General features: G+C 33.0%; 4 protein-coding genes across 10 annotated transcripts; 3 read left to right on the top strand and 1 right to left on the bottom strand.

Moving 5' to 3' along the window:
• Positions 1–7,903: 7,903 nt before the first annotated feature.
• On the top strand, positions 7,904–9,337 carry LOC121131975 (uncharacterized). Of its 4 annotated transcripts, none has more exons than XM_040727394.2 (2): positions 7,904–8,157; positions 8,308–9,337. In XM_040727394.2, exon 2 carries the CDS (start codon positions 8,309–8,311, stop codon positions 8,744–8,746), a length of 438 nt encoding a protein of 145 aa, XP_040583328.1. In that variant the 5' UTR covers positions 7,904–8,157; position 8,308; the 3' UTR covers positions 8,747–9,337. The 4 variants fall into 4 exon arrangements, with proteins under 4 accessions (XP_040583328.1, XP_040583326.1, XP_040583327.1 ...); XM_040727392.2 differs by having other exon boundaries at positions 7,922–8,056; XM_040727393.2 differs by having other exon boundaries at positions 7,927–8,157; positions 8,206–9,337.
• Positions 9,338–76,614: 67,277 nt separating this feature from the next.
• Gprk1 (G protein-coupled receptor kinase 1) lies at positions 76,615–117,083 on the bottom strand. 4 transcript variants are annotated; one of them, XM_040727390.2, is made up of 4 exons: positions 115,313–117,083; positions 107,483–107,675; positions 79,425–79,980; positions 76,615–77,041 (listed from the first exon to the last, which is right to left on the bottom strand). In XM_040727390.2, exons 1-3 carry the CDS (start codon positions 116,612–116,614, stop codon positions 79,427–79,429), a joined length of 2,049 nt encoding a protein of 682 aa, XP_040583324.1. In that variant the 5' UTR covers positions 116,615–117,083; the 3' UTR covers positions 76,615–77,041; positions 79,425–79,426. The 4 variants fall into 4 exon arrangements, with proteins under 4 accessions (XP_040583324.1, XP_040583323.1, XP_040583325.1 ...); XM_040727389.2 differs by having other exon boundaries at positions 79,438–79,980; XM_040727391.2 differs by having other exon boundaries at positions 79,465–79,980; positions 115,313–117,039.
• A 1,404-nt stretch (positions 117,084–118,487) lies between these two features.
• On the top strand, positions 118,488–119,952 carry Es2 (ess-2 splicing factor homolog). Its single transcript, XM_040727388.2, has one exon. It carries the CDS (start codon positions 118,490–118,492, stop codon positions 119,846–119,848), a length of 1,359 nt encoding a protein of 452 aa, XP_040583322.1. The 5' UTR covers positions 118,488–118,489; the 3' UTR covers positions 119,849–119,952.
• Positions 119,953–119,956: 4 nt separating this feature from the next.
• Positions 119,957–122,742, top strand: LOC121131972 (uncharacterized). The gene has a single exon (XM_040727387.2). The coding sequence runs from the start codon at positions 119,957–119,959 to the stop codon at positions 122,483–122,485; it is 2,529 nt and encodes an 842-aa protein (XP_040583321.1). The 3' UTR covers positions 122,486–122,742.
• Positions 122,743–144,179: the final 21,437 nt, after the last annotated feature.

The following is a 144,179-nucleotide window of genomic DNA, read 5'->3' as shown; positions in this document are numbered from 1 at the left end:
GTACGAAACATAATCTTGTGTTATATTTGATAAAATTGCCAATTCAAGCCAAAAATCATGGAGCACATAATTAAAAAAAGAAAATAATTAAACACAATATTTGTAACGGATAAATTGATTTCTAAACAATATCCAAAGTATCATTTTTTACTCATAGCATCATTTTTGGGCCGGTACAAGAGTTGTAAAAATAGTCAAACTTGACCCAAAAATATCATTTTCCCCAAATTTTTCAAAAAAATTATTTGAGAGACCGGAAACTTTACCATAGTCAGTTTGTTTGTTGTTTCCAATAGAAAAGACTTTTGAGCTAAGGGTTAAAACTATTCACCTCAAATAGTACAGTCTAATACAAATATATTAAATAACAGCTAAAACATTTATCTACCATGAATTTGATCCTCAAAAACTCATACTAAAATTAAATATCAAATACTTGGTATATATAAGCATATTATAGATACTTACACTCTACTCCATGGGCATGTAGGCCCCATGGGATGTTAGTATTTTTGTGTGAATATACAAAATGCATCCTCTGGCCATATACTGTAGTAAAAAATATAATTAAAAGCTGGGAATTAAAGGTTGGAATGAGTAAATTGATACTTTGATGTATATAGGTATACTTAAATGACTCTATGGAAATAGTGGAGATGAATATTCTACTAGGCATAATTATTTTTCTCTTTCCTGATAAGTTTAAAATTGACCACCCAAGTTTTTTAACATATTTAATATCTAACATTCACTTTCGTCAGAAAATGTTTAAATTTGAGAGTATTTGAAAGTATTTGTCTCCTTTCCCTCCCAACCTCCCCATTTCTTGATACTATCTTGGTCTGAGTGCGAAGACTAAATGTAGCGAATCACGTCTATCATGGGTGTACATGTAATATATTTCTTAGAACTTCACATATTATAGACTTCAAACGTCAACAATACTCCTTTTCAAAATGATGAGGTTCTGTGATTTAAAATCTTTCTTGTTTGGGGGAGAGACAATGCCGCGTTAGTAATTTTGTGTTTCTTCATTGCAATTTATCAGAGCATTTTCACTTTTTAAATCAAAAAACCTCTTCATTTTGAAAGGGAGGATTTGTTCAGTGTGAGCATTCTAAGATATACAGGGTTGATCTTATCTAGTGCTACACATTTTATTGTTTTCATTCCAGAGTGACATTGTTGCAAAATCACGGAGGAGGCCTACAAGACATCTGATCTCTTAACAGAACAAGCTAAGACGGTTGGTAAGAGCAAAGAAGATTCTAAATTTTCTCCAGGTCAACGAAAATTGGAGTAAAGTTTTGCTTTATCGGATGATTTTTCAACTTCAGTGAAACATGTCTTCAGAACAAAAAAAAACAGCTGAAACCATGGTCTTGGGCGTTGCAGAGTCTCTCCTCCCATTTTTGTGGAAAGGAAGGAATGGCTCATTGTAAATGCTTACATCAAACTTCTGGATAAGAAAGTTACACCTTGGGCCAGAGATTTTTTTGAAAAACTTTGTTTTCACTCAAAATGGAGCTCCATGTCATCACGCTCCTAAGACACGGTCCTTCCTGAGAAACAACTTTCCGTAATTATGGGATCTGAGCATGTGGTCAACCTTCCTCTCCAGACGTGAACCCCTTGAACTACTTCAATCTAGGTGCGTCTTGGGGAGAGGGTGTGTGCTGCTCCTACATGAATATCACATCTCTAAAGGCTTCCATCAAGAAGGTGTGGGCGTAGCTCAAGTCTGACCATATGGTCAACGTCTGCAAGGGATTTAGTCCTCGTATTGAGGCAATTACATATTGAATAAAAGTAGTTCCGAGCACAATTTTCAGATGATTTTATTAAATAAATGTCCTAACAAATCTCTCGTTTAAATTTTACTTTTGAAAAAAGTAAATGCGTGCCACAAGATATGATCAACTTTTGTATATATACGTAAATTGCTAGAATCTTGATGAGTGTAAAAAATCATCTTTGAGAGAATGTCATAACGAATATGTTAACTCTGAGAGACAACATATCTGCTGATTAAATTCACAAGTGTGTTTTTTGTTGTCTTTGATAAAATTTGAATCTTCAAATAGGGAGTAATTATTAATAAAAAGAGCATATATATTTTTGCATGTTACCAACATAAACTTCTTCTTTTTTAAATATACGCTCGCCGGGATTACCGCGATTTTCAAATCTTTATCTACAGTACTAACAACTTTATTTTGCTGGCCTGAATGACGACGATATATTTCTATTTGAGTGAATTTATATGAGCACAGAACAAAAAATATTGAAATAAAGTGTTTCGAACCAGGGCAGTATAAGAAGGCTCTGAGGGCACTTGTCCCAGGCCCAGCTTTTGACTGGGCCTCTCTCTGAAAATAACTATGAAAATATTTGAACATATATACACTAAGAAGAAATGCTAACAAACAGAACATAGAAATAGAAAAATGATTGAACTCATTTATAAATAGATAGAATCATCGACACAATTTATTAAAAAAGGCTATAGAAAGGCTTAGCCATTTTAAAAAAGATGAAAAAACATTATTTTCTAAAAAGTTTGGTCAAAAATAAATTTTTCTTCCAAAAAAATATCCTTTGAAACAAAGGAAGGGTTTGCCATTTTCTGTTAAAAAAATCGAGTTTAAAAAAAAGCAGGAAGAAATGAAGCCGCTCACTTACCTTTGTCCCTCTCACGCTAAACCTAAAACCGACCCTGGTTATGAAGAAGGACCTGTCCCCACAGCAACATTTTTATTTTTATTTAGGGTATCAAGTGAAAATGAGCCATGGTTCGAGCATAGCATTATTTTATTCATGGAGCCTTTTTCATAGATTTAAAGGATTTCTGCACAAATTATAAAAAACACTTCCAAGAAACGTCCATTTTAAATATAACTAAAGATTTTCCTACATTTGACTACTGGTAGTGTATTGATAAAAGGGGGGAGGGGGTGTTAATTTATAAAAATGAGCAAATTAAATTTTAGCCCAACTTTTCGGATGCAAAATGAGTTTTTAAGGACTCCGAAAAAAGACATAATAATAATTTCCGTTGTCCAACTATGTGTACATTTGTTTTTGGCTCTGCACTTAACAGTAAGTTATATTACTTTAGCCATTTACAATAAAATTTAGGAGTGAGCTCTGATACTTATTTGATTCGATTCGGAGGCCAGTACAGTTGTTTTGATTGTTTCAGTATCCAAAGTATTTCGATGGCCTATAATTTGGTTTTCTTCAAAATAAAAAATAAGAATTATATTTTTATATATCACTTGAGAAAATGAACTTTAATGAAACTTCTGAAATTCAGCAACATAACTTTAAAATTGAAATTTTTGAATCCCTTTTCAAATTTTCAAAATGGCTACAGAAATAAAAAAACGCCCTTTGATGACTGAAACTTTAGAAACATAATTTTTTCGTTTAAATACAATATAATATCGAATTAACAGATCACCCTGAAAATTGTACAGCCTAGTACACACGGTAAAATAAAAATTTAGAAAAAGTTGACCTTTTTTTCTCACATGTGACCTTTTTATGACCTTATAACTGTACTATACTAACTTAAAATGCTATATAAATATAGCTTTAAGCATAAAAAGGGTTTAATGATCCCGACATTCGCGATTTTCTTTTACTTACATTGAAAAAGTATTAAAAAAATACGCAAAATCATGTGTGAAACAATAATTTTTGGGGTAGGGAGAGGGGTTTGGCCGGATTTTTTTTTTTTTTTTTTAGAGTGCTTAAAAAGTCATTTGTATCCAAAAAGTTGGGTTAAAATTGAATTTGATTATAACAGCCCCCTCTCCCGTCTTTGCAAACTGTAAAGGATCTTCTTTCTTTCCTTCTTCCCCTCTCTTCTTTTCTTGTAATTATGTGATATGTAAAGTACTTACATACTTTATAATTCTGAGTATAAATACCCGCTCACTATTGTAGATGTGAGAGTAGTCAATATTATCTATCTGAGCATAATTTACATGTGTTCCTTGTAAATTAAACTTTGTTTTATTCCTCTACGCTACTTCTCGTCCTGAATTCGGATTGATTAATATAGATTCTGTCTTACACACCTTGCCCATACACAAAAGTACCTGTTATAATTTTTTTATTACTAATTGAAATCAAGATCACTGTCAATGTTAAGAAGGATATATTCTTCGTGTTGTATGATAAGAATTTCAAAGGTTACCCAGAGCTTATTCCAGAATTTACAAAAAAACAAAAAACCAATGACATATATCCATCAAAGAAGAGGAAGATATCCAATGAAAGACTGAAATTCGACTTTTGATATAGCCAGCTTTTGTCTTCAAAAGAATTCCCCTCTACTAGTCAGAAGAAAACCTTCACAAGACTACTCGAACAAATCAATATACTCCAATTTACGTTATTTTTTCTATGGTTGTGTAAATATTACTTCTCTAAAGCCTCATAGTGAATATGAGAGTAAATTAATTAGGAGAAAATAATTACTATGATGATTATTTACATCTATTGATTTACTCCTTACAAAATATTATACGTATAACTTAATGGGTGTATTAAAATTCACTTAAGAGCTGTCCATTACAAAACATTCTTTTTAAGTACATTTATATTCAATATATAAGTTTTATTTTATACAAGCTTTGGCCTCCTAAGATCAACTATGAAATTGACAAATTTTAAAAGACATATAAGTATTTTTATCTACCTTATTGTAAATTTAGTTTCATATACGATGTAATAAGCGTCTAAGTACAAATAAATAACTAATTTATTTCCACACTGATACAAATATAAATTTTGAAGTCCTATCTTAGAGTCATAAAATTAAGAATTTTTGACACAATTTAAAAATGATTCAGATAATTCATAGCCTTATCGTTCGTTTGAGTGTCTTTCGAATAGAAATAAAAGCAATATGACAATAATTATGTTCTTAATTCCTCTGAAGATTATGTCAGAAAGTTCTAATAGATCCATTATGAAAATGCAATGATCACTTTCTTCAATACGAAAAAATAGTCATTCTCTCCATTTATTTGTTTAGTAATGACCTAGAGATTCTAATATCGTCTTCCACTTTTTTTATTGACAAAAGAAACTCACAAATAAAAGTAATAACTATTAGGAAATTGGAGGTGAGAATTGTATAATGTACTGTATGCCTAATTGACCGTAAGAACTGAACAGTAGGAATTCAGTCATATATACATGGAATTGATACTACTTATTTATGTATTCGACTAAAGTACTCTTTTCTTTTTTGTGTATCGAGCACACTCAAGGACTCAAATGGATCAGATAGTTAGTGTCCTTTGGCTAGAATACTAGGTATAGTTGACTTTAAGATGAATAGATTAAGGAATTTCAATGAATTCACCTGAAAATGATCAGACTCCTTCTATTTCTCGCAAAGAAATTAATCACTCATCAGTTCTCACAGGAGTATAAACAATTCCATATAAGATCTGGAGCGGATGATATATTCTTGAGTCGATGATTTACTAGATTAGAAGTATTTTTCATGGATCTCTTTATCTTAAAATGTATCTCCAAAATGAATTATCCTTCCATGTAGGTGAGAGCTAATATTTGAGCACAAGAATCTACTCAAATGAACGAGATCCTGAGCAACAAGTTAAAAGTAAGAGACGTGCTGCTAGGATATTTAATTGAAATCAATTGAAATTATATTCACTCATGGGAACAATTGGTGGATGCAGATCCTTACATACGAATGTTCCGTCGAAGAGATCCATCTAAATAAAGTAAAACAATAAAAAAGAAATACCGAGTAACACAATTGTCAATTCAAATTCTTCCACTCATTGTCATAGCCAAAACGTATTTTTAGGCTCAAAGGTTATGTGGCAATTCATATTCCTAGTGATTAAATAAAAAGTACAGATGAAATATCCCTACGTAAGGAATTAATTATCTTTCTTTAAAAATATAACTCAGCCCTACGACATATTAAATACTCTACAAGTGGTATCCCTGGAGTGGGAAGTCTTCAAAATGTGGACTCGAGTTCAACTCAAATTCCAAGTATTTGATTCTGTGTTCAAATAGAGTCACAAGTCAAGAAAAATGGTATTCGGGAGCTCCTCACGTGTCTTTCAAAACTCAATTGCTAAAGGGTTTTTTTTTTTTGGTTTTTTCTCCTTCTTCTTTTCTCAAGCATATGGTAGTACATTTGCTTGGTTTTTGTTTGTTTGTATGTTACGGTATTACTTATATTAAGACCCCTTCCCCTCCTCTGCTCCTCAAAAAACAATTATTCACCAGGCATGTCTTCAAAAGATACATAATAAATAAGAATAAAAAAGAAATGCAAGATGATTTGACTATGACTCTCATAAAATTATATTAATGATACTGCCTTTCGCCTCCTTTTCTCCCGAATCAGCTGCAATTTAACTCCTTTTTTTTTATTATTCTGCGTGTGTCTTTTACTTTAACTATACTATATTTTACTATACCATCATGTGATAGGGTTTTTGAAGAAATGAACAGGAATCCTACATTATATACAATAAAACAGAGGCGGGCCCTTCTATATCTTTGTACATAGAAATAAGCATTTAAGAAGGCTTTCACAAAGGGATAAACTATTTATTACTCAAATATTTTTGTTAAATGTGGTATGGATCAACTATTTGATAAACTAAATGAATACATTAGGATGTATATATGACATCTTTTGAAGTATAACAGCTGTTATGTCACAATGCAGGGACTCCCTCATATTTTCCCACCTCTTTCCTTGTTTCTATTTCTCCATAAAGCTGATGAAATACTATTAAAAAATATACCATATCATAACTTTCGTCCTCTTTATAATACAAAAAGTCTCAACAAACAGTACATACATTGAAAATAGGCCTTTCCTCTCCCCTGGCTGATATATTTCTGCCATTCGGCGCAATTGATGCACCCTTTCAATTTCTCTCGTAGTTTTCTAATTATTTTTGTTATTGCAAAACTGTGGGAGTGACTCTCTCTTTGTTACAACTTTCACCACCATTCATATGGAAGTGATCACATGGCCATCTATATAAAATGTAGAATACCGAATGGTCCATTTTAAATCCAAACACATTTAATTCTAAGCTTCAGCAATATATAATTTTTTAAATAAATACTGTAAATTACTGTAAAATTTGATATCTTAAATTAAATTTATATATAATCAGGTGGACGCCCTGGCAATGACGTGTAAATCTCATTTGGCTTAATATCCTCCAGGCAAAATGTGTTTAACGGGAAATGGTTTAAGACAAAATAGTTAAAGAGAAAAGTACGTGGAGATAATGAGACTATGAACTATCTGATACAAATGTACATGATCCAATCCCAAAATGAGATGGATAAGGTTAATGCAATGATTGAACTATCCATGGATTGGAGATATTTTCATGTGATAGCTATTGATTTTTTGGGGGAAATCACTAATTGAGCATTACACTCTGAGGCATTATAACGTTCAAATGCCCCGAAGTGATTTTACTACTAAATATGTGTGTTATAAATATGTCATTCTAATTGATCAAATGTAATTAAATAAAAATGTACTTTGTACAATCTGGTTGTACATGTTGTAACTTGTACACAGTCTATATGTGTTGTTTTTTTGTTTTTTTTCTATTTTGAGAATCTGGTTGAACATGAGAGAAGGAATCAAAAAGGAAAGTCAATGGGAGCATGCCCAGAGGAAGAAACGTTCCATCCATTATATCGATCCCTTTTTTCTTCCCCTCTCTGTCACATGACTTCTTCCTCTTCAATGTTTCTCCTTCGATAATACAACACTTCTTTTGGCCTTACCAATGGTTGCTTCCTTCCTCTCTTCGCAGGCCCTTCTGCTCCTCTCCTTTTCTCTTCTTTTCTCCTTCTCACGCACTTTCTTCTTCTCCTTCAAAAGCCATTCAAGTAAAAGTTTGAAAGAATCAGTCACTCAGTGAAATTTTCTTGTTTTTATCTAGTGGTCTTCTGCTTCTTCCATTCCTTCTGAATAGTTATTTATCTCCAACAAAGAATTCTTCTCCTGATTTGAGTGAGTGGTACTGCTTATTTCGGCATACATACATAAATATAATCCCCTTAGAGAAGAGGCTGTTTCCCTACGGCTCCGTACTGTTTTCCTCTCTCATTATTGTGAGTTTATGTGCGTTTGTGATTAATTAACTAATCATCATTTCATAGCCATCAACACAACCTCCTTCCTTAGTCAGTCCCTCCCGAACGAAGACCCAATCTTTTTTTTAAGACACACCAAAAAGTTATTAGAAAATTTTAATTATCCAGGATGTCAATGTTCTCGGGATTAACCAACCAGATCTCTGGATGGGTCGCAAACAAACAGGGTAAAAACGAAGGTGAAGCTCCTGTTCCACCAGAAAATGGAGGTGGTGAAGATCCACTTGCTCAACAGCAACAACAGGCTGGAGCCATGGGCGAAGCTGGTGTAGAAGGAGGAGAAGCACCCAACGCGGCAGGTCGAGTGACTGGTATGGCCCAGGGATTCCTCTCTAAGGCCATGGCAGCAAAGGACGGAATGAAAGAAAAGGTGGGTGGCTTTCAACCCCCAAATCTTCATGGTCTAGGAAATAATATTATGTCGGGAGTGACAAATCTGATTCCGGGACGCAAGGAAGAAGAAGTTCCTACACCTCCAGAGCCTAATCCTCCAACTGACATGGGAGGCGAGATGATGGAAGGGGGTGAAGAGATTGTCCAGGAGTAAAGAAAGAGGCATAGAACCCAATCAATTCCCCCTTACAACTCAACGTATCCTACAACAACCATGAATTAATTAGTACTCATTATTAATTCCTTTAATTTTTATTATTAATCATTAAATATTATCAAATAACTTTATTGTTTTAAATTTCTGCGACTAATTAAAAAAGAAATCAAATTTACGATCTTCATATTAATCAAACAAAATTATTAATATTATTATAATTTTTAACAAGAAAGTAATTTTTTTTAGTCATAGTGGCTTTTGAACATCATTGTAAATAACTAAATTGATAAAATATTATAACATCAATCAGAATTATTAAAAAAAAAAGAAGGAACTCGGCACGAATAAAGAGGGAATTTCATATTTTAGTTCAAATTATCCTTAAATATATCCTCTATTATTATACACAATTAACTAACTACTAACTAAGAGCCCTCTATCCTCGTGACGCCTATTTAAATATCTAAATATTAATCTCTCTATATATATAACTTTGTAAAGTTGTTTTTAAGTTTTATTAATAATTTTATTAATATCATTATTTGTTGGATTCTGCAATAAAAAAAATGTAATGTCGTTAAAAAAAAATAATAAGACGTTTTGATTATTAAAATGGGTGCATTCTTACTCTTTAGCGAATAGGGATCCAATTAACACATCATGTGACCAATTTTTTCAATACAGGTCCGAGATTTTAAATCTGGAAAGAGTGTAGACCTCAATACCTTAGGATTAACCCAAAGAAAAACATCCTTGAGATGTCCTCCGAATACGAACGCCGTCCCCCCATTGTGGTATGCCTCAATGGTGGTCGCACAATGTGATTATTGAGTTTACGAAGCTACCCAAATAAACTGTTTACAATGTTGCCAAGGCTTTCAAGGAGTCTGCCGGGTATGGAGCACATACAAGGAAGATTTATGACTGTTCTGAAAGCAAAAAAGGCACTTTAGACTTTTTGGAGCAAACGTGGTCAAAGAAAATGTGACCTCTTTTCTACCCGGATCTGAACCTCTTGGACTAGTATGTGTGAGGTTTTTTTTTTAAAAAATGATCCATTATATCGTATATATTTTGTGGTAAAAATACGGATGAAATTCTTCACCCCTGTGTTTTAGGTTTGGTCCCATATTGTTTGATGTAGTATATAGGAATCTTTCTTCTGATTATTTTCGACGAGTCCGTAAAGAAAAGTCCACAATCTTTCCCATATATCCAAACTCCCTTGAATCTTTGTCCTAAGCCTTCCCATATCCACAATTTTCAGATAATTTGTAAGAAATATTTCATTGTATTCAAAGAGCTAGGCTTTTGGGCCTTGAACAAGCTGCGCTCGTTCAGCGGGATATTCTCAATGCTCCAACCCAGCACTGGGTCGTTTTGAATGTTGTAAGCCCCCTCCACGATGAAGATGTAGGCCTCAGATATAGAAGCTCACTAAAGTCCTTTAGGGGCTCAACATTTATGCATTGTATATTTCATACCCGTGAAATCTTGGAGAGAGATTCCCACAAACGTGCACTTAACATAGTTGACTCCTTGGTAGTTTCAATTCTCGAACCAGTGTTCAACATGAAAAAAAAGCTCTTCAGCAAGGATTGTGCAAGGTTCAGGGCCATGTTGGAGGCTGTAGTTGAAGCTGGAAGTGGTTGGTTTGAGTGATTGACTTGACTTTGGAGCCCGTTTTGTAAGAGTAAAGGGATTTGTAACTTGCTAAATTAATTTTGGGAAATATATTATTATATACATTATTCTTAAATGTTCCACATTTAAAATCCGCACATTGTATACATATACGATCACTTAAAATGGGTAGGGGCTCTTTTACAATCTTAAGGCCATATCTACAATTGTATAAAATATTTGTATACCTTAACACCTGCGAGATTTTTTACTAGTTGGTAATCTGATGAATATTTTTTATTTTCAAAAAAAAAATTATTATTATTTTTTATGGAAGAGAGAACATCCAAGTATAGTTTAATCACTAGAAGTGTCGTGTAAGTCCTTATTTATTCAGTTCAGTACATCTTTTAGTATTGTAGGTTCTTGAGGCTGGTTTTTAAACGTCCGTCCTTGGAATTTATCCAATAAAAATAGACTTAACAATTAAAAAAATATAAATACCCCAATAACATTACGAGGGATCAATTTTACCTTCTTTAAGGACCAACAGTGGGTAGTCCTAAATAAGGATCGACAGAATACTAAATTCACTAGTAGGTGTGCTCCTGAAAGAAATATTGTAAAAATGAGGGTTTGTTCGGGAGGTATAAATAGTTATGAAAATCCTCTATACAATGGGCATGTTAAAAAAAAAGAAACCAAAAATCAACAAGGTAGCTCTGACAATATGAACAATGTTTTGGAGGAGATAAAGAATAATGCTCATGACGTTTCATTAGATCAGATACAATCAGCTGTAACAAGGGAGGAAGGAGAATAGGAATTAAACAGAGACACTTGCTAGAATTACTCCAATGTCGATCTCTAATTGTTCTCTGTGGCCAACAAGGACTTACAATTATACCTCTGCAACAAACCCTCAGGGTTACCCTTCGTCTTTTATGAGCGCACATAAATGTTCAAACAGGTTTTGAATATAATTGAATCTATTTAGGAAAGGATGGTCACTACTCAGAAATTAAATAATAATCACAACTGCTAAGGAAAAGAAAATTCATTCTAACAGATTACCAATTACAAAAAACAACACACAAAAAAAAAACAGGGCAGCTAAAAAATTCAACAGATTTATATCTCTTGTTATAAGAGTGAGTCTCTGTTGGAGTCGGACTATAATTGAGGATCGACATTTGGAGTAATTCTTGCCTATATCACTGCTAGATGGGGGAGTGAGGTTTGTGTTTTTTTTCCTTCCTTTCATCGGTATTTCGAGCTAATTTCATCAAACGTCATGACAACTATGCAACGCTCCTTTCAAACAATCTTTAAATTGTCACAGTTACCTTGACGTTTTTCGGTTTCAATTTCTTAACCTGAACAAAATGTAAGCACATAGTATGTGTTCCAAAAGCAATGAAGAGTAATTTAAGAAGACTTTTTGTAGAATCAACCTGAGCAAGGACTTTTCTTTCAACCTGCTGCTACTTGTATGTAAAAAGAAACCAAAGTTTAACATACTAAATTGAATTTTAAAAATGTTTGGAAGAAAACAGCTTATCTATTATCTAACAGGGTCACATTCATTAGGTTACCTTTTTATCATGTGAACAGCAGCATTAAGATTATAGTATGAGAAAATTGTCACTTAATGATTGCAACCTTTAAAATGAGAACATCCAAAACTATGCAGAATAGGGGAGATTAAGCCATCATACACAAAATAAATTTATCTGATTCATATTTGAGAGTCGCTATCTCAAAGTAGCAAATATATCATATTCTTCGTGGAAGAATTAGAAATTGATAAGTTCTATTTGAAAGGGCATGTGATCGTGACCAAATTAAATTTTATTAATCATATAATTTTTTTTTTTTTTTTGCTTTTTTAAATTCAATGTCTCAAATTAACCAAATATATCAATCAATATATAACCCTATATTCTATAATAGATTGGTGGAAAAGTAATTACGTATTTCCCACCTTTTAAAAAAAATTAAGTATATCTTGCGCATTTTTGGTCGCAGGCGATAAAGCATTGTAAAGGTGTGTGAGTCTTTTTCGACAGCATTGCGTTGGGCAGGTTCAGTAGCAAATTATTTTGCGTCGAGTATGGAAGTCTCAAAAGAATAAATTTGCCATATTGTACATTTTTACTACCTAAAAGGGAAAATCGCATCGAAAGAGACAAAGAAAATTTGGGATGTTTACAGGTTTACGACATTCTTTAAGTTTGTGTATCACAAGAGTGTTTCGAGCGATTTTGTTCCGGTATAGTGGAGGTGAAGGAGCATCTACAGCCAAATTGGCAGAGTGAGTACTACTATGACTATGGAAATATGGTTCTTAGCAGGTCGGATCTTAATCTGATGAATTATTTTATCTGAGATTAAGTTAAATCTAAAAAAAAACGAACATCTCATGTCATTCAGGAGATAATGACCAACATACTCAGAAACTACATCGTCAGCCCCTGCTCTTCCTTCCTGGGCATGATACAGGCCGTGATTGATGCTGGAAACGGATATCAAACGCAATTTGTCCCGAAATTCATATGTACAATTCAAATTAATTTTCAAGTAAATGGCTCTCCGAAAAATGTGGCCTCAGTGACAACTGAAAGAGTTAGAAAAATGCAGCGATTTCCTCTTAACACCCTGTATACACATCAGCAGATATTATTGAAGGTTGTAGAGGAACATGAAATATAAGTGATTGAAGGTGAGTTTCAATTTGAATTGATATTCTGTCAAATTATTGTTATTTTCTTTGTATTTCAGCGTTGATTTTGTGGATTTTTAGGGACATCATAATATTCTGAGTAGTATATATATGAATACTGGAAATGAGAAAGTTCGCCGTATATTCGATAAATAAGGTGACTTTTTATTTTTAGGAAATCATATGGATTTATTCATCAATATATATTCGTCCCTTTCAAAGTAATCTCCCTCAGATACAATACATACATATTTGCCAACTCTTTTTCCAAAGCTCAAATCACTTCTCATAAGAACTTTTCGGTATAGCCTGGTGCTCTTCCAGCGGCGCCGACTTACTCACCTCAATCCTTGCAAACCTCCGTCCTTTTATAGGTTTCTTCTCTTTTGGGAACAAGAAAAATCATATGGGGTCAAATACGCTGCATATGGTGGCTGAGGCATGATGGGGGTGTTGTTTTTGACCAAAAAATATCTCACAAGCAAAGGGGCATTATCGTGCTGCAAAAGCGACGAATTACTTTTCCACTATTGCGGACGTTTTATTTGTATTGTGTATAACTTCAAGATAATACTCTTTATTGATCTTAAGACTATATGGTAAGAACTCTTGATGCACTACGCCACCGTAGTCGAAAAAACCAATAGTAAAACTTCGAAATTTGTTCTAATCTTCTTGGCCATCTTGGAAGAGTTTGCATCAGTTGTAAACATTTTTTTTACGTAGAACAGTTTCACTATGTGCTACAGTCAACATTTCAATTGTTTTGGAGGACTTAATTATATTTTTTTACACAAAATTCGATGTAAATTCTTTGATCCATATTTTCCAATAGCAAAATAGTTATAACCCTTATGCCTCTCAACAATAAACCAAACATATTCTGCAGCTGAAACAGTAAAAAGTGTACTAAAATAAAAAAATGAGCATACCAATTGTATCTTGCCCGCAGGATTCGAAAAATCACCTTACTTTTTGAGCACACCGCGTATACATATAATGAAGGGCTTAATATATTACGAGATTGTGGAGGAAAGGCAACGTATTAATCGTAATGCACTACAGAATGTTATGAGCTTTAATAGATTTTATGACAAATTGCGAAAGATGTTAAAGGCTGGGAATTCCTCGTGTTAGTCAAATAAAGCTAACAGATTGGACTACACTCTGAACGAAGCCATATAATATTGTTATTACATATATTTGTATATTTTTTTAGAAGGAAATCCTCTGGAGATGCTTACAAAAACAATACAATATGTAGAATGTTAGTTAAATAATTCATTGCTGCTTACCAAATACATGCGCTATACAATAGAACATGAGGCAATGAAAACGACCACACAGCCAATATCTACTATGAAAAATGACAAATTATTGTGTGTAAATTAAGATAATTTTACGTCTTTTCATTTCCATATTCTCGAGTGTGTTTATTTTTGCCCCTTTTAAATATATGCTAAGTATTTTTGCTAAAAGTCTTGAGGAGAAAATATCAATTAGTCAGTAAAGAGGTTTGCTCAAAGAAAGAGTGTTTTTTTTTCTTTCTTGAAATTAAAAAACCATTTATTTTGGTACAACGTTAACTTGATAGAAAAAAATATAATATATTAAAAAATGATTATGTAAGAATACAGCAATTCTAATTAAATTAAAAGGGATAACACGATAAGAATTTAATACATCATTACATTTTAAACTTTAAAGACTCATAGGTAAAATATAAGAGAAAAAAAAAACAAAGTTAGTGGATATATGTAAAATAAATTATATTAAAATTATCAGACAATAATTTTTTTTTTTTGTGAATTGGTAATCTGAAGAATGAATTTTCTTTTTCCTTCAGAATTTGTCATTATTATTAAGTTCCTGAGTGGTGAACAGCCTTTCATTTATTCTTGTTTATATCCTTTTCTCCTTCCTGCCTTGTCACCAAGGCTGTGGAGTTGGTCAATGAATGCCCAACTCCAACACACATTATTATTTTTTAATAATATGTTTTATACCCAATATAAGTACTATTGAGTCATTTTGAGTCTATATACTTCAAATATAGATTTAATTCAAAGTTATATGTTGTAAATAATTGTACTATGTATGAAGAAAAACAATTGGATATAAGATATTTAACTAGATAAACAAGAAATGAAATGGATCAAAATCTTTCTATTGCTAATACATTTCATTTCTTGTTCATCTAGTTAAATGAAGGAATTGTTATTTATGGACTATAAAGCACGTAAACTTATAAATTAGTTAACTTAATGAGTTTCATAAATTAATTCTACTTAATACCTATCATTTACAACCATTTAAAAAATAACTTTACGACTACTCAATATATGCCTAAGATTATAAATAAGTTTAGTTTACATTAATTATAATAACTTTTGTAGCCGGAGTTGGTACGAATTCTCCAACTCCAAATGCCTACTCCACCAAAAATGGAACCGACTCCGATGCCCTGCATGTCCCAGATGATTGTAGCTGTTCTTATAAACCGCCATGAGGATAATTCTTTCTCTATTTTTTCATCTTAAGATTTTCATCACTTATATTACTTTAATTTTCTATTTTTCTGACTAAGAAATCGGCATGGGACAAATACTGCTCTATTTATATTCATAAATTGATAGTATGAAGTATTTTATTATGCACTCCAACTTTATATTTTCATCCACTACCATGTTCATCATTATGAGCCAGTGGCTCTCCGAGATCATCACTCGAATAGACTGAACACTCAACCACCTGCTCCCTTACGGAGGGGGACCATCCTAGACAAACAATAGAATATATGACGAAAAGACTCTACTTTGATTTTAAAAAAGGGTATAATATTTCTCCTGCGGGTTTGAAGTCTTATTATTTGTAAATAAGGACCTAATTTATAGTCAAACTACTTTTATTTCGAGTTTGTAAAGGGATTTTGCAGAATATATCCATTCTTTATTTAGAATAGGGTGGTCGGAGCATATATCTAACTTATCCAGATGTATTTTTATCAAATATCTTGGTTTATTCACCAGGGCTCTTCCAGAAAAGGCTCTCCTAACTTTGATGATCCTCACTGACGACATAGCAATAATACCCGGAGTGTAGGGTCCAAAAGTCCCAATGTGCTTCACCAAAAAGTTGTAGGAAGTCAAGAAGGGCTTCCTAACGTTTAGTGGTCCGAATTTGTATACTTTTTCATTACCCTCCAAATTTGAATTCACTCCAAGCTGCCATTCTGACAATGCTGTACGCTATGGACAGGACCTTCATCAACAAGAGCTACCATCCTGTTCGTGGTTGGCGTGTTGAGCCTGTTATCGCTTGTGAAGAAGAATATAGTGAAGACATAATATAGATAAATATATTATATAATCATATCAAAAAGTGGTTGGGATTTGTCTTTCCTTGATTCCATAAAATTCAAGTTTTTCGTAATTTAGTCATACTGTTGCAAGTTTTGGGTCCCCACTCTATACAAATAGATTTAATGAGCACATATTATTAAGAAATAAGCAACAAATATGTAGGCTTTAATGAGCAAGAAGTAAATAGCTAAGGGGGAAAAAAATTATTACTTTGAGGAAAAGTTATCTTTTCATTTAATTAAGTCACTCCCAAATCATGTAAAAAATATGTTGCGATGGAAATAGAATCTTCAAAAGACAAGACAAGGATATATATACAGGGGGTAAATAAACATAAGAACAACAATAAAAAAGGAGATAATCTTAATATAATTTGTTACTTCATATACCTATGATTACATACTCACAACTATTTCATAGACATATAGGAATAAATTATAGGCTTACTATCTAAAGTAATACCCATGTGGAAATTCAATTTGAACTCTCTACGAATCTTTACTCCAGAGAACGTAACAAAGTTGGGAGAAAACAACCCAAAACAGCTGTCATCTCACAATAACACATCATAAAACAAAAATCCTCGGAACTGTCGGCGGTCGCTATCGTGAGTTCCATTGAAATCTGCACACTTACTAATTCAATAATTAATGAAGGTTGAGTGATTAAAATGAATTCATATTTCGATATATTAAAGCATAAAGAAAAATTCTTCACGCATGCTTATATGTTGGCAGACCGCATATGTCTAATGACCATGATTAAGTCTTTAAACGAAGCTATAATACTACTTTGTGTAGCAGGTAGAATAATAACTTGTATTTGTCATAATTTAGGACGAATGACTGCAGTTTTGTAAAGTTCAATAGCAAAATATGGACTCTATTACAAATCGTCTTTTCAGAATTGTCAAATTCTTTAGTAAAAAATCAATCCATAATTGAGTTGATTAAATATATCGGGTAGTCCATTCAAATTTGAACACTAATTCAATAATTAATTAAGGTTGAATGATGGAAATTAATTCGTATTTTGATATATTCAAGCATAAACAATTAGTTACCAAACAAAAAAAAACTGAGCTCTCTAGCTTAGGTACAGGTCGAGAAAATGACACTCGAACTTGATCAACGAATTTCCCATCGCACGCTCCAATCAGTTGGACGTCTCCAGGACCATATTGTACGCCATCCCAACCTTTTTCTAATAAGGAAAGACCTTATTTAAGCGAAACAAATTATATATTATTGGTCGCTTTGGAGCATCTTGAGAGTAAGTGGAAAATATCATTATGTGAAAGAGTTGTGAGTTTGTCTGTTAGAAAGGATGTGGGTTTGGTCATAAGAAGGCTGAAAATAATTATGCTATAAGGATTCATGGTAGATACAAGAAAATAATGTAGAGCTGAATTTAGTAAGAGGTGATCTCCTCAGGCCTCATCGCATGTTTTGGAGGAGATCATCTTAGCGGATTTTACGTTTCATTAGATCAGCTACAATAAGCTGTGACAAGGGAAGAGGGAGGGGGGAAGGAAATGAAGAATGACTTTGTAAAGAAACACTACGACACCAATCTTCAATTGTACTCAGAGTCCAACAAGGACTTACTATTATAACTCCGGAACAAATCCTCAAGGCCACTCTCTGTCTTTTATGAGCACACATTAATGTTTAATCAGGCTTTGAATATAATTGAATGTAGTAGGAAAGGAGGTTCACAACTCAGGAGTTACATAATAATAAGAACAGCTTATGAAAAGAAAATGTATTCTTCAAATTATCAATTCGAAAAGAAAGGAGCCGTTAAACAAACACAGGATGTATATAATTGCAAAGTTATTTTCTTGTTATAAAAAGGTAGCGAGGATTGAATTTCAACTTTCTGCTTAGGCTGTCTGTAATATCCGTGATAGTAAGTGAAAGTATGACGTGTGGGGGGGAAAACTTATAACCCATACACCTTTAATAACAAGAGACACTTCGAGTTAAACTAATCAACGCTCAGAACACTAATATTAAAGAGGCAGAGTAAAGGAATAGACAGCTGACAAAAAAGTGTATATACCATTATGTTATAATGGCCAGACTATTAAACATTTGATTAACTTTGAGAGAGTCTCGAACAAATGGGATATAGGCTTCATCTATAATATTGATTAGGATACATCAAATTAATATGTAATCAATTTGATGAGTTTCGAATTTTTAGTAAATTATAACCTACTAAAAAGTAAAATAACCAATTTCAAAAGAACATGAGCAAACTAACAAATCAAGTAAACAACACTCAAATTCAGAGGTGTATAAAATATGTCTAAAAAGCGGGAGCGGATTTTCATTCGCAATTGGAACAGGCTTGTTTATTTTACAAATCTACTATCATTATTACTTAATTCTTCAGAAGGGAACATCTAAGTACATAGTAGTAACTAGTGAGGGCCTCTGTGTTTGGATAATATACACTGAAAACCTTCCCCTAGACATGTACATCAAAAGTGTAGTTGAGGGAGTTGGTCTATTTTAATTGAGAAACTAATGTTAGATATGCAAATACTTTATTTAAGGATTTTAAATTTCGTGATGTTTTAAATATACACGCTAAATCATAAGTCCCTACGACATAGAATTTTATCAAATTAGAAAGTAAAAATATATCACTATGATAATCTAAAGCACGCGAAGGAAACAATTATAGTCCGCAATATGTAGATTTCGAATAGTATTATTGTATTATGACTGATCAGAGTGGCTACACCTTAGAGTTTCGAATTTTATCTCCTGTATGGTATCATTAATCTGAAAAAGACATAGCAAGAATGAGACAATTTTTCAAAAGACTGGCTCAAGTCGATCAACGATCAATCTTTCACAAATGAACCCATTAATGTGTAGGAAAAAAGTGTGGCTTACAAGTTGAACACTATGATCAATAAATGGCTTTGTTTTTGTATTTTGCTCTTCATATATATATCATATATTATAACTAATTATATTACCAACTTTGGATTATCATGGTTATATATTTTTATTTTTTAACTTTATAAAAATTCTATGTCTTAAGGACTTATGAATCACCCTTTGTGTATGTTGGTTATTTGAAGTTTTTATTTGCTAAGTACCTTTTAGAAAAGGTACTTATATTGGTGTTACATATATGAGTTTACTTTGAGGAAGATAAAACGTCCGAACTCCGGACCAAGAATACAAATACAAAAAAAAAGTAACACAAATAGATATCTTTGGGATTTATTTTCTTTATTAATAAAACAAAATTTGTCTTTCAGGCGATGCCTAATTACTCCGGGTAATGCCGGATACTACCACTAGATTCTAATGAAAGTGCACTTAAAAATAAAGCCAAATTAAAGTATATGTTTTTATATTAAAAACTCCAAGACCATAAAAAATAATCAAAAATGAACCTAAAAATTAAATTGTTTCAAAATTATTTACCCTACAACCGATATTAATTTTTGGAAATCAAAATATGAATATCCTATTAGCTATTTTATCAATGTAAATACTCAAAAAGTGGGGTGACCATCGCCCCTGAGAACTCCCTTTGTTGTGGCCCCCTTAATAAAATAATAAATTCGTTTACATAAACTAATCGCACAGATTCATAAATCACTATTGTTAGTGAATTGGGATTTTACACATCTCAAGATTCATAAAAATGTTTCTTATTCTTTTGAATCTACATTTTATCGCCAATACTTTCCAGTATGCTCTTGAAATATTAAATCTGGTTATGTTTGTTTTATTCTGAATTTATTTAAAATTGAGGTAATTTAAATCGAAGTTTAGTTAATTTAATTAACTGTTTATCTTAAAAGTCATTCCTTTGTTTTTCCTCTAATTTCTTGGATTTATTTTTTTGTATGTCTTATACTTAAAATTTATCATTTTAATATTGTAGATATTTACTAGTGCAAAATAGATAAAAAAGTTAAATAAATGATACAAAATTGAAATAACTTAATTATTATAATTAATCAACTGTGTTTATTATGTAACAAATAAAGTTTTTTTTTTTTTTTTTTGGGGGAGGTTCTTTTAACCTAAAAACTAAAAAAAAATACTATCCCATAGTCGGTAGCTTGATGTTAAATAAAAATACTGAGAAGAATTTTAACTAACTGTGTCTTTTATCCGAGCAACACACCTTTAATTTATATTGAATAATATTATCATTCAGGGAGTTGTATAATGTTGCCGCAAGGGAGCGTCACTAAATATCGCTTTGTTTAGAAACTTATATTTGCAAATAATAATTGTGCCCTATTCTAAGTGTATGATGGTCCTTGAGTAGATATTTTCATGCCTACATAAGCCGGTAAAATAATATCATAATTTCCAAAAAGACTGTCTTGGGACCAAAGAGCCCAAAGTGTTGATTTGACCACGACCTGTTCCTTTTAAAATACAATCTTAATATTTCATTATGACTGATGAATTTTGGGTACTTTAAATACAATTAGCGACAAGACTAAGTGATTAGTCAGAATAGTTATAAAAATTATGTTCACCATACATAACAGTTAAAATCAAAATTACCAGGGTCGGGATTAGTCATGAGCAAACTAATAAAAATATATATGTACTATCCGCAAGCTGGTGTGACAGTCTGTAGCTTGTTCTTCAAAACATGCCGCATGTTGAAAATTATTTTGACAGTGTCTCTCTGTGGGTCACATACACCAATAATTTATATAGAATAACTCAATTGGCAACCCTCTCAGTCACTTTGTTTACTAAGAAATACAATAAAACAAGTCTCATGCTCCCATTGAATATTGTGATATAAATTTCGGTACAGAAAATAAACTTTCAAAATATCAGACATGAAAATAATTTATCATGACTTCCTTGACATATCAAGTCATGTAATAAATGCTTCGGCTTATGAATAAAAGCCTTTCTCAAAATTACTTACCTGCATATTTTGAAATAAGTAACTCAAAGAAAACACGTTCCTTTCAAACAAGAATATGCTTATGAAAACATATTTGTCAAAAGTAGGATTAGGATATAGTATAATCCTTAATTCTCCCCAGAATATATTGCATTTCAGAGCATTGTGAGAACTTGGAAGAAAGGATTTGCTGTGCATTTAGAATAAATGAATCTAGGAAAGCTTGTCTTGAGAAAGTTTGCTATGGGATTATCGCTCTGGTAAAATTTGTCTTGGATAAAACTCCCCGGGTGGAAGAATTGTTTCCCTTTGGTTAATGTAAATAATATAATCTCACTTATGTAATGACGAATTAGGTCGAACCAGAGATAAAATAGATAAGTATTAGTAATGAATTCATGATAAAAAGAAAAATATATCAACACGACAGTAATTCGAATGGAATTCGGATAATCACTTAATTACACGTAAGAGAGGTAAACTGTAAATCTCAGTACAGTTAAAGCAATAATGGTCTGTAGGGCTCTATTAGCAAAAAAGTGTCGTATGCATAGAATCAGTACAATTGGAAGTACTATAAAGTTAAGAGAAATATACGGCGCTTAAATATAATCTTCGAGACTCGGGAAACTTCCCATAAAGATTCATCGATTTAGTGGGACCCTCCTTTATATTCTTCTACAAACTTAAAAAGAACCTTGTATCCCTCTAAAATAATACCCTCCACTTTCTAACTATCCTGGAGAGGTCTTCTCCATATTTTTGACTTTTTGATAAAAACAAGGCTCCTAGAACCCTTAACAATGTCCGTGATCTTCATCACATCAACTCCAGCATCTAGAAGATCCGAGGTACTTGCTGCTCGATCATGATGATGAAATGACTAAATGATTATTATAGTTACTTTATATAAAATGGACGGTGGAAACAGAATATCAAAAAATAATCACTCAACCTGTTCATATTAATTAGAAAATAAACATTAATTTATAGTCCACGTTGGGCTCCCTACCCTGTAATCGAAACAGGATTTAAAATTTGCACATGTTCATAAAAGATTAAGCATAACCCTGAGGATTTGTTGCGGAGTTATAATTGTAAGTTCATGTTAGAATATGAGTAGAATTTAGGACGTACATCAGATTAACTCTGCCCTATGACCGTCTCCATTTACTTTTCCATCTCTCACAAGTGATTTTTTAACTGATCTAATAAAACGTCATGAGAGCTAAACTGCTCTTTTACCAACCATTCTTCAAATTATCAGGGTTACCAACGTAAATTTACGGTTTCTTGTTTTCAATATGCCCAAATGCTACAAATAAATAGAAATTCAAATAATATGAAACGTCGGAGTATTTAAGAAAAAAGAAAACAAAAATTAACGTGGTCATACTTACAGTAGTACCATATGGTTCCCCCTTGTGGCCAGCCCTATGAATGACATATATTATAAATACCAAGTCATTGTTTATCAAACAAAATGTTCTAAATCTACGTTTGATAGTTTGTGACGTCATTGTTTTCAATATTTTTATGACTGTATTTGCTTTATTTTATATTATCCCGGCATATAATTGGTGTTGGAAGCTTTCAATAGAGTTGTATAATATATATCCTTGCCAGCACCTTTTAAAAAAAACAGAAAATGACATGGTAACCCTCTTAACTTTCAGGAGCTTTCATGACGTTTTATGAAATTGGCTGTAAGTAGCATTATGATGAAGTAAAAAAACAGCAAACTCCACTACATTTCTAGCCATATAATACTATCAACCCGTAAGCGAATACTCAAGTGCTCCTGCTACAATGGGTTAGAAAAGCTGAGTAAGGCAATATGTCGATTTATCATACTTTTATAGAAACAAAAAGCAGCCATTTATTCGATTCAAATAGTTGAATGTACATCTATACCTAAAATAGATACCCGTGATAGGCTTTCTATGAGGATTAAATAATTTTATAAAGGTGTGTTCAAAAAGTAAAATTACTTTTCAAATTTTACGGAAAAAGTATATATTTGGTATGCTAGATTTTTTATTTTTTTTATTTTAATACATTCGAAAAAGAACATATATTTATTATTTTATACTATATATTATGTTTAGTTTGTTTGTGAGAGGCATACTGGTGAGAAGCATTTTGCGTGTTCAGCGATTTTAAACTATACGTTCTTTTACTCTTCCACTTGGACGATTAGGCTATGGTTTCCATATCACATCGATATACCCATGATTTGCTAATAGTTATGACCCTTTTGAGTAAATCAGGATCTTCATTAACGTCTGTCAACAACTCATTAGCGATGATCATGCGACGATTCTTTTTTTCAAATTTAAGCAGTTTCGGAACACATTTCTCGCACACTCGTCTCATGCCCAAAACACTAACAAAAATCGGGGCACGAGCCAACTGACATTTTACTAATTTTTCAGTTGTTCATCCCTAATGTTAGCGGGTGCTCTTAGCCTTTGCTTACAGATATAGGCAAGAATTACACCGACGACGATCCTCAATTCTCCTCACGGTCCAACAAGGACATACATTTATAACTCTACAACAAAGTTTTCAAGGTTACTCTTCGTCTTACCTGAACCAGGGATTATTTACTAGTTATTGTTTTCTCTTCAAGAATAAACCCCAACTGCTTCTTAGAGTGGGCGAAAGAAATTCGTCAATCAAGTTCAAGTGTCATTTTCTCGACTTGTATCTAAGCTTGAGAGCTCAGATTTGTTTTATTACTAATTATTTATGGTTCAATATATCAAATGTGAATTAATTTCAATTGCTCAACCCTCATTTATAATTGAATTAGTAAGTGTTCATACTTCAATGGACCACACGGTAGTCATAATTATAAACACGCAATCTTTCCTTAACTTTTATCCTATATATATTTATAATTCATGATCCAATAAAAATAAACTTGTATGGGCATACGTCATACCCAAACATAAATGATTAATGCCTCTATTATTCTAAGAAGGAACAACACCCATCAAAGCAATGTGCAGTATTTTTAATTAAGATGTTGGAATATGTATGTTAATTATGGGTGCATTATAAATATCTTAATCAAACGATACTAATAGATCAATGTCAGATCCCATTTTAGAGTAGTAGTATTTCATAGAATACCATTTTCGTGGAATATGGATTGGCATGGAATTTGAGCTATGTATATATGTGTGCAACAACCACAATTGAAAATGGGGTAAAGGGTTGTAAATCCTAAGCTTTTTTTGGCGTGCGAGTTGTTTTGTTATTGAATATCTCGCTGCCATCATTATTCTTCATTCTTGAGATGAAAACATCTGTGTGTACCGGGGTGTCTATGGAAATCTGAATACTTACTAATTCAATAATAAATTAGGGTTGATAGATTGAAACTAATTAATTCATATTTCATATATTAAACCATAAATAATTAGAAAGCCACAAATATGAGCTCTCTAGCTTAGGCACAAGTCGTGAAAAATGTACTTGAATTTGATCGACAAACTTTCATTGCTGCACTCCAAGCAGTTGGTCGTCTCAAGGACCCCCGTCTAAACCGTCAGCAAGAAGTCCAAAACGTTGGAAAGGAATAAAAGCTCTGTCAAAAAGGATTGAAAATAAATCGTTTGGCATTGCTACATTCTTGTACAACTATGAGAAAACATGAAATAAACCTATGTATAAACCTCAGATTATAACATAAAATACATATATACAGGGTGTACCGGGTATTTGTGCCGAGAAAAGGATTTTTGTCTCAGATTCAATTATCAAATTTTAAAAAAATATAACCAGTTTATCAATGCTTGATAGTTTCTTAATTATTATATTCAATAAAACTACCTCCTATCTCAATTACAGTCTCTATACGAGGCCAAAAGCGCGAGCAGGCCGACTGGTACGTCGTTTCATCACACACCACGCACATAAATATCCATCGAATCAGATCAAGCAAGTTTCTAGGACAAAATTCCAACGGGATAAAGTCGTCAAAATTGTTTTGGAGAATTTTTTCAAGGTGTGGTAGGGAGCTGAATCCTGCTGCCACATCAAAGGCCTTCCGACTAACTCTAACAAGGTCAGCTTCTAGAAATATCTCCCTGATGAACTTCCATGGGTCCTCAGTCATGATTTTCTGGATTATGGCGACCAATTCCGGAGTCCCGAGACAGTCATTTCAAGCTTTGAACTCAGCCAGCATTGCTGTTGCATCAAAATCACCTTTAGGGGACTCAAATTCGCTCTTCGCCATGCAAACGAACAGAGACCGAGTTACTGTTATGTTGTGGCTCCCGGATTCTAAAACAGTTGCCTTTTCCAAATATTTGAAACAACGAATTTGTCAATTGATTATATTTTTTTCTAACTGGGGTAATGTTTAAAAAGTTATCTTTCAAAAAAAAAAAAAAAAAAAAAAAAGGTGCCTATATGACTGCGTTTGCCCAAAAGAGTACGTCAACGTGGCACCATAGATAACTTGCACATCCTGTATATAGTGATTTCATTTAGAAGTATGGCTCTGAATCAAAATTAGTCATTAAAAACGTGATTTAAAAAAAACCTTTATAAGCGAAACATACCTTAATTGTAAAATTTAAAGATCATTTTGGAGTTCTATGACTGAAATAAGAATGATACATGTTGGTTTTTGCCGGCAGGCTTTCCAAAACAGTGATTTTTTTTTCTGCATATTGTAATATATCCTCTAAATATTTCAAATAGACAAACACCCGAGCCAGCATGGGGAAGCCTATCCGTTAGGACAGAGAGTCAATCAAACCTTTATGCCATCTCCAGTATATGTAATGACTACAAATTTCCAAAAAATAGCCACGATTTACATCACTAATCTGGATAATGAATTTTCGTTTCTCCAGCTGTTGTCATTATTATTATTTAACTCCTGAGCATTGACCTTCCCTTTCTACAAAATTCAATCATTTTAAAACCTTAATTTAAGATACGTGTGTGTTTCATAAATGACAGAGAGTAAACTTGAGGATTTGTTAAAATTGTAAGTCCTTGTTGGAATCTCCTTATATCCATATCCACCTCCTCCATGACACAGCTGATTTTAGCTGATCTAATATAGCGTCATGACAGCTCAAACATTCTTCAAATTGTAAGGGTAACCATGTTCATTTTGGGTTTCCTTTGTCCAAAATACACACGATTTGCATGCCTTGAAATGACCCAAACATGAGCAGAAAATGAAGAGAAAAGAAAAGATTACTGTTTTCAATGTTCCATATAAAGTGTTTTCCTTGCTCTATTTTACATATTCCTACAGATTATGAAAGCAGTAATTGTATTATAAAAGTAATATTTTATAGTGCCCTCTATTCAAAGAGTGTAGCAGCAGCGACCTCTATATTATACAATAAACAATCTTAATTCTAATCGATCAAAAAAGTAATCTCTTTATTAATAAATAGCACATATGTACGTATAATAGTTTCGTTATTGAGGTTAAACTAACAAACAAGCTAAACCGATCCGTTTATTACGTTTATTATTTGAAAGTAACCACATAGTTGTATACTTGCATGGCAATACTTTGCAATAAGACTAAAAAATTGCAAGTTTTGTATTTACCGGATGTGGCAACACCTTTTCCTTTTTTATAATGTGTGGCAATCAGGCTGTAGAAGTAGTGGCAAGGTCGGCGTTGTTTCATTATAGAGGCCACATTCTACTGTTTTTGTTTTTTTAAACAGTTGGTCGCAAGTGCGTTGGAGTAGTGAGAAACGTGCGTTTGCCGTCAAAAATAAACACAGCCAAAAAATTGTTTGACGTAATCTTTATAAATAAAGCAAGGGTTGTCTGTCTGACTGAATATATGACAACGTGTCAACGGGTGTACTGTATATAAGACTTCATGATGTAGGTATATTACAAACATTTTGGCATCCAAGATATAACAATGTAGTCGTTTAAAATGAAATTTTGCAGGCGTGTGTATATATCATTCAACGTGTGTACAAGCGCGTGCACTGTTGCTGTTTCTCTTTTTTCTGCGTGCATTCATACACATTGACAGTTTATGTTAAGATTTAAATAAAATATATTAAAATGCTATAAATGAATTTTGTTGTTTTTGTTAGTGAGCACTCTAAAGATTGAAGTATTCATCAGTGATCCCAATTTATTAATTTATTTATCTCAAACTTTTATATAATATGATATTTATTAGTCTTTCATTCTTGACGAGAGAACTCCTATGAATGGATATAAATATTGAGAAGTACAGTGTGAGTAGGCTTGTGAAAAACGGAGAATAAAATTGTGAATGTCTTGAGGGGTTATCTTCTATACTATTATAGCAAAATTTGTCTTTTATCAACACTTAATGACTCCGGGAAATGCCGGGTACTACCTCCAGTGTTTTATAAATTAAAAGTAACTACAATATACCTCTTGGTTGATTATTGGTACAATTTATAACTATCAGTTAATTGCTTTAATGTTTAATAAACAAAAAATTATTGTTTTTCATAATTTCAAAATTTGCAAAGTTCTTTGAATGCAAATAACTCGTCTGATAAGAATTTTAGAGAGATAAATTTAGTACCATCAGATTTGGTGTCCTAAAAAAACTGCTACTTGGTGCTTTTTATCCAAATTAAGTCAATGGAATCGAATGTACTCTAGATTACCCGATATTTTTAAGACTTTTACTGAATCACCAAAAACTAATTACTTCAACAACTAATAATATACAATAATAAATTATAAAATGTTGTTAATAAAATTGACAATATCTTTGTATAAAAAAGTATCCATCTATAATTATTTAAATGAAAAGCTATTTAAAGAGGAACAAAAATAAAAAAAAAGATATCCGGATATTTAAATACCAAAAGTTCAGTTTATTCAGCGTATGGACAATAGGGGGGGGGGGGGATATAATTTCCAAAACATATTAAGTAAGCAAGAATGTATTTATAATATTAGTAATAGAAACTAAAATGTTCAAACATATAATTTTTTTGTTTGTTTTTTAATCTACCAATTCCGAGTGGAATAATTACATTCGTATACTTCGCCGCGTAGAGTACTTCCTGGACCTTGGAAACAATGTTCTTTATTTTGGGACACTTCTCATATGATGTTGACGTGCCGATAAGCCAATACATTTGGGTGAGTCTCACTCCGTAGTGGCGCCATACCATGTTTTCCACTACCCCCAATATGGGTAAAACCATCTGCCAAAAGTAAAAAATATGAAATGATGTGTCCTTATTACAGAAAGAACACTTTCTATCTCCCAGACTCGCTCTTGATTTATTCATACAAAGTGAGGAGTTTGCCAGCCTGTACCTAAGCCACTTTTGGTGAGAATCGCTCAAAGGGTTTTTTCAAAATCATTAATGGGTCTACTCATTTCATGTCTCTTTCTAGGTCCAGTCTCTTTATTCCTCTCTCAATTAGAGTGGAAATGTGTTTCATAGCAAGGGCGTTACAAAAGGCTTCTCTTATTAATTTACTAGAAACAGTGCCGGAGTTGGAGGAGCCGGACGCTTCTTATCCACTTTTTTGGATCCGGGCCCGTGTTTTGCCCCATAGCGAAAGTATCAAATTCTTCAAAACGATGTTATTTGAGTGCAGCAGACCGACATACATTATCTCATGGTTTTCAAAATAATCGTCACGACTTCTCAGACGACTGTTAAAGTTGACAGGCTTGTCAAGCCCCAAAAGTGGAAGCACGTAGTCTATAATTGATCTGTAGTACTTTCCACATCTATTCACGGCTCTCAAAACTTCCAGTGGACCTGCAAAGATCCCCTCATTAAAATCGTATTTTTTAGTAAGCTGAAATACATATCGAATCCTGAATTTTGTCTTATTGAAACATTGTACTTTTTGTGAAAACAAGGTTGATTTGAATGCATTACTTGGTATATTGATAAATATTATTTGGACTCTGCAACAGCAATATCAACCATTAAAAATGGTTTGCCATTGATTCAGTCAGTTTATCAATTTTCTTATAGACGAATGTTATTTAATCTATTTGTAAAATTCACCTTTTAAATAAATTATAAGTGAAAATTGAGTTTTTATGACACTTCAACGCCTCTACGGGACAAAAAAAGTATCGTCTATACTACTACTACTTTGGACATATATTGTCTTCCTTTTGGTATTTGGTTTATAGCTTTAACTTTAACTAAATTGGGATATCTCGTTTTCTTGATTTGTATTCCAAATTATTTTTATGTTGACGTCCAACTGATATGATTTATGTATTAAAAGCCATTAAATTTTAGACACATGGAATAATCCCTAATGAAGCGTAGATTCTTTTTTTATATTTCCCCTCTTGAGAAACTGATTAAAAAATGACGTTGTATCTTCTTTTTCTTTTACCTCATGTGGGAATAAAGATTCTATGATAATATTCAAGGTCTCCAGAATCCCATGCAAGAGAATAATTATATAATTTATTCATTTATATTTAAGTAAATAATTAAAAAAGGAAAAAGACTCTCAATAACGTCACAAAGGATCGATTGTACCTTATTTAACCAGATATAGACGAGTGTTTTTTGTTTTTTTTTCATTTTTCGCTGGAGATGAATATAGAAATGTGAATATTCTTTTGAATTTATTGTTTTAAGTCGTACTTCAAGCAAAATATTATACGAAATTATATTTGTAATTGTAGTATAGTATCTTTTGAGCAAGTTTGCAAATAAAAATAAAAATTAGACTAACAATTTGAATTGTATGAACGATTTTGTTGGCGTACTTCTGAATGGACACTGGTCCATATAGGATTTAGGACTGACAAGTAGGACCAGACTGACTGCGGTCCTTAGTCCTGTATAAGAACTGACACAATATTATTTGGTTTTTGATTAGCCAGCCTAAGAGTTCATAGAAAAAGATGTTGATAGGCTCGCGCCCGGTCGTTCCGAAAAAAGGACTTTAAAGAGATTTCTAGGTATGATAGAGTAAATGAAATAATATAAAGTTTACTTATATTTAATAAGTGCAACTCCATCTGAACAATCAAAGGAACATTTTATAAAAAACCCTCAGTTCTGGAATCGGTGGACCATTATCCTTCCTGGTTCTATGAATGACTGGATAGGAAGTTTTTAAAACGGATGGTTTGTGAAGAGACGTGGTATCTGTTGCTGTATAATTTTATTTATGTAGAACATCTTTTTGAATTAAATGGTTTTTCATATCTGTGAGAGTTTGGAAAATTAGATGATATTAAATAATATAATAAGTGATTATTATGAGGTCTGAAAAGTGAGTAAATTATAAAAACTATACTTACCAAATACTATACTAATGTTATCGTCTTGCCACATCTACAGGCTTTACAAATAAGGCTAAGCCAGATGAAATATGTAGGCTTTCCACATTTTGCAAGAATGTTTTGCATTTTGCTCTACTTCCATCTCTTTCACGAATGTCAAATCGTGGAACCTGTGATAAAGTTAGTGGATTAAAAAAACCAAGGGCGGAATATGAGCAAGAACTTAGTAAAGATGATTAGGTAGTTCCTAAGCATCCCAAGACTCAATCCCATTTCAAAGCAGACTCCATCCCATCAAGGATTATATGAAAAATTAACCAGAGCAGAAGGTTTGGTAAAACTCTGAAAACATCCGATCTGGATGATTTTATAGATAGACAATTAAGAATTTTAAAACATTTTTAACTGTGAATAACATTTTCTATTTGGCCTAGTAAGGATTAAAAGTCCGGATTATTCCATTTTGTTGTCTATATTTTTCTTTGCTCTTTTGCAGGAGCTCTAAATTTCAATTTTAAATTTGTTTTCACATGGTATTCTTGTGTTGTTTCTTTCCATTTTTTTGAGATCTTCTTCAAACTCTGAATTCTTGAATTTTTTTATTATGTATATATAATATCATTTTATGCCTGTTGTCTATGCGTTTTTACTTTATTTTTACACTATGATAATGAAGTCAATGAAGGAAAAAAAAACTATATTTCATACTTTAATTAATTAATATTAGTTAAATATAAAAATTATCCGGCGTTGTTCAGGCCAGCCTTACGGTATTCTTACAGGTATTATACATAATATTGCGTCTCTATATTAAATTAAATGTATTAACATGATTTTTTTTTTAAATGTGTAATAAACCTCAAATAACAAACCAAAATGTATTCATTAAAAAATTGGTCTAGATGAGAAGTCCATCTTTTATTTTTGTCAAAGAATACCCAAATCAAAATTGGCGAAAAAAATGGGGAAAACTCCATTTTGCACTAATTTTACAAAAAAAAATAGTTAGTAGCATTTATTGCCATTCTAAAAAAGAACTCAAACGTAACAAGGTTTTTTTTTTGTACTCACAAAATCAAAAAGGTTTGGTAGAGAATAATGTCTTCGAAAAATTAACCCTAGAAAACTGATTCATTTATGCTAATATTAGAATAATTATGTAATAAATTGTTTCTAAAATTGAAAATACTCTTTTGTGTTTTTTTAGGCTTAATTTTATGCTCAAAATGCATTGTTTTGTGGCATTTCTTAAAAATTGACATTTGATGAAAAAAAAGACGGGAAAAAATGAAAAGTTTTGTTTTAAAAATTGACAGATATTTCACTTAAATAACAATTTTTATTTGTCAAATTTATATATAAACGAATTTCCAGACAAGTTTCGACAATCTGTATTTTACCTACAAATCTAATATTTTATCGTCGTGTTTTATTTTTTTTGCAGCTGAAAAAAAAATCAAACTGCAATTTTCACGGATTTATTATTTTGCCCATTACTGTTTAGATTTTAAATAAATTTAGAAAACGTTGTTATTTGTATATTTGTTTTTTGAAACCCTATTCACTTTTTGATTTATAAATCAAACCCCTACCCAGCCTTTTTAAGCTCCAAAAAATATTTTTTGCGTTCTACACCAATATTTTAATCTGATGAAGTTCAAAAGAGGTGTCCATGTAAACTTTCAGCCTCATAGGCCCAAAGGTGTGACCCCCCACCCCACCCATTAAAAACAAACACATATTGATTTCTTTATATATAAGATTAGTAGAGGAATTCAATAAAAAAGACATTATTATTTATAAAAAAGTATCTTAGATTTCGTTATTTGACTAATGGAAAACAGGCCTATTATGGTATATGTATATGGAAAGGATAAGAAAAAGTGAAATTTGGATTATAGAAATGATCCTATTACGTTTTGTTGATTGAATTTGTAAAAATCATATAGCGAATTTTTAATAGGATTATCAAATATTTACGTTTTCTATAGATAGAACAAGGAATCAAATACCTTGTAAACTTATGTATAACATTTGAGTAAACTTACAAGCAATTTACGAGTAGAAATGACGAAGATCATTTTTCTCAAACATCAAAAAATATATCGCCATTAAATGTATAGGGTACTCTTAATTAATGTTAATTTTCTCATTAATATAAGAAGGTTTAGTGATTATTTCTATTCTGGTTCAACCATTTCTTGTGCATAAATAAACTATAATGAACATTTCGTCATCTTGTCATGATGAGTGAGTAAAAAGCAAAAAGGCAGCGCATTTCAGGCCTGGTTTCCTAGGCCGTCAAGATGGAGAATAATGGAGAAGATCTGTCTAGCAAAGCAAGAAGTGGAGGGCGCAATTTAAAGAGGGATCCTGAATTCCTCCCTAGCTTAGCAAAAAAAAGTATCTGAGAACGCCACCAAATCGATGAATCCCTTAGCCAATGGTTTCTCCGTGGCTGATGGTCCATCAAGAGGGCCTTGAAGAGCGACTTGGAATTGTTCTCATATACGAAGACCCACGCCACCTTCTAATAGAGGTCATGTAGGGCAGGAGGCCCTTCGTCGCTAGGTTTGAACCCTCTGCACTATGCCGTGTTGGGCACTTTGGCAAAGAAACCAAAAAACTCCACACCCAAATGTGGACTCACTGAAGACCGCCATAATGGCTGCGTGGGACAACTTGTCTTAGGAGTTTGTCCTCAACTCCTGCAAGGCCTTCCAGAGACGTGTAAAGGCCGTGATTGATACTGAATGTGGCCAGATTGAGTGACAAAGTTTACAAGGCCTTTGTTTACAAGCTTTTTTTTAATTACTTTATTTCAATATTATTGGGAATAAAAAAAATTATTTAAGTATTTCTAAACCAACCTATCGAGTACACGTTTTGATGTACATTATATTATTTTCGAGATTATTGCAGTAAAAAATGAATCATTCTGGTCAACTTTTCTTTAAGATATTTGATAAAACTGTTTTTGAAGGATATATGGAATTTTGTGTAATAGCAGTCGGTTCTTCATTGTTTTTGTCATTTGAATAATGGATAATTTTGCTAGATTTTGATTTTGTTGACACTTATTAAGAAGGTAATACATGTTAACAGTACAACACCCTCAAATTTTGAAATGTCAAAGGCAAAGGTCAAAGTAACATAAAACGTTACTTTTTTATTAATAAAGTAAGACTACGGAATAAATTACAAATCGATTTTGGTGAAACTTTGTGGGAAGTTTATATATATTAACAGTAAGAGAGGTCTACGTAAAAAGTTAAGGCCACTCAAAAGGTTAAAAATGCAAAAAAAAAAATTGAAAAAATTGATATTTCTTCATCAAATTAAGTTTTGAAAGGTCTCACAAAACAAATTAGGATACATCACTCAAATTAGTTGTGACATTTGACGAGTTGCATTCAAATACCGAGTGGTTTATTGAAATCTGAAGAGACTTACTAATTCAATAATAAATGAAGATAGAGTGATTGGAATTAATCCATATTTCGATATATTAAAGAATAAACAATTAGTTACAAAATGAAACAAATTTGAGCTCTCTAGTTTACGTAAAAGTCGAGAAAATGACACTTGAACGTGATTGACGGATTTCCATTTGCGCACCCCAAGCAGTTGGACGTCTCCAGAACCACCTCTACGCCGTCAGCAAGCCCGAAACATTGAAGAGGAAGAAGAACTCTGTCAAAAGGGCAAAAGAGGATCTAGAAGGGTTAAAGAAAATAGCCCAAGATGTCTCAAGTTTTCACAGCACACTGTCGAGAGGGCTACCAAAAAGTGTGACGAAAGAGCCCTGTGATGATGGAGAGGCCACTTTTTTCACGAGCAATTAAATAAAACTATCAGCACCCACTCCAACCCCCTCAACGACACCTTTTGGGTGTATGATTAGGGGAAGTCCGCCATCCAAATCCCGAGGCCCTCAAACTCACTGTTTGCCAGCGGGATGACGCCATGACATAAGACTACATCCTCAGCAGGTACAAGGCCTTCCACCGCCGCCTGGAATCCATTATTGCCGCTAAGGGTATCTACATTAATGCCGCTAAGGTATCTACATTAATTATTAAGAGAGCTCAGGTGCACATCTATTTATAATATTAACATTGTTAAAATTCTAATGTTCATTAATAAATTATATCTTGTTGAAGTTTAAGATTCAAAGTGTTCAGATTTTAATGGACCACTCGGTACAATACATTTAAATCTTTTTACTGTTATAACTTTTAAAATATTCAAACGTCAAACCAGGTTTAACTGAGCTAAAAAGAAAAAATGTTGGAACTGTACACGGCCTACCCTATGTGAAACGGTTTCGAAAATATAATGCATGCATATTAAGTGCCTTAATTGGGTGATCATTGGAATTTCATGGATCATTAACTAATATTCACAAATAATTAATCATTGCTATTACAGTGGTTGTAATGCCTGACGATTGACCATGGTTCGATATCATTTTCACCCTTATTTAAAATTTCAGATATGGCATGTCAACTTAAAAGTAAGTAAGAACCATATTTATTAAGGTATATTTTGGATTACAATTGGGAAAAAAACAATAAACTAAATATGTGAAATTGATTCATTTCAAACCTTTCTAAAATTGCGAACCAATCGATCGAGGAACTTTAAACTATTATTACAATTCACGTTATTCACAATGGCTCAGTGCTTACTTATGGAAAATTTATCTCCCCACTTAAAAGAGCAGCATTATATCATTTTCCACCTATACCGTGGCACTTGGCAATGAATTATTCGTCTCAAACAGGAGCAGAAGCTACATGAATATGTGACAATTTTCTAGATTTACGTTGTGAATGGACAAACAAAATTATTGTCTCAATCTCGAACATATAAGTTGGGAAAAATTATCAAAATTTACAAATTTTATCAGGCTACATTTAACGCTCCCTGTAAGGATTGTAATCAAATGTTCAATTCGACAATTCACACTTTTCCCAGTTGCCTGGCTCCCGAAATTCTAAGAGATCTTATCACACTGAATGGTCCTAAGATTACAAAGAAATTTGTCATCACTTCATTGTAATTTAACTTCCTTCGAAAAGCCATAATGCTAAAAATCGATTATTTGAACATACAAACTACAAAAGCTTTACTGCAGAAAAATTAACTATTACAGACCCCATCAGGGTAAAAAATCTTAAAAATTAATAACTGCGGCTGCAGCAAAACGTCAATACTTTTAATCTAGATTCATAATATTGGTTTAACTTCATGGAACAATGCTGGAGATCTAATAAGATATTATTCTCTTGCTCAGATCTAAGCTTAAGGTTTGGATTACATTAGTATTCCGATTAACCCTTTGGATATGTAGCAGTAATCAAAATTAACCGTCACAATACAAAGAAATAGATTGTTTTTTAATTGAATGGGGCCAATATAAGTATCTTAAAACAAATAAAGCCTTTAAACTAAAGCTAAAACTATTGGGTATTAAAACCTATAGCTGACTCAAATATGTAAATGAAATATTGGGGCTACAATCTTAGATATATGTGATGTAAATATACAAATTGAAACTTTTTTCACATATTCTTTTATTTGGGATTCTCCTTTGTATAAATTGGATTTAGAAAAGGTGGTTTTTGGAAAAATTCGCCTTGGATAAAAATCACCGCGCAGAAGAATCACCTTCCTTACTATAATATAAATAATATTCTCACTTATGTAACTAATGAGTCTAATGACTTATGAGTTCGAACCAGAGACAAAATATGCAATAATGATTATAATATAATAAAAAAATAAAATGAACCTAAAGTTCAGTTAGTTAGAGCAGTTACAAGACTCTTCAGGGGTATATTTCCAGTATGCACCCTATTAATTGATTATATAAAATAGAAAAGGGAATCGCTTGGTGAAAAAAAAGTGACCTAGAACTTGGAGATATTACACATTCAAAAGTATCAATGAAAATCGTAATAAACGATTACATGGAGTAATATCCCAATATAATCCGAGTCAGAAAGTAAGATATCTTATATCAATATCTTGGAACTTACATTCATTTGAAATATTTATTAATATTTAACATTTTCTCGTATGTAAATAAATAATATATCAAAATCTCAAATAATATGGATCAAATCTTTAATTAAATCCAATAATACCGTGCATATTACTAAAGAGTGACCCACAAAACTTTTTCTTTTTGATATTGTTATAAAAAAAAAGACAGCTGAATATTTTTCAATAATTTTTTTTTTTTTTGAAAGCCTCAACATTCCGGTTAATAATGGAACACCACTTTATTCATATGGCCACTGTCGCTGGCCTTACAGTAGCCCATTCTGTCGACCCAATTTTTCAATACATTTTCGATTGTGTGAGCTTCAATAGCTGCAATGGCAACTCCAATTTCGTGTTTCAAATCGTGAATCGTCTCTGGATGGTTGGTGTAACATTTATCCTTGACGGTTTCCTAAAAAAATGGTCCAACGGAGTCCAATTGCAGCTACGAGGTGGCCAGTTGATGTTGCCCTTTCGGCTTATGATGCGATTTTCTAAGACAGTGCGCAAAAGATCCACTGTAACGTTGGCTGTGTGGCACGTAGCGCCATCCGATTGGAACCAAATGTCGTCGATGTCTTCCTCTTCCATTTGAAGAAATAAAAAATGTTCCAACATGGCCCAATAGCGCTCACCATTGACCGTAACGGCAGCTCCTAGCTCGTTTTCTCGTTTTTTCGCTTTCGGCAACAGCAGCAATGTTTTCGATTGAACGCACTGGACGAACATGGGAACGCGTTGTTTTATCCATTAATGAACCAGTTTCTCGCACACGCTTAACAAATTTATCCACAAACTGCCTGGAAGGCGCTTTATTTCGACCGACGTAATTTTCTTGCAGTTTCGTTTGAAGACTCTCCATTTTGGAAGTAAGTCTTCAGTATTTTCCAATTTTCTTTGAGTGTAAACTTAACCATTTCGTAAACCGGAAACCTTTTACAAAACATTAGACACAATGAAAATGTTACTACAGCTGTGAAACGTCAAAAAAGTGGTAGTTCAAAATGTAACTGCTAGAAGGGCCACCCGTTATAAGTATTGTAGGCATATAATCAGGACAATTTAAAATAGAATACCGTTAAGAAAAATAAGAGGGGCTTGAAATCTTCAAGAGGCGTGCCCCTTCCATGGAGTTGCCCAAATACCACAATTAATTGAATTAAATAAGTCCATGAAGTATGGAATAAATATCAAACAACAGAAAATAAAAATGGGACAGCCTAGGACAAACAGTAAATTAAAAAATGGTCACAACTTGATATTTTTTGCCACGTTTGACCTTTAATATGATCTTAAAACTATACTTTATTCATTCTAAATTTATAAAACTATGGCTTCAAGTATAAAATTATATTTTGTTCAATAAAATACTACCAAGATAAAATGGTCATCGTAAAAGATGGGCTAAAAAAATCAATGTTTTCTATTATACACTTTGTTATTGAGTTTTATAAATCATCTCAAAACTATTGTACAACCCGGTATGTTGGATATTTTTAAGCTTTTTGGTGGTTATGTAATTGTTGTACTCACTTAATTGAAAAAGTTATTAAAAACTATTCAATGTTATGTATCCAACATTGAATCAATAAAGTATGTAACTTATATATTTATCCTCCTTTCTTTTAAATTAAATTAAGGCCAATTTATGTTTTTATATATATATATATATATAGGGTAGGGCTGTTAATTAATGTTTATTTCATCATTACTAGGTTAAAGTTTTTTGGTATTTTGTTTCCGCCATCCTTCTTACATAAACAAACTACAGTATGTCCAAAAATTGATGTTGGTTTTTAAAAAAATCATGAAATAATCGAAACTACTGATTTTTTTTGTCGAAAAGCTTCATTTACTTCCCAATATGAGGACCTTTCAGCTTAATACATTTGTTTATGCGTTTTGGCATCCCTTCATACAGATTATTCAAAGTATCTGGAGAAATTTTTTCCCAAGCTTTTGTCAGTTTTTTTTTTTCTTTTAATTCATCCTCTTAAGTTGCTGGCGTATTTTCATTTAGTTACCTCTGGATCAAGGCTCACAAATTTTCAATGGGAGACAAATCAGGACTATTGGCAAGCCATCTTTCTTTGCTTCAGAAAGAATCCAAGTTGTCTGAACACCACTTTTGTGCCTTTTTGGAGTGGTGAGCAGGGGCAGCATCTCGCTGGAAAATGGCTCTTGATGTATCAGACAACATTTTCCTCTTCAAAGGAGGTCTAGTTTCTTCAGTACGAGGCAAAGTTGATATCAAATACTAGTTGAGTATCTCCGTTACGTAGTACTCGGCCGTCCCAGTTTGGTTTCGTGGAATCAGGTGAAGATCTGACACTGACTGATGGCTGATAACGGCCAAAACCTGAATTTTCAGAGGAAATTTCACAGTTGGAGTGGGTTCCACATCTCCCTTATCTCTTACCCAAACCCGATCTGTTTGGGGATTTGGGGCATGAAATAGCTCAAATGCACTTTCATCACTGAAGAGCATACATTTCAGGTCATCTGCAGTCCAGGGTTTCCGCTCACGACAGAATTGAACCCGGGACTTCCTTTGGTTTTCTGAAAGTTTGGGGTGCAGACGAGGTTTGTATGGCAAAGCATTCAAAGGATGCCTCAGGTAGTTGTGGGCGGATGACTTGGATATTGGATAGCCCTATGAAGTCAATCTTTCTGCAAATTTTCTAGTGGATTGCCTCTTTTTGGTCAAAGATTTTGAAATCACCAGTTTGGGAACTTTGCTAATTTTTTCTTCCTTCCTCGACCCTTTTGATTTGCAAGGGTTTGTCCATCCTTCCTTTTCTTACACCAATTCTCAATGGTCCTGAGAGGAATTTGTAACCTTTGAGCAACGTCTCTTTGGCTTGATCCACCCTCTATCATACCAATAGCCTTGGCCCTAGTCTCCAAAGAGTGCCCTCTCACCATTTCGGATTTAGAATTTCAACTAACATCCTGTGGTGTTTTCTAAGCCCTTTTATACTAATGTATGATGCAATCATCGAAAATTATTGCATCAGAAAAATTCAATATTGCCTAATGATTATATCAGCCAAATTTTATTTTATTCCGACCAAAAATATATTTTTGTTTTTACTATAAACGGATATTTTTAATACCACCATCAATTTTTGGACTTACTGTATACTAATCATTTAGTCATTTCATCATGATGAGCGAGGAACAAGCAAAAAGGCAGTGCTTCTCAGATCTCCTTGATGCTAGAGTTGATGTGACGAAGATTACGGGCATTGTTAAGTGTTCTAGGAGCCTGGTTTTTAAGTTGTCCGAGATGAAAAAAATGGAGAAGACCTCTCCAGGATGTCATGAAGTGTAGTGCATAATTTAAAGAGGGATACGAAGTTCTTGTTAAGTTTGGAGAGGAATATAAAGGAGGATCCCACTAAGTCGATGAATCGCCTCGCCAACGACTTCTTGTCTCAAGGACACCATGCTACCTTTCGATAGATGGCATGAGATCCAGGAGGCTCGAGAAGTGCAAGAAAATCATCAAATGGATCCAGGCAAATGGGTCAATTGTGAAAATTTTCTCAGACAAAAATATTTTCCCGAACAATGGTCCTCGGCGTTGTTTTAATAATTGTAACAACCATTAAAATATTGATACATGTAAAGTACTCCCAAACATCCCGCATATGTCAGAGAGTAAAAATATATTTATCGAGAGAAATCGAAGCACTTCATGAAAAAAATAATAAACAATTGTGTTAAAGAAGATATTGAAAAAATAGGGATCTGAGATAATATATTCTTTATAAACGAGGAATGATTAAAAAATGTATTTTTTGTCGTTAATTCTTCTCTTTTTTGAATTCGTTGATCGTTATAAACAATTTTTTGATCGATTATCACTTTTTTACGCTTAATTATCAACAATCTTGCGAAATACCCGTACTATTTTTGCTATTAGAACCTGTCCGAGTATTGTAACATTACTAATTGAATCATTGAGGCACTACGAGGGTTGAACTCCAAGACTCTGAAACTACATTAGTCACCTTTCTTTAAAAGGAACAAACAAAAAAACCCTAATCAAATAAACAAACTCCATTATTTATCATCTCAGTGACAAATCTTTATTCATTGAGTCCATCGATTAGATATGTTATGAATGTCATGCCTTTTGATTCATTACTAAGAGATTTGTATTTTGTTAACCCATTGGTGGTCATTGTTATTAATGATTTGTAAATATTTTTTCCACAACCAAATTAAGTTACTCCTGAACATATCCTCTAAAATTGTCATAATAGTTTAACCGCTATTCGCAACAATTTATAGGAATCGCGTTCAAAAAACAATAAACTCTCAAATTTTCTTGTTAATTTATTTTTAGAACAAGTAACTATCATTTGTTGATGTAATTACTTCATACTTAGATGGTCTATCTCTCTTTTTTCTTTTCTTTTTAGAGCCTGATCTTTAATCTTAATCAAGACAAATATTTAACTTGGTGCAATACAATCCCTTAACATATCTGACATGGGTCAAAAACAGTATGGAAAGACAATACAAAACGATAATTTCTTGTTTTTTCATTTTTTTTTTTGCCTGTCCCACTTTTTATAATTAAAAATTCAATTATACTTAATTAAAATGGTGCACACAAATAAACAAGACTAATTGTGCTACATTTCTCAGTACAGTAACACCTGTTGGATAACTACTATTCAAATTAAAAGTTCAAGCTAACAACCATTGTCGGATAAATTTGCTAAAACGTCGAGTTTCAGGACGATTATACATTCCAAATTTGATGGAATGGGTTATCTGTTACATCTGCATGAATAAACTATATCCTGTATTTTGCTGATGATGGCCTCTATTTTAAGAGCCATAATAAGATTCGGACACGTGGCACCTACTGAATCTCTTTTGTGGTCTTGATTTGTAGATTCTCTTATAAGCATATATCTTATCACATTTGTAGAGAGTGTGCTCCAACGATTCCAGTTTCTTACTACAGAATATGCAATCTATACTTTTCTCTTGAGGATTGGACTTAATAGTATCAAATTGATGAGATATTTGCTTAGAGAAAGTAAAAGATTTAAAAAAAAGTTTTTGTATCAAAGTAAGACCTCAGGAGACCTAATCAGTCCATCTTTTCTTCAAGAATGATATATTATTGATAACAGCATAGGAAAAGAAATCTTGCTCAGTCTGTCAACTACAAAAATTTTTGACTACTTTTAAAGCCATATTTTTATAACTCTGTATATTGTCATTTTGTACATCTCTTAACGTCGCTTGGCAAGACTCTATCCCTTTGTAACGATGAATTATATTTACCACAAGAAAATAAACTTACATCAATGTTTAAATATGAGATATTTTTGGGTTTCCTTATATAAGTGGGTCTATTGAGATTTCTACAAAAACTAGTGAATATTAAATTAAATACAATATTTATCAGGTCCTATGGTCGGAGGAGTCTGTCTTTGACAGTCTCTAAGGCTATAAATCCTTAAGGTGTCATCTCAATATATAATTCTTAGGTACAATGTTAAGTAAGTGGGTTGGATGTGGTAGGTATTTTTGGACCTATTTTCCTTCTTTCTATAAAATACAGAGTGTATAAACAAAAATGAAAGATTAAATTGTTTGATATACATTGGCAATCAAAATTTAAATATATTTTACTATCAAAAGGTTACCAGGCGTTGCTCAGGAAAAGGATAGAGCGAGAAATCACATGGACTAGGGGCAATGTGATTTTTTCTTATTATTCAGACAATTTCGGTTCGGGCGAGCTTTATAATAATATAGCGCCTGTTATATAATATATTTTGAATTTAAAAAAAAATGTGTTATAAACTTCAAATAAAATACCAACCTATATGCATCAAAAACTTTGTCTAGATGAGTAGTCCATTTTCAAATAATTTACAAAAACGAAATTCGCGAAGAACATTGCAAAAACTATTTTGTACTAATTTTAGTTAAAAGTTTTTGTACTAATTTTGCAATAAAGTAGAAAATTGCCTTTATTGGAATTGTAAAGAGGAACACAAACCTATCAAGATTTTTTTTCGAACTTACAAATCCAAAAAAGTTATGAAGAATAATGTCATCAATAAAATGACCTTCGATAACTGCCTCATTTTTGCAAATACTGCAAAAATAACTAATAAAATGTTTTACAATTTATGTCCAAAATGCATTGTTTTGTGGCATTTTGTTTTAAAATGTTTAAATTGACGTTGGATAAAAAAAGAAAAGAAAAGGATCAAAATTGGAAAATTATTCAGAAAATGACAAATATTTCAATTAAATATCCATTTTAATCTGTTAAATTTATATGCGAAGGAATCTCCAGACAAATTTTTCAAACTTTATTTAATCTTCAAATACAATATTCCATTGTAAATCCATTTTTTTGCAACTGATACTTGGAATTTTCACTGATTTCTTTTTTTGTCCATTATATAGTTTGTTTTTAATTTTAAGTAAATTAAAGAAACAAGCATTATTTATATTGTTGTTTCTTTGAGACGCCAGTCACTTTTTGGTTTACAACTCAACCCCTTATCTAGTCTTATTCAGCTCCCAAAATATTTTTTGTCTTTTGAGTATAGAATAAGCCCCCTTATATGACCCCCCCCTTCCTAAAATGGGCAACCCCAAATTAGCCGTTCAAAAGAGGTACCCATACAAATTATCAGACTCATAGGCCCAAACGTGTGGGTACCCATAAAGACACACAAACAAACAAAGATTTTATATGAATCAGATAATATTCATGAATTACAAATAATAAAAAAAAACAGCTTTGTTTCCAAAGTTTTATCAAAATCTGACTCATGAAAATGTGTCAATATCTATCGACATTTTTCAAATCCAAAGTTGAAGTTTTGCTATTGTATTCGACAATGTATACGGTCAATAAACAGCACAATCTTTTTTTGTAGCCTTTGGACATGGTGATACTGAAAAATGTATCAAATTTTTTTCTTTTTTTTTACTTCCATTTTGAAACACTGTAACACAGAACTGGCTTGACCAAATACAAAACTGTAAATGAACTTTTAACCTTTGAAGCATACTTATAGGTTTGTTTTTTATGCAATGTATTAATCGTGAGATATAGCTCACTAAAGACATTTAGCGAACAACTCTTATAACTTTTTAATTAACCTAATATAAAATAGTTACCAAGAAGATGTCTCTGGGTAGTGGGTACTAATGAAGTGAGAAGTAGCTTCATTTGTAAGGCATCAATGCTATGGTACTTTTATTTGGATGTGAGAAATTATCAAATTTCTGGAATCACTTAATGAAAAGGGAAGGGTTGTTCGTCAAATGATTGAATGACGTCATTTGTTATACTTTAAAACTTACATCTCAAGTGGAAGTTTAGCAAAAAAAAAAGCTTAGAATGAAGGATATGAACCGTTTTCAAATCTGCGTACATCATGGCAAAAATGGAAGATTAAGAGTTGTAGCTGAGTTACCAAATCTATCAACGTTGCGAGTTGATATATTTGTAATGAAAGTAAGACTGCAAGGAGAAGGAAGGAGCGAGACATATTGTAAGCCTGAATTAAGATCTGCCTCTTATAGGATTTTGGGGGAAGAAAATGAATTACTGCTATAAAGAGGATCATTTTCTACGTTTAAAATGACATTTGTGCAGGTAAATGTTATAATAATATTGAAGTTATTTGATATTTATTTATTTTTAAAACAATTTCACACCTAACATAGGCGAGAGTACTTACTTCAGAGGGAGAAATTAACACCAAGAGTACCTATTAAGTAATAACAAAAAAGAAGGAAGAGCACACGCAACCACCGTGTTTCCATTTCTAATACAGGGTTCGGAAGAAAAAACGTGGACTGTTAATAAATGCTAATTACGTAATTAAAATAGAGAGGTTTTGTGATTTTCCTGCATATTTCGAATCTCCTGTCCTTTCTGCATAAGTAAACAATAATAAAAATTTCTCAAATCTTTCATCATGAGTGAGCAAGAAGCAAAAAGGCAGAGGATATCAGACCTTCTGGATGTCAAAATTGAGGTGGCAGAGATTATGGACATTGTGAAGTGCTCCATATATGAAAAAAGATGGAAAAGACCTCTTGAGGAAAGAAGAAAGTGGGGGCACAACTTGAAAAGGGATTCGGAGTTTCTGGGGACCTGAAGAAGAAGATCAAGGAGGACCCCACAAAATCCGTGAATAGCCTCTCTAAGGAGTTTGACGTGGACGAAGGGACAAGCAGGAGGGCTGTGAAGGAGGACTTGGTGTTGTCCTCTAACACAAGGATCCCATACAACCTGTTGACGGACACTCTGAAGGAAAAGAGACTGCAGAGGTGCAAGAAAGTTCGTGCGTGGATCAAGGCAAATGGATCCGCAGTAAAATTTGTCATTAGAAACTACTCAACTCTAATCATAGGTGTAGATACAACTCATTTCTAAAAACTTTACATATTATAATTTTCAAACTTCAACAGTTCTCCCAATCAAAAAGAAGAGGTTCTGTGATTAAAAATGTGTCTTGTTTGGAGTAGAAAAATACCACATTAGTAATTTTGTGCTTCCAAAATTTTATTGATCATGCCATTTCTCATTCCTACAAACAAGAAATATTTTTAATCACGCAACCTTTTCATTTTGAAAAGGAGAATTGTTGTGTCTTGAAGATTATAATATGCAAAGTATTTAGACTTATACTTGCAGTTGCATGATAGATGTGGTAATCCACCTTGAAAGAGTCTAAAGATCAAAATGGAGTTTATCCAATATCCTAAGAATGCTGTCCTTGAAACAATTTTATTAATCTCGGGGTTTATAATATCCCAGTTCCCTAACAGAAGGTTAAATTAGGAAATACAAAGTGGAAAATATTTTTATTGGATAAATCGAATACTAAAACGTACAATTTTTACTCATGACATCATACTTGGGATAGTACAAAAGGTTTAAAAATGGACAGTTCGATATTTATTTTTCAATTTGCATTTGAATGAAGACTATGAAAATCTACTGGTTGTAGTTATATATAATTTATACACCGATGAATAGACGTCGTATTAAAATTTAAAAAGATTTTATAAAAAAAATACAATTAACACCCCAAAAATATATTATTGTCCGAACTAACATAAAATGGCCTGAAAGGTCTGTAACGTCACTCGAATCAGTTTTTTTATTGTTCTCTGTAAAAAAAATATTTGTAATATGGGTGAAAAAAGGTCAATTCCAATATACAATGTATCGGCACATAAAAAAACCATCTCATAAAATGAATTTATCTTAAGTATTTGAGCGAAATCTAGATTGCATTTAAAATACAATAATGCATTTGATTAAGCTTTAAAAATGCCAATTTACGACGTAAAGAGTTTGTTAACCTCCAATAACTCATAAATTTCAATTTATCCTTATTTTCCTGCATAGGTCGTTATTTCACAGACATATCCATTTACAGGTTGTTTGGTTGTCAGTGGTTGATTTGTCAACATATTATATGTGTTCTGAGTAACATTGATTAGTTTTACGTAATTGAATCAGCTCTTTTTATTAATTTGTGAAATCCTTTTTACTTTCTTAAAAATCTTTTAACTCCCATATTCAGTTCTAGTTGAACCTGGCTAGCTTAAGTGCTTCCCCAAAATTAAGGATTTTTTGCTTTTTACTAGAAAATTTAATTTAAGAAATTTTTTTTCTAAACATTTTATTTTCTGTAAATAGCTTAGGATTTTGTAAATTTTTCTACAAAAAAATTAATACTTGAAATTTAATTTTTGATAAAAATTTCCAAAAAATGTAGTTTGATATTTTTTCCAAGAAAAATTTATTTTTTTAAACCAAATTTTATTTTATTTTCCAATTATCTTTCCCAAAAAAAATCGATTTTTCAAAAAATTCGAAGCACCCAGCCCCCTCCCGAAAAAAAATAATAGAATAATGCTTTGGTTTGTCGACTGTTTTAAAAATAAAAGAACATATATTAGAATCATAGATAATTAATGTTTCATGTACAAAAGTGTATTTGGTTTTAGAATACCTGTTTAAGCTTTAAAATTAATTTGAATTTGATTTTTTTAAGCAAAAGCGTATCGAGGTTAAGTGCTGAGTTTTAAAGTTCCGTTATCATGAAGAATATATGTTCAAATATTAATAGGTAAACATTTGAATTATTAAATAAAAATCTTTTCTTGATCATATTCTCAATAAAATGAAAAAGAAATCCGTATTCCAGTTGAACTAGACATTTTCGAGCCAAATACTATTTTGTAGTTGAGACCCTAATTATACTTCAAATTACTTTCTTTGTCGTATAAAAATTGGAAAACCGATGTGTTATTTCTTTTCAAACTAAACCTTTAAAATATGGTGGGTTTTTTAACTTTTAAATCTTATTTTCTAAAGGTTGGAGGATCACATATTCAATTTAAGCACATATTTGAAATCCCTATAGAATTTTGTAAAAAAAAAAAAACTTTTATCAAAAATATTAATTTTTTTCATAAAAAAACTCAAAACCTATAATCAAAATACCAAAATCCTATTTGATACGAAAAAACTAACTACAGATTCATGGTCAGTTCGTTATTTATTACTGGGATTGAATATAGAGTTTAAAAAGATAATTACTTCGATCGGACTGTATTTAGCTGTTATGTTTCTGCTTCTTCTCTACTAATCAATGTTCGGAACGTGGATAGGTTGAATTAGAATGTGCTCTTTTTGAAGCCGTGAAGAATTCCAAATAATTATTGAGAAACACAGAGGAAGATTGATAGGGGGGAATTTGTGGGCTCCCTGCTCGCCCGATATGCTCATCTCGAGGATGGTATCTACGCCCTCCCCCCGTGTCACTGCCTAAAAATAGGTCTCCCTAGTATTGTCTTTGCTCAATCAGCTATTTCAAAAAGTAAAATAATATATAAACTTTCATATCTTGAATTTTTTGTCCGTACTATTGGAACGGAAAGCTAAAATTTCATTTTTATCGTTCAACGTAAAAAAAATATATATAGTCCATGAAACACCGTTCAATTTTGTATTCCGTTCACAAGCTTGCATAGATCCAAATATCAGAAAGACTTTGTTTAAAATCAGAGTTGAACGTATTGACTAGAAAGGATAGTTTTTTAACTGATCCCATCTCGGATTTTAACAGTGTTGTATTATTCGTTATTGATATTTATGAAGTTCTTTTTAATATGCTGTTAATAATTCTAAAGTTTAAATCGTTCTCTTTTTTGATGGGAAAGGTTGTGAGATACAATAAAGATAACGACTTTGTCTCAAATAAAAATTTGTATCTCGATGTTTATAAGTACTAAGAGTCTTGTTGACCCGATGGCCCTGGGGCGTATTGTACTTCCTAACATACGAGGGTAAAGTGAAAAGTAGTAGGCCTGACAATCAAAGACTGCGAATTTAAATTAAAAATTGATTTTAATTTAGTACATAATCTCCAGTGACTTCCACAAACTTGATTCAGCAAAAAAAGAAAATGATAAAAATGAATCTTTTTTTATTTTAACCTTAAATTATCCACGTTGACAAATCTCCACACAAAATCAGTTGGATCTCTGATTCGGTCCAAAGATTCCTTCTATAACCGTTTGCACATTTACTTTTGATCCGCATTCAGCAAATCTGGCACCCACCCTGCACAGAGCAACTGCATCCCCAATTCTTCATGCAAGATTTTTCGCACCCTTTCTTTAATATCCCCACAGCTTTAGTTATCAGTTATTGTCCAACACGATATCAAGCACTTTTTCGATGATTTCCGTTGCGGTTCCAGTTTTTGATCGCTCTCCACGTGGGTCATCTGCGAAGGTTATTCGAACACTTTTTAACACTTGGCATAAAGAGAGCAGAGTCGCAGTCTGGGATCACTTTTTATTAAGGGGAATTACAATATACGTAGTGGGTATTTCTACGTAATTAAGTCATGATATATAAAATTTGATATAAAAGATGAGCTTCCTCTAAATGTTTGGGGAGCTCTCAGGATATACTTCATTCTGTTTATTGCAGTTGCCTCCACAGAGACGAGCTTCTCCATGTTTAAATAGATTGACACAGGAAGAAAAAATAATGTTTGAAAAAAAAAAAAATCTGGTAGCTAACAATAATAAATTGTATTGAGTCATAACGTCAAAAGAAGTCCGATACATCATTAATACCCACGTCATTAAAATGAATTAATCATTACTTTTGTGTGGTTGTTATTATTGTAACAGGGGAGGGTAGTCGCTCGGGGGTAAAAATGGGGGGGTAGCTGTCCGGATGGAGGGTAAAAGCCCTAGAACCATTAAAGTTATATTTTTTTTTTTGTCAGTTGTCAAACTTACAAAATCCGCAAGGGGTTAAATACCTATATTTTACACTTTACAACCAAGGGGTGCAAGCTACATGGACATCCACTTAAGCAATAACTCTTAGAAAAATACGGGTTCTAAAGCCGCAGATTTTTTTTGTCAGATAGCTTGTTTAAACCTGCACCAGTTGGAAAAAAATGGAATCAATTGATGAATTCGTTTTCGCAAATATTTGGAAAAGGCAAAGAGCCCTCCTTGGAATCCACGCCAGGAGCGACAACATAACAATTGCCCGAACTCTGGGACTCAGTGAGACGATCGTTCTCAAGGTTGGGAGGGAATTTGAGGCCTCTGAAGGTGAGTTTGAGGTAACAGCAATGCAGTCAAGGATCTAATGGCTTTTAAAAAATGTTGACTTCATCTGGCCGAACTTTGGGCCACCAAACTCGCCGGATATGAATCTGATGGCTGTTTTTTTTGGTAATGATGCGATGGAACGACAAACCAACTGAACCTCCTGCAACACCAATGATGAACCTATCAGTCAGATCATGAAAAATTCCAGGATTTGCCAAGGGACTAAGTAGTGAAGGCCTGCTTACCCTTTGGGCCTCGCATAAAGACTTTAATGAAGGTCGGACTTGATCATATTGAATAAAATATATTAAAATCTGTAAAGGTTTCAGAATCTTGTTTTATTTTTTTTATCTAATATCTGGTTGGAGAGAAAATTGTGTTTGAAAAAAGATCCTTTTCGCGGCACAGATAGCTAGTGCACTCTGTATGTACATGCATAGAAGGCCTACTTTACCACATGCACATTCCAAGTGACACATTTATGCATGTTATTTACCTAACTGCACATTTCCACCAAATTGTATTAAAAATATACTCGTAGAAAAAAGCAATAATTAAATTGCATTTGAATGATAAAATATTCATCGTTATATTCAATTAATTATGATATTACTTTGTTGCTTTGGGTGGGTACCACTATTTTTAAGACAAGCAACATATATGTGTGGTTACCTAACGTGTCAATCATTCCTAAAACAAGGAAAATGATCTATATTATATAATGATGAGTTTATTATTCTTTTGTCTGGTATAAATATGCACTCTAAGAGATTGTAACAAAGACAATTTTTGGGCTTTGTAAATACATAAATTGCATCAAAATGACAAAGGCTTTTTTTAGAAAGTAAAGATGTTTTATAGGTTAAATATATTAATGTGTGTATAGTTAAGGGAGCTGGAGACAGTTGTATAGCTTCTATTTCTCAAGTATTAAATAGTCCACCAGGCGGTCCATTGAAATCTGAACACTTACAAATTAAATAATTAATCCTGGTAGAGTGATTGAAATTAATTCTTATTTCGATATATTAAAGCATGAACAATAAGTTACAAAAGAAAACAAATCTGAGCTCTTTGGTTTACGTACAAGTCGAAAAAATGAACTTGAACGTGATCGGAGAAAGTTATAACTTAGTGCTGCTCGACATCCAAAATGTACTCCTACGGATCATTCAAGACATTGCAACGAAAGGATTCCTGTTAAATTCATTATTTACTTAAATAAAAAAATAACTGTTTCAAATTAACTTTGAAGAGAATATGTTTCGTCGTCGAACTTTTGAAGGACGGTGGCTATTGGCGCACGATGCAGCTATACCTCTTTTCGATTATAAGATGAAAAGTAAATAGTCGAAAACTATCATTAAATTGAAATGGAGTTTACAATAAATAAATCCAATCGTGCTTTATGTAATTCATATTCCAATAACTTTCATAATCCCCAATAATGACAGTGAAGAAGGGATTTTGACGGATCAATCATCAGAGCAATCTTCTCTTGACAATTGAAGAGAAGTTTTTCTCGTTGTAATACAAAAATATTACCAAAATCTCTCGGAATCCTGCACAAATAATAAATATTTACATACTATGTATGAATAAAGTTTTTTCTGAAAAGAATGAAAAACTTGAACCAAAACTAGTAAACAGTTTTTGATTAATAAAATTTACTTTAACATATTATGTAATAAAAAATATACAGAGTGGTCCATTAAAAACTTAGCATTTTTAATTTTTAACTTAAGCAAAACATAATTTATTAATAAACAATAGATTTTAAACAAAATTATTACTATAAATAGATGTGTATCTGAGCTCTCTTAATCATTAATGTAGCGGCATTTAATGAGAATGATGGTTTAGAGGCGGCAGGGGAAGGCCTGGCACTCGCTGCTGGTGCAGCCCTGTGTCATGGCTTCCCAGTGCTGGCTGACAGTGGTTTTGAAGGCCTCGGTGTTTAGATGACGGACAGTGTAGGCCTTCCCTTCGACATACACCCAAAATTTGTAGTCGAGGGGGTTGGCATTAGGGCTCTAGGGAGGAGAGGGGCAAAAGTGTTAAAAATGAGTTCAAAAGAGACTTGTAACAGAGGAAATAGGTTTCTTTCAAAAGAGGCCTGTTCAGGCCTCACAAGGATCTTTCCATCCACTCTTTTGACAGTTTAGCATGAAACCCCGAAATCTCTAAAAGGGCCTCATAGACTTAAGAGGATTGGCCTGGGGTAATTTCTTTCATTCCTCCGGGTCTTGTTTGGCCTTTTTGACAGAGTCCTTCTTCCTCTCCCACGTTTTGGACTTGTTAACAGAGTAGACGGTGGTCCTGGAGACGCCCAACGACTTGGATACTTCCGTCAGGGTTTTTCCTGCGCCAAGTAGTGCGAGAATTTGTTGATCATTTGTATTCAAGCTTATTTTGGGGTTACTTCAGAAAACTTGTTGTAGCAACTAATTAGTCATGTTTTGCTCTTGCCACATGACTAATAAAATATCTTAATATATAATATAGACGCCATTGCTGTTATCGTTGGAGGTGATGAAGTTGAGCACCTCCTGCGTAGCTTTGTCTCCCTTGTTCTTTAAATCTACATTATTTTTATGCCTGACACAATATTCATGATGTTCTAGGACACAGAGCTAGCGCTAAATTTGTAATGCTTGCATAGCCAATTCTTTGTTTCAGGAACATAAATTCAATTCTTGGTGCCACCGAGATCCTAAATGAGCACTGAGGGGTCCACTATCTTAGACATGGTCAATTTTAAAAGATGGATTTTGACTTCGAATGAATGTAAATAGATTGAAAAGAAATTATACTGGATGCCCGTTTATATTTATAGAGAAAGAATGGATTTAAAAAATCTAATTAGCTTTACTGGCAAAATGGAAATAATATACTCCTGAATTTCCGAGTTCTTTTCCCTTTATAACTCATAGTGTCATTGGATTCATCTCATCCTCATCTTCTTCTTCGCTTCCTCCTCCAATACTTGGAAAATTATTATCCCTTTACTTTAATAATTGAATATTTTTTTACTACAAATGCCGAGAAAAATCCAAATAATGGTCGACAATACAAAATATGCAAATAAATCTTCCAGAATTTGGACATCTTTAGTAATAATTAATGGGATCTACTTATAATAGGGAAAGCACTTCTTAGATTATCATGAATCGACAATTCCTATATAAGTTTTATCCTTATTCGAAGAATGAATTATTATAATGCTTAATTTAATGCATTATATTCAAGTGCAATTTTCCCATTCAATTATAGGCATATCAAAATAAATCAAATAAATTGTCACGGAGTTACATCAGATAAATCATTTTCGAATAATGTCCTTCTATTTGTCAATTTATTGATTTACTTCTTTTTTTTTTTTCTCCCCAATAATATTTTACAAAATTTGGCTGATTTCTTACAGAATGGTTTTTTACATATTATTAATTATGATAAAAGTATCCTTAGAGATGTAAATCTTAAACTTTTTTTGCTAAGCAAAAAAAATAAAACTGAGAAATGACATGTTAACCCTGGCAATTTGAAGAAAGTTTCGGAAGGGAGCAGTTCAGTTCCACTACGTGAGGGCTTTACATTGCTAACTCAAAAATACTCTATGTACTGTGTTGTCAGTTATTAATATCCTCCTTGTCTGACTTGATACGTCATGGTTATTTTATAATTTATTATTTTTAATAAATAAACTAAGTTATTAGTTATAATTAAAGAGGGTATGTGTGCGATTAGAAAAGGAAAAACGGTTGATGCGTGTGCTCTTTCTTCTCTTTTGTTCATTATTTAACAGGTCGTTGTCGTGTTAACTTCTCCCTCTAAAGGAAGCATTCTAGAATATCTTTGGTGGGATTTGTTGTAAAAATAAATAAATATGTTTTTTATTATTATGATATTGTTCTTTCACTAATGATATTTTAAATGTAGAGCGCTCTCCTCTTTATTGCAGTAATTCGTTTTCTCCTTCCCAAATCATAAAACAGGTAGCTAATATTAAAAAGGTTCTTTTTCCCGATCTACTATAATTATCGCTCCCGCTGTATCCTCGCGCTTTTTATTTTGTGTATCACGCGTAAACACATTAAAATCAATAAGTATATAAATGGTATATGACAATCTGAGTAGTGGTTAGACTTTATGGTTAGATGTGATGTCCTCAAGAATTAAATAACAATGACAACAGCTTCAGAAAATTAACTAAAGTAATTCTTTAAATTACCAACTCCAAAAAAACTCTCGTACAAAAAAATACTTAGGATTTACAACGCTAATAGGTGATTTACATAAGGATATGTAGAAGTTAGAATAAATTGGTCAGGTTCTAACCAATAAAACGAAAGGACGCATATTAAATAACGAACTTACAATATACATAGATATTTTTAGAAGTTGAAATGTCATTTTATGGTCCGTGTTGGAGTTGTTAGGACAGATTTTGAGCGTTACAAAAGTATTTCGGAACAGTATAAGCCTGTTATAAGGACTATCATTCTCTTTTAAATGCATTTAGCAAACAATTTGGACTTTTGTTCAGAGGAAAAACTATTCAATACTGAATCCTTTCATCAACTATGTATAGAAAATAAATTTGGATCATTCAACACCTTTTCCTATTAAAGCTATAAAAAATATGATGCTCTCTTAATCCAAAAAGTGATTCCCATATCGCGTACCCTCGTGTACACACGAAATGAGGCCGAATGGACGTAGCCCGTATTGTTTTTGCACACCCAGGATGAGTGTAGTAATCATTTAATCTACCATTGTAAATCTTCAAAACCTATTTATCAATCTGTTGGTTATCTTATATTTGATAATTTTAAGTTTAGTATTTTCATAAGAAGTCATTTTATTTCGTTTTATGTTGGAAAGCAAGAAATTATTGGGCTAAGTAAAAAATTCTAAGCGTTTTTTACTAGATGTCTTAGTGAGCTATATCTCACGATTAATACATATATTGCATCAAATAAGGCTTAAAGTATGTTTATAGGTCAGACATATAATTTAAAAAAGTTCATTTACAGTTTTGTGTCTAGTGAAGTCATTTGTTTGTTACAGCGTTCCAAAATGGAAGTAAAAAAGAGATCATTCGATACATTCTTCAGTATCACAAGGACCAAGGTGGAAAGGCGGAGCAGGCAATCAAAAAAATGTGTGCTCTTGATGGACCCAATACAGAATCTAATGCATCAGCAAAGCTGTAGTTCCACCGATTCTGTTCTGGTAATATGGACGTCGAAAATGTCCATAAAATAATAGAAATCGTCGAGCAGACGGGCATGTAAGCACTTATTCCATTGCCTAGGAACTGAAGATTACCCAGAAATCCGTTTGAACCATCTAAATCCAATAATCGTAACTATGTTAATTTTATAGTCAAACAAAGCAAAATTTTACTTCACGCATTATAATCAATATGCTCATAACAAGAGCACAAAATGACTTGTATGCAAAGAATGTTTCTTCCGATTTCAGTTCTTCAGATATTTTATCAATAGTCAAACTTCACATAAGAGTTTAAATGAAGAGAACTTAATTATCTCTTTTAATAGCATGTTTTGGGTGTGGTTTTTTGTTACGTTCTAGCGTTTTTATTATTATTTTAAGTTTCCGTTTATTTTATGTCACATTATTCATTTTAAGGCCCACCTTCATTTGCATGGTTTTTTTGCTTTTATGTAACTCCCTTTTAAGCAGTTAATTTATATTGCACTATGAAATTTAATCGATTGCTTCTCTTGTTTAATGTAACACACATATACCTTATTGTCAAGAAAAAAATTGTTATCGGTTCTTAATATGATACTTATTATCAGGCGCGTCCCTTTTATCTGTCCAAAATTTTAATTACCCTTTATAAGGCATTTCTTTTTCACTAATACCATGCTCAATATATCTCAGCTTAACATTTGAATTAGTTTAGCATCAATAAAAATATTGTTTATGTATTAAATAATTTGGATTAATCCACATTTTTGCGCCTAATTAAAGCATTTATTATTTTGTAATCATTGGGTTCAAAATAGACGATATTGATTAATGATGATGTCCCGTGCGAATACCCATAAAACGGAGAGAAATAATGAGTTTTTCTTGAGGAGATATCTTCTGTATTATTAAAGAAAATTTAGTGTTTTTGACCGCCTTCTAATTACTCCAGGCAATGCTGGGTACTATCACAAGTAATTGATATATACGAAAACAGATTGAAAATTTGTGTGGGGTAATAAAAGACGGAGATTAACTTTGAGGATTTGTTGGGGAGCAATAATCGTAATTCCTTGTTGGAATCAGAGTTTAATTGAGGATCTACGTCGGAGTAATTCGTGCCAATGTGTTTGTGTATTTCCTTCTTCATCTTGTCTCAGCTACTTGTAGCTGATCTCCACTAAAACACTTTTCAAATTATCGGGGTGGTAATCATTTTGATTTTCAGTTTCCTTATTCAAAAAAACTTAAATGCTCCCGATTAAGATCTTTAAAGATATGACAGGAGCGGCGAATAAGGAAAAGTAACCCGTTAACAACATTACTTTAAAATAAGCAGCCTTCCACCTGATATCATTATTTAAAGCGCACCGGGATGTAATCATTATTTATGTCTCAATAGAGCAAAGTTTGTCTCTCAATTAATAATTTCATCGACGCCTAATAACTCAAAGCAATACCTGGTACCCCTGTTAGTAGATAATAAATAATATTTTATTCAAATGAAATTAGAATTTAAGGGGAATATTAAGAGTTATAACTAAACAGGACTTACGAGACCTACAAATTGCAAATTGTTCAATCAGCTTGTACATAAAATATTTAAAAAAATATTGGCCAGAGTTAAACTCATTTATTTAACACGATGACTAATATAAAGGGTGCGCCAGTTATATATGCAGCCACTTTGGTGCATTATCTTGAGAAAACGTAGATACTTAGATAGCTGATTTTTTCATGATAGATAGCTTGCCAGTTGTAGAAAAAATAGAATCATTTTAAAAATTGAATGTCCCAAATATTTGGAAAAGACACAGAACCCTCCTTGGAATCTGCACCGAGAACAACAACATAACATTGCTCAAACTCTGGGTCTCAGTGAGACGTTCGTTCGCAAGGTAATGAAGGAATTACATGTGAAAGCAGGACTCGGCTCCCTGCCATACCCTGAAAGAAAGTATCAAATGACTCCAAGACCATTTCAACGACTTGATCTCTTCGAACTTTTGGCCTCCAAACTCCCTGTATCTGCATCCAATAGATTTTTTTGTCTAAAGTGCAATCGAACGACAAACCAATCAAAACCCCTGCAGGACCAAAGACAAACTTTTCAATCGGATCAAAAATGCATTCCAGGATTTGCCAAGGTATCTAGTGACGAAGGCTTGCTTGCGCTTCCAGCCATTTTGAAGAAGAAAATATTAATTGATTCTGCTCTAGAAATGAGACTCTTCTAAATTTAAAATAACAATAGATTTTTTTAACAAACTCTAGTCTTTACTTACATTTTATATTATAAAAAGATGTTACTAATATATTGTGTCACCGTCTTATGTACTTTGCATTTTTTGTTTTTTTGGCAATCAATCATTCTAATAGTTTTGTTTACAAAAATTTGTAGAGGAATCTACATGAAGGTGGAAACAAAGGATCTGCAAAAAAATATATAGTCAGTACAAAATGACAAAGTTTAATTATAATTATAATCGATTGAGTTGTAAATTATATTCATTTCCTCGCGTGCGATTTGTTTTTGTTGTTGGCAAACTAAAGATTTAATTATTTTGTTTTCTTATGCTTTTATCATTAATATATATTTCTTGTGGGGAGAACCTCCAAGTATAAAGTACACCCACAAGCATGCATGCTTATGAAAGTCGGAGAGTAACACTGGACATTGTTTAGGGAGTTATAGTTGAGAATTTCTGTTGGACTCAGAGTAAAATTGAGAATCGACATGGAAGTTATTGCTGTCTATGTCCTTACTAAATACGGAGTGGGATTTGGATATATTTTCTTCCTCTCATAGCTGTTAATAGCTAACTGGATGAAACGTCATGGCAGTAAAACTACTCTCCTCAAAAAACATTCGTCTTTTACGACTTTTAATTAGGTTTTTGTTAAAATTATCAATATAATAGATAGGATAAAATAAAATAATCAAGAGACTTTGGGATAAAATCAATCATGAACAAACGTTATGTTTTAAAATTCACCCCCTAGATCAAAGCCCAACCCTACAATATTATATTTTTTGCAGACTACATAAAAATATACTAAAGTCTACCACTACAAAAAATGAGTACATCAAATATTAAAATGACAACATTTAAAACAGACAAACAAACAACAACTATATCTTGAATGTTCATGCCCTCATCTTCAGGTATCGACTACTAAACATTTAAGTGTTGAGTAGAATTTACATGAACATTGTGGGAAAAACTGAACAATGTCCGCAGTGCAGTTCCATTTTCTATTCTTGTAACAGGGGATCCTTAAGGAAAAGGCTGTGTATCTTGCTGCTGAAGCAATGAAAATTTTCCTCAGAGAGTGAAAACTTATTGGACACCCAGAAGTGAGGCAGCTAACTATGTATGCTTTAGTGCTAACTAAAACAAAGCAGACAGCCATAGTCTCTGGGCTAACTTTTGCAATGTTTTCCGGAATAACCAGGCCCTTGGCCGACCAGGAGTGTCCGTACGACCACGTTTGAAATCGGCAAACTATTGTTTGATGGTTGTTTTCGATGCTGCAAAGTCCGGATAACATTTTTCAGACAAGCTTGGGCTTAACTGTTATTTTTTCCCATCAAAAAGAAATGATTAATCGACACGCAAAATTAGTTTGTGTCCATTGTTTTTAAGACTCATAAAAGTAGCGTCACTTAAACCACTGTAACTGAATAAATAATAAACCAAACGTCACGAAATTTTGACTGTAACCTTTTGAATGTGTGTACTTCCGAAAAATATTTTGTTAGTGGCGCCATCCGGTAGTTAGGGCCAGGACTTATTGACCAATGTGTTATACAACAGTCACAGCACTTTGAAATTCTTTGCTGGAAGACATGAATTTACTTACTCCGAAGAACCCCTTTGATACACAAAAAAATAAGACAAGAAAAGCAAAAGGTAAGAAAAAGTCATAAGAAATCCTCCAAAGACAGTTTCTTACAAATTCAATGTATCAATTTCGATTCAAGGATTGATTCAACAAAAGTAATTAAATATATAGAAGTCTGTGAAATGGAAGTAGGAGCCGTTCAATGCAAAGCAACGAATATTTATTTTATTTTATTATTTGAAAGCCAGTCATTACATAGTTGTACGTGATGGTTGCACTACAAACTTTGGGACTTTGTCTGAAACCATTAAAAGATTGGAGCTCTCGATTGAAAAACCAGTACAATGGTTCTTATGCCTTCTACATATGAATGAGTTATCCTTCAGATAATTTTTTTTAAATACTTAGATGGACCACAGAAAGGACCAGGAACTTATGAGGGACCAATAGGAAAGGCTATCTACAATGATGTGTCAAGAAGACCAATAGTTGAATGCAATCCCATTCAAGGAAAAGTAATTTTAATATAGTGTTCTAGGAACCTGGTTCTTAAGTTGGTCATATAAAAAATTGGAAACGACCAAACCAGGATGTCATGAAGCGGAGGGCATAGTTTAAAAAATACGAAGTTTTTGTTAAGCTTGTAGAAGAATATAAGGGAAGATCCCTCAAATTCGATGAATCACCTCGCCAAAGACTTTTCTGTCACTCCTAGGACCTTCAGGAGGAGGCTAAAAAGCACAACTTGGGATTTGTTTCTTTCACAAGGACACCGCACCACCATCTGATAGAGGGTATGAAAGCCAGGAGGCTCAAGAGGTACATGAAAATCGTCAAATAGATCAAGCAAAATTGTTCAATTTTGAAACTCTTTCGGACTAGAAGACTTTCACAGTTGATCCGCGAGAAAGTCCGTGGGCTTTTTTGTGGAAAAAAAAAAGGAAGAGGTCCAAGGGATTTACCACACCAAATATACAACACAAACAATGGTACTCGGTCCTGTGGTCTCTGATGGAAAGAAGATGCCTCCATTCTTTTTCAAGGCTGGACAGAAAATCGGCCAGGAGCCATATTATAAGGTGCTTTGGTACATCATCTTGCCATTGCTGAAGACCAACTACCTGAAGGGTAACTACGTGTGGACTCAGGACGGTGCCCCCTCTCACAAGTCTGCCAAAAGTTATGTACAGATAAATGGCTCGATTCTGGTCAAAAGAGATACACCCCTCCCTTACCAGATTTGAACCCACTGGACTTTTTCATATGAGACACTTTGAAGAGGAAAACTAATAGGACCTCACACACAAATGTGGACTCACTGAAGTGAGACGAGTTTGTCATCAACTCCTGTATGGCCTTCAGGCGACATGTAAAGTCTGGTATTGATAATGAAGGTAACCATATTAAGTGAAAAAAGGTTTGCAAAAAACTTGTCTATAACTTTAGTTAACATTATTTTTTTATATGTTGAAACTCTAGTTGTGTCGAAACTACATCAAAACAAACAGTTTTGTTAACTACAATGGAAGCCAATAGAGAGGCTATACTCAATGAGTACCTGAAGGTCAAATCTCGATCAGAGCCTGGTGGTCAACCCCATGCTCATCAAGAGAACCATCAAGAAGGACGAGGAGACTCAATGTATTAAGGATAGACCCAAATCAGGCAGACCTCCAGCCATAGGATCGAGGCCGTGGTTGATTCTAAGTGTGACCATTTTGAGATTTAATTGCTTATAAAATGTCTCATTGTCTTACTAACTGAACTTTGCGAGAATCTTGATGAAATTTAGCTGAGGAAAATTGGTTCACAATTCGCAGGGATACCCTGTATTCAATTCTGTCACCATTTGCTGTTACTATAGTAGTAATTCTCTGACGAAAAGAGTCCAGCTCCATTTCTTTCCAGGCTTGGTCAACAGCTACCTTCATTTACTCTACACATCCAGGATGTTATTTACATATCTTCATCCCAATATACGCCCAAAAAAATCAAATATTTTTTCATCAGCAAACTCTTCCAACTGGGGCATATTTAAAATTAATTTGCAACGTGGAAGATCCGTTTGTTTCATGCTGTTTGTGAGAATATATCTCTTTAACATTACTAAGAACTTATCACTAGGCTTGCTACTGTTTTGTTGACTACAGAGTGAAGGATTACCAAATATTTACCATGTTAGCGCATAGATTGAGTTCATTTCAATAATAAGGAAATAAATTTGCAAAGCAAAGAATATATTATTGGATTAGGGGAAGAGGGATCGCGACTTTTTCGAGATATTTGGACAATTGGCACTATGGAAGTTCATGAATGTAAATGGAAGGTCTCAATAGGTTGAAGAAGTTTTGAGTTGGTCTCTTATGAAGTATTCCGGAAGGAGGGGGGCACGGTGTCGTGGACTGAGGGATGAGGCTGGAGGAGTTTGCATTTTTTTTTTTTGTAATGTTCATTTCATTGGTTAGATGGAAATTGCACTATTTAAAATACAAGTAAACATTATGATATTACAGTCACTCCATCTAATCTGGGAATCTATGGACATAAAGCATATTTCTTCCTCTTGGAATGACCGGGGCGCGAACATACGCACATTGAGTTCAAGAGAATAATTTATTAATTTATTCTGAGCGCGTTGTCCATGAGCTACGTTGATATCATGGGGGGGGGGATTGGAGTCGATCTGTCTATTGAGGAATGAAGTCGGATGAGATCAGATCTAATTAAGTAAAGCACTCCATTTTTTTCTTTTATATACCATGAACCATTACAGTGAACAAAATAATGGAGAATACCTTCTACGTCATCAAATCCATTAACTCATCAAACATTAAATTATTATGAACATATATAAATAGAAATAGATGGTATAAACCTCAATAATTGACTAATCCTACGTGGAAGTGTATTTGAGCAGTTGTGATTGATTGTGTCAAGATTCCTCTCATCCTAATCCAATAATATGTTTTTCACTTTACAATGTTATTTCCTTAATATAAAATGGTTGCTTTAATTTCAACTATCCACTGTCGCCGTCTCCAATTTCGAGATAGAAAGAGAACGTATGACGTACGGGCAATCTTATACAATGTATCCTTATTGAAAATGTAGGGATCTTAATATAATTGTTAATAGTTACATGTTGCTACAAAGACTTGCGCTTTTGGTATACCCAGACTCATCGAATGGATTTAAGGTCAATTATTTTTGGCTATGACAATCAAAACTTATCTTTTTTTTAACAATAAAGACCAGTACTAAACTAATCGTAACTGAATTGACTCAGGTCTTAAAGATGAATAAATTATCATTTTGATGAATTTTGGACTAGTGGTATAAAATAGTGATAGTAAATCAAAGCACTGATAGGCAAATATAATACACCATTCAAAATTTATCAATTAGCGAATAACCGAAACTGATCTTTAAACCTATTTTTGATTTATCCTATGAAAAAAAAAGTTAATCATGACCTTAGTTTATGCCTTCAATATTTTAAGATTGGTGTGGTTTTTTACTTTTATGAAATTTTAACAATCTAAAGATAGTAGAATAAAGAAATCTTTTTAAAAAAGGTTAAGAAATACAGTCAACCCCTGCTCGAACTTTATTTCTTATCTAATTTTATTGAAACTTTCACAAAATCAACAGTATAACATAAATTTGACATTGAATTAATAAAAATGCCGTTGGCTCCTACTACACGTTCACAACGTAACCGAAAAGTCCTACTGTCTCCTAACCCTCACTCTGCGTAAAGTCCACAATACTTTCCCTATTCCAGCTCTCAGGGATCTTGCAGTACATTAAGGATAACAATTGGAAAGCTGATATACATTGTTTCAGACAAAATAGTGTAAAGGTTTCAATTCTCAAGAGTTAGGAAGGCAAGAACTCGGCGGTATGTACATCCCATTATCTGAATCAATAAACGGGAGTGTTCTTTTACTCTTGTAACAGACTGCCCGTCTTTCTGCCAAATCTAAGTTCTGTCTTTCAAAATACTGTGGATCCAGGGAAAGACTTTGGTTCGCAAAAGACTGATGTAGATCTTGGCGTAGAACCAACAGCCTCTGCTTGAAAATGAAGAGCGGCATAACGTGACCTTCGCTGCTAAAAATGAAAAGAACCATATCGAGCTATTGGTACCTGGCTTTGATGATCTTATGTACCTTATAAGGACTTTTTTTTCAAACTATATATTAGTCCTCGAGTTATGCTTCTGAGAAGAACCAGACAAGATTTTTTACGGGAGTCTTCTGTTTTAATTTGATTGAAGCCTTGGTTCGGGTGATCCTTTTTTCCCTCTTTAACGTGGTTAGAAGTTGTCCCTTGCAACGTGTATAGCTATGGTATTGTAAGTCTTGATTGATGACACGATGTACAGTTGAACGGGATGCTAACAAGTGTTTAAACAGATCATGAGTTTTCCCCATAAAAGTAGTCCAATCAAAATTAATGTTACACATTATTTGATAAGTATCATAAACTAGTTTATGCTTAAAAATTTGATGACCACAGGATCGAGCGAACTCCTTTGTACATCCCAAAAAATGAGCATCCCTATAACTTGTTATGGGGAGATTTTATGTTGTTTTTTTGTCCATAAATTAGAGTAAATATAATTGAATGTTATAAATAAAATATAACCATTATTTTGATAATAATTTAATGGACCTTGAATTAAATATCAACCCAATGAAATTGGCCAACAATTAGATATATCTGCAACTATTTTTTTCCCTTCGTGCGCAATTAATTTGTTGATTGATGGACGAGTATTGTATACAAAACGTTTTTGCTGACGTTACAGATTGCAAAATTACCTAAAGTCACGCCATGTTGGAACTCACATATAAAGTTGCTGAATATTGATCACTTATTCAAACAAAATGGACTCATTTCCAAAGAAATATGATGGCTGCTCTAACAGGGGAAAATGTGAATACATTATGCACTGTATTTAGAGATCCTGGATATATATCATATACTAGGTATGTTATAAAGTCTGAAAAAAGTCAATGTATGAATTTGAAAAGGGGCCCTTAAGTTGTATATGTAATGTCTTTTTCCATAAATACCTCAATAATTAAAATCCATTGGCTATTGACTGAGAAATCTGGAGATTTGTGGACCAAAATTTAATCCATCTTCTCCTTAAAATGGCATGTACTAAGAACTGGTTTCTTAAGACTGGCGTATTAAATATGACGCACAGGGTTTGTTACTATTATCTCACTCAAACCATGTCCTTCTACATTTAGGACTGTCGTAGTTTGAATCACGAAACCTACACTTTCCTAAATGTGAATTGTACGAGGTTCTGTGACCGAAAAAGAATGAACATAACACTCCTTTTATAAATTATAAGTACCTACAAATTTCAAATTCTTATAAAAACTGATCCTCTCTATTCTTTTTTTTTATATGTTTTGATTAATGAAAATAAAAATGTTCAAGGTTCCTTACATTTAAAAAAAAGAATTATATTAATTAAAAGGGTTATTTTTGGGCCAAAAAGTTGAAGTCAATGTAAAGATAAAGAAATAGTCCTATAATCAATTTATTATAAGTCCGTCAATCAATTTTTATATTTCTTTCACTAAGGAATAGATAAATATTCGTTAGTTGTTTTTAAGAATTTTCTTTGTCAACTGAAAGTTCGGATTTTTTGCCCAAAACTGTCTTGCAAATCTGCAGTTCATTACATCCTATAGTCATTAGCGACTACAAACTATTCAATCTCATAAAAACGGATATTCTCAATCAATTTTTATATGTTGTTCACTAATGACTAAAAAAATGTTCAAGCATTTTTATATTTCAAAAAAATAATTCTCTGTTAATTAGAAAGGTCATTATTGCCCCGAAACGTCGAAGCTAATATTGCAACTTTTTCCTTGATTTTTTGCAATGCCAATATAGTTTAAACCCTCCAAAACATTATTGGGCTAATTTTTTTGTACTATCTTTAACAAACAGTCATCAAATTTATTATTTAAAAGATGTACTTATTTATGGCTTTTTATGCGTCACGAAACTCCTCATCGATCAGTTGTTCGAGCAACTTAATACGGAGGTGAGAAAAAAGATTAGAACACTCCCTCTTTTGCAATATATTTACATGTATATATTTTTGATCTATGAAATAACATTGTAGTCGTATTAATGAATAATATTTTTTCTAAGAGTACTAGTAGAAGGCAGGAGCGAGACATATAGTTACCTGAATTAAGACCCTTGTAAATATCAGCTCTCTGTTGTATAATTTTGGAGAGAAAAAATGAATTAAAACTATCGATAGGAAAACTTTCTACATTTAAAATAACATTACTGCAAGGTAAATATTATTGTGATATTTGAATTAATATACATTTGTTTTATTGTGCATTTTGAAATCAATTTACACCAAAGATCTTTTAGAACAGAGGTCACCAAACTTCTTTTTTTTTTACTGGGGGTCGGATAACTGAAAGAATGAAGAGCGGTGGCCGCATAATCAGTCTGTTTTGTTACTTGTAACACTGACATATTCATTAATTTCAGCAAAATTTATCATGAAGAAGTTTCTTTGAATTTCTAAACCACATTAATTGTCTCATATTTCTAAGTGCATAACTTTCCAGAAAACTTTAAATTTGTTAATAGATGTATTTGTTTCATAGTGACTCTGAAGATGGTACTCTTTCAAAAGTGCAACACTTTCGCTAAACAGTACATAACTAGATTTCTTGTCCTTTGTTTCCGCAAAAACAAAAATACTTGGCTCCCCACACTTCATTGAAAACGCGACACTCTGGGTTCACTTTTCATTTTTCCAGTAGCCATAATGAAGATTCAAGAAAAATGGAGCTAAAAATGAAAGAAGGGGCAAGATGTGTCATACCCAAAATAAGATGGCAAAATGTAAAAGTATATAATTTACAACAAGATTATAGTATAATTCTAATCTATCAGCCTGAAGTTTGAAACTATGTACTTGACTATTGAATTTATTGTCTAATAATTTCAGTAATCAATGGGGGTATCCCAATCTTTGACCGAATAATGTCATTGCTAATGGCAAATAAGTAATACGGTTGTTATTTTATTCAAAAAATGGAGTTTTTAGGCTCTGAAGAGATCCATATTAGTAGAGTTTAATTCCCTTTAAATGAACTTATAGCAATAAAGCTAAGTTTTTTGATTTTGTTATAAGAAGAGGCCTCAGATATAGCTTGGAGTAAGTTCATTTTACATGCTAGTTCAATTAAAAAGCTTCAAAATATTTGTTTTTTTCTGAAAAAAAAATTGCCTCACTCTTTTTTTTTATTCAAAAAAATAGGTTTTTTTCTATAAAAAATAATTATATGCTATCCAAAATCCTGCGAAATATCATCAATGAATTGCACATTTGATCACTGTGCCTATACTTATATTCCTAAAGGGTATGTCACATTTTTCAACATTGTGATGAAGAATTTTCCCTTGTTTAGGAATGATGAACTCAATCAATAGTACAGAAGAGATATTGTTCATTTTTATTCAACTTAACAGAGGATTGTCATTTCAATATTATATTTTTATAAAAACTATTCTTTAAAGTAATGCTTCAATAAAAATATGTTAAATGAATAACAAACCTTGGTATAAAAAGAAATGAAACAAATAAAGTTTAAGAACTCACTTAACTTAAGATTGTAAGAGTCTTTAATGAATCTAAAAGGTAACAAAACAATTTCATTAAAGTTATTTCTTCTTTTCCTGCAACTACAAAAATAAGTAGAGATGAAAATCGTGTGTATTTTGTGCATGTTTAAAAAAAAAACGCAAATCAAAATGGCAATTCTGACAATTCGCAGAATGTTTTTCAGGAGAGCAGCTCAGCTCTCATGAACCTTCATTAGATCGGCTACAATCAGCTGTGACAAGGGAGGAGGAGGAGAAATAAATAAAGACTGTGTAAAGAAGTACTTCCATGTTGATCCTCAATTCTACTCCGAGTCCAACAAGTACTTCCAATTATAACTCCGTAACAAATCCTCGAGGTTACTTAATCTCTTTTTTTTTTATGAGCGCGCAGCAATCTTCAATCAGGTTTAAAATATAAATGAATGTAGTAAAAAAGAAGGTTCCTTACTCATAAATAATGATAACTACAGTGCGGAGGAAAAGATCACTAATTCCGAAAAAAAAGGATGAGCTAAAAATACACTGTATTTTTATGACTAAATATAAGGTTTTCTATATTGTGTTTTCGCGTGACGTCAATATGTTGATGTCCACCATTTTGGGATTCTAAACAAACAAGTTTTATAACAAAGGAAATAAAATTATTTAATTAAAATTAAGGAAAATTGTGAACTATTGGATGTCAAAATGGGACCAATAAATAAAAGGACTTAAATCTTACCGTTTATCAAAAATATATATATTTATTCCTTAATTTTATAATATATATCTTAGTCTAAATTTATTAAGAATACGTTATTATAACGTTATATAATCTTATTTCCGTTGATAAAAATTAACTATTACTACGGAATGAATAAAATAATTTTTCTCGTTCCACATAGATTCAAAAAATGTAATATAACTATACAAATTTAACAATTTTTAAAGATTTTTAGTTCATATACTTATACTTAATTCAAATATCATTTGCAGCAAGCAGTAATAAATGCAACATTTAAAGTCAACTTTTATTCATAATCGAGTTTCATCAAGATTCATTGGAAATTTATTTATTTAATGTAGTAAAAATATCAACTTTGATCCCCTGCAAGATGGCGTCTCCTTCCATTAAGATGTAATTTATGACGTCAGTAAAAATATTATATATAAATAACAAAAATATTTCGCTCACATAGACATATGAGCGTAATATTTGTATGAAGCATCCCACTAGTTTTTTAATTTTTATAGATTATCGAGGTTGCTTCTTGTAAAAATCTAAACATTTCCGTAAACATTTTTATGACTATTATAAATAAACGTTGAGCAGTTACGAAGAGTGGCTTTACTTTTCAGAGAGTCAATTGATTTAATAAAATAATCCTTCCTACTATATAACAAATGTAGAAAAATAATTTTCTTAACTTCTAACTAAGTTTCTTACGATAAATAATGATGAAATCATTATTGATATATAGAAGATTAATTTTTTTAAACAATAAGTAGACATTTCTACTCAATTTCGGCTATAAATTAATATATGATGATTCTATAAACTACGATCATTTAAGCGGGGAAGGGTTTTCTATCTGTCTCGTAAACTTTAAGTATACTTTCTCAAAAGAGCAAGGAAAATAAAAAACATTGTAAAATATCCCTTACCTGTCTCATTAATTAATTATATTTGTAAATCTGACATTTAGTTAGTTTAATAACATTTCTTGAAACATTCACCAGAATACATATTGATTTTTGTAGATGGTAATATTCAATTTCTTTGCTGTCTGATATGAATATAATTAGAGCTGTAAATAATATGATTTTCTGTTATGTAATAAAAAAGATAACAAAAATTAAGTGGTAGTCTGGCAATATTTGAACTCTCTTAGTCTTGCTCTCCGTCTTTCAGGAGCACACATATTTGTTATTGAATACTTTATACTTTAATGTTCCTTCCTCAAGACTTTTGAATGAATAATGGTAACACTTAATAGCATTGGATAATAAAATAAAACACTATTAAATTTGCAACTACAGCAAATTGAACCACGTCCATTAGAGGTCCATAAAGCCATTGGTACTTGCAATCATTGTTGGGTTATTAAAAAGAAACTGTTCCTAAATTGATCAGCTTTCATACACTGTATGATTGCTTGCGATGTGCAACATACAAAGACAATGGAGGCAAAAGGGTGACGGATTGCAGATGTTATCTGTGCCCATCAATCTGTAAAGGAGGTCGCGGACATTATGAATTGCTCTGTTGAGCTTGTCTGTAAGGTCAGGAGGCTCATTAACAGCAAGGAAAACTTCTCCAGGAACACACACAAAAAAAAAGATTGTCCTTGAAGACTTATTGACCGGTGTGGCCTATGAAATTGAAACCAAAAAATACTAAAAAGAGATGAAAAGGGTTGGATGGAAATTACCCCAAAGGATATTAATGTTGCCAATAAGAATTAGCACCTGGCAATATGTTTATAACAACTCAAACTTGATGCAAGAGGAAAAACTCACTGATTTCTTGACTAGAAACTTGAGACCCCCTCATCACCAAACGGCGCGCCACTAAACTATGGAATATTGGGGATCGTGGAGAGCTAGGCCAACAAAGTCCACCACTACAATGTTGATTCCCTGAAGGCCTCTGTTGAGAAGGAGTGGGCTGATATGCTGAGAGACTTCGTCATCAAGGTAAGCAAGGCCTTCAGGCCCAGTTTGGAGGCAAATGTGGCAGCAGAACGATGACATTTTGAGAAATAATTGGCAATATTATAAGGTATAATTAAAAATATCCCTGATACTATGTATATGTTGTTCTTGACAAAGTTCATTTATATCTTACCATTACACTGTATAGAAAACGTCTAGCACTTATTTTTGATCGTATTATTTACAAATCAAAATATTTTTCAAATTTAAGTGCAATGTAGTCATTCCTTTCCTTATTGGTTGCATTCCACTTAAATAGAGTCATCTCTTTCCTCATTCAACTATAAGTAGGCTGTATTGGCTGGTTTGTAATAGATAAACCTAAGAGAGGTTGCGTGAATACATTCATATTCTTCCGAACATTTTCAAAATTACATTCATCATTAATATTTGGTGAACATTGCACAAATAATTTACAACTATTAACTTACAATGCAACCCATTCCAATAATGCAATTTGATGAATAAAATAGTCATTCGTCCTTGACATATGTGCACGACTTTTTTCTCCTCTTTTAAGGAAAATTAGATCTTGAATGGGTCTTCCATCTACTACATATATATATATACACTTAATTCATTATAATATCATATTTTATCACTACAGAGTGTTCCAAATAGACATAGTATTTAGGGTGACATGCAGCTTTGCCTCAAACATGTTCCCAAGTATGTAGCGCGGCAAATATGTTGGAGGCAAGTATGTATGACGGCAAAGAAGCTTGATGGCGAGTGTGCTAGAGGCAAAAGAAAACGAGGCGAACGTGTATGAGGCAAATCCCCATAGAGCCAGTATATAGAGTGTTATCACGTGATGTGGGCCATTTTGGGAGAGGCATAAACAATCTAATATTATAAAAATGATAGCTTTGAGTGATTAATATTAAGGAAAATAGTGAACGATGGGATGTCAAAATGGGGCCAACAAAAAGAAGAACATAAATCTTACTATCTGTCAAGATTTTATATCACTATTACCTAGTTTTATATATCTAACCCTAATATCTATTAATAATAATGTTATTAGATCGTTATAAAGTCTTATTTACATAATGTTGATCGTAAATAAACTATAACAATGGAAATAATGAAGCATTTTTCTCTAATTAACCTTCTTTTCTCGTCCCTAATCAATTAATCAAAAAAAAATTGTCACATTTCACTCTTTTTAATTAATTTTTTCAAAAAATTTAATTTTTCAATTTCTTTTCCAAAAAATTTGATTTTCTGTGAATAGCCAGGGATTTTTAAATTTTTTTTAGAATAGCTGTAGATTTTGAAATTTTTTTTGCAAAAAATTTAATATTTGAACTTTTTTTTTTTTAACCGCTATGGATTTTAGAATTATTTTTCCAAAAATTTAATTTTTTGAAAATAGCTATGGATTTTTGGAATTCTTATCGAAAAAATTTAATATTTTAATTTTTGAGAATAGATGTAGATATTTGAAACTTTTTTCCAAAATTTTAATATTGGAAATTTAATTTCTGTAAAATTTTTAAGAGTTGTGGATTTTTTAATTCATTTTTCAAAAAATTAAATATTTGAATTTTTTTTTCAAAAAATTTAACAAATTCCTACGTTGTGTAAGGAGTGTTTCTTTCCATAAATATATCAATTATTAAAATTCATTGGCTATTAACTGAGAAATCCGGAGATTCGCGTTTGTAAATTAAATCCGTCTCCTCCTTGAATCGCACGTACTAAGAACTGGTTTCTTACGACTGGCATATTACATATGATGCAGGGAGTTTGTTATGATTATCTAATTCAAACGATGTCCTTCTACATTTAGGACCGTCGTAGTTTGAATCATGAAACCTTCACTTTCCTAGATGTGAATTGCACAAGGTTCTGTGACCGGAAAAAAATGAGCATAACACAAACAGGATAAACAGATCTTATTATTTAGTAGCGACAACAAATTTCTTCTTTTCATAAAAACTGATTCCATCATAAATTTTTAAATTTTTTTCATTAATGAGTAGAAAAATGTTCCATCTCCTTTAGGGGTTTTTAAAAATTGTCTTTGTCAACTAGAAGTGATTATTCTTTGCCCCAAACTACCACACAAATCTGCAATTTATTACATTCTCTATTCATTAGAAACTACAAACTACTTCATCACATAAAAACTGATTCTGCCTATGAATTTTAATATTTTTTTCACTAATGAATAGAAAAATGTTCAAGCTTCCTTAGGTTAAAATTTTTTTCTATTAATTAGAAGGGCCCTTTTTGTCCTAAAACGTCATTTTAAGTTATTTAATGAAGCTGAACATTGCAACTTTTTCTTGATTCTTTGCAATGTCAATATAGTTTAAACCCTCTACAACAATATTAGGGTACATTTTTTGTTATATCTTTAGATTAGACCATTCCCTCTTTTGTAACATACCTACAAAAATTGCTTTCAAGACATTTGAAATAGACCTTATTGCAGCTGATTATTTTAAGCCAATTAGGAAAGAGAAGGAAAATACATTCTCTTCTTTTACTGAGTGTCCAATCTTTCCTTCGAGTCCAGTTGAAGAAGTAAAAAGGGGAGGGGGGGTATATAATTACGTTATATATAAAACACTATAAATTTATTAAAGCCTCGTATATATTTTGTAGCATTTATCATAATATGATTAATGAATAGAAAAATAACTAAAAACAGACAACATATTATAAATATATTTCCGTTGACATTAAAACTAGTTTAGAAGCAGAAGGATTTACATTGTACAGACAAATATTATCAATTAATTATCAAATGGAGAGAGGGGGGGAGGGGTCCTTATAGGACAAGTCCAAGAGGAGTCTCAAGCCTTTGCTCATAAGTCCATGATCTAAAAATATATTTGTTGAGTTATGTCCTCAGAAAATAAAATAAAAAATAATTTCATGATTACTTTATATTCGTGAACATTAATTTAGCTGCAGGTACTTTTGACTCGAGGATATTACGTTTTTATATTATGGGTTCGAACTTTACCATTGTATCTTGATCAGATTAATTATTCAGCTAAGAGAAGAAGAAGAAGAAAAAATAATGATGAAAAAATTAATGAATAATTATAAAAAATCCCTAAAAAAGATGGATCGACTGAATGTATGGAATCCAAAATATAAAAAAATGGATTGACTATATAATTCATTAATCAATGGTCAGGGGTGTCCGTAAAAGAAAGGCTGGAGAGGATGTTTAATATTTGAAATTATATTTATTTTTTCAATCTTTTTTTCTAAAAAAATTAATTTTCATTTAATAGCTATCTATTTTTTCAATTTTTTTTTCCTAAAAATTGAATACTTGCAATTATTTTTTCAAAAAAATCTAATATTTTGAAATTTTTAAATTTTTTTTCAATTTTTTTTTTCTAACTAACCCCAAGTAATACAAAATTTTTGTTTTTCAAATTTAATTGACCCACAATAATAATTTTTTCTCCATATAATACAAAAAATCTGTAAGTGAAGGGTAAAATCTGCCCGATACAAATGGGATAGAAGAACTGAGAAATTACAATAATGACCTAAAATAAGTTCATATTTGTAAGGGAAAACAAGTATTTATTAAATTTAAATGGTCAAACATATACTTATATAAAAAAAATCAGGGCTGTGAAATACATAGATCACAGTTTTCATGAAATTATTTAATGCCAATAGAAAGCCTTTTTTAAGGTATAAGTATACATTCGACTATTTGAATTTATTAAAAGGTTGTGTTTTTGTTTATTTGCTTGTTTTTTTCAATAAAAATATGACAAATGTTTAACAAAAGGCCTTATAAACTTATGTAGAGTCATTGCAGTTCTTCTAACCTAAAGCTTTAATCCAAGTAGCGAAACGAAGACCCAATAGCTGAAACACACATAATAAAAAAATTGTATGCTAAAGGTATTGTTTAGTTATTATTTTAAGATGTAATTCGGAGTATTGATGTTGTCTAATATACTTTACTTCTTGAAAAGATGCTCATTCCGAGATATGGAAGACGGATTTGGCTTAGCTAGATAAGATAGGCCTATGAAGTCTAAGTCAAATTTCGAGTCCAAGTTCCCACTTCTGACAATAATTGACCATTGTATCTTAAATTTTACATTTATTATTGTACTATTAATTATTATAATAACAATTAATTAATCATAAATGTTTAATTGAAAACTCCTCTAATCTTTGGTGGGATATTCAAAAAAGGAAAAATCCAAGAATAAAATAATTCTTCTTTCCCCACAGCAATTTATGAGCGTGAGGCGTGCTTCATCCCTTTTTTTATTTATAACTATATCCCTGTCTACGTCAGTAAGACAAGTAACTGAGTGACGTCATATGTAAGTAAAATCTTAGGAAAAAATGTTAAAACGCTTCAACATACTCAAGCCTTTCATCACCTTATTTTAATGCTTTATTCTACCCCATTTATAGCGGGCGCGCTTGAGCCCTCGCTTACAGGTTTCTAGTATCAAATGTTTTTTTAAGGAATTCTAGCAAATGCCCTCGTTTATTTCCATCTGCTCCCTCGTACAGCTGCTTGTAGCTGATCTAATGAAACGTCAGGACATTTAAGCAAATGGCCTTCAAAAAACTCTTCAAATTGTCGTAGTTGTCATCTTGATTTTCACTTTCGCTTTTTAACATCCCTAAAATGCTCACAATTAGCATACCATAATTATCGCTCCTGTTTTCTATTTGCTCATTTTTTTTCTTTACAAAAAAGGCATCCTAAACATTATGTGTACTGACTAATAAAGATAGTACAAGAAAGAAACTGTTATATAGTGATTAGAAAATATATTGAAAGAAGTTAATCTCATATATACCTACCTGTACAGTGAAAATAATAATTAGTTGGAAAATAAGAGTCTGATAATTCCTACTAACTAAAAGTATAAACGTCTTTCGTAGATAACAACAAGGCTGCCTCCAGGGGGGGAGGAAAGCCATAATAATTAATTCCTTGGAATATGAGGAAAAAGTATTATGTAACTAATAATAAAGAAAACTTGAGGTCTTTCACAAATCTACAAAAGATACATACTGATATTTCTCAGTAAGGGTTCCAGTTACTTATCGGGGTTATACACTCAAAAAGAATCTTTCATTAGAGACCGACACACAAACTTTACTTTATTATACGTCGTTACCTTGTTTGTATCACGCACTCTTTTATATGAAAAGAAACAATGGTAAAAAGTGGAAAATCAGTTGGTCAATTCTTTCAAACCATGGAATCATCAAAGGCGTACGCAGAATTGTACAGCGGACACCTCTGATCATAATTCAATAATTATTTTATTCAAAGTTGTACACAACCTGACAAGAGCCAATTCTATTTTAACCAATCAACGTTTAGAACACTGATAAGGGAAGACGAAACATCGACAGATGGCAACGAAATACACAGTGTATTTTTGTGTCAGAGAGGTTTCCTAAAAAAATAAACACAAAAAGGCCCTAAATCTGTTGGTAGCTGTGTTTAATGTATATAATTGCTGGACACTACTCCCAGATAAACACGAGATCATTTCCATTCAAATAATCAACGTTTTATGAAATGAAATAGTGGTAGTTGATGAAAAAAAGATTGTAAATTTTTATACAACATGGTGCAATCTCGTGCTAAAAAAACGAATTAAAAAACTCTCACTTCCCTTTGCTAAAATTTTATGTTTTAAATTCATATTCAAATTATAACTTACATAGTTTAATAATTAAAATATTCTCCGAGCACTCACTCTCTAAAAACAAAATCCTATAATATATCAGTGATGCACAAAGGTAAAAGGAATGGGCATTAAAAAAAAAAAAAAGCAAAAATCAACATTGTAACCCTTTACAATTTGAAAAATGTTTTGGAGGAGAGAAAGAATAATGATCTTGACGTTTCATTAGATTAGCTACAATCAGCTGTGATAAGAGAGGAAGGAAAAATAATATAAACAAGGACATTTGCTAGAATTTCTTCGATGACAATCCCCAATTATACTCTGACAATTATCATATCATTGAATCTATTTAGGAAAAGATGTTCACTACTCAGGAATTAAATAATAAAGACAACTGCTAAGAAAAATCAAATTTCTTCTTATGCTACCAATTACAAATTAACGACCCAGCTAAAAAACACATCGGATTTATATGTATGGTGATGCATAAAACATGTACTGCCGGCATGTCAAAATAAAATAAACCAAAAATGAAGATCTAATGGCGTTTCATTAGATTCATTTCAAGCAGTTGTGAGAAGGAAATAAACACAATTCCCACTCCGTGGACAGCAAGGACATATAGGCTGGAATTACTCCGATGTGGATCCTCAATTCTACTCTGAATCCAACGGGAACTTATATTTATAACTCCCGAGCATACCCTCATTATTACTCTCTGTCTTTCAGAAGTACTCGCACTAGTGATTAATTAATACTTAAATGTTCCTCATCAAGAATAATTCTAAGAGCTATAGAAAATAAAAAAGCCTTTTCAGATTACCACCTAGAAAATGCAACTCCCGCTTTTTAGGGCATACTTTTGTACACCTTTGATCATTATCGATCCCTCAATAAATGCACGTATTTTTAAGAGTGCGTAGATACAATTGTATAATCTATAAATTTTAAATCCTTTGCATTTTTTAGCGTGCCAGTTTTTTTAAGTTTTTTTATTGGCACACTTAATAGTGTTTATCGAGGAAACTAAAGTTGTTATCATTATGAAATCATTCTTGAGGAGACAACATGTAATCATAAAGTGTAATCATGAGTAGGCCTCCATAAATGACTGGGAGTAATGCTAGGGAATTGCACAAGAAGTTCTAAATCCAAGTCATTTCTTACACTTGGATTAGAATGGAGGATTCACATGAGAGTAATACTTACCTATGTCCTTGCTTCTTGATGTGGAGTGGTATTTAGATATTGTGTATTTTCTTCTTCTCATAGCTGATCAAATGAAACGTCATGACATCTAATTGATTTAAAAATGCTAAGTGAAATAAATATACATATTTATTTAAAAATAATTACGATATGTATCCTACACTAATACTATTTTAAATGTAGAAAGCTATCTTTTTATGGCAGTAATTCATTTTCTCCCTCCACAATCATAAAACAGGCAGATCATATTAACAAGGTTCTTAATTCAGGTGGACTATTGTCCCGCTCCCGCCTTTTCCTCGCGCTCTTAAACAAATCCCATCTCTAATTATAACTAAAGAGGGGATGTGTGTAAAGAAAAAAAAACAAAGTATAGCGATCAAAAAAAAAGAAAAACAGTTGATGTATCTTCTTTTTTATTGGTTATTTAATAAGTCATGGGTGTGCTAATATATGCCTCTAAAAGATCTTTGGTCTAAATTGATTTGTAAAACACACAATAAATCAAATATACATTCTGCACAAGGTTATGCCATAACGTGTGTACGACTCATGTTTGACTTCCACCACACTTTTAATATTGACGTCATAGTGAATGAGTGATTGGGTGTTTTGTCAAAATCTGTTTTTCTTGCCGAGCAGTCGGTAGGATAGATCCAATTGAAAATTCTAGGAATAGTGACATTATAGACTATGAGTGGTTGCGTATTTTCTCAAAATCTGCCCATCTTGCCCAGCAGTCGGGTCAGTACATCAGATTGAAAATTCTAGCATGTTAGATGATGGTCTAAACCTTTCATTTCTATTAACCTTTAATCCTGCACTTATGATATTTTATATGTAGAAGGTTTTCCTCTTTATTCAGTAATACAATATGTATCACTTTCGCCTTATCTTCTGGCTTTCTTTCATTAATGCCCATCTCCAAATTGTTATAATATAATTGTACACGTACTCTGTTTTCCCAATATTCAAATTGTATATAATATATTATGCTATAGAGGTGATTCAAGATAAAACAAAACAAAACAAGAAATAAAACAATATAAAATATTTATAAGAAGACAAAATAAAATAATAATTATAATATGAATAATAAAACCAACGATTTAAGATCTATATTCTTGTACTTTCTTGTTCTTGTTGAATTTCCTGACGTTTGTTTTTCAGTATATACATACATACATTAGACTGAATATATACCTATATTTACTTTTTGAAAAGGAGGAGATATCTAAATCTTTAAAAAAAAAAGGTTTCTTTTGGTAAACAAAAAAATAGTAATGAAGAAATATAATAAGTTTGAGCCAAGTTCAGAGAGGTTGCGCTTCGCCTTTTAAGATTCTAAATTTCACCATTTTTTTTGAAAAAAAATAGCATTCTTACCTGAAAATAGTTTATATAAGTCAAAAATGCGGAATTTATTATTGATTAGTAACTATTTTAGATGATGAATTAACAATTTTTTATATTAAAAAAAATGATACATGAAATGTTTCATGAAAGTGCGCGCTATATACGGTACAAGAATACTTTATTTTTATGATGTGCTCATAAGGGAAAAATCCTTTACAAGGGGAAAACTGTCGTCAAACTTTGTTAATTTAAAATAGCTTTAGTTGATAAATACTTTCTTTTGACATATATCGTAGGATTATATTTTGGGGGTGGGCTTGGTTTTAATATTAAAAAAAAAAATACAAAATATTAGAAAATTAAATTTTTTGAAAAAAAAATACAAAATGTTAGAAAATTAAATTTTTTGAAAATAAAATTCAAAATTTATATTTCAAATTATAGATTTTTTGGGGGGAAAAATTCGAAAATCCACAGTTTTTAAAATTTAATGTTGAGGAAAAAAATGAAAAATAATTTTTAAACATCCAGTGCTATTATTTAAAAATTATATTTCAAATATTAAATTTTTTGGAAAAAATTTCAAAACTATTCTCAAAAAGTTAAATTTTTTCAAATGAGAAATTTCCAAAATCCATTGCTGTTAACGAAAAAAAACTATATTAGAAAAAAATTTTAGATATGAAATCTTTTGAAAAAAAAAATTTCAAATCCACAGCTTTTTACAAAAAATAATTAAAAAATTCAACAATTATTACACTTTTGAAAAAAAAATATATATATATAAAATTTTCTAGTACAAAGCAAAATTTCCTTCATTTGGGGGGAGGGGCTACAATCCCTCCTGAGAACGACCTTGTATTTTTGTCAAAAGAACGATTTTTTGTCTAATATTGTATACAATAATTTCTTATAGGAAATGATAAAAAAGTATTGTTGTACCGGGTATAGCACGCACTATTATGAAGGTTAGAAATTTCAAATGGGTAATGTGCAATCTCTCAACATTGATCAATATTGATTTATATTTCTACGTTATAATTGTATTCACCAAGTATAACATGATTGGCCCATGTTCCCTTTAACATTTCAAGGAAAAAATAATTATTACAGAACCAATCTAATATAGTACATACATTTTCTGCAGTAATAAGAACCCTACATGGCCTATCAATATAAAAGCAGGTTGGGATCATATGATCATTTCTTATGATATTGTACACCCTTCAAAATATGATTTGCCAGTATGGGGATATATTAACTAAAATAGGTAATTTAAAATTAAAGTTGCGGTTTTTACAATCAAACCAAATCTATTTCTATGTTTAACATTGTATATTGCATTTTGGTCACACGTAAAATAAGCAGATAAAAATCCCGGCCTCCGTCCAACAAATCAAAAAAGAAACAGAGCTTAATATATTATTTTTGCTTACTGATTTATTGTCACAAATAATATGCCAGCCTGCTTTTATATTGACATGTCGTCACATGTATGTAGATATCAGAATACTCGTTCACAAACACTTTGTCGAAAAATTGATTCCCGAATGTCATTTTGCCGAAAAAATAATAAATATATTTGATGATGAGCCACACTGCAATTCCAATTCATGTTAAAGAGAGGCAAATATTCTATTATTTGCATCTTTTTGCAATGGTTGATGAATTACTAATTGATTCATTTCGCGATGAGGTAACTGCAGCAGTTAGGTAAAAAAAAGTTGTTGACAACCGTCCGTTAATGGGGCATGAGCGTTGTTTACGTATGTATTTCTAAACAAAGCGACAGAGAGTGGCGCCGTCTTGCGACAAAATACAATAACTCCATGAATTGAAATGTTTTTTTTTAAATATAAAATATAGATGTATGTTACTGAATATAAGAGCGCTGTGAAAATCATTCTCAGCAAGTGACATTTATTTAAAACAAGGCCAGGCCACCTTGCGGATTATATAAATTAATTAATTTGCTATTGTCCTATATAATAAATAAATTAGAAAGGCAAAAAAAAAAAAAAGTTGAAAGAAGGGAAAATGTCAATTGATGAATGATTGATATTCAATGGACAAATCGAATGAATCAATTGGAGCTCTTATGTCTTGGGGGAATTCCTGATGTACATTCTTCTTTCCTGAAGTCGTCTCAGACAACAATTAATATCAAATATAATTATTTTTGTTCGGCAAAGTGCCCGTTGGGGAAAAAGGTTTTCTGGTACAAAGTGTCATAGAAACCAGAATAATGATTGTTACAAGAAAGAGAGAGAGAGAGAGATTCACACCCTCAGTATATATATATACGAACAACATGTTTGAAATTACATATCAATAATAATAATAGTGTTATTATCCGCCATTAATTAATTATAGGACATTAAATAATAATAATTATGAAACAATCAATTGGCACCACTATGTATTACTATTGGAGTTGTTATCCGCAGAAGTACCATATATCTTCCCAGCTTTTTTAGCTAGACTAGAAAGGAGTTCATGTGAGCATTTAAGAGTTGACCGTAGGGATGCTGACCATTCCTTGAGTCCGATTTCGTCAGGATTAGTAAGAACGACTTTTCCGTCACGTGTGCGGAGCACTATACATTGTTCATTTTTGACTTGAATTAAATCCGTATTGATTTCCTCAATCTGGTCCATGAAAATCAATTCCGGCTTGTTATTCTCTGAATAAAGCTCAATTCGATTTGGATATAGTTTAGCATAGCGAGTTTGCCAAGCAGTTCCAAAGGGACCACCCTGTTTCTTGACGTATCCGTGCAAAATGCAGTCTGAATCCTTTTCATCCAATCCAAACTTTTTCTGTTTGGATTTCTTTTTGGACTCCGTCTTGTCGCAATCGTGATTGATGGTATCAAATACGGTGTCTGCAACTTCACTTTGCCAACGCTCAGATATGACTAGAGGGAAATTTTTATAAAGCTCTTGATCCGCATCTGTTAATTTAATACCTGAAAAATAAAAAATAGGACAGATTAAGTACTATAATATTTTTAATGTATAAGATACATCATCCGAATCAACAAAAAGCTAACTTAAACGTTTATTATCCTTCCAGCATATCTTTTATTTTCTTCACTCCTAGCTAGGATTAAAGAATATTATAAAAAAAAACACAAGAAAATAATAAATGATCGCAAGAACGTATACTACTTATACAGATAAAATACATAGAGAGAAAAAAATGGTTGACCAAAACATTCGAATTGAATAATTATATATTTTAAAAACAGAGGTTGTTTCAAAGATGTTTTTTTTAACGTTTGATTTTAATAATATCCGTATTGATTTCCTCAATATGTATATATGTAAGTTTCAGTAAGTATATAGTAAAAGATGGTCTGTTCTAATCTGTTTTCTCCCCAGCGTATTAAGTTCCTCAAACAATACTTGATAAGTAGTTCCGTGACGCATAAAGCGCCATAAATATATACTTCTTGTACAGCAAACTTTTGTACAGGGTTCAACAGCCAGGATGCCATTTATCTAGCCTATTTGGCTACCTTTAATCATACTTTCAATACTACATTTACACAGGGAATTTAGGATTTCAAATCATAAGTATTAACTTCTACGTCAAATATAAATTGAAAATAATTATTATGGGTAATTTTCTATGGAACATGAATTTACAAATTAAATTTTTGGTTGTACTTGTTATTAAGTATTCACGAGAATAAGTTTTCCGAGCGTTGCCCGGGACTTTTATTAATTAAAATTAATTCTGAACTCTTCTGCTACATCTAAACAAGAAATAAAGATCATAAAATTATGAGATATTGTTTGTATCTTTGCAGTTTGCACACTTTTTTTTATATAAATGTTTGGAGAAGAAAAAATAACGAACTGTTGTTCACTCATCTTTTGTAGTATTGTCAACAATCCTTTGTCTTATTCTCTCTCTTTTCTTCTTCTCTAAATCTGATAATCTCCTTTTTTTAAGTATGGAAAGATACTTACCAACATGCAGCCAGAATAATTCTTATTATAATTTGTTAAATGGAGTTGCACTGATTATGTATAAATAAACATTACAGTATTACAATTACTCCATCTAACCTAGGAATCTTTAGGTGAAATTCATATTCATAAAGAATATTTCTTTCTCTAGGAATCACGGAGGCGCGAACGTTCACACATCAAGTTCAAGAGAATAACTCCCGAGCTAAAATTTTAAGGTCTTTTTTGTTATATATCAAATAGTCGATTGTTAGTCAACAAGTTCGTTTAAAGAAAAAGGTCATTTTAAGGGCGCAAAACCTTGAAGGCCAAATTAAATAATACCAAAACTATCTTTTGACCCTCAACAACATTCTTGAAAACTATCTTTGATTCCCAGACACACATACAAACACATAAAATATACGGTGAAGTAAAAAGTTATGAGCGTTTTAAAATTCAAAATGTTCAGACTTTAATGGACCACCCGGTAATGTAAGACTTTTTAAAGGAAATTCTTTCTTCCATACAGAATATATTATTAGAGTATTGGATATTAGAAAAGTTCAATAAAAAACATTCATCATATAAGTACCTACCTAGGAGGTTTATATGACGTACATTGTTCAATGTACGTCCCACCCGTATGATGTACAAATATAATAATAATATTTGATAGTTACATAATAACGAATATTCTTATATTATTTTAGTTTATTAATGCAACAAACCACCAGCTACTGTTTTGATTGACAATTAAATAAACTGCAGCCCCCCTTCTCCTCTCCACACCAGCACATACTCACAATATTTCCAACACCCTGCTGTTTCTATTATGAAAGTGAGTTACCATATAGATCATTAGGTCCGTAAATCCTAAACATTCCTTAGGGATCGTATTTTCATGCTGTTGATGGCAACCTAAACAGTGTTTTTATTCAAAGTGACAATTTTTGCTTGACACATATAATTTAAGGGTGATAAATACAAAACTTATTTGATTTAGCGGGACTAAGGCCACTCCAACCCACCCTCTGTGGACACCCCTAACACTTTTTGCATGCTAAGCTATTCGTCAGTCAAAAAATTATATTTGATAAAGGAATATTGAAAATTATTTTTCCTTTCTCTAATTAGTAATAATAAGATTCATATTCTTAACCGGCTCGGATGAAACAGCTTTATTCTCCTAGTGGGCACGAAACTTTTCGAATCTGAATATAAAGCATTAGTTTTGAAAATTTACATGCTTTAATATTATGAACAAAGAAAAAGGGGAGAAACCTAAGGTTAATAGAAATACAAGGTTATACCATAAACCGTGTACGACTGATATTTTGACATCAGCACGCTTTTTATTATTGACGTCATAGTGAATGAGTGATTGCTTGTTTTGTCAAAATCTGTTTTCCTTGCCGAGCAGTCGGTAGGATAGATCAAATTGAAAATTCTAGTAATAGGGGTAATCCCAATTACATGATGTTCTAAACCTTGTATTTCTATTAACCTTGGGGAGAAACATAATTTCTGACGAGTTACGAGAAAAATGCATGCATTTTAGACACACGAGCCGAATTTTTGCTTTATTTTTTTTCCATAAAACTCGGATACCAATTAACGAGCTTTGCTCATTACACATCCCTACTCTTATCCTTATTTTTCCATTCTTGAGAAGAGAACATCCAAGCATTAAGTCCATGTGAAGATGAATGCTGGAGAGTTACGCTCAGGATATACTGGGGGTTATAATTATTGTTGTATCAAATATGACCAAAGGGAGTACGGTAATTTTTTTTCTGGTTTGTAATCGGAATTTGGTTTTTTATTTTCATAGCTGCTGTCAATATTATCTCATTCTTGGTCTTGAAAGGGGAAGACTAGTGTGTGTGCTCATAAAAGATGGAAAAAACACCTAAGATTTGTAAGGGAGTAATACCTAGTAAGTATTTAGGGCATGTTAAAAAAAAAGAAACCGAAAATCAACGTGGTAAGTCCTACAATTTGAAGAGTGTTTTTGGAGGAAAACAGCTTATTGGTCATGACGTTTCATTAGATCAGTTAAATATTAACTGTGACTAAAAAAGGTTGTACACAACAATTCACTCTCTTTTATATATGTGTTGTATACAAGTTGTGATTTTGTACAAGTTGCAACTTGTATAAGTAAACTGTAAAAGTTGCAACCAAATCATAAGAAGACTGATTTTAAATGAAGGATTTACATTGCTCGGTATGAGAAGAATGCAATAACTGAATATTCCATGGATGATCCCTGTATTAATTGTGTAAATTTTGGCTATTTTAATACTTACAAAAATGGGTACTCACTCGGTGGAGCACAAACCTCCACCCTTGATCATTTACCCTAAATCTTTATTAAACCTACTTAAAAACACCAATTTGAGCTCTGTGCCTCAATATGTTCACAAGTTATGGTCGTTTATGTATTTGTAACGTTTAGAGCTCGCTTGGTCATTGACTTTGACTTCTCAAATTTAATGACCTCTATCTGTGACCATAGTTAATCTTCTTACCAAGTTGGATCAAAATCAATCTGTAACTTTTGCCGTAGTCCTGGTTAGTGTTGCGTGAGTCCATATTTATTCAGTCCAGTCCAGCTCATTCCATTCTTAAGACCGGTCCTTAAGACTGTCTGTCCTTTGGACGGTCAGTACTAGAAATGATTAAAAAATTATTGAGGTCATCAAGGACAGAACTATATATGTTTTAGGACTGAACTGGACTGCAGTCTTCCGTACTAAATAAGGATTAACACAAAATTAATCCTGGTGACCAACATACAAACAAACAGAGGCAAAAACATAACAACGTCGATGGTGGAAGAAATTACGTAAGTACTGTGGGATCCATTGAAATCTGAACACTTATTAATTTAATAATTAATGAAGGTTGAGTGATTGAAATTAATTCATATTTCATATTAAAGCATACACAATCAGTTACAAAACAAAGTGAATTTGAGCTCTCTATCTTACGCACAAGCAGAGAAAATGACACTTGAACGTGATCGTCGAATTTTCATTCAGGTACTCCAAGCAGTTGGGCGTTACCAGGACCACAGTCTACGCCGCCAGCAAGTACAAAACGTTGGAGAGGGAGAAGGGCTCTGTCCAAAAGGTCAAACTGTATCCAGAAAAGTTTAAGAAAATAGGTCAGGCCAATCGCCTCAAGTACATGAGCGCCCCTACAAGATATCTCGGGCATTCACACCAGACACACCAAAGATCTACCAAAAAGGTTGGTGGAGACACTTTGGACAGCAGCAATGAAAGAAACCCATCTCCTCCGTTGCAAGACTCTTTTGGATGAGTCATTTGAGTTATTTTGAACTCTTTTTGACAATTTTGGCCTTTACAGCCCAGATGTCAACCCCCTTGACCACACCTCTTTGAAACATGTCGAGAGGAAGACCTGCAGTGCCCATCATTCAAACACCGAGGCCCTCAAAGCCACTGTCAGCCAAGAGTGAGACACCATGACAGAGGACTACATCCGTAATGAGTACCAGGTCTTCGAACACCGCCTGGAAGCCATCATTGCCGCGAAGGGCTGCTGCATAAACAATTTAGAGAGCTCAGACAAATATTAATTAGAGAATTAATTTTTTTTGAAATTCTATTGTTAAATTATATCCTGTTTAAGTTTAAAATTCATAGTGTTTAGATTTTAATGGACCACTCGGTATAACAGTTCTGTGGCACATTATAAAGTTCAACTGCTCACAGTTAGACTACTCATAAATATGGATCAAAATGAAATGACTTTATCAATGAATAATAGTCTGTAGTTAGATGAGCAATGTTTCAATTAAATAATGCATCTGTAGACGAAGAAATTGGAACTTGTACAATTTACTCATGAACAAGTTCCAACTTGCACATAAATATTTTTTTTTTAAAAAGGGAAAAGTTATGAAACATTAGCGTTTTTTTATGTTTTTTTTGGACCATCTAAGAAATATTTTTTTAAAGTAGTATAGTTACCTATTAAATAAAAGAGGGAAGTGAATTAAAACAATCATATTATAAATGTATTAAGAATTAAAAATATTTTTTTTAGTTTCATCTACTTATTTTATGTCCTCAGAATATTAATAGATAAGAAAGTATTTTTAATTCCTAAGGATATTAATTGTGTGATTGTTTTATTTCAATTCCTTCCTTCATTTCATAACTATTCTTCTCTAAAAAATGTATTTGTATAATTCTTGTCTCTAAATATGTTTCAAGGCAGGAAAAGGTTGATAAAGGCTCCGGCAAAGACACTAAGCAGGTTAAATACCACTGCCAAGACTTTATAGAGCATTTAAAGTACTTCAAAATTTCCCTTGTTTTCAACTTGTGTTTTTGAAGAAGCCTTTATGAGCCCGTGGTTTATTTTGAAGTATTTAGAGGGGCCTAATTAATTTTTGAAGTGTTGGCAGTGATTTTTCACCTGCTTGGTGGCCTACTGTACTCTTAATCAACCCATTGGTCCGGTCTTTATTTTGACGTATTTGGAGGGAGCTTAAAATATTTGTGAAGTGTTGGGCGGTGGTTTTTAACCTGCTTGGCGGCCTTGCCGTACTCTTAATTAACGAACAAGATTTATTTTGGAGCTTTCGGAAGGGGCTTAAATGCTTTGTGAGGTGATGGCAGTAATATTTAATCTGCATGTTGTTCAAATAATGCATCTCAATCTTTAAATAAACCTCATATTAAAACTATAAACTGTTGTTTTCATTGTCAGTGGACAAACTACCAACATCGGCAAGGGATCTCATTTTCTCCTAACCCGAACTCAGCTCCACACATAACTCAAAAGTTGTAACCCAACTCAAAACTATAATTACATGATGTGTACTTTCGACTAGAATGGCAAAAGAGACTCTACCAAGGACATAATTTCAAATTAAACAAACAATTTGTATAAATAAATAATTAATTAAATCGTTGGTGCTCTCAATCTTTTAGATTGAGAGTTGTAGTACATGCAATGAAATGATCTACTTTTTCTGCCCCCCCCCCTCCCCCTTCGTCAACTTCTTCAAGTAGGGAGAAAAAAAATATTCAATACTTCAAATAAATTAATTATCATGCATTATTTTCTCCTAAGCAAACAATCCATCAGATCTCATCATACTGAGCCTTTATTCACTTTTAATGTAATTAATCAAACAATAGGACTGTCTATTTAGGACATGAGCAAACAAGTAGCTTGTTGTATAAAAACAAGGGCGCATGCTGAGAATAATTTTATAATATACACCTTCTATATAAGTAACATACACCTATATTTCATACCAGCGGTAGTAAATTCGGATTGTCGAGAGTTATTAGGCGTCAACCAACAGACAAACTTTGTTTAATCATATATACACAGTGCTTCTCAAATGGGGATGCGCGTACCCCAAGGGTACATGGAGCCACTCCAGGGGATACTTAGATTTTGAAAGAATATTTTACAAGTGGTAGGCTGGAAGGACTATAGCCCCCCTCCTAATTAAATTATTTTTTTGTTTTTAATTAACAAATCCTCTGAGTTACACCTCTATTATGTGCACACACAAATGTTGAATCCCGTTTTGTATTAATGAAAGAAAGATAATAGCAGCTTGAGATTTTTTTTTTAAATTAAATATTACGTGTAGAACACTTTACTTTAATACTTTTTTATACTTAAGCCTAGAGACTAAAGTACTTTCCGCTTTAGCTACACATGTGTTTTTGTTGTTTTTTTTGCTCAAAATGAGTCCTCAACTCATATTTGACGGTTAAAGACCTTATTTTTGTACAACAACAAAAAAAAAAGATAAAGAAGAGTCTTATGGTACTACTGAATTAAAACCATTGTTAGTAAAAACTCTCTGTTACATGATTTTAAAGGTAGAAATTGAATGACTGGTATTTGAGGAGAACCTTCAACGTTTAAATTAGCATTAGTGCAGGGGAAATAATTTAATTATAATTCAATTCATATATATTTGTATTTTATTATACATTTTTAAAACAATTTACACCAAAGATGGTGGATAATTCTTGCTTCAGAGGGATGAGAGCAGAAGCATCAATCGTTTTTCTTTTTCTAAACGCTATACTAAGTTTTTTATAACACAAATGACATCCTTGTGTATAGTATAGAGTTGACCTATAATGCCTGGGAGATTTTATTCATTTTGAGATACAGTTTTTATACAAGTCTATATACAATGTATATAGAATGAAAAAAAGCTGTATATATACAGCTTTTTTTTTTCATTTCTTTTTTTAATATGACGCACATACTTAATTGTATTGTTATTTTTAGAAGTATCTACACTCAAATACATATATATATGTATACATAAAAATATAAATGCAGACAAACTTTGTTTTTTTTAATATAGAATAATAAATAATATTATCATCCATGGAGTTGTATCATTTTGCAGCAAGACAGCGCCAACAAACAGAGGTCGCTTTGTTTACAAACTTATATGAGTATACAACGCTCATAATTTATTATAATTAAAACCGTAGAAAGATTTTTTTAATAAATTGATACCCGATATATGTAGATCCAATGATGGAGAAGACGCGGCCAATGGTATTTATAACGGTTGGTGAGTTAGTCAGTGGGGATTCCTTTATCGGACACAAATATTAGAGAAGAATAATATACTTGGTACTTTTTGACCCACTTGGGAAATTGCTTTAGAGTGGTATCCAGGGATACAAATTAGGGATGGGACGATTAATCCGAAACGGATATTTTTTTCTGAAATAGGAACGGGATCGATATTGGGAAAATAATTTTTTATTTGGGATTCCAGCTCTTATTTATTACTAGTATTTAATTATTTGTGACTTTTCCAAGTTGTGGGAAAAATACCCCGCCCCCTCTCCCCCAAAAAATTTTTTTTAGGAATATCTGCTTTTTACTACAAAATTTAATATTTGAAATTTAATTGAATTTTTCAAAAATAAACTTAAAAAAATTAAATTTTCTATAAAAAACCTACTTATTCTTGAAATTTTTCTCCAACAAATATAAAATTTGATTTTTTTTTCATAAAATTCTAAGTTCAAAAATTATACTTATTCGAATTTCTCTTTCAAAAATTCCCAAGCATTCAAAAAATATTAATTATAAAAATTTAATTTTTTTTTTTCCGAAAAAATTAATTTTATGGAAAACAGGGGTGTGAACTATTTTTCCAAACAATTTAATATTTGTAATTTTTTTTATATTTTGTGAGAAGACATGGATTTAGGAAATTTTTTTGAGTAAAATTTTAATTGTTTGTGAATGGCAGATAATTTTTAAAATATTTTTTTTGTGAACAGCTGTTGGATTTTGAAATTTTCATCCAAAAAAATTAATTTTTTGAGAATAGTTATGGGTTTTTGAAAATTTTTAATATCAAATTGTATATTTGTAATTTAATTTTCCAATTTTCATTTTTTTTTTCAAAAAAAATTACGAAAACCTAATCCCTTCTTGAAATATTATCCTGTGGTCCCCCCTGATCGCATAATGTAATTTTTCCACTATTTTTAAAATAATAAAGAATTGGCAACAGATTTTTTTTTTTTGAGGGGGGGGGAAATATTTAAGTATTTATCTTTATTTATTATGAAGAAATAATACATTTTAAGCATGTAAATTATCATTTCGAATAGTAAGCGTTTTTTTTCTGGTGCCTCTTTTTTTTTAATTACACAATACAATCTGGGCAGCAACCAAAAAATAATGAAGTAGTAAAGGTAGGTGACCGCATCTATCATGGATGAACACACAATTTATTGTTGAGTGCATTAAATAGTATAGTTAGGGATATGAATATTGCCTAAATTGTGGTGAGCGAAAATTTTATTTAAAAAAACTATATGTTGGTAAGAGAAAAATATGAAGTTTCTTATTGATTATATATTTCAACATATCAGCAACCAATTAGCACTCAAGTTTAAATTGTGGCCATGATAAGTTGGGAAAATCTTTAAAGGCTTATAACGAACGAACTAGATGGGTGTAGAACCCTTTTCTTTTTTGAAAGCTACATTTAATGACATTAAATTATTCACCTTTGGGATCCAGCCTAGCCATCATACTGGTTCGGGTTTTGCACTATTAATTTGCATTCCCTGGATAAATAAAGTAGCCCAGGGAAGAAATTACACCTTCCAATAATACAGTACACCGGATCACAAGGCCAAAAGCGTCCTCACTTTTGGAACCCGGATTTTTGGTCTGTAAACAGCCATACCTGACCCCATGCAATTTCTATCCCTGGAAGAGGATCTAGGACAGGAGAAGGCAACTTTTAAGACATGGAGTGCCAACTTCAATATTTCTAATCAATGAGTTTACCACGATCAACAGTAATGGTAAAAAATACACACAAACTCCGGGAATATGTTCTAATTTGCGCGTGCCAGAGGTTGCCGACCCCTGATCTAGCATGATGTATGCCCCATGTATAATTCGTCTGTGGAAGCCCTGAAAAAGTGCATTCCAAGTACAATGACAAAGCAGTATCTGCAAGAGTTTGCCCAGGCCTGCCAAAGATCATTATAAATAATTGAATGGCACTAAATGTTGCTTCAAATTATAGAAAAATAATTTTTCAATCACCATCTAGTTCGTTCGTTTTCCCAATTTATCTGAACCACACTGTATAGTGATATCCTTCAACAGATATGTTGTCTCTCAAGTTACCCCTCTTTTTATGACATTCTATTGAAGAGGTTCTGTGACTTGAAATGTAATGTCTCTTATATAGGGGAGAAAAAATGCCACAAGTTATCTCCGTGCTTCCAAATTTTATACATAATGCAATTTGACTCCTAGAAACATTGCACATTTTATATCACATTTAACTATTTATTATGAACGGGGTAATTATTGAGGTGTACATATTATAATGAGATATCCTTAGAAGTAGATGTCTATTGGCCCGTTTCAATTTTAACCACGTATATCACGGTGTTACTTCGTTAACCTAAAAATATACAGCATATTTTGTTGTCAATGGTGAATGTTTCGGCTTCTTTTTTTCCAATCAATGTACTCGACGTTAATTGGTTGAATTATAATTAGCTATTACTAAGCTGAAAATATTAATTCCCAATAATTAAATAAACAATAGTTTCATATTTGGAAGAATTGCAAAACTATCTATTGATTTTGGGTCTTTTCTCATTGTCTTTTCGGGGAAGGTTGCGTGGTACAATAACAACGTGGTATGCGTAGAGTTGTATAAAATATGACGGTTCAGTATGTAAAAATAAAAGTAACCAAAAAGTGAGATGGCAACGACAATTTAAAGAATGTTTGAAAGAAGAGCAGCAACATTGATGTCATGAAGTTTTAGGCAGGAATTACTCTGTTGTTGATTCTCAATTTTAGATCCGAGGACTTACACTTCGTGGACTACGAACGAAATTGTTCTACCTTGAATATTTAATTTACGGAATGAAGCCTGGAAAATCCATTCTTTCATTATGAATAATGGTGTTGATAAAATAAAATGGATCGAAGAAATTCATTGACACAGTTTGAATTTCTCTTTTTTCTTAAGTACTAACATTAAAATATTAGACTTCTAGGATGACATACCTAAATTAATAAAGCAAGCCTGTCTATCTTTCTCTATGTATATATGAAAACGAGTCACACGGTTAATTGTAAATAGTGCTCCATGGTAGTAGATCAAAACATCAACAAACACAGCGTCGAACGACAAAATGTCGATCAGACAAAACGTATACCGAAGTATATTACATTTCAAAATATGAAAAACAGTCTACGATATTTCACTCCAGACATTTCCCGCCGCTACCCCTACATAAACATACAATAAGGAACTCTCACAAATCCCAATTGATACCTCAAAATTTAGGATTATTTCGGGTACCATAGGGCTCCAAAATAAGATGAAACCCACTGCTGTTAATTAAATTACTTTTAAAGAAGGTCCCTCTCTCAACACCTCAATTTATTCCACGAAAATTAATATTTAAAACGTTAATATGCATTAAATATTCTGATTTATTCTATATATAAAATAGGAAATGTAAAATTATAAGTAACATCCCCCCACATTTCCAACAATAATGGGCCTTCAACACCCCCCCCCCAATGAATACTCCAAAAGTTAAGATGATGAGTTAGGATATCGCCGGGGTCCCAAAAAGGGATGACATCCACCACCGTTAGATAAGTTACCTTCAAAGGCCAATCCCGACACCTCAATTTATATACAGGAAGTTTGGGGCTGCTTTGGGGTACCTGCCGTTCACAATGGCGATTAAATTAGAAACCTCAAATTTCGGGGCCCCTTCAGGGTGTCAATTGGGGGGGGGTAATGTAAAGTAGTGGCTGTAAGTTTCATCTCATTTTAGGCCTTGGTGGCATCCCAATACAGCCTCAACATTTGGGGAGTAGGGCTTCCTACTGGTTGCTTAAATATTGGCAGTGGGTTTCATCTCATTTTGGGTCCAGACCGTAACCGAAAACAGTCCTAACATAAAAATTGTATAGGGGGGTCGGGAGGGGCCCTTACTGGTAATTTATATAGGAGCAGTGGTCGTGGGGGTATGTCTCAGCCGGGAAATGTCTGAATGGGATATATCGCAACACCATGAGAAGGAGGCCATTATTTTATATTTCCGTTGATTCTATACGCCATTTTGTACGGGCACAGTGCTCCATGATGTATACCATCAGTATATTTTAATTTAAGAAAAATAAGTTAGTCGTATTTATGAAATATTGCAGGCATGTACATACATGTCGCATCGAATATGCATCACTGCTTAGGTATATCAAAATTCATACACATTTCCAGTATATGTTTAAATGAATTTTCTTTCTTTTGATGCGTGAGCGCTAAATAGACATAACTATTCTCCAATCATATTCAGTTTTGTCAGCTAAATCTGATGAGCACCCTTTTATTAAGATAGATTCCAGGGTTGCCAAGACATTTCCGTATATGTTGTTTATAAGTTTCAAATTGGTCAAGTAACAATTTCTGGGATTAAATTTAATTCAACATCCCTCATTTTTGACTTACAAATAAGAGAGGAAAGGATATTTCATGTAGGAAAAGTAGACCGAGTCGAAAGATTTGGGCTCTGTCCAAGTGTCCATTTTAGTTCAAATCATAGTTGAAAAGTGTACTCATTTCCATGGAACACTCGGTATTGGATGAGGACCCTTTTCCCTCCAGATTAATATGAAAACTCAATTGCATTCCGTCCCTAGGGCAATATTACAACATTTAAGTTAGTTTTAAGTATAAGTGCGTAGAACGTTTAACCCCCAAATAAAACAGGTTCCTTGGTGGAAATGTTTTCCTTGAATGAGAAAACCTTCAGCAAATATACCTAAATTAATTAATATTATGAGTAAGAACAACAATAATTATCCTTATTATGCAATTATTTTTTTTTTGAGTAATGAATTCCTCCCCCCTTCACCAATAAGAGGCACATCGCATCATCACATGATGAAGAAATAATACAATATGAGAGTCACAAATAACAAATTACATGTATGTAGTCGGTAGAAAGCTATATTTTTATTATACCTTCTCCCCCTCCCCAAATATTAATATTAATGATAATTACATCAAACAAGTGTCGTAATCATTTGATATTTATGTTCCTTTCATCAAAGTTTGTGAGTACATTAATTATGTACATAGATAGGGGGAGACCGATGAAATAGTAAAACGGTAAAAAGTCTAGATCCATATCTGCCCTACCACCATAAAAGGATACTAGTAGTAACAATTTGAGTGAAATTGAATTAGTTATAGGCGGGGGCACAAGCTATCTATTATACGATGCCGAAAGCCCGAGCAAGGCTTTGACACTTGATCCCTTGGCAAATCCTAGAATTCCTTCGTAATCCGACTGATAAGTTTGTCTTTGGTGTGGGGTGTAATTGGTTTGTTGTTCCATCACACTTCACAAAAAAAAAATCCCATTCAAATCCGACGCGTTTGGAGTGCAAAAGTATGGCAAGATGAATTCTTCAAAACTGACTTGAAGCCATTTGATACTTTTTTTTCGAGATTTGGCAAGGAACCGAGTTCTGTTGCCATATGTAAGGCCTCCCATTGGCAAGCATGTCTATCTAGGGATTTACTTTGGTCTCTAGCACGGTGAAGTAGGCATCTGTGTTGATCCTGAGGCCTTGGAGGCACATGAGAGGGCATGACGTGGCATTTGGAGCTAACCACACCAAACACCATGACGTGGGCTGGGAACTTTGTTTACCTAACGATAGGACATCCTTGCGGTAGAAGGCCAACCAAGTATTCTTTTAGTCATACATGTAAATCCGGTGTGCTTTTTAGCTGACCCATTAATTTTTAATTGGTAATATACAGAAGGAATTATCATTTTCTTAGCTGTTGAAATTATTATTCAATTCCGTAGTAGTTAACATCCTTTCCTAAATAGATTGAATTGTATTCCAGACCTGTTTGAAGGTTCGTGTGTGCTCAAAAAAAGACGGAGCATAACCCTGTGGATTTGCTGCGGTGATATAATAATAAGTCCTTGTTAGACTCAGAGAAGAATAGGGGATAGACATCTGTGTAATTCTAGCAAATGTCTTTATTTAATTCCTTTTCTCCTTCCAACATTGCCAGAGCCGATTGTAGCTGATTAATGAAACGTCGTGATCATTATTCTTTCTCTCCTCCAAAACATTCTTCAAATTGTTAGGACTATCATGATGATTTTCGGTTTCTTTTTTGTTTTTTAACATGCCCATTCAACAATGGATTTTCACCTTTGGTTCTAGTAGTTAGCCTTCTGGTGCGGATGTTTGAGTCTTTGGACGGCTTTCTCCGTCTGCACACCACTCAACAGACTGCCGTTTTGATTCTGGAGTGAAGTGGCGAGTTCATGTTTCATCCATTGTGACGAACCGACGCAAAAACTCATTCTTATTTCGCGGCATAAAAAACGAAGGCAATTTTTAAAAAGCATTGAATTACTTTTTCCTCAGCCTAACAAGAGACCTTACGACCTTACGTGAGATATATAACATACTTTTTTATAACAAGAATTGAGGAATACTGTAAATATTTTAAGATCCGTAAACTTCTAGCAACCAAAGCTGGTGTCGGTCTTAGATCTTTTCGGATAATACAATACCCGGGTCCAAGGCCCATCCTATCTCTAGCAATGAGTGAAAAGTAGTACTTGATGTATTTCATCCGACAATGTATATTTTGCAATATCCAGGGTAAATACTCAATTATCGTTAGCAAGTCATTATTAATGACTCACGTCTGTCTCATTTCTACACAAGTTTATTTTATATATGCACACCAATCATTATATTTTTAGGTGACAGTTTTATGATAGTGATAGTATTTAGATACTATATTAATATAGTAATGTTTGTTTGGATGTTTGCCATACATTCATTTTTGAGTGTCTCCTTAATATCTACTGCGTGAATACTTGATCTAAGAAATAACCATCTAGCAACGAGTGTGTGGCTCAAGCATTGCGTGTCATATACAAAAAGAAAAAAAGTACATATACCCCATGTTCCAAAAAAAAAAAAGCAACCCTTATTAATAATGACACCAGAACTATTTTATGAAGTACTTAATAATTTTATTTATTTATTTCCAAAATTGTTACATGACTCAAAAATAATTGGCTTATACGAGTAGTATGACAACCCTCAGCATTAATGACGGACTCCAACCTCCTTCTGAAGCCTTGGATCACCTCAATGATATAGTCTTCTGGCATTGTATTCCAGGCTGAGATGATGAATGCTGTTGAGCTGTGTGATGTGTTGCAGGCAACTCCCTCAACCTGAGCCTATATGTTGTAGTACAATAGGTTCAGGTAAGGGGAGCTGGGAGGTCACATGTCCTTGGACCAAAAGGAGGCTGTATTTTTGGAGAGCCAATCCGGGCTTTTTTTTAAAGCTATGTGGCATGGAGTACCATCCTGTTGGTACATTTGACATATGACACATCTCCGAATACCTCATCAATCCAGGGTTGACATGTGTTCTAAGATATTGATGTAATGGAGTGCATCGATTTTTCATGTTTACGGATAAAAATCGGAGGATATTTTTTCCTCCCCATTTGAAGCTAAGACACCCTACCCTGGGCCATTACAAAAGTAGAATGTTTGGTGTTAAATGTATACTTAACAAGGTCGGGATGTCAGTAGGCTTTTTGTCACAGATGTATCGATCCATACGGGAGTTTCAAACCCGATCTATCCTAAAAAGTTTTTCATCAGATAACAAAATTGTTGGCGTTCGAGCCTTGAGATTGTTGAAGAGTAGTCGTGATCTTGTGAGCCTTTTAACTTTTTTTTGAGTGAATGATGAGATGCTTCGGCCCTTGACTTCATCCCCAGATCATCATGAACGATCTTATGGACTTTACTGGAGGTCAAGGGCATGCCCTTTCCCATGACATGAATGGTCCTGATTGGATTTCTCTTGATACAAGCATTGACAGCTAAAACTTGAGCCTTTGTCCGGATTGACCTCTTCCTGCAGACCACGCTCCTCAAATTGTTTCTTGATTGCATAGATTACCTTTCCGCTCATCCCCACAGCCATAGAGATCTCAGTCTCCATCATTCCGCGCAAAGACATGTTGACCCCGATTTTGTGTTTTACGTCCATGTCGTCCAAAATAATTTTCTCAAAGTGAAAAGTAAACAAATATGATCAGTTCTGTGTTATTTATCACTCAACCTTGTTAACACTGTCGTCAATTAATGTGTTATTTTTTATTATTATTCAAAGCCATTTATATAAGTGTTACCTTTTTTAGGAACATGTGGGATTTAGAGTTGTAAATCCTTATCATTTTTAGCCTGTGAGTTTTATTGTTATTGTTAGCGAAAAGGCTACGACTCCAGTATTTTGAATGTCACCGATTCCGGCTTCAACACACAATTTTTTAATTATGTATTTTATAGCCTATGTAAGTAATATTGTGTCATTTGAGTCTAGAAACTAAAAATAGATTTAAGTTATAGCTATAGGTAGTCATTAATGATATGTTGCAAATCATTTTGCCAGGTATAAAGAAAATATTTGGAATATAAGATATTTAACAAGATGAACAACAAAGGAAATTGATCAAAATCTATCTATTGCGAATACAGTCGAGAGTTTATGAACATAATTTATGCACTCATAACCGATGTAACATTTTACTCTGCAAACATTAACTATTCACAAGACTAAGTAATGGACAAGCAAGGCTAGTGGCTATATTCTACCCAACATAATAATTTAAACTTTAGTGATGTTCGGGAATTGTGATTGTATAGACTATAGAGCACGTTGGAAATTTGTGAAGTAAACTTATAATTGAGTCAACTTTCCAGTTTTATAAATTACTAGTACTTCATACCTATAATTTATAAGCATTTAGAAAAAAACAAAAACTTAAAAGTTGCCTTGTATTACACAGGGAAACACTCATTTTGTACAAATAAATTCAAGGCAAAAAAAAGGATTTTATCTTTGAGCGCAGAATCCAAAGCTGATCTCAGTTTTCCTCTCCGTCATCTGAAACATCAAACATTATACTAATTCATGACTATTATCGTTCAGAGTCATTTTTACCCTTAAAACAATACCCAAATTAAATGTAGGATTGAGAAAACTGATGTAAAAGTGTTTTCTATTGATTCTCTATCTTGTTCTGAACTCGATATACTTCCATTTTTAGGGTGAAAAATGATGGAAAACAACACTCTTCTTTAGACCCTTATATCTTAGTTATAATAAATAGTCATGAGGAATATCACAGTCTAAATAATAGAAAAATATTCAATGTATAATATAAAAAAAGATCTATTTAAACTTTTTTTGTTCCATTGTGTTGTGATCCCATTTGACGAACTAAAAACTCGAAAATACCAAAAGTAAGTTTTTCTTAAATGGCTTGTAGTGGCGCCAATGACTGCCAAAGTCGGTTGGTATGCATATTGCAGAAAAGGTATTTATACATGGGGAAAATGGTACAGTTTGCAGTTAAATTAAAATGATATTTGTATTCGGATGGCATGATACTTGAAACGAGACAAAAGGCCTAAAAATGTCTAATTTTGACTTCAAAATCCAATAATATTATTCTTCACTTTGCTATATTATTTCCTTATGGCTAAAAGATTACGATATTTGAATATCATCTATCCCTTGTCCCTGTCACCCATTTTGAGATAGAAAAAGAAAGTATGACGGTCGGGCTAACTAATACAATGTACCCCAAAGCCCTTTCACTTCCTTACTGACTCTCCAAACAAACAAAGGGCTTGGCAAAGCTAATGAAGTTTGCAATCTCAACAATGTCTCCTCCGGTGCAGATCGCAAGAACGGCACTGCCTTTCCCACGATTGTGGAATAAATAATTTGTTGATCCATGCCATTTTTTTTAAACTGACAGCAACACGTTCAGCCTGGATATGTGCTCAAAGTTCCTTATTTAACAACGGCCACACGCTGTAAATCCTACCAACAACTGTTTAATTGAATATACACAACACCAGCGCTCCACATCAGTCTATAGTTGTCTATAATGATAAAAATGAAGAAAAGGAAAAACAAGGTTAAAACATATTCTTTCTTCTTCAAATATAAAACGAACACGACGTTACTTCGCTAACACAAAAATACCCTATGTATTGTGTTGTCAGCTGTCAATTCCCTCTTGATAGGTCATGGCTATTTCATAATTTATTATTTTTCATAAATACACAAAGTAATAAGTTATTCTATAGTTATGCTACGTTTCCAAAAGAACAGGGATACAATTTCTTGTTGATCCTTCGTCGTTTATAAAATATATATATGTTGGCCATTTTATTATATGTACGAAGAAATTTTGGCTATTTCTTCATAGAAATAATATGATAACTTATCATAACTACTCTTTCAATAGAATATTACTATAATAAAGTATCGAATAAAATACTACGTTAATTTTCATAATATGTAATTTATTTTAAAAATGGTTAAGAAATCATATGACAATGATAGTTTACTAGTAACCACCAGATTATATCAGACCTTCTTTTGGGGGGAAAGGTTGCGTGATACAATAAAGATAACGACGTCAGAAATACCTCAATGTCACTGAATTTATTTTTAACTTAATATCCCGTAATTAAAAAATGTGTTACCCTGGAAATGAGAAACCCTACATTAAAAAAAAAAAATACTCTATGAGATTTTTTTTTTTTAATTTCTCAGAACTAAGTCACTATATGATCTAAAAATCCAAACAATGTAGCAACAAACGTTTGTGACGCACAGCCCGTTAAAAATCTATGTTAATAGAGCAAAGTGTATCTGCTTGTACCAATATATGTTTGAATTAAAAACAGTCAACTTTCATCTCAGAAATAACAGATATCTCGCAGGTATTTTGCATGTAGCATCGAGCGTATATACAGTGGTACATAGTTAGTGATGTGAATCGTGTGAATTTTTTAGCTGTGCTGTTTGAAGAATGAATTTTCTATGCCGTAACTGTTGTCCTTATTATTTAATTCCTGAATAGTTAAAATCCTTTCCTAATACATTAATTTATATTCAAAACTTGATTGAATATTTGTGTTTTTCTGCTTAAAAGACGGAGAGTAACCTTGAGAATTTGCTAAAGAAATATTATTGTAAGTCCTTGTAGTAGAGTTGAGAATCGACGTCAGAGTAATTATTGCTCATGTCCGTGTTTATTTCCTTTTTCTCATACTCCCTTGTCACGGATGATTGTAGCTCATCTCCTTCAAAACATTCTTCAAATTATCAGGGTTGATTTCTGTTTTTTGTTTTTAACATCCACATTATACACACGATTTTCATCACTATATATTAATTTACTCTTTTTTTAATGTTCCTTTAATTGGTCCAATGAAGTTCCACAAGTATTACAATTACTCCATCTGACCTAACAATTGTCTTTGAAGTCCATACACATAATGTATATTTCCTTCTCTAGGAACGACCGAGACGCAAACTTACGTACATTGAGTTCAAGAGAATCATTCATTATTTTTAACTAATGTCGTCTAATTAATTAAACCTTGAAAACGTTTTGCATGTAGCATCAAGCGTGTATAGCTAAGGCTCAGCCATGTAGGGCTCTCGCGACTAGAGTACTCTCTAGCTCATAAGTAGTGATGAAAATATTGTGTATTTTGGACATGTTAAAAAAAACGAAAATCAACATGAAACCCCTCACAATTGGAATAATTTTTTGGAGGAGAGTAGCTTAGCTGTCATGACGTTTCATTAGATCAGCTGTCACAAGGGAGGAGGGGAGAACGAAATAACCAATGAGTTCAACACGTACTTACAATTATAACCCTGCAACATATCCTCAAGATTGTTCTCCCTTTTTATAAGCACAAACTAATGTTCAATTCTACCATTTCTATTGAATGAATGTTTATCTTTGGACAAAATTGAAGTTATTCCTTTAAAAAAATCATTTACATACTACGCTTATGTTAGAAGAATGCGTATAGTTTCTGTATACAAGTGTGAGTAGGTACAATTATACAGAATGTAATGAAAGTTCCTGTACTTTTTCATACATAATCACTATGAAATATGTGGTAACTCCATAAATATTAATTAATTAATGGACCGAAATAAAAATCAAATAGCTTATAAAATATAATTAAAAGTTTAATTATCTTTATTTTTCTACAATAACATCCTAGACATTCACATCGACCTTCAGACGATCGCGCAAATAGGCAGGACACGCTTTAATTAAATATTATTTATTTATTTTTATCAACTAGGCAACTCACACCTCGATTTTAAAATCTACCTTCACTGATAAGTTGACAAGAGTCCACCGGGAGCAAGATAGCTCTCCTTTCCAATGTATTCAAGTAGTATTAATTGTGTCAGTCATGTCTAAACAAATTGTATTTGTCAACGCTTTTTTTTTTTTTTTTTTTTTTTTTTTTCATGACAATTACGAGACGAAACAAAAGAATTTTTTCGAATGTTTTGTCTGAGTAAAATTTATTTTATATTCTAGAATCTAGACTAAATGTGACGAAACAAGACGAAATTATCAATGGATTCCAGATAAGGGCTGGACAATAGCCAGAAATCTTTGGATAAAAATCCATCAGGCCCAAGCTCGCTTATTCATAAGACAGCGCAGTGGGGAAGCTATGATTTGTAAATTAGGGATATGGACATTCAAGGGTGTCAACAACATAAATGATGTCAAATCTGGAGGATTATGTGCCAGAGACCGGAGCACATTAATTGGAAATGGGACCGGTAAAAGCAGAGCCTTTCATCTCATCTATATTGTTCACTAAAGTTCCTGCGTTGACATCGAAGTAGAGAAAGGAGCCACCTTTTCTTTCAAAAGTCTTCCTTTCCCTAATAGCAACAGCTGTCAGTACTTTTTTACAGAGCTACGGCTTTCCCTTCATTACAGTAACAAGAACACCGTTGACAGCAACTGGAAGACAATTCAAACAACGACAAATACTTCCAACAGCGATAACGTACACGTTTTTAACACTATCAATGACGGCACCAACGGGGAAACCGAGTGAAATACGGAACTTTCCTCCTGTGAGATTTATACGTCACTTTTGTTTTTTGGTTAAAAATGATGTTCCTTGAGAATATTTTAATCAAAATATGTAATGTGTATAAAACACATTAAATGGCTGTTTTCTGTTAGGGAAAATGATGGACTCACGGCCCAAAATTTCAATCCATACACCAACAAAATCTCACTATGTAAGGAATTCAAACTAGAGACAAAGTAAATAATAAAATTAGTATAATTAGAAAAAAAAACAAAAAAAACAGGGCAACGATCGAATAGAAGAATTGCTAATCACTTCTCTGCTAATAATTATCATAGTAGAAAAAGACTTTGGAATGATGAATAAGCATTTTATAAGGTAAAACCCTAATTCCATTATTATTCCAACATAAAACAAACATTTAATGCATTTTATAGTAATAAATATTACATATATTGATTCAGAAAATTCCAAGGGAACATCAATTTGAACAAAAAATAACTATAACGACGTATAAATATAATAATTTATATATTGAGGCGGAAAAATGTCCTCAGGCGAAATGGTTGTAGGCAAAATTATCGAGCACCCTCTTGAACATCGTTATTTTTAGTACATATTACTTTGATTTAAAATAAATATCAATCTTTATCATTGTCATAAAGTAGTATTCGAATCAAGTATTTTAATTATTCATAAAGCCATTTACTGGAGTTTCATCAAGATTTATTGCAAATTTGTCCATTTAAAGAAGTAAAAATATCAACTTTGAGGCCACAAAATGGCGTCTCATTCAATTATGAATATTATGATGGAATTTATATCGTCAGTATAAAGGCGTGGGGTGCTACAAAAAAATACTTTTAATTAGAGAAAAAATCTGCAGATGAATATATGTATAAAAACTAATCAGTCACGTAACCTTAATTGTAGCTATTATCTTTGTACGTACAAATAGTTCATATGTAATAGCAGTTTGAGTGCTCAAATTACTTTTCAAACGTTCTACATAGTCAATCAATTATTGATATAATATTTAAATGATCATGCAATAACATAACACTATCTACATATACTGATAATAAAGTAGTATTAAGACGAGTCAGTAATAATATTGTAAGAAAAAAAAAAGGCATATTACAAGATACATTTTATATACATTCTCTAGTACACATCGATAAGATGAATTTATAGGATGTAATGCATGTTAGGGTGTTTTTTTTTTTTAATTTTTACGAATTCTGCTTACAGCTATATAAGTTTTTGTCATGTTGTAACATAATAAACAGTGCATCAGGAGCATTTTGGGTATGTTAAAAAATGTAAACGAAAATCAACATGGTAACAATAACAATTTGAACTATGTTTTGAAGAGCAGCTTAGCTGTCATGACGTTTCATTAGGTCACCTGTCGCAAAGGAAGAGAGGAGAAGTAAATAAACAAGGACATAGCCAATAATTACTCCAATGTCGATCCTCAATTCTACTCTACTCTGAGTAGGGGGGGGGGCAAATGAGCTAATGAATGAGCAAATTAAATTTTAGCCAAATTTTTGGGATGCAAGTGCATCTTTTAAGCACTCTAGAAAAAAAAAATCCGGCCAAACTTTAAATTTGAAACTTCTGAATCCCTTTACAACTAAATGTTAAAAATAAGAATTTTCAATTGGCTATAGAGGTCGAAAAAGGCCCTTTGAAGGCTGAAACTTTACAAAAATAACTTTTTTTTCCTTTTTAAAATACAACAAAAGATTGAATTAACACGTCACCCTAAGCATTGTTTTCGTTCACATAAAAAATAGGAGGAAGTTAACATTTTTTGTTACCTTTGACCTTCTTTATGACCATAAAACTGTACTTTATAAACTCAAAATGCTTTACAACTATTACTTTAAGCATAAAGAGGCTTTAATGATTACGACAATTGTGAGATAGATTAAAAAAATACAAATTTATGGGTGAAAAAGTAATTTTTGGGCTAATGTTTTTTTTTTCTTTTTTACGCAAATTAAAAATTATTATTATTAGAGTACTTAAAGGTGCTCTTGCATCCGAAGAGTAGGGCTAACATTGAATTTGATTTTTACACCCTTCCCTTCGGTGAGTCAGACAAGGGCTTACATTTATAACTAGTGATGAAAATACGATGTATTTCGAGAATATTAAGGACTTACAATCATAAATAGTGATGAAAATCGTGCGTATTTTGGCCATGTAAAAAATAAGCAATAATCAACATGGTAACCATGACAATATAAACTATATTTTGAAGAGTAGCTTAGCTGTCCTGACGAGCCATTAGATCAGCTAATATCAGCTGTGACAAGAGAGGAGAGCGGGGGAGGAAATGAACAAGAATACTGACAAGAATGATAAAAAATACACCCAAATTTCATCACTAAATCAAAATGCAACACATCTTGATCCAAGTTTGAAAAATGGAAGACATTCTTTATTTGCTAGTCAGTAAAAATGTAATCTTTAGTTCGATAGACATTTTTCTAACACATAAAAAATTTATTAACGATAGTTTATTTTCTAAAGTCCCCCTATTGAGTAAAAATAAAGACTGACGTAAGGAAACGTTGTGCGTAAGATTTTCAGAAAGGAAAGATCAAAATATTTGTCCAAAATGACCTTGAGTATGATATCCCCCCTTTTTCTCCCATCGGATAACTTGAGAATAAACATTTACTAATTTTTTTTATGGGTTAGAAAAATGTCTTACAAAATGAATTTATGGAAAATAATGAATACTGCTTAACTGAAAGATGACATCTTAAAAACAGTTATGCCCCACTTTTTCATGATTAAATAGTCCCTAGGCATAGTAGACGATGCACTGACAGAGAGAAATCACTGTCGCGGAACAATGAAATCTTGCATATATTTCGTTCTTACTATATGACAACTTTTCCGCACTAGTGGTAATCGAAATTCGAAAAAAGTTATAAAAAAACACCGCCCTAATTTGTTTGTATGTATGTAGTACCCACAACTATTACATTGCATCACCACAATTTAAAACGATAATATACATATGAACACAAAAATATGATACTGTTTAAGGTGGCAATAGCATGGGAATAACAAAACTTCCCTAAAGGACACTAGGGAAAAATAAATAATTCAATCTAAAAACAAGGGGGAATACGTTAGGAACATATCCTAACGTAATCGTCCTTATTCTTCTCTTTTCACTAAGGGGAAACACACACACTGCCTGCGTGCCTAGATGGAGGAACATGTAGCAGCTTCTAATTTTAAGCCAATCAGAATTGAGACCTACTAAACCCTACCTTCCTTCCCTTGAGTGTCCATTCTCTGCCTTTATACTACCCTATCTGAACAGTATCTTGTTTAGTGAGTAGATAGCTGTTATAAGTTTGAAGCTTGCGAATCCTCTATTTAATCCATAGATCATATATTTGGTAAGTGTTAACTTTTGGTTACATAGGTCATTTATCTATTTAACTTGGAAATAGTGATCAAAATCGCGTGTACTTTGGGCAAATTAACAGGATAATACCGACGATTTGAAGAATGTTTTGAAGGAGAGCAGCGTAGCTGTCATGACGTTTCATATATCATATATCAGCTACAATCATCAGTGACAACGGAGGAGGGGGAGAAAGGAAATAAACCAGGACATATGCAAGAATTACTTGGAAATCGATCCTCTATTATAATCAGAGTCCAACAAGGACTTACACTAATTACTCCCAAGTAAACACTCGTTGTTAAGGTGGGCTTACAATACAACGTAAGAAGAGGCGTCACGGCGCGAAGCGTCCTGAGGCGCCATCAAACTTAGGATGCACGTAAAAAACATAGTCACGTCAACTTGAATCTTGAAGCTCAGTGAACAAACGAACACTCTGTCCTTTTATTTCTCATACATATACATTTTTGCATCTACTCTGCCAATATTTTCCAGTGCAACGGTACTGTAGTCGATGCTATGTGCAAATGTCACAAATTAGTGATAATTATTTTTTTTTCAAATTTGAGTCATTCCTCACTTATCATCGTGCTTGATATCAAGAAACTTTTACTACATTATTAACTCTCTTCCAACCTTTCAGCTGCTCTTACTGGAGAACTTGATGAGCTCGAAAATCCCCTTCAAGAAATAAGAGGTGCAACCGGAAAGATAAAAATATCCACATCTCTTATTATTTTGTATTTATTCAAATATTGAGTTAATATACCAATGGGAGAAGAGTGTACAAACGATCTTTTGACATCCTAAGATACCAAAAATGAAGCTCAGGATCTGATATTCTTATTTCTGGGAGAAGATTAAGCAATTCTCCTTTAACTCTGCAGGTTTGGGAGAATGATTGAGCCCAGACACTCCTCCTTCGAATACCACGTCTAGAAATGATCTTTTTTGCCAAAATAAGCATCCACATTTCTTCTAGAAGAGAGTTAGTTATAACATAATAAATTTCCATCACTAGTCATTAATTACTGCGTAGTACCATAATTATTATATGACTAGGGTCATTTAATTAACAAAAACACATGACACAACAAGCTGTATTTAAGAATATTATCAAAAATTTTGCAACATACATTTAACATATAACACTGGAGTAGTGGTTACGTTGACAACTCAATCTAAAATGAATTTTGCCACCCTGTAACATTGTTTTTATGGCGCTAGGTACTTTTACCTTAAACAATTTCCCCTCAGGATATTATGCCTTATGGATATTTTAAATTTTCATAAATCAAAATATGTAATATATAATTGTTTTCTGTTGGAAAAATGATAGAAATATGCACCAAAACTTCAATTCATTTGAAATATCATTATTTACTGAGTTCGAACCAGGGACATAATAAGTAATAAAATTAGTATAATAACAAAAAGAAAACTACACGAATACGATACCGATTCGAACGGAAGAAATGCTAATCACTTCACCATTATCAATAATCATTAGACATGATTAATTATTAATATAGGAAAAGACTCGTGGATTGAGAAACAATCATAATATGACGTAAAAGTATAATTTCGGCATTATTCCAGCTAAAAACAACAATTTAATGTTTTCAACAAATAGAAATAAATATGTTGATTTAAAAAAATGGCATTAAAGTAAAATGGTTTAAGACCAAATGTCCTGAGGAAAAATAGTTTAAGACGAAAGTGTATGGGACATCCAATAACTCCTTTTGACATCTTTAAATTTACCACCAAAATGTGTCAACCAAGTTTGACAATGACATGGATTGACAGTGCGCTAAGTGAGTAGCTTTAGGAATGCAAGTTAAGGGATAATTGACCTCGTATGTGCCACATAGGGCAGTTTTCCTCTACAAAAAGATTTGAAGATTTATTATTAGGAAAAGTAATAGTAAAATTACATAACTTTTTAAATCATATTTTTATACAATGCCAATTAAAGAACATAAAAACCTAAACATCTCAATTTGTGAGCTTTTGTAATTAAATATTACAGAAGGGCCCAAAACGTTTATAGAGTTTGGTTAGAATTGTGTGCTCCGTACAATTGTATAACTTGTGTGTATTTCAAAGTTTTCCCTGAAATAGCAGAGTTATTGCTGTTACATTGTTTTGTTAAAAAATCTTTATGCTTGCCTCTCTTGAATGATTGTCTGACAAAACAATGTATCTGAGAGTTACTGTGTTTTGTCATAGCTTTGATTATTTGAAGCCATAGTATTTATTGTTTAAAAGACTGAGTATTACTTTTCAGATTCAAAGTTATATTGTACATGTAATTCACAAATGAAGTAATAACTTAGAGCACTAGAAACATTCATCAAATTTCCTGCCACATAAATCACTACCCTTAGATTGGATTAGTTAGTTCTGACAGGAGCAATCAAGTTTTTTGGCAATCCAATGAATAGAATATACAGAACGCGACCTCTATCGAACAAACATCATGATTTTTTTAAATTGACTTTTTCCTAAACTTATCATCCGACTTGAATAAAACCTCACAAATGTGAACAGGTCTTGTTGACAGTCTCCTTTAGCAGATTTCGGAATTCCTCCGGGATCGTGGACATCAGATCTGTTGGTTTCTCGCTCAACTACTACCCACAAAGGGAAAACAAAACAAAGAAGCCCATGGGGTTGAGGTCCAGTGAGCTCGGTGCCCAAACACTGGGTGCAACCAAGTCCAAAAAAAAAAATCTATAACCAGTTCATCGTTTTCCTTATAGTGTGTCATTGAGCAAAGTCTTATTACCAGACGAATCATCCGCCTATAACAGTCGAGATCCCTGAGAATGGCGATCATAGATTTGGATGGTCACCATCAATGATATTTTTTTGCAAATTTGCAATGAAATAATTGTCCCTCTGGCAGTCTGACCTCATCTTTTGATCACCACGCCTTGACATGCTGATTCATAATCAGCACCAGACTCTTCCAGTTCCTTCCTGAGTGTCCAGATAATGGACTTGTCATGGTTAAGAAGCTCACAATCTCAATAATGTGACGTCCGGCGCAGATCACAACAAGGGCACTCTTCTTTTTCCATGATTCTGGAATAAATACTGAATTGATCGATGCCATTTAAAAAAAAAACTGACACCAAACACTTCTTGCTAACCGCCAAAACAACAAACAACGTCCTACCAGCACAAGCGCTTAAAGTTCGTTATTAAACAACGGTCGCATACTGAATTATTATCATATTAAACCTGATTTAGAAGGTTATTTAGCAAGGTCTGTGTTATATTCCTTATTTATAGTGTTTTAATAGAGAATAATTTAGTCACTAAATTAGATGCATTGTTTCACCAATCAAAAAAATCAAATATCCAATAATTTTTTTATTGGCAAAACTCCCCAATTATATCTAATATATGCCAAAAACTAGATATTTAACAGATACATTGTTTTACCAGAGAAGGGCAGAATATAAATGTACATAAAATCAGTAGAAACAACCTTACCCTTTGTATCTTCTTCATCGAATGAGCCAATATCAAAGGCATCAGCTGCATTCACCTCTCCTCTAGGAGGTATCAAAGGAGGTGAATATTTTTGATGATAAACTTGATTCCAATCGACTCCATCAAAAAAGGAATGATTCTTGAGTTCTTCAGAGCCTCCACCCTTGCAACCAAGACGTTTATCAACATCTCTCTGAAAAGAAGGGGAAAAACATTAAAACAATAAAACACTTGATATATTAATTATGTACAAAATATTAGTATAAAAATGTCAAAAATTGGGATATCACAACTACTTTGTTCATTGTACTGCCTCTAAAAATGTTGCTTTTTCTCGAAACAAATATGTTCATGTTTGTAAAGAATGACAAAAAATAGACGGAACGACGTAGCTCAATGGACAACACACTCTGGAGAAATTATTCTCTTGAACTCCCGTCGTTCCTAGATAAGGAAATATTCGTAGGTCAGACGGAGTAATTGTAATACTATAATGTTTACTTTTACATAATCAGTGCAACTCCTCCATCTGACCCATCGAAGGAGCATTTAAAAATAAAATAAAAATTATATATATATATATATATAGGATACACTGTATAAGTTTCCCCGCGCGTCATTAATTATCTTTCGATCTCGAAATTGGTGACAGTGACAGGGGAAAGTTGTAATTCAATTATCCCAACCTATTAGTAACAACTTCAAGAAAGCCGTCTTGATACTTAATTATATAATATAATTCACTCTTTAAGCGAGTTCATCGATAATGTTCAAGAAGTAAAATGCCAAATTAGACAGAAAGAGTCCAATTTGTACACTTCGACTCCCAAAGAAGGTACTCCTCATTAAACTGTAATGATCCAACATAGATACAAGAAAAAGGCGTAGTGCTTTACATAATGAGTAGAAATAGGATTTGTGTAAGAGCGCGAAGAGAAGGCGGGAGCGAGACATATGGTATTTTGATTTTGGGATGAGAAAAATGAATTACTGCTACAGCGAGGAAAATCTTCAACATTTCAAATAGCATTAATGTACGGAAAATATTATAATTTAAATTCAAATATATTTATTTTATTATGGATTTTTAAATCAATTTAAAGGAAAGATAAGGGAAAATTATTCTGTAAGAGGAAGAAGTTAACACAGCACAACTGATTAAATATTGAACAAAAATATTAATCGTTTTTCCTTTTTTAATCGCTGCACTTAGTAAATTTTTTACACACATCCCTTCTTTAGATATATGTATCATAATTCAATTGCATTTTTAGTATATGTTAAGATTTGAATTAAATATAATCGCTGGTATGTGAAAGTGAATTTTTGTTTTTGTTAGTGAGCGCTCTAAAGACTAAAGTACTCATTACGTCATCCCAACTTCTTCTTTTCCCCCCACAAATTCTTATTATTATTCTTGCATTCTTTCAGACAGAGCACGTCATATCAGTATTGAATAGTTGCCATTGAGCTTCCACATGAAAAACAGAGAGTAACACTGAGGATTTAATGTGAGTACCAGGGATTCTCACCCTTTTTTTTTTATAGTGATGTACCACTTGTAAAATATTTATTTCACACAAATAGACCTTACCAGCACAAAACATTTTTAGCTTCAGCAACGGGGGCGTTTGCAAGATTATATTTTGAAGGGGGCTTGGATTTTGGATTTTTTTTTCCAAAGAAATCCTAAAATTAGAATTTTTTGCAAAAAAATTTCAAAAATTAAATCTTAATTTAACATTTTTTCGATTTTTTTTCGAAAAATTCAGTTATTCACAAAAAAAAAAAATACCAAGAATCCCTGGAATTTCACAAAAAAATTGTTATGATAAAAATTTCAAAAAATCATGAATATTCCGAAAAAATTAAGTTTTTTTGGAAAGAAATTCAAAATATACAGCTGTTTTTTTTATCTAATAGAATGTATTTAGGAATAGGATCTTCACTAGTGTTTGTCGGTCCTTATTTATTCGGCTCAATCCAGTCTTAGGACCCGTCCTATCGGTGCTTAAGACCGACGGTCTTAATTTTTCATCAAAATATTGATGGTTTATTAAAGCAAATAATATGTATGAAATATGTATTAAGATTATTGCACATACCTTGCACAAAATATTATATTTTTCATGATAATGAAATATAATACGAACCTATTATATTGTTAATTAGTTATATATTTTATTTTATTATATAACGAATATTAAAAAAAGTAAAAACACCCTCATTGACGTCACGAGGGATCAATTTTACCTTCTTTAAGGACCGACAAGTGGGACTGGGATGCAGTCCTAAATAAGGACCGACACAACACATATGTTAACTGCTCAAGAATTAAACCATAATGACACCTGCTAAGGAAAAGAAAATTCATTCTTCAGATTACCCTCTCCGAAATTATGGACCAGCTAACAAAATCCACCGGATTTACATCACTGTTTATATCAATGAAGGCCCTTTTTTCATTATTATTATTAAGGAAAATTGTGAGATATTGGATGTCACAATCGGACCAAGAAATAAAAGAACTTATACCTCACTGTCGTTCAAAAATATATAAATCTCTAATGCCTAGTTTCACTATATATATATATATATATATCTAACCCTAAAATGTATTAAAAATATGTTATTACATCGTGAATCAATCTTATTTCCATATTGTAGATAAAAACTAACTATAGTCATGTCAAGAATAATATATTTTTATCTAATTATCCAACTTTTAATGTCCTTTATCTATTAAAAAGGATAATTTACCAATTTAGAGATTTAATACGGATTCTGAGTACATATTACTTTGATCTATTTCAAATATCAATGTTAATCATTGAGATCAAGTAGTATTCAATGCAGGTGTTGGGTCTTTTTTTTATTCTTAAAGCCATTTAATAGATTTAATCAAGATTTATAAGAAATGTGTGCATTTTATTTAGTAAAAGTATCAACTTCGACCCCCTAAAATGGCGTCTCCTTAAATTATTAGGCAATTTATGGCGTCACCGAAAACGCTCTGTATAATCAAATTCGTCATAGATGGGGAATTTAAATGAATCTAATAAATGTCCTCTTAATAATTGCTAACACGTGTGAACAACCTTTGATGGTAGCTAAGAAATGATGAAATTCGAATTTTTGTCAATTACTCTGCGGGATCATTCTCATTTTTCAGTCATAATTATCGTTTAAAATGCTATTGATTTTTGGAGAGCCACTTTATCTATTCAAAATCTGACAGGATCTCAAATCTTAAACACTGAGAGGAAGTCCAATTTCTCTCGAAAAAAACAAAAATAGATTCAAATCACTCCGCAGCATATTTTTCTTCTCTATTCTACTTTGCTTTGAGGCCTTTATCAAGTTAAAACCTGACAGGATTTTAAATTTTAAAACCTAAGAGGAAGTATAATTATAGTTGAAAAATTCAAATAACTCCGTTGTATCATTTTGTTCAGATATAAACCTTGCTTCAAGCTTGGATTTTTCACATTTAAGTATGTCTCAGTCATAATTATCGTTTAAAATCTTATGAGGTTTTGTCATAATAATAGAGCCCCGCATTTGGAGACAAGTCCTACCGGATGTTAAACAGTGCCACCGTTTTAAAAGCAGCGTGAGTACCGCCCAGGTACTCCTATACGTTGCACCGGTATACGGAATAAACCTAGCTCATCATTGTTACTTTGTCATTATAAAAAATAACTGAAGGTAAGATAGAAATATGTGAATATATTATGTACTTCTCGTTAAATAAAACTCTCTTAAATATGTACCGAGTGGTCCATTAAAATATAAACACTGAATTTTAAAATTCAATAAGACTAATTGACAATAACATTTCATTAATATTAAGACTATAAATATATCTGTGTCTGAGCTCTCTTAATCATTAATGTAGCCGCCTTTAGTGGCAATGATGGTTTCCAGGTGGCAGCGGATGTAGTTATCTGTCATGGCGACAGTGTCTTTGAGGGCCTTGGTGTTTGAATGACAGACACTGCAGGCCTTCCTCTCGACATGCACCAGGTAAAAAGGTAAAGTCGAGAGGGTTTACTTCAGGGCTGTGGGGGCCAAAAGTGTCAAGAACAGTTCATAAGAATAGTCTTCCAAGGGAGAAGATGGGTTTCTTTCATTGCTGGAGTCATTTCCACCCTCACAAGGCTCTTTCTACCCACTTTTTTTGATAGCTCTCTCGACAGTCTGGTGTGAAACCCCGATAACTATTGCATGGGCCCTCATGGACTAGAGGGGATTACCCTGGGCTGTTTTTAACTCCTCCTGGTACAGTTTGGGCTTTTTGAGGGAGCCCTTCTACCTCTACAACGTTTCTGACTTGGTGACGGCGAAGACAGTGGTCCTGGAGACGCCCAACTGCTTCGATTGCACGAACGCAAATTTGTCAGTCACGTTCTAGTGTCCTTTTCTCGACTTGTACTCAAGCTAGAGAGCTAAAGTTTGTTTTGTTGTATAAGTATTTGTTTATGCTTTAATTTATCGAAACATTAATTTATTTAATTAATTATTGAATATGTAAGTATTCCGATTTCAATGGACCCCCACGTATTCAAATATGAATTGTTACATAAGAAGTTGTAGTTGTTCCAATGAAAATACACAGAGACTGCAACTTTTTACGTGCATACTTCTTATTTTAATGGTCCTTATTTTTGTTATAAAAAGACGATACTTCCTAAATTAAGTTAATTACTATCTACATATATTCTAGGTTAACATAAAAACAATCTTGTACAATAATCAAGACAAGGAAAAAATCTCTTGATTTATGAGACTCTCCTCTTTCAAATAAAATCAATCAATTTATCATACTTTTTTTGTTACGAGTAGTAACTTTTCGTGCAATTTGCGACACACCCAAAAGGTTAATAATAATAATTTGTTTGTCGTAGACGAATATAAATGTAATACACCCTCAATTTGAGAAAATTATTCTAACTTGCCCTTGTGTTGATAGAACACATATTATATTATATTAGTACCTGTTTTTTTGTTTCTTTCATAGCATAAGAAATTTATGACATATTAGCGTTGAGACTGGTACAGCCTCAAGTAATTTTTTCATGCAACCTCTTCCCGAATTCCCCCCCCCCACACACAAAAAAAGGCAAAAAAATCGATGGTACTATGCGAATTCTTACCAAATATAGAATAATTATTCAATAATAGTGGGGAATTGTTCGCAGCTTAACAATGGACAATTCTAATAACACTGGATTAGGAGAAAAGAAGCTGATAAAAAAATACAGTGTAAATTTTTGTGTTTGAGAGGTAACTCCGTGAGCTATGTTACGTAAAAAGTATATACGCGAATAGATACGAGTGTGGGACTTTTAAATTGAAAACACAATCAATTATACAGGCTCCTCCATCTAAAATGCAACACTTTTTGAAAATAACAAAAATTGTTACGTTTCAGAAAATATCAAAAATATAAATAAATACAATCAAGGAACACCACCTTATTTATCAATCAATAACGCCGCCTTTTGCAGAACTTTGCACAGTAGTTCTTAACAAAACTCGGCTCTAAGTTGACTCAAGCAGTGATAATGGTGGTTCTCATTTAGTCCTTTGTTGTGCATCCGACCCCCGAAAGCTTACCCTTGCCCAAAAAGTACAAGGGAACAGTTGGGAAGACAAGAGTCTTGCTTTACCAGGTTGTTGAGGATAATTTTGCAAAAAGTCACACGCAACTCTCGATCCAGAGGGTTCAATCCCTAAGGAGGAGTTCTCTTGTTGGCATGGTGGTATGGATACTGATAAATTCCCAAGCAAGGTCATTGACGGTCACCTTGCCTTTTCTTCCTTACATGGTGTCTTTAACTGCCTCTAACAATATGTATAGCCTCTTTGATTTGGACCTTGAGGAAGTTTTTGGTGTGCCTCAGCCGTAACCCGGTACAAAGTCGAGGGGTTACAGCCCAGCATTTTAGATATCTCCGATGGTGATTTTCCACACGCGGATAGCTCCAGATTTGCAGCTCTCCGTTTTTGGTTATGACGCTCTCATTTCTGGCCGGACTTAGCTCATTTTTTTTTTACAGTTTCTTTAGACAATTGTGTAAAATAAGTTATTGGGGTGAAACATCCAAAATATAACGAATAGGACAAAGGCACACAAGTTAAAAAAGTGTTGCATTTTAGACACATGGGCCTATATGTAGGAAATGCTAACATGGAAAGGGGACGAGGACGACAAAAAACCCAATTTTAGCCAAAAAAATATGTGCTACCTTTTTTTAGAAAAGGAAAACTCGACAATTAATTTCCATCAGGACAATCGATTTTTTAAATTTTTAAATTTAAATTTAATACGAGACCGGTCCAGACTGAAGTTGAACCGATTTAAAAAAAATTTATAACGGTCTTGGACCAGTCTAGCATTTTCAGACGGACGACAGACGCTAGCATTTATCATATTATAGGCCTGGAGGGGCGTCTGCAGGATATATATATATATATATTTTAGCTTGGTTTTGGAATTTTTTTTTTTTTTAAATTATAACTTTTTTGAAAAAAATTTCAAATATTTTTTTTTTTTCAAAACTTCAGAAATATTCACACATAAAAATTGAAAAATTAAATTAAATTTCAAATATTTCATTTTTTGAAAAAAATTAAGTATTCAATTTAATGGGGAAAAAATCTTTCTGGTGAAAAATTCCTTCATTTAGGATGGGCTACATCCCTCCAGTCTCCTCCCCCCCCCGGGTGACGCCCATGGCCTTTGTAAACATAAAAACATATAATTACTTTGTTAGTCTTTATTATATACGTGTATATATATATATTGTGCAAAGAGTTACTATTTTGTACAAGTTGCAACCAAAAAAAGAGATAGATAATTCAAAATGAAGGATTTACAATACTTCGGTTAAGGATATTGCAATAATTGATTATTCCATGGATGGTCGATATATTATTTATGGTGTATTTTTTATATTCTTTTATTTGGTCAGATAGAGTTGCACTCGTTAGGTAAGTTAACATATTAGAATTACTCCATCTAACCTAGGAATAGTCTTTGAAGTCAATATACCTTCTCCACGAACAAAATAAAAATAAAAGTTCAAATTCCCACAGTTATATTACTCATAACATATTAATCATTTAATTTGAATAAAGGAAATGACAGCATCAATGTATAGTTGTTAATTGGAATAACCAATTTTTTAATTAAAAAATGTATTTTAAGACGAAGAAATTGTCATTTATACATTTTGTAATTTGTACAGGCATTGCAACTTGTACACAACATATATAAGTATATATTTTGCACAAAGTATCAAGGAAAATCAATTGCATAAGAGCCTTGAGACCATTAGAATTTAAACATATACAAAATTGGTGGACAGTAACAATAATAATTATATTTGATTGTTCTTCCAGTTTGATTATACTATTTAGTTGGATATTCAAAGTGCACAAATCAAAATATATCCACTATACAATTACTATTTATTGAAGCTTGATTTTTTAGAGTATAAAGTTAACATCTGGTTTAAACTTGGTCTAGAAAATAATTAGCATCACGTAATTAAATGTATTTTCTTTTAGCTTTTACAAAATATTTTTTCTTATTTTGCTACTTTTTACATCAACAAGTGAAAAGAATTAAGACAAAGTTGTCTGTCTGTAAAAATCAATCAGAAAGAACGTGATAAATATAAATAAAATCAAAGTGTGTAAACAATGTTCACTTTTAAATATCATAGCTTTCAGAGTGAAGAAGAAAACAGTGTAAAAAATCAAACAATCAAAATAATATTACTCAAATATAAGAGGTTAAAAAATAAATAATAATGATCAGACCTGAAGAAGGCTTTCCAAAAGATCTCTTAAACAGTCGGAAAAAGTATCCGGTAATTCAACGGTCATAGTAAGGGTCATTCGATCAATTTCATGTTTGTCCTTGGTTTTATGTTGTCGAAAAGGACTATGTCCTTTGAGAAGTTTATAGAGCATACAACCAAAACTAAACCAATCTGCACTTGAATCGTAGGGTGTGCCTTTAGAGAGAACTTCGGGAGCCATATATCCATGCGTTCCAACGGATGCGTGAGGTTTTTTTTTACTAAAATCGCAAGCTAGGCCTAAATCTGATATCCTAACATGTCCATGCTCGTCCAATAGGATATTAGCAGGTTTGAGATCTCTATAAACAATGTAACGGCGATGCATATGCTCTAGACCCAAGATGACCTCCGCAGCATAGAATTTCATTTCACTTTCGTTGAATACTCCATGCTGAGAGAGGTGATAGTGAAGGTCGCCACCGTTCATCAAATCCAGAATGAAACAGAGTTTATCGGTCGTATGAAAAGCGTAAGTCATGCAGACGATGAAGGGACAATCCTGGCCCGTACTCACAAGGCTCAGCATGATTCTCTCGTTTAAAGCGAGTGTTTCCCCTTGTTTCATTTTAATTCGTTTTTTATCCAGACACTTCATGGCATACATTTTCCCTGTATCCGCTTTTCGACACCCATAGACCTCCCCAAAGCCCCCTCGACCGATGATGCGATGCACTGAGAAGTCATTCATACTGAGTTGAATATTGAGTTCTAAATTTTTCCACTGACAGAATCGGGCAAACTTTGTGGACTCAACAAATTGTTGAAAGATATCTCCTCGAAGGTACGCAAAGATCTCTTCAACGTAGGGTTCAAATATATTTTTGGGGATCTCTGCAGTTTTATTGGAGACAAGGACTTTTTGGACATGTTCTGCCGAGGATTTGGAGTAGAGTTTAGAATTGGACAGGAGTTCACGCATCACAAATGTATCATAGATTTCCCGAGCTTTTTTACGTCGCTCTTCGTGACAATCACTCTTTTCAAACTTTTTGATTTCTTCATAGAATTTGAACTGTGGGACTTGCTCCTTGGCCACGTTTTGACAATAGTCCTTGAAGAGCAAGTAGCCCAGCCGCTGATTGAACAGCTTGTCAAAATGGATCTCTCCCATCTTCTCCAGGTAACGAATCATGACGCTCCGCACTGAGGAGTCTGGAAGAAGGATCTTCTTACTTGCACGTGCCGCTGGAGTGCATTTGCTTTTCTCCATGGCCATCAAGTAAGACACATCTGCGAGAACCGCCTCCAAATCCGCCATCTTCCCTCAATCAAATACACTTATTTAGACACTAACGACACACCACCTAGAATTCAAACTCGTATCACACCTCATTCATCCGGAGAATCCTGGAGAAGAGTCTCTCCATGATTGTCAGTATCATTTCGTTCCATCCCCTTTTCCTCTTTCTTTCTTTCTCTCTTTCTTTTTCCTTTTTTCCCCCTTTAATTCGAGTCTATATACTACTCCACACTACCAACACTACTCCTCTCGAGCTAGACATTGTCCAACATCAAATAAACTCCTCACATCTTTTTTATTCCTTCTTTTTTTGTCTTTTTTTTGTCTTTTTCTTCTTCTTTCCCCCACCCCCCCTTTACTACTCTTAACAGAGTCGCCAATGGCCGATTTATCAATTCACTCTTCTTCTTCCTCTTTTCACTTCTTCGAATATATATATACTCAATTATTTTTTTGCTCTTTCCTTCTCTCTACTACTACTACTACCTCCTTCTCAGCTCTCTCTTTTAAACGCACGCCTCCTCCTTGTTTCGCATCAAAGGCAGGAAGAAGAAAAGACTGAGGAGAAGCTCCAATGTACCAAAATTATGTACACTACATAAAAAATATATTAATAAATAATAATGAAAGACAACAGCTACAGGAGCAGCAGCAAAGCCACCCACCCTTCTCCCCCCCCCTCAAATATGTATGTCGACATTCAGTCTAACTCTTGGTATAATCCCAAAGTATCTCTCTTTTCATTCTTTTTCTATTACTACTACTATTATTGCATAATCTTCGATTGGTGCGGGGATGGACCAATCATATTTTCTCTATTACTATTATTATCACAAAATTATAGAAAGGAAATACTAATCTTTTGACAGAAAAAAAAATCAATTATTTCGTAATATATACGTACATAAATTGAATTGAGGACCCCGTAGCATTTTCTTTTAACAGAAAAGAAAATGCATTAATATTTATATTCGACTATTATGTAGGAGTAGGGATTCACTCACGCAGACGATGCTTTCTTTCCCATTCAGCTCCCAGTATTATTTATTTTTTTCTCTTTTTTGCTTTTTCTTAATGTCATTCATTCTTTATAGGATTTCAGGGTTTCCCTTCTCATGTTATTCGCTGTAGTATAGTAGAAAACATAATAAATTTTTCTTTTAGACAATGAAAGAATATTTTTTTTATAAATTACATTATTTGACTTATATGATCCGTTAATACTTATCATCATAACTGAGTCTGGGTTACATATGTATTCTTCAAATAATTATCGTTCATGTCTATCTATAAATTATCCTTTGGCTGCACAGATAATTTAATTTTAAGGAGCAATAATGTATCTTTCGAAATGGATAGATTTTGTTTAAAAGACCATATCGGGCCAATTACGCTCTCATAAGTCAAATAAAGGTTTTAAACTATAGCTAACATTCTTTGGTGTATCAACTCATCCCAGAAATTGGACTATAATACCCATTAATGACTCAAATGAGTTCATAAAATATTAGCAGATTTATAAAGTTATAAAACAATTATTAAGAATGTCTCATATTCTTGATTTATTTTAAAAAACGCTCCTGTACTGATTAAAATTTGCCCCTAGAGGTTTCAGGAAGTTAAACGCTTTCTGCATAATACATAACTATTGGGTTATTAAATATACTAATTTGAAGGGAATATTTGACGTCTCATGATGACTCAAAAAACAACATTCAGGTAGATTACGATATATGCATCAAGAATGTTCAATATTTTCTTGGAATGAGAATGAAATAGAAAGAATCAACTGAATATTATTAAATATTATTCTATAAAATTGCTAATACAAGGAGATAACTAAGATATAGATGTCGCTGGCAAATTGTTGTATATATGACGTATATGTAAATAATGACGTCAAACTCGTTAACAATAATAACAATGATGAAAAAAGCTCTGGAGCAACTCTCGACTTCAAAAAACCAGATATCGGAGTTTAAAGTGCCTCTGGCTCCTATTTCTGTAAGGAAAAGACGACAACAAATAGTCCTGGATGAAGATGAGTACGTGGAGTCCATATCCAACATTATAGAAAAGGATTTTTTTCCGGATTTGCAGGAGATTCGAAAACTGGACACGGATGATTCTTTGCAACCGGATCATGTTGTACAGGACAATGAAGAAACAAATTCTTCGACCCCCTCCGTTGGACTGGACTCCTTTTTGGCCAATCACACGGGGGAGGATAATGAGAGTTTCAACGAAATCATGGAAAAGGCCTCCAAAGAAGAGAGCTTCAAAAAAGAGTGGCTTTATTTGCAACCGCACAAGGCAGAGTTGGAGTCCACGTCACAAGCTATCGAGAATCTACATGTTCCATCCCTTGAAGATCAGGCATCCTCAACGCATTATAAGCCACTTCAAGGATGGACTTACAAGTCAAATAACTCTGTATTTTATCCCGTAGTAGGAGTTCCCCTCTCCCAGGAGGAAGAAGTGGAAAAAGCCAAAAAAGAAAGGAAAGTCAATCATGAAAATACTCGCTTCTCCTCAAACCCCTGGAGAGAGTCACTTCTCATGAAGCGGAAAGAAAATTCTAGCATCGGAAAAGTCGGCGTTGATGGAAAAGAATTGAACCGACCGGGAGAAACACCCTCCGTGAATGGTTTTAAATTAATGAGAATGACTTCCCCTGCTATTGATCCTTCAGAATCCCCGCTTATGACTTGGGGTAAAGTGGACTCCACTCCTCTCAGAATAGATGAGGGATCATCAAGTCCTTATATTAATGGGGGTGGACAGTTTAAAATTCAAAAAGTGCCGGAGAGAGATCAAATAGCTCACGAGCTCACTGAGAAAAATGCCAAATTCTATCGAGATAAAAAACAAAAGGCCATTAAAAAAGCCTGCAGAAACATGAAAAGTCCATCTGCAAGTTTGAGAATTGCATCCATGTCTCCTGCTGCTCAAAGACTTGCTACTTCCAAATTAGGTATAAGGCTTGGAACAGATAAATCAACATCCTCCACATCCAGAACTCCTACCCCCTCTCCAAGATCCAAAAATCCCTCAACTCCTCTCAAAAATGTGATTTCTAATTCTATTCGAACAAAGTCAACAACTCCTATTTCTCAAAATTTGACAGATGGACTCTTAAACCTTTCTTCTGAGCAAAAAACTCCTTGTAGCAATACTTCTTCGGAATCGCTGACGGATAATCTCTTGAATATACAAAAAATGAACCGTAGTAAAGCCAGTGATTTCTTCTAAAATAATTAATTAATAGCTAATGTCTTATAATAAATTCATATATTCAACTTATTTTTTTGATTATTATCTCTATTCATTTCTCTCTCTGTACCTTATTTCCCTAGGACTATGTCTCAAAATGACGGTCTTGATCCGCATAAGAAGACCGTAAACTGTGACAAATCAACTGACTATGCTCTGCAGTACTTTGAAAATATTCCTGAATGGAAGAATCCTGTCAAAGTTCCTCCTAGAGAAATGCCTTGGATCTGTCCTGAACGGGAGGAAAATCAATGTTGGAATAAATTATCCTTTGCTGCCAAATATGTAAACTATGAGATGAGTCCAAGGTTTATTGATCTTGATGATCCATTTGTCGTTCAAAAGTGCAATGAGATTCGTAAAGTTGAAAAATTTGATCCAAGTAAAAAGAAGAAGAAAAAAAAAGATGTGGTCGAGGGGCAGGATATATTTCAAACTATTCAACCCAAAAACGTTCCGGTTAAAAAGGATATGAATGAAATGGATGACTTCCTTGATGAATACGGTAACATCAAGGAAAAAGGTGATTCCATTCAAAGTCCATGGAAAGATCTTGATTCTGAGGAAAAAAGTGACCAAACTACCGTCATAGCTAAAAAACCTACACCAAATAAAACCCCTCAAGGTATCATTACCCCAAAAGTAATCGATAAAGCTATATCTCATGCTGCAGAACCAAGGAAGAGCTACCTCAACGTCGAAGAACAGAAAAACTATCTTCCTCTTTACATTCAATTCTGGGAGAAGAGACACTCTGTAAATCAGTCCAATTGCCTTGATAGACGAAACTACTCTCTCTTCTCTCATTACATCGAAACGGTTCGGAATGAGCAAATAGAGTTTTCTAATTTTGTAAAGAATGTATGGTACGAAACGGATCATGTAAAGAAACTTGTTGTTCGTGACGACGTACGTAAATTTGTGGATGACTACTTTGAAAATCAAATCAAGGATATATTAGGGAAGTTACCCCATTTCTACAATAACACTAATAAGTTTATTCGTTGCTCTCCCTCAAATCCTCTTGAGGAATTTGATTTAGTCCTAGAGAGTAATTTATTGGAACTGGGAATTATACCTAAAATTATTATACCAACCCAACAGGCATTATTTCAAAATGTAAAAATCACTACAGGGCCCGAAAAAATGAAAGAGCTTTTGAATAAGGAAAGGCAGATTCGATTGAGTGAGGATCCAAACATTGAATCCCTCGCAAAGAAAGTTCTTCCAGATATTGTCGTCTCCTCAAATCCCCTGAAAACCATTTTTAACAATTTTGGACCCTGTTATGATAGACGATGGTGCATTCCCCTGGTTGTGAAAAAAATAGATTCTAAAATGGTTTATTATTTCGAAAAAACACTTCCAGAACCTCCACCTCTCTCATCATTCAAAAAAATGACTATTTTTATCAAAATACTTGGAAAAAGATTCCTTACTCATCCTTGGAGCCAAAGTAAAAGAAACTCTGATACGACTCATTCAGGAGGTGAAAATGATAACGATGATATTTTTGGAGATACGGATCATACATTGACTGAGTCCTTTGGAGAAAATTTATCCCAATTGGATGGAAATGATGACGAACTGGACAATCAACATAACAATAGTAATAGCAATCCCTCCATCAACGCAGAGTCTAAAAAACCAGCTAACGAAGTCAATCCCTCACAAAAAGATACCCTGGACTTGGGTAGCATTCTAGAATCTCAGAAGAATGCACACAAATGTACTGAAGACGTTAAAAAACCTAGTTTAAGAATAACATCCCAGTACGACGGTGCAGCAATTGATCGTTCAGATATTGGTGATCCAACAGAATATACTCAACCTCGAAAAGGGAACGTTATGTACAAGCTATGGAGACTGAAAAAGAAGGAATCTAACTCCCATATAACACCTCAATGTGGTGGTTTGGTTAATGATATCAAGGTTCTTATTCGATGCTCAATCCATGGTATCCGACCTACAGGGAAAAAGAAGAATAACAAATTTCCTGAAGTTATGACTATATCTACAAAGTTGGACAACCAATGGAATTATGGGGCAGAGGTTGCAACTAAGAGTGAGCGTGCCAAGGATTGGATGTCCAACTTTATTCGACCTGGATCCATAAATTGCCGTCTTCGTGTACGTAATAGTTATGAGATCTGTACCTGTGAAATAAAGTCATTGCCTGCTCTTACTCATGACGCCAATGGAGTTGATTTCATTCCTATTCGGCAGCTCGGACATTTATATGAAGTTTTTGATGGTGTTATGAAAAATATCAAAGAGGAGGGGACTTATTTGCTCCTTCACGATGAAAATTCCGGACCATTTCTGCGCTTGTATAAATCTATTCCAACAGAGACTAAGGATCCTAATCTAGATTTGAACTCTCGATTAAATTTGGAAGAATATAAGATAGATAAGCCTCTATCCTCAAAGGGAATCCCTTGGATACCCTTGGACTTTAGTATTGTTACCTCGTGGCATAAAAAGAATAATCGTGTTCCGGGCTTATTTGAGCCAGATTCCAATTTTAAGAGTCCCAGCATTAATAGAAAGCGAAAACGCGGTGGGGGTGGTCGCGGCAGGGGGAGGGGCATCAAGACTGCGCAATTAAAAAATTAGATATTTTATTAATAAAAATGATTTCGTATTTGTCTCTACTTAAAATGTGCGAATTAATTTTTTTAAACGAGAAGATGTATGTACATTAACAGTGTTAAAATTGCAGGCACAACGAAGTTATACATATAAGACATCATTTTTTCAGTATTTGTCTCAAATTAACTTAATACAGAAAATTAATATTTCCAAGATGTTGATATTGACAGAACGTATTGGGAATATATATTTGAACACTATTATATGAAGTGGAAATTTCAGAGTCATTGAATCATTTCTATTTCTTTCATTTGTTGACCGATTATTATTGAAATTCAGAGTCGCCGAAAAGATTTAATTCAAAATAAACAGAACTAATAGTAATTTGACAACAAAACCATAAAAATCCTTTATTAGCATAAATCCAACGTCATTACAAGGGTTGTTAAGAGAGAAATGCGTGAATGTACTCATATTTTCTATATTTGTGAACCGATGTTTAAACTTCAAAATGGAGTAAATGCTTTAAATCATACGAGATAGTTGTTATTTAATAGGAAAACTCAATCAGATAAGTACTTCTACAACTAAAATCAGCATTGTCAGTATATCTTATAATTATATGTAAATACGGTCAAACCTTTATTAAGCGGTCAGGCAAGGGAAACTGAAAAAGCAAACACTTAGTTACCTCTAAAGCCAAGTTTCCTATTTTGTAACGACTATATACTTGAAAACTGGAGAAGGCCGTTTGTTGCGTGACACCTTTGAAACAGTGGATCTAGGAAAGATCGCCTATGGAAAAATTTTATAGGCAAAGTTTGTACTAGGATTACGCTCATTGGGAAAATTGGTATAGGATAAAGCTCGCCCGGCGGAAGACTCACCTTCTTTTATTTCATGTAAATAATAATCTCACTTTTGTAATTTCATGAATGGCTCATGTGTTCGAACCAGAGAAAAAATTAGTCATATTAATAAATATATGATTAAAAAGAAATTAACAAATAGGACAATAATTCGAATGGAAGAAGTACTATGCACTCAATAGTTAATTATCAATAGACATGATGGATTATTCATATTGGAAAAAACTCACAGTGGGACGAACCAGCACAACATCAGATTAGGCAAGAGCAGTTCCTTATGATCCAGGATCTATCAGTAGAAGAGGTAGTTGATGTGATTTTTTTCCAAAAAATTTAATTTTTTGTGTATAGCTCAGAACTTTGAAATTTTAATCAAAAGAATTTAATTTTTTGAGAAGAGCCATGAGTTTTTGAAATTTTTTGAGAAGAGCTATGAGTTTTTAAATTTTTTTGTCAATATATGTGGTTTAAAAAAAAATTAAAATTTAATTTTTCAATTTTTTTGTAAAAAAATTGTTATTTTTGGTTCTTTTATCAAAAAAATTCCAAAAACCAAGCCTCCCCCCCCCACAAAAATAATATATATAATCTTGCGGACGCCCCTAATTAGTGATAATGAAAAAATAAGAGTTGTATTAAGTCCTATGGGAAGATTATCCAACAGTACTTCAACCAATAAAATTTTTCATAGAATCTCTATTTAAAAAACTATAACGAAATAAAGAAAAAGTTCAATACTCTACTTACATATATACTTAACCAACCAGAATCCCATTCTCATCATAACTGTCCATCATTTATATTGATCCCTTTGCCATCTTCTCCATCACTTGAGGCATTACCTTTTTTTAAATCCTTGCTGTGTACTTGACTGACTATATTTTTTCTATCCAGGCTTTTATTTTGAATTTTTCTGGGTGGCTAGACGTTGCTGACATTAGCCAATCAACCTTTGTGATTCTGCAGTTCAATTTTTTCTATACAATATTATCTACTCTGTTAATTAATTGCTGCAGGGGCGGCCATGGGAAGAAGATGTGTTATCAGGCGCAAAAATTGCACTACTTATTCTGCACTGCTGATTCTTCATAACATATTTAAACTTCACTCTTTATTATTAACTAACGGAATCCGGACATTTCCCCTGATCCCCCAAAGACAATTTCCATAGAAATGAGAAACCATATTTGGCAACAAAACTTCATGGGCACTTTTGGTGTAGAAATATGTGTTTTATTCAGTTTTATTATGAAATAACAATTATTTAGTTTGAATTAGGGCTTTTACTGACGTTGAAATGTCGTACACGACTTCATTAGTATAAATTAACCCAAGTATGCAGAAAATGTTGTCCTTGTAAAAATCAATTGTGGCTTAACAATACAGGAATATTATTTCATACAAGGCTTGGACCCACTCACACTTTTTCCGCTTTATTTTGTGAAAAAATTGCGGTTCAAACTCTCTTCCTAAATTTCTTCCGTTCATTTTTTAAAACGTAACGAGGATAAAGATCCAATCAAAAGGTAACATGATCTCAAATTTTAAGCACTTTAGTTTTGCCGCGATACTAGCTCCGTGCATCTGCAGACAGGCCTTATCGGGGCTGCTTAACGTCCGACATGACTTGTCTGCTGATGCTGAGGCTAGTATCGGAGCAAAACTCAATAGAATTTTTATTGATAATGATCACTCAAAACATATTGAAATGTTAAAAATCCAAGCTCTAAGCAAAATTTATATCACAAGAAAATTGTTTTGGAACAATTGACCGAACGAACATTTTGCCGAAGGACTATTTGGGACAATGCGCTGAAAAATGATATTATATTTATTGATATATACGATTGCATATTTTAATTCTATTTAAAATGATGGTATGATAAATAAATACTGTTGATATGTCATATGGGTAAATTAATTAGTGTTGTTTGGAAGAAAAATATTTTATATTCACTAATGATCATTTTATAAACACAACATAGTAGTATGTGGGTCGAATGTAGTTCAAATCTACCGCCGACAAGTTTCTAAGCACCAAGGATATTGCCCTTGTAATATGCTCTTATACATCTCGGCCCATGGCTTGTTTTACATGAGCTGCTGTGCCCGAGGCAGGTTCCCTAAGTATCAAGAACCCCTTGTAATATCCAAAATGCACACCGGGCATCATGTTGTTCAGGTAAGTACTGGGCTAAAAGGCCCTTTAAACTATATATATGCCGCGTTTCTAATCACCCAGGACCTCTTCTAATATACTATGATAGACCCCAGCCCACGGGGTGTGCACAATCCATCCCTTATATAATACTTCATTAGTCCAATAAATGATAACGAAAACAAGTATAATACATAACTATTGGCTATTATACAAGTATATAACATTGCACAAAAAAGTAACAAGTACTTGCGTAGAAAAAGGTGGTACACAACCTGTGGGCGGGGATGTGTCATAGGATCTTAGAAGGGCTATTGGTGCTTAGAAACGCGACGGCGGTAGAGTTTAAGCCAGGGTTGTGGACTTGCTTAAATTTCAGGGCAAGTCCAAGTCCGACTTGAACTTCGTGACTGAGTGCCGAGCCTAGCAGGAATTTTAAGTCTGAGCTCCAAATCCGGTACGTCAATAATTTTTTGCTATTATTATTTGGGAGTCATATTTTTATGTTAATAGTATTTCAGAACACCAATGGGATCATATATTTTCAGTGACCTAAAAACAACTAATTGATGTAAAAATAAAAATAAATGTACACCCAGGCAACTAATAAAAACGGAATGTTTGGAGACAAACTGACGGTAGCTATAACAAACTGTTATCATGAACAATGATGTAAATCCGGTGTGTTTTTTAGCTGGCCTGTTAATTTGTAATTTGTTGGTATAAGGAAGGGATTTTCTTTCCTTTGCATTTTTCATTATTATTTAATTCCTGAGTAGAGAACATCCTTTCCTAAATAGATACGATTAAGTTCTAAACCTGATTGAATGTTTGTGTGTGCTCATAAAAGACGGAGGGTACCCTTGAGGATTTGTTGTAGAGTTATAATTGTATACCCTTGTTTGACTCATAGAAGAATTGGGGATATACATCGGTGTAATTCTAATAAATGCCATTGCTTATATCCTTTTCTCCTTCCTCCCTTTTCACAGGTGATTGTAGCTGATCTAATGAAACGTCATCATTTTTTTTAAATGCCCATTCTACAATGGATTTTCATCATTGATAATAAAATAGTTTTTATTCAAAAAAAAAAAAAAAAAGGAGGAAGGACTCTGGACTTGCACTAAATTTTAGAAGAGACCAAGTCTTATTCCTAAGAAAATATAGGAAATCTTCGAGTCCGAGTTCACAGCCATGGTTTAAACTACCTTGGGTTCATGTACAACCTGAGACTCGGGGCGTATTTTTGGATATTAGAGGGGCTTTTGGATGCTTAGGGAAACGATGCGTGAAGAATTTAACATACATACATTGGCCTCAGGAGCTCATTTATACAATTTGTGAGGCTGTGTGTATTTTAGCATTATCGAAGGGGTCCTTAATACTTATAGGACGCGGGGAATGGGGCGGTGGAGTTTAAAATATTTGAGGCCCCGTACTTCAACTGTACAAGTTGAGGGCCGCGGTGTATTTTAGGATATTAAAAGGACTGTTTGAAGCTTAGAGAATCCGTGATGATGGAATTTGAAATACTTCGTCGCCCATGCGTTCACTGAACAACTTGTGGTTCGTGGTGTGTTATACCATTTTATAACAGGGTCATAAATGCATGGAAACTCAGCGGTGGTGGAGTTTCAACTGCATTGGGCACAGTGTCTGTGGGCTCAATATATTAAATGGGGTATTTCATTGCAAGTTTCTTCATCATTTAATTATTTTATCAACCTGATATAATATAAATTGCAAAAAAATTGCACACGATAATAATATCTTGCAATGAAATTCCTGTGAATTATATTGCTTATAGTGATGAGGCTTCACAATAATATTAAGGACAATAATTTCGTCTTACAATGACAATGTACACAACAATTTTACCTCGCAAGGATTTTGTCTACAACCTTTTAAACACAATCCTTTTACAGTGAACCACTACTGTGTTGTGCTTATATAATGTCCACAAATGAATATAAAATATTTTTCTTCAAAAGAACAGTCATTAATTTACCTATATGACATATTTAGTATACGAACAATACCTATTTATCATATTATTATTTGCAATGGAAGTAAAATATGCAATGTTATATATCAATAAATTTAATATCATTTTTGGCCAAATTGTTCTTCGGCAAAATGTCCGTGCGGCAAATTACCCTTCGGCAAAAATGGTTTCCCCTAAACTTCTGCTCAAATAAGAAAAATATTGCCACGGAGTAGTTCAAATTTTTGGACAGAAATCCGGCTTCCTCATAGATTTACGATTTGAGATCCTGTCAGGTTTTGATAGGATAAATGACGCCCTAGTGTCTATTTTTGTAGATATATCAGTCCTAATGAAGTAAAAGGACTACAGTCAACAGCTGATTCAATTCTGTTTTCAGTCCTTGAATAATCCAGCCGTTGAGAAATCCATGGATAACGCCCTCTAATGTGTAAGTTTTCGGGAAACCCTAGCCATTAAGTATGTAGTATATTCTAGGTAGTTTTATTTCGAAATCAAATAATGCAGAAGAACAGCACCTGTCGATATGATAAAGATCAATTCTATATATAGTGAATACCTATCTATGTATTTAGATTATGGAAGAGGCACACTTGACAATCCTATATTTATTTACTATACATAATAAGTCACTAACAATCAACGTGAATAGCGATCGAGTTGGGACTACAGAGTAAGGGCCATATGTTTAGTCTAGGGGAAAGAACAAATACATACATTCTTCTTATACCAACTAATGGTATTTAATTCCAGTATTGAGTTCATTTGTAGATACTAGTAATAGGATGATTAATTGGAATTCAAAATTGGAAAATCGGGTATTTTTTTTATAAATCCGGATCGGCATTGTCAACGTAATGTTTAATTTAAGATTCCGATTATTATTTCTTACCGGTATTTAACTATTTATTACTTTTCCAAGTGTTGAAAAAACAATATTACCTCCACCTTAAGGAAATTTTGCTTTTTATTCGAAAATTTAATATTTGAAATTAAAAAAAAAAAATTATTTTTTTTTTTTCAAAAAATATAGTTTTTTAATTTTCTGTGAATAATTAAGTATTTTTCTCCAAAAAAAATCAAAAAATTTTGTAATATAAAAGTTAAAAAAAAAAAAAAATCAAATATTTAAGTGCAGTTTGAGATTTTTGAAAAAAAATTTCCAAATTTTTTTTTCTTAACAGCTGTGGATTTTTGAATTGTTTTCCAATAAATCTAATTTTGTGTGAATAATTGTGGATTTTTGAAAAAAATTTAAATACCAAATTGTGCATATATTCTAAAAATTTAATACTTAAAATTTATTTCGAAAAATTTCAATTTTTCGATTTTTTTTCTATAAAATTCCAAAAACTAAGCACCCCCTCCCCCTTAAAATATAATCCTATGCACGCCCCTGGTAGCAAGATGGTATTTTTACTATTATTTAAAATATTAAAGAATCGGTATCGTCATCAGGAATTTTTAATCGAATCACATCGGAATCTTCATGGAGATTTTTTTGGGAATTGTCCTATCACTAATAGATACTAACATGTTTTGTGGGATCTCTTCATAATCTAATTTATTTATTTTATGTACGTAAAAATATATATTTTGTTGATTGTAATCTCTAATCGCAAAATATCGATTGATAATAGACGTTCCTGTTTATTAAAAATAAATAACTTTATGTAGATATCTAGAGAGAAGGAAGTGTAAGATTTAAGTATAATATATTTCAAATAGAATGGGCACTCGGTAGAGTGCAAAGACTCCCCCTATAATCGAATTCATTGATGTATCGTAATTTGTTCTAAAGTTATGGTCGATTATGCATTTTTCACGTTTTGTGTTGCCTTAACCTCTCAAAACTTAATGACCTTTTATTTTGACCATATATATATTCTTCGAACCAAGTTGAATCAAAATCGATCTGTAACTTTTGCCGTAATCCTGGTGACAGACAGAGGCAAAAATTTAACATCTGTTCAACATCAACTTTGTTGGTGCAAGGTTAATAGAAATACATGGTTTGATCATCATGAAATTGGGCTTTCTAGAATTTTCAATCTGATGTTTTTTACCGACTGCTGGGCAAGACAGGCAGAAATCGACAAAACATGCAACCACTCATAGTCTATGGCGTCACTATAGTATAGGTATAAATAGGTAGAAAAGTATAGGATGGCAAGTTTGATGGAAGAGATATCTGTCTACAATGTACCTCGTTACCTTTATTGTATCACACAACCATTCATACGAAAAGAAACGGGGGGTCAAAAAACTGATTAAGGGGAGAGGGGGCAGAAACATGGACGTGGAAACTGCGTTTTTTAACTGCTTTATGACGTAAGACCAAAATTCAATATAAAATGTTAAACATAGAATGGCTTTGATTAAAAAAAACGCTACTTCTAAGCCCTTGAATTAGAAATGATGATCATTCTGAAAAAGCTCAAGGCCTTACCTATAAAGCTAATAATGTTATCATGATGTATTGTTAAGAAGTGTTAATAGCTTAGCAAGAGCTAATTTTAGTTCAACCAATCAACGTTCAGAACACTGATTAAGGGAGAATAATTATAAATATCGACAGTTTACAACAAATACGTTGCATATTTTTGTGAACGGGACACCTGCCCTATGGATGACTAACTCCCGTCCTTTTACCCGTTAAGATTTTACTCTCCGATCCATCTACCTGCAGGACCAATTACCCTAGAGAGATAAACTACAATGATTTCTTACGTAGAGCAGTAGCAAGGGTAATGTTTTGAAGTCGAAAGTTAGTTAACCAAAACAATGAAAAATAAAGTTATTTATGCAACAACCAATCTATGTCTTATGTGGAATCCTCCTAAACTTCGATAAAAAAACTAAATACGTCCATAAAGAAAAATATACCTAGTGAGTATCGAACATCAAAATATTTGAGGAGCTCTTTATTTTCTACTTTTTGAATGTTTTGGTCAATGAAGACGGTGTCAACTTCTTCTACAAATAATCCCTCTATGTTTTTTCTATCTCTATACTAAATACCAACTAATTTTGAGCCTTTTTTCTGTTTCTTTTCCAAGAGGAGGTTGCGAGACACAATAAAAGTGAAGATATGAATAGACCTGCAGCATACTTAGTAGTTTTATAACTAGATTTTTTTGCCCAGTCCAGTCTTAGGATACGGCGTTACCACACTAACAAACAGATATATAATGTATTTTGTCATCAGCTGTCGATGATTTTAGTAGTTTGGTTCTGGGTAGGAGCCCTAGAATCCTATTTTTGTGTTAGCAAGGTAACGACGTGAGAGATCATAATAAAAAATATGCTTCTCCTTGCTCGCTGATATATTTATAATGTTCAAAATAGCGAGAAATAATTAATTAGAGGATTAATTAAGGTTGCAGGTTACCAACATACGAGGGTGGTCTAAAAAGTTTCCGACCTTAACTTGGAGATGGTAGCACTCGTAATTAAAAGCTAGTCACATCTACAGATACTTAAAATGAAAGAGGCGACAAGCTATTTACAAAAAAATTAAATTTTATTGAAATAAAATCAACAGTTATTCACAAAAAGTTAAATTTTTTAGAAAAAAATTTCATAAATTGAATTTTTGGGGAAAAGTTTTCAAAAATCCATGCCCATTCAGAAAAAAAAAATTATTTTTTGCTCTGCAGCGTAATTTGTATGAATGACTTTTTTTAACACTATTTTCGCGTAAAATTTTTTCATCCTCACCAGAAAGATTTCTTGTAAAAAGTCGAAAATCCTTAATTTAGGGTTTTAAATGACAAAATGACTTTATATGACAAACTTGTGCTCTGTTCACAATTTTGGATATGACTTCATCAAAAATTCATCTATAGAATTGGCCTAGACCAATTTTTTTAAAAAGACCGATTTTTCCTATGGGACTAGTATAGACCGAGTTTTTCTTTGATACCAGGCCAGATTGAACTTGTTAAGGAATCGAATTAGTTCCTTCCACTAAAAATCATAACGGTCTCAACCTAGGGGGGTTATATTCAATTTTAGCCCTACTTTTCGGATGCAAAATTTTAAGCACTCAAGAAAAGATAATTTTTAATTTCCTGTAACTTTTGAAAAAAATTAATTATACATATTTTTGATCGAAAAAGTATAAATGTAGTCGTGTATTAATGAAATATTGCATGTTGTGTACATTTAGCACCGAACGTATATTAAGTGTACTTTATAGTGCAGCCTGATATATATTGTATCTACATTTTTGATCTAAGAAGTAACGATGTAGTCGTAAAATTGGATCTAAAAAAATAAATCCCCACGGACTTTTTTCAATTTTTCCAATGTCCAATTTTTAGGCTGACCTTTAATTCCATCTTTTGTTGTATTTTAATGAAACATTTATGTTTGTAAAGTTTCAGTCTTCAAAGGGAGCTTTTTCACCTCTATAGCCATTTAATTTTTATTTTTTTAAACAACATTCTCTATATATAAAGTTGTAATGTTGCAGAACTTCAAAAGTTGAATAACAAGTGACGTTGTTGAATTTCAAAAGTTTCATTATAGTTCCTTTTCTCAAGTGATACATAAGAATCTAATCCTTATTTTTAATTTTGAAGGATACTTTATACGGACTTTTCAAATGACCCTAGTATATCACTACAGTTGTAAAATATGTCTGGTCGGTATCCTTAAAAAAAGAAACCGAAAAATGATAGTGTAGCTTTGACAATTTGAAGTATATTTAGGAAAAGAGCAGCTTAACTGTCATAATGTTTTATTAGATTAGCTGCAAGCAGCTGTGAGAGTAAAGAAATAAACATAAATTTAGTAATCTGTAAATTTAGTAAAGAAATGTCACCAACATTACCGATTTTACGCTAAAATAGGGCGAAATTTTTCTTTTGAAAGAATTATGTTCTTAAAAAAAAGGTCGTTCGAGCAAATTTTTTGTGAATAGCTATGGATGGATTTGGATTGTTGAACCAAGCCCCCCCCCAAATATAATCCTGCGGACGCCCCTGCATTCGCGCTAATGATTACCTTATACTTAGATGTTCTCTCTAAGGGGGTCAAAAGTGTCGAAATAAAAGTTCAAAACAACTCAAAAGAGTCTTGCAGCAGATGAGATGGGTTTTTTACATTCCTGGTGTCAAAAGTGGCCTCTCCACCTACACAAGGCTTTTTCCATCCACTTTTTAGATAGCTTTCTTCAAAGTCTGGTGTGAAATCTCGAGATCTCTTACATTGAGGTCTCATGTACTTTAGGAGGTTGGGCTGGGATGTTTTCTGAAATCCTCCGGATCTGATTAGGTTTTTTTTGACAAAGCCCTTCTTCTTCTCCAACGTTTCGGACTTGCTGACGGCGTAGACCGTGGTCCTGACTTGTACATAAGCTAGAGAGCTTAGGTTTATTTTGTTTTGTGACTAATTGTTTATCCTTTAATATAACGAAACATGAATGATCTTCAATAACTCAACCTTCATTAATCATAGAATTACTAAGTGTGTATATTTCAATAGAACACCCGGTAGGATATTTGTGAATCTCAAGCTTCGACGAAAAGCTTACAGGCAGTTTCTATTCGTTGTTCTGATACAAATGTTATTTGTAATCCAATGGGTATAACTGTATTTTAAAGGTGTATTAAAATAGGTATTAAGCTATAGGAAACATTGATGTGGTGAGGACCAGAGGGAAAACCTCAAATTGTTTTTGAGATGGATTTCAAGTTTTCTTCTTTTATCGGAGGGCAAATATACAAAAAGCAATTACTTGGTTGAGTTTAAATGTCTGACAGGCATGAACAAACGTCATCAATAAATGCACCAAAATCATAAATTATATAAGTCCTGACCATAGAAAAATCTATACATAAAGATGACAAAGAGATTTGAATTAGCCGTTCGGCGGCTGTAGTAGATTCAGTCTGCAGCAATGAGTATGAGCTGGGGCAAAGGATAGAAACAAAGATACTGTAATAACAACCTCTTAAACAAATTACTTCATATTTAGGATTAATCTGAAAATCAAGAGTACAACAAAATTAAATCCATGAAGGAATAAGGGAACAACTTTAAAGGTTCCATCCTCGTATCAAGTCGAAGATTTTTAAACATGGAGTCTCCCTGGTCCATCTTTATCGTCGTGAAGAAGAATTAATTCGCCAGAATTCATCATAATAACCTGTACTAGAATTTCCAATTCTAGGGGAGATGACGGATTTGGAAGGTCTTGATTTTCGATTCTTCGGGCGTTACGAATATATCTTTTTAGATTTTGAAACTTTGGGAGCTGACCAACAACGGCTGCCGGTACACCAACGAATGCTTCGGCGGCTATAGAGTGTGTCGATGCTTGTAAAGTTGTTGCCCTATCTTTAGGCAAATTTACAAACTCATTGACGAGTACCCAAGCCAGATCCCTGGTATGATTGTTCTCCCCAATTCTCTTTATAATGGTGTTGTCTATTATCTCTAACCTGGTATAGTATTTTTTTTAAATACTTGATCACATTTCAAAAACATTTTGTCACTAACCGTTCTTTCATGGAGATGTAAATGTCCTTGGTTGACTAATTTACTTTTATTTTTCTAACTTAGAGAGTATTCTAGAGGCATTTTGAATCTTGGGTCCAAGAGAGGGTAATTGTAACTAACTCATATTATCTATCAGTACTCACAAGTTATAACCTCGTGAACAAAGTACTTCATATTTTGAATAAATCTGAAAATTAAGAGTGCAACAACATAAAATCCATCCAAATAAGTTTTCAGCAACTGTCCTTTCTGGGAGAAAAGAGCAACAACTTTTTGATCTCGCTAAGACTCATTTTGAATGCTGCGGAATGTAACCTAATTGTAAGACTTTACTGCCGACTGTCAGAGACCTAGTTGAACATTCTCGTCTTCATATTTTGGAGGAGTTTGATTCTTATGAGGAGGTCCTTGAGGAAAGATGAATACTCTAAAGATGAGAAAGGAGATCTATCCATATCCTCTTTTCATTCGTAGTCGGCCTTTGTACTTCCAAAAGGAAGTTTGGGAAGCTTTCGACTAGCTAAGAAGAAAATAACTTCGATTCTATTGGATAAAAGGAAAAGCCTGTCTCCTTCTTGGAGGTGCTCCTCTGTTTCATATTAGAAAATTTATTTTCTAATATGAAAATAAACTTTGTCTGGGTTCGGGATCTCTTTTTCGGATGAGAGGTTCGAGCAAGGAGAATGGTTTCCAGTAGAAATAAAATTATTCATCAATATGCCTAAAGGCATAACTTTTGCTCAAATGATTAGCAAATTTGTGTGTACCATCTTTGAAGAATGCATTGTATACATCCGGAGATAAAATCAAAAGAGCTGAAAGCATCTTTTCAGCATTGCTATTGCAGGGTGAGCAGTTTCATTGCAGTTCAAAATGTCATTTATATTAATAAGACCATAATTCCTTTTTATCTTCTTAGATATGTGAAGTTTGATCTCCGTGTTTCCTTGAAGTGATCAACTCGCTCCCATTATCTGCCAATATATCTTCTTGATCTTGGATTTCGGTACCAAGTTTTCCGATGGGAGTTGATAAGTGGTGCACACGAAAGATCCTCCTATAGGCTACATATGAATAATTTTTCAAAGGAAAATTGACCTTTAATGTGCTTTTATACAAGGATCTTGCAATACAGGATGTGAGCGTATAATGTTTAAATATTAATTCAAATTACTAATAAATACAGTAAATAGTCATGAACGAGATATCCAAGTTAATAAAAACTAAAGGAGCACACCATCAATAGCAAACCACTTAAGAAATAAATTAAAATTGCCTGTTGTGGAGATATTGTTCACATTATTTTATATTATCATTGGAAACTAATTCGTTTTACATCTTGTACATAATAGGCAAATTCTCTATGAGAAGATCCTCTCTGGGGGCGATAAATGTGTGTAGTGAGTATCTTCACATAAATGAATCAAAAATTAAAGAGAAAATAAAAAGCTTTACAGCAAACGAGTTGAAAAGAAGGAACACAAATTCGAGCATAATTAATAAAACTGTATTTCTTTTAATTTATTATGGAATATATATTTTCCTCTGAGGTAAACTCTAAAAACTTACTAAATTCAGAATTTAATAACGGCCTTTTCTGTAGCATCCTCTTAAAGGTACAATCAATATCTCTCACCTGTAGTCCGGTGTTCATTTGCCCTCCCTTCCGTCTAAAAAAACGAGCATTCCCTTTGCAGATCAGTATTGAGCTGGCTCAACTTCCGATTTAACCACGATTTCTCCATCTCCGGAGAGATCCCAACAAATTATTGCATGAAGGATTAAAAGATGGAGCCTTGAAGTTTGAAGCCTCTTCAGAGAACAAGAAAACTCAACTCAATTCATCCTCCTCAAGGACCTCCTGTGAATTTTAGAATGGAACTCCTCCAAAAAATGGAGGCAGGAATTTTCTAGTAGGTATCATCCGACAGTGGGCAGCAAAGCCATATAGTACTTGTAGGGATCAGTTGACTAGCATAGTTCCTGTCTAAAAGTAGTAATTACTAAGGTCAAACAGATCATCTGATCCCTTGAAGGACAAGTTGGAGAGCTGTCAAAGTAGACCATTCTTGGAAGACTCCCATACATTCATCTTATCATCTCACATAATTTCTCATATTATTATTGCCCTCATTTAGCTACTTGGCTGAAAGCTTTATTCCTGATCATAAATGGTGGTGGTGGGGGGGGGAAGTTATGTAATTGCGACTTCGTCACTGTAGAGATGGGATTTGTGTCAGAGCGCGAGGATAAGGTGGGACACAGACGTATGGTGTCTCGCTCTCGTCTTCTCCTAGCGCTCTTTTTTTTCATTACAAACTACGAAACTCTAGAAATGGGATTCTTATTATTAAATAATAGAAGAGGATTTTTAGAAAAAATTAATTTCATCTCTTTAAGAATGAATATGTAATATATAAATGGTAGCCATTTAAAAACTTTTATCTTTATACATATCATTAATATACATTCATATTAATAAGCCTTTAGATAACAAGGGTCTTAACTCAGAAGTTTTGTATGTCTAAAATTATAAAACAGCCACGACGAATCAAGTCAGGAGAGGGAATCGACCGCTGAATACAAAATATTATTTTTATTTTTGTATTAGTAAAGTAACTCTGTGCTATTGAATCCATTTAGACTCAATTTTAAATTAGACTAAACTTCTTTAAAGGACCAACTGACGAGGGTCTTTTGAAAGTCCGTAGAAAGTCTGACAGATGGCACTACTGGCACGTATCGAAGTTATGTTCAGGTAGTAGCATCTCTTGGAACAACACACACCAACTTTCCGGCTAGACCAATCTATTTCTTTCTGTTTGGCATTCGTTTGAATCGAGTAAGGACAGTAAAAATAATTTCGTGTGTTGATTAAACATTATTTAATTAAAGGCATAACACCTCACTAGACTAAAAAGAAGCTAGATAAATATCATGGGGACTCTGCACCTTCGATTAGAACAGCTCATAAATGTTTCAAAATTTTCTTAGTGACCATAAGGGCACGAGTGACGCTGAACGTTCTCGATGCACTGTTGAGGTTAGTACTCCAAACGGTCCAATAACGATGAATCATATGCACTTGTAATAGTTTTACTCTTTTCCAGATAGTTCGTGAGGATTAATCCATGCGAATTTAAAAGACAGTCGTCATAAACTTTCCGGACGATTCTTCGATTCATGTAAATGCCAAACAGTAAGAAATTGACGGATCTGGCTGAAAGTTGGTGTGTGTTCTTCCAAGAGATGCTACTAACTAAACACATCCTCGATAAGCGCCCATGGTGCCATCTTTCGGACTTTGCACGGGCTTTTCAAGCCACTCGGTTAGTACCATCCACTAAAAATCATATCCATCTCAGATCGGTAGAGGATTTTCAGACCAAACGCCAAAACTAGTAATTAATTAAATTATCGATAAATCTATTTATATATTATTTAATAAGAAAGTCTGTCAAAGTAAGATATATTTATTAAGATGAATATAATAGTTATTAACGAATTAAGTGAGGATAATCCTTTCATCCATTAGAGATTTAAAGACTAACTACACGCTACGTTGAATGTTCAAGTGTATTATGTATAATTTATTCCTAATTTTCAAAGCAATATTAAAAACATACCAAGCTTGGAGATGGAGCAGAAAATGAGTGCCGTATATGCTTTCTGTTCATCTTCTAGATATAACATTACAACAAATATATGTATATTAATATTAATACTAAGGTTAGGCGTATACTCTGAATTTGTTTAAAAAACTGTAAACTTTTTTCATGTGCATACTCACCCGTAGCTACTCATCCAATACTTAAAGGTACTCTTCTCAAGAGTAAAACAAAAAATAACTGTTTGATATTTTTTTTTAATATGATTAACGAGTCAGTTAGAAACCACATTCATTGGCTTAAATTTTATGTAAAGTACTGCCTTTTTTCCCCTCTCTTTTAATGAGCTAAACTAAACACCTGCGAGATTTAATTCATTCTATCAATGCTTTCCCTATCTTTTATACTTCGTTTTTCCCCCTTGGTACTGTATTGATGTATGCTATACATCAGGGAACACTATATAATGTGCACCCTGTGGCTTCTTTTCATCTATTCATAGTTACATGCATATTGCATACAGATAAACTTGGCTCTATTTATATCGATAACACCCCAACAAATCTCTCCACACGTATTTACTCACTACTTGGATGTTCTCTCCTCCAGAATAAAATAATAATAATAACAGCTGGAGATAAAAATTTAAAAGGACGTTTTAATTCACGTATTTCTTATAAATTTGAAGATTAAACCAGAGAGTCCTCTTGCTTTATATAGCTTTGCCTGATTCTTAATTGCATTTTTTGTTTCATCTATGTTCATTTGACTTTCAATGTCATCTCCTAAGGCACAATTTGGAAATATGAAAAAAAAAACAAGAATATGATTTTGCTTTAGATTATATAGGGTGGTCCAGATAAATGGGGAACACTTTGAATCGCTTATATCTCCACTTCTATAGGTTTTGTGATAAAAATTCTTTTAGTTGCAAATGGAACGTGTGTTGTTAGTAAACAAACAAAAAAAAAACAACATAAATGACAGTTAGAGATGGAGCAACCAAAAACCAATATATTATGGTAAGCTTAAGGCTTATATTTATTTTTTACTTGTTATTTAATATTTACCAGTTCAGTCTTTCAAGAATAGCAAAAGAGAATACACAAAAAATTTCTTCCTTTTCACATTAATTAATTCATCGACTATAAAACCCTGAATAAGCCTTCGAAGTGCATCCGAATAATTATGCAATCATTTAATATACCAAAATGTGTCAGGGGGGATTCACTCCATATGAGATTTTCAAGCATCACAACTACACGAAAAGTAGAGTTTACCAGAATTGTGATGAATTTCACGCCCAGAGGCTGTCAAATTTCTCCTCATTGAGTACAACAAAGCCACAAGTGTGATCCGTGGCATCCAAAATATCAACTCGATGAAGTAAACTGAAGGATTCTGGAGATTTTTTTCAGACAAGGAAATTTTCACATTTGACTGCTGATCCAACCACAGGAACAACAGATGGATCTGATCAGACCCTTCTGAGGTCCACACCATCATGACAACGAAGAAGCCAGCTGGAAATATGATCTTGGGTGCCCCCTTCCTCAAGAAGGGGAAAACAGTGAATGCAGACGTGTACCTGAAGATGCTTTAGGAGGTGGTCATTCTCTGGATGGATGGAGTATCCCAAGGAAGAAATTACACCTTCGAACAAGACAGTACATCGGCCCACAAGGCCAAACAAGTCAAGATGTTTTGGCCACAAAATGTCCCACTTTTGGAGATCGGATTATTGGCCTGCAAACAGCTCAGACCTGAACCCATGCAATTTCTATCTTTGGGGAAGGATTGAGAATGACCCCTGTGTCAAGTATCCTTCGTCTGTGAAGCCATTGAAGAATTATATTACCCATACAGTAGCAAGACTGGATCCGGAGGAGATCGCCCGGGCTCCCAAAGCTTCCGTTGTGTGGCCGAGGTTATCAAGAAAGGCGGATCTCATTATAAATAATTGAATGCCATTAAATATAACTTTCAAATAATAATAAAAATATTGTTTTACCCATCTAGTTCGTTCGTTATGGGCTTTAGATAATTCCCAATTTATCTGGATCACCCTGTACATACAGCCCAATATTTCATACACACATTTAAGTCAATTATAGGTTTTTTATTCACTTTGGAGGATGAGTTTAGATATTTAAGAGTTTTGTCCTTTGTTTAGAGGCTGGGTTTTATTTAAGATATTTATATTGTCCCGATATGTCCCTTTCAAATAACTCTCCAACAAATCCAAAGTGTCAATCTCCGTTTTTATTGAGCTTACTCACCCTAGTTACTCAATACTTCGATTTTCTCTTCTCAAGAATAAAGACAATAATAATAACAGCTTGATAATTAATCTAAAAACAATATTATTTCACAAATTTGTCAATATTTATTTTTTTGTTGTTGGCCACTAGGGCATTTAGTTTTATTTAACAATTTTCTAATACAGATTACATTGATATAATAATTTAGCAAACAAAATATATTATTTAAAGAAAAAAAAAAAATTACGCGCTCATTCTAATCAACATTGGTAACCATGTACTACCGTACAAATTTCCCTTTCGATCATCAAAAAAACAGTTAATAGCTTCATGGCATTAAAATAGTAATTAACAAATAATCCCATTCAAAGTCCTAAAATACAATCTTAATATAGGTAAAATGCCATCAAAGTTATCGTCTCTTCTAGTACGAATTTGTATATTATATACTGTGTCTTTATAATTATTGCATGGATTTTTCTGTCGTTTGCTGTTGATAAAAAATCCTTTTTCGAAAGTTTGAGGGCAAATCCCTCTTTAATAATGATATGTACACCGCTGTAGATTTCTATTAATCTGCTGCAGCCCAAAGTATGTGGCTGGTTGTTTCTCTTGTTAAACTGCAGAAAAAATAATCTATTCTCCCGTCTTTGTAGTAATTCCCGCCCGTTTCAAGAGTACAGAAAAGTATTCTGTACTCAAACCATTTATTAGGAGCTGTTATTTTTAATGGCTTTGATGCATTGCTGTGGATTTCTTGGGATTTCGCAACGGCTTAAATAAGCAATGAAAGGCGTATGTGTATGATGTGTTAGACATCTTCTCAGGTACAAATTGGAGAAAATACTGATTTTGATTCTAAAAGGAAATATTGGTTACTGTACTGGTAAAAAAATTTGTAAATATTACACTAAATTATATTTGTGTTTTATTGAGTAAAGCTGAATCTGCACAAGGTTGACCGAGCTTCCCAAAGCTTCCGGTGTAGAGTGGCTGAGTTTATCAAGAGAGGTGGATTTTATTATGAATCATTGTTAACCATCTAGTTTGTTCGTTATAAGCCTTTAAATATGTTACCAATTTATAACCCTGCTCTGGCTAAAAATCTTTCTTGATGTAAAGTGTAGTTAAATAAAATAACAAAGAAGAGTTGCAGTATTTGTAACAACTGTTCCCTATATATTAACCTTTAAAATTTCTCCTAACTGAGTGAGTTTCATATTAAATTAAGTTATAGCAAAAGCCTTAACTATTCAAATGGCAATAGCAATTTTTTTTTGACAAAAACAATTTTTATCCAATTCCTCAAAGAAAAATGGTTGATTTTGTTCCATAATAATTTGGATTATATTATGCAACTGCGATGCCAATGCTATGAATCTAGTTTTTCAGATGTACGAGAAAAAGAGAATGTAGCAGAACGTTCTTATTTTACTAAAAGTTTGTTAACACACTGAGTGAGGATCCAAAACATGCAGTAGTATAAGTAAATTACAAAAAAGCTTGATTTTGTTGGAATCAAAAGATGATCATTCAAAACCAATGATTAAATTACATATTTAGCTATACTATTTATTCAATATATCCTCCTTCTCAAGTAATAAATGCCTTGACACGTCGGCGAGCAGACTATAAGCTCTTGGCGATGAAAGCTAATAATGAAAATCCAGTATATTTTGGCCTTGTTTAAAAAAAGGAACCGAAAATCAACATGGTAAGCCTGAGAATTTGAAAAAATGTTTGGGTGGAGAGCAGCTTAGCTGTCATGATGTTTCATCAGATCAGCTTCAATCAGCTGCGATTAACGAGGAGAGGGGAAATTAAATAAATAGGGACAACTCAAGAATTACTCCGATGTGGATCCTTAATTTAATTCAGGGTACAATTAGGACTTACAATTATACTTAACTTTGGAACAAATCATCAAGGTTCCTCTCCGTCTATTATGAGGATTCACAAATATTCAATCAGGCTTTGAATGTTGTATGAAAGGAAGTTTACTACTCAAGAGTGGAATAATAATTACTACTTAATTTCAAAAGACGGGCGAGCCAAAAAATACAGACGATTCTCATCAATAATGAATGTCTTGCCCATGACGTATAACACTGCCATGATGGCATATCGGAGCGAATCTAAATTAAGATGAGATGTGCGGTAGACATTCTTCTATAATACATCCCAAGCTGTAAAGTCCATGGGGTTGATGTCAGGGCTAGAGGAGAGGCCACATTTAGGCACCTCCAATGTCAACACTATTGTTGCTGGAGGAGTTTTGATTCTTCTTGGTTGTATGCGACTGTAATTGAGTTCTTAATGTTTTAAGTAGTCCGGATGGATATCCAAGCGGTCTCTGCAGACTTCTCGGCTCTGACAACGGCGAGGAGGATATGTGTTGCATTTTTTGTTGTTGCTTCGATATTTTTACACTTAGAGACATGAAATTAAAACACAAATCGTTTATTTTGATTCAAGTCTTGATTGGTTTTGTATGAAACCTCGTAATGAACAATAATGGGGATTTAATTGTTCATTAAATGCTACTGTATTTTTTGTGTCCCCCTCTACCCAAGGGCAGTGGATCCATCTTGCGTGTGTTATTATGTATTAGTATGTTTTATACTTATTTGTTTACTAGCCGTAGTACTCGGTATTGCCCAGAGTTATAAGTGGTCGGCTAAAAGCAAATTTTGCTTCAATTATATAAAGATAACTATGCAAGAAATCTTCAGTTTGACTCTTCGTTTTTCGTGAGCACACTCACATGTAACTACTCAATACTTATATCTATTCATATATATGTTCTACTCTCAAGAATGATAAAATATTGTTATAAAAGTTTGAGAAAAAAAATAAATATATAAATTGAATTGACTGTTGAGTACTTTAGTCTTTTCAGTCTTTACAGGTCTTTCTAATAAAAAAATTCAAAATTCATTTTAACATACCAGTGCTTATATTTAATTCAAATCTCACCATATACTGAAAATGCATAGGAATTACCGGGTGATGCAAAAAACCTTTATACTTCGTCTTTACTACATAAATCAAAGTTTTTGTGAATGCCGTAATATTTTTCCAGTTAAATACTAAAAATAATCAAAAAATAAGTTTCTTAGAATCCGAGGAAATGCCATATGAACGTGACCAACCAATTTTGGTCCATTCACTTTTGGACGCTGGCAAGAAACCAACAGAGATTGCAAAGCAGTTGGGGATTTCCAAGCTAACCGTCTAGACCGTTATGAAGTCGGAGACCGTGGACAGGAAGCTTGGATCGGGTAGGGAAATGAAATTGAATCTGAAGAAGTTCAGGCCAATCCTTTGAAGTTGATGCAGGAGCACATCCAGGACTTTGTCGTTTTGGAACGAACTGTCCCCAGGACCATGAAAATGGTTGGGGCCAAGAGTCTTGTGAGGGTGAAGAGGCCCCTCATACCACCAGCCATGAAAGAGACTCATCTTCAACTTCGCAAGGCTCTGTTGAATGACTTCAAGAAGGCCGGTCGCCTCAGTGATGAGAAAACATGGATCCCTTACGAAACCGCCAAAATTCCAGGAATTTATGCTTTAGGGAGGTTGATGAGTCTTTCTTTACTCTCACGACCACAAAGCACCCGGAATTAGTCATTTCGCTGGGGTTTGTGGCCTCAGATGGCAAGTTCATTCCCCTCATCAGGTTCTTGGTCGGGTAAAGGCTCACAAGGCCGACCACGTGCAGGCATCGAAGGAAAAGTTGTTACTATAGGTCCAGACCAACTACCCGGACATTAACATTGCATCCAAAAAGGCCCAGAAGTGGTTGGAGAACAACTTGCCGTTCTGGCCAAAGAAAATGTGCCCACTACTCACCAGATGCCAAACCCATTCGACTTGACTTTTTGGGTGCATATTGAGTCCAATACCTGCACCGTCCACCATCAAAATATCAACAACGTCAAAGACACTGTCAACCTGCACTGGGATGCCATGTCTGTGGAGTAAATCAGCAACGGGTGAAAGTAATTTCGTGGCCGCCTCATTTCGAGGCCATCATTGCTGTCAAAGGGGCTACATCGATTATAAGGGTAGCCAAGCCATAATATTATTTTTTTGACATACCCTATTACAAGTGGTTGCTGAAATACATCTTCGTAAAGTTATAGATTGAAAGTATAATGATTTTTTCACTGCACCCGGTATGATATAGACAAGAGACTTATTACAAGAAAAAAACAAAAACAGTGCTTTTGTTATATTTGCACACGGCTGCAATATTTTATTAATACAATTAACTCATTATTTTTTATATGATAATATTTTTATGA

Source organism: Lepeophtheirus salmonis, chromosome 1, assembly GCF_016086655.4.
Source record: "Lepeophtheirus salmonis chromosome 1, UVic_Lsal_1.4, whole genome shotgun sequence".
Taxonomy (NCBI): Eukaryota; Metazoa; Arthropoda; class Copepoda; order Siphonostomatoida; family Caligidae; genus Lepeophtheirus; species Lepeophtheirus salmonis.
This window is presented reverse-complemented; position numbering and strand designations above follow the sequence as displayed.

Coding starts and splice junctions, on each gene's coding strand:
- LOC121131975 (XM_040727394.2), top strand. CDS start 8,309: ATGTCAATGTTCTCGGGATTAACCAACCAGATCTCTGGATGGGTCGCA.
- Gprk1 (XM_071894091.1), bottom strand. CDS start 116,614: ATGGCGGATTTGGAGGCGGTTCTCGCAGATGTGTCTTACTTGATGGCC. Junction 107,676..115,312: donor TTTTGGAAAGCCTTCTTCAG/GTCTGATCATTA, acceptor CCTTCTTTTCAG/AGAGATGTTGATAAACGTCT. Junction 79,981..107,482: donor CGATGAAGAAGATACAAAGG/GTAAGGTTGTTT, acceptor TTTATTTTTCAG/GTATTAAATTAACAGATGCG.
- Es2 (XM_040727388.2), top strand. CDS start 118,490: ATGACGTCAAACTCGTTAACAATAATAACAATGATGAAAAAAGCTCTG.
- LOC121131972 (XM_040727387.2), top strand. CDS start 119,957: ATGTCTCAAAATGACGGTCTTGATCCGCATAAGAAGACCGTAAACTGT.